The sequence below is a fragment of the Pteronotus mesoamericanus genome, unplaced genomic scaffold (assembly GCF_021234165.1).
Source record: "Pteronotus mesoamericanus isolate MK-2021 breed Mesoamerican mustached bat unplaced genomic scaffold, CSHL_Meso_final scaffold_137, whole genome shotgun sequence".
Lineage (NCBI taxonomy): Eukaryota > Metazoa > Chordata > Mammalia > Chiroptera > Mormoopidae > Pteronotus > Pteronotus mesoamericanus.
In genome coordinates, this window is record NW_026555306.1 from 5,822,840 (window position 1) to 5,945,399 (window position 122,560).

Consider the following 122,560-nt stretch of genomic DNA (forward strand, 5'->3'; position numbering starts at 1 on the left):
CCCGATTCGGAGGAAGTGATTGGACCCTTCACACTCCCCATCCCCCTTTTCCAGAGAGAACTGGAAACCTCTCTGTTAGGCGCGGGGATGGGGCGGGGGGGGGGGCAGCGTGCACGTTGCATAGCAACCAGGTCCCCAGATCCGCCCATTAATACCAGAGTCGGAACAAGCGCCCCGCTCAAACAGGTCAGCTGGCGGTGCCGCTTTCAACACTTTCGCTCTCGACAGTCTCGCCAATAATACATTATTTCACATGAGGTCTTGAAGTTGTTCGCTATGGCCTTTCCGACTCTCGCAAGCTGGGAGTGAGAATGATGATGGGGACAGAACCCACCGGCCCCGGGGGCCCCTCACTATCATGGCCGCAGGGGCGTCAGCAGCAGCGTAAAGCCTTCCGGCACGCGCGCAGGCGCCGCGCAGGCGCACTTCCGCCTGTCCCGCGGAGGCTGTGGCCGCGGTGGCGTCTACTTCGCGGGGCATGGTCCCCGGGTCCGAGGGCCCGGCCCGCGCCGGGGGCCTGGTGGCTGACGTGGTGTTTGTGATTGAGGGCACGGCCAACCTGGGACCCTACTTCGAGGGGCTCCGCAAGCACTACCTGCTCCCGGCCATCGAGTGAGTGCCATTTCCGCGATTCCAGTTCTGCCTTCCTCCTAGAGTTTTCCGCAGGCTCTTGCCTGACCCCAACTTATAACCTCCGTTCCTCCCAGGTATTTTAATGGTGGCCCTCCTGCCGAGACGGACTTCGGGGGAGACGTGAGTCTTGGGACTGTTGAGTCTTGGGGGAGGAGGGGCCGGGGTCCCTGGGTCCGAGGGATGGAGAGAGGGGCCGGACCCGGATCCTGGGTCCGAGGGAGGAGGGAGCTGGTAGCGACTCTTCCCCTGAGGTCCCAGATAAAAAGTTTCTCTGCCCTCCCCTTCCAGTATGGGGGGACCCAGTACAGCCTGGTGGTGTTCAACACGGTGGACTGCGCTCCCGAGTCCTACGTACAGTGTCACGCTCCCACCAGCAGCGCCTATGAGTTCGTCACCTGGCTCGACGGCATTAAGTGAGTTGTTTTGTTTTTTTTCTTTTGTGCTTGGGATGGGTTGGGGGACCATGGGATGGACTGTGAACGGGTCGTGGCTGGGGTCACACTGAGGAACTGAAAGGAGAGTTTCAGCTATGGGGGATTGTGGTGTTGTCCACGAGTCACTTCCGTGGTGGGTTCTGCGTGCCTAGCAATTTTGCCCTTCGGTTTGGAAGCAGAAAAAACTTCTAAACTGGCCCTGAGCTCCAGGACCCCCTTGGTACCCGGCGTGTGGTTCTCCACTCTCCCTCGCTGTTTCTCATCTCTACTCCAGTCTTCGTGTCTCCGACGGGCACGTTGAAGCTTGAGTGCAAAGGGGACGCGGCCTGGCCAGGATGGAGTTTTCTGTGCTTTGGACGGGGTTTTGTTCCATTGCGGGTTCTTGCCAAGTGCAGGCAGCCTGGGGCCAAATCACAGCAGGGCCACAGCAGAAGTCCCGTACCCAGGAGTCCCTGTCCCCTCTGTGCCCAATATAACAACTCTAAAGGGGGCGTGGTAATAGTACGAGTGGTCCCTGACTTTAGATTTTTTTGACTTTACAATGATGCAAACGCAATAGGGACATCATAAACATCGTCTTTGCAAAGCTACAATGTTCAGTAGGTTAAGTACATTTTCAACTTGTGATGGGTTTGTATGGTTGTAAGTTGAGGAGCATCTGCACTTGTATTAGTTACTGTATTACTAATCCACCGGTATGCAAGAGTTTCCTCCAAAACTTGGTGGTTTGAGAAAACACACGTATTATCTCATGTGGTTTCTGTAAGGACTTTAGGCGCATTAGCTGGACAGCTCTGAGTCAGGGAGGGTCTCTCGTGAGGTGGCAGTCACCATGAGCCCCAGCTGCAGCCATCCAGCCGTTTGATGGAGTCTTCAGAGGACTCATTTCCAGGGTGGCTCACACTCTGGCTGTCGGCTGGAGGACTCAATGGCTTGCTGGTTGTTTGACACAGGGTTCCCCATGGGGCTGCTTGAGTGTGTCTGCCCAACGTGGCGGCTGGCTTTCCTCACACTGGGCACCCGCAAGAGAAAGAGAAAGAGGAAACCACAGGCTTTTTATGACCAAGTCTTGGGAGATGCACAGCATCACCTCTGCCACGTGCTGCTTGGCACACAGGCCAGCCGTGTTCAGTGTAGGCGGGGTGTGAATAGCAGGAGGCGGGCGTCTTTGGGAGCCCAGCGACCATGACTTCCTGGGAATACAGTGGGAACTGAATGAGCTGACGATTTAAAACAGTGCCTGGCATGCCTGCAGTGCTCCCTGAGTGTTTGCTGTTACTTCTTGTCTCGGTGTCTCGGTTTGCAAACGGAAGGCAGTAGTCCCTGTCTACTTGGGAGGATCCCAGGAGCGGGCCTGCGCCCTGTGGCCGGAGCATGTTAAACAGCGCCCTTCTGTGACAGCTGTTCCTTTGCGTGTTCCTTCAGTGCGTGTTTGTTGAGTGCGCGCTTTGTTCCAGGTCGTGTGCGCGCACCTGGGCAGGGAAGGTTCAGTGGGAAGGTGCCACCCAGGTTCCCCCTTGTGGCCCTTAGACTTGGTGGTCAGGGTAGAGCAGGTTTCTCAACCTCTGCACCGTTGGTGCAGGTCATTTGTTCTGGATGCTGACCTGTGCGTAGTTCGGTAGACTCCCTGGCCTGTACCCACCAGATGTCAGTAGCCACTTCCCTCCCAGATTGTGACAACCAAAAATGTCTCCAGACATTGTCAGGTGTGCCCTGGCGGGATGGGGGCTGGGAGGGCAAAATCAACCCGAGCTCAAACCAGCGGGGATAGACTGATAGACAGACTTGAATAGTGTTAAGTGGGGGCCCTTTGAGGTCCCAGGCCAGCCTGATGTCCCTCAGTCCCCAGCACCCAGCACAGGGACCGGCACAAAGGAGACCGGAGGAAAACTTTGTTGAACAAGTGAATGAATGAATGTCCAGAATTCATTTCATACTCTGATTGTCCCTGGTAAAGTCCTACGTAAGCTTCAGGGCCCAACTTAGGTGCCCCTTCCCCGATCTGGCAAGCGGCCAGTTGCTCCCTCCTCTGCCCCCATCACTCCAGGGCGTTCACCTGTCACAACCCCGCACCTTGGGCCGTGAGGGTCCAGGACCTTAGGTGTCTGCATCCAGCTGGGGCCTGCCACCCGGGAGGCCTCCGGAAACCTTGGCTGCAGACATGAATGAGTGACAGCTAGAGGGAAGACAGTCACCCATAAACCAAATCATCCGATGGGTGTATTGGGAAAAGCAGTGAAATCCTCTTATTAAAAATTTTCAGGAGCAGTAGGAAGTTGAGAGGGAGATGCCGTCTCAATACCTTTCTCGAGTATCTTCCCTTCTCTTCATACACTGTATCTTTAAGCAGCTGAAAAAGCTTGGTATGCTGTGTGCACACCGTGGGATCCTCCCGATCAGTCAGTAAAACATTTTAAGCTATTGTTACACATTCACGGTTGTCCTTGTTTTTATCAAGTCCTGTGTAACCATCTAAGCTCGGTTCCTGCGATGTCCCAGGCAGGTCTGTAACAGATCACAGAGCGAGTCAGCAAGTTTTGCTCACCCTTGGAGAAATCTTATCTTACCCAGGAATGTCTGGAACTTAAGGAACAAAGCAGGCAGTGTAACTTCTGAAACGACCTTGCTTTGGGAAGATCCATTTCTGATGTCACATTTCCTGTCTTACAATAGAGGTGGACCCCCCGCCCCGCCCCCACTTCTGAGCCCGGTGGCTCGGGTCAGAAAGAAGAAAGTAGAAGGAAGGGGCCCCGTGAGTCTTCCTCCTGGTGTCGTGACAGTCCATTTGTTCATTTGGTCATTCGCCCATTCATTCACCCGACACTGGTGGGGCAAATCGTCCTAGGCACTGAGGAGTCGGGGACACGCGCCAGGCAGGGGCCTCCAGCACATGTCCGCCCGTGAAAGTGGGCAGTGAAGGTTCGAGGGTGTGACACCGGGCTGGACAGACGGGGGAGGCAGAGGTCGAGGAAGCAGTAAGGCTCAGAGCCGACCGCTTTCCGCTCGTTTTCCTTTCACTTTGTGTCTGTAACGTCAAGGGGTTTATTTGGAACTGGGGTGTATCATCAGCTTCACGATATTGAACATGCATTTTCCAACCGACTGTATTTTTTCCCCTGCTTTTTGTTTTCAGGTTTTTCTCATTTCTTGGACAGAATGTCTGTTACGTATCTCTCCCCAGGCGGGTGACAGATGGCTTATGCTCGGTGCTCAATGAGGAGCAAGTTGTAGGATTGCAAAGTGGTTGATCAATCACACTTTCCCGCATAAATTACCTTTTTAATTTGAGGTGAAATTCATATTACAGAAGTAATCATTTTAGAGTGAACAGTTCAGAGACATTTAAGCCCATTTATCCTGCGCAGCCACTGCCTCTGTCCGGTTCTAAAACATCTCCGCCACACAGGAGACCCTGTGTGCGTGAAGGAACTGTCCCCTCTCCCTCCCCTCAGCCCCAGCCAGGACACTTCAGGCTCAAGTCTCAGACCCACAAAACAGTGGTTTGATTACTTTGATTTTTTAAAAAAATGTATTGATTGATTGTTTTAGAGAGAGGGAGAGAGAAACATTGCTTTGTTGTTCCACTTATTGATGTACTCACTGGTTGATTCTTCTATGTGCCCTGCCCAGGGACCGAACTCACAATCTTGGGGTATCGGGGCGATGCTCTACGCAACGGAGCTACCGGCCAGGGCCAGGCCTGACTACTTTCAGAACAGCAGGCTGGCAGTTACCTGGATTCGGGGTTGGTTCATTCACTCTGGTCTGTCCCAGCTGGGTAGCATTTAAATTCCTGTGTTAAACAGTGCCTTCATGGTGCAGAAGAGGAGGCTGGGGAGCGGTAGGGAGCAGTGGGGTGGGCTGAGTGCCCTGAGGGGACGGCGTCGCTGAGCTCATAGGGTGGACTGGGAGCAGAGGGCGAAAGCCGGCAACTGGGAAAAACCCAGGGGAGCTTGGCCGCAGTGACGTCGGCCCGGCTGCTGCTCTGCTCCCTTGTCCAGCAGGTGTTTCTGAGACCCTGTGTGTCCTCAGGCACACCCTGGTGATGGCTCAGACCAATTGGTCCCCTTCCCTGAGGGCTGCCCTAATGCGGTCACACACGCCCGGTGGCCCAGAGCCGCAGGACGTGGTGTTTTGCAGGCCAGCCTCCCAGAGGCCCAGGTCGGGGGTGGGCAGGGCGCGGCGCCCTCTGGAGCCTTCAGGGAGGCGCCTTCCAGCCTCTTCCAGCTTCTTGTGACCCTGGAGACGCCTTGGTTGGCGGCATCGTCACTCCAGTCTCCACGTGGTGTTTTTCCTGTGTCTCCACATCGTCTTTGCCCTGAGTGTGTCCGTCTCTGTCCCACGTCCCCCTTTTATTATAAGGACATGGGTCACATTGGATGAGGGCCCATCCTAACGCCCTCACCGTGGCCTGGCCGCCTCTGCGAAGGCCCGATTTCCAAACAAGTCGCATTCTCAGGCCCCGGGGATAGGGCTCGGACGCATCTCTTCTCGGGGGCGCAGTCCGGCCCGTCGCACTGGCGGGAGAGGAGGCCCTGCACGGGCCGGGGAGGCGAGGCCGGGGCTGGCTTTACAGATGCTGCGATGGCCCAGCAAAAGGAGGGACACGGGCTGGGACACAGCCCAGGGTCCCAGGGTCCCACGCCCTTTCCCTGCTCTGTCCTCTGATGGGGCCTCTCCCCAGAGGGACTCCCTCGCAGGAGATGACAGCTGCGCCCCCCCCACCCGTGCCCCGTCCCCCGTTCTCTGGGCCTGTGGCAGTCCCAGCATGCAGATAGAGCAGGGAGCGCGACAGTGTCCCCATCCTCCCAAGGCGGGGTAGGGGATGGCGTGGGTGCAGGTTCTTCAGGGGTGGCCTGCGGCCGGGGAGGTGGCAGCCCTGGGTGCCGTGGGGACCCCGAAGGCTGACGGCCTGGCCTCGTGCAGGTTCATGGGCGGGGGCGGCGAGAGCTGCAGCCTCATCGCGGAGGGCCTCAGCACGGCGCTGCAGCTGTTCGACGACTTCAAGAAGATGCGGGAGCAGATGTGAGTGCGCCCAGCGTGTGGGCTCACGGCGCGTGTTGGCTCATAGCCCGCTTTGCCTGCCGCAGGACTCCACCTCCTGCCTCACCCTGGGAGCTGGGGCTGGGAATCAGGTGGTGTCCCCTGGTGGGACCCAGGGGCGTCTGGCGCCCGTCTCGCCTGCCTGCTGGGCGGCTGTGCGTGGGTCGGGCCCGCAGAGCCTGGGTGTTCTCAGCTGTCAGGTGGGGTTGCCGGCCTCCCGACTCCCTGCAGGGCGAGCACCGGCTCCCCTGCTGTGCTGGGACCGGCCCCCTTCCGGGCCTCGCTGCCGCCTGCTCCACGGCTCCCCTTGCTCCCGGCAGCGGCCAGACCCACCGCGTCTGCCTCCTCATCTGTAACTCACCCCCGTACCTGCTGCCCGCCGTCGAGAGCACCACCTACTCTGGGTGCACGACGGAGAGTCTCGTGCAGAAGATCGGGGAGGTGAGGACGCCGGGTCTGGGGGAGGAGGGCCGGGGCTGGACATCCAGGTCACAGAAGGGGCACAGGCTTTGTGGCTGGCTCTGCTCCCTCAGGCTGGAAGAACTGTAACCCAGAATCCCCCGGGGCAGCTAATACCGGTCTCATGGTCCCCTGACTCTGATTCCCATCAGACTCTCGGGGGATTTGGTTTTAGGGCCCACCCTGCCACCCAGCCGGTGTGCGTGTGGTGGCCTGGGGGCTGGCCGCCGCGGCCCTGTCCTGACTGCCGTTCTCTCTCCTGCAGCGAGGGATCCACTTCTCCATCGTGTCTCCTCGGAAGCTGCCAGCCCTGCGGCTTCTGTTCGAAAAGGCCGCGCCCCCGGCCATGCTGGAGCCGCTGCAGCCGCCCGCGGACGTGAGCCAGGACCCTCGGCACATGGTGCTGGTGCGGGGGCTTGTGCTGCCGGGTGAGGCCCGGGCGCCGGCGGGGGCTGCGGGGTGTCCTCACCGGCTGCAGCCCTCTGACTTGGATTTTCTCTCCCCCTCAAACCCTCTTCGCGGGGCTCGGCTGTCCATCCTCGGCTCTCAGTCGGGGGCAGCTCGGCCCCAGGCCCTCTCCAGCCGAAGCAGCCGGTCCCCCTGCCTCCAGCTCCAGCCTCGGGCTCTGCGCTCTCAGCAGCCCCCCAGCAGCCTCTGCCGCCCGTGCCCCAGCAGTACCAGGTGCGATGTCACCGGGAAAGGCGCGCGCTTTGCGGGCAGGCGGGGGCCCTGGGCCCTCGGGGGAGCCCTGGTTCAGCGTTCGGGCTTGCGCGGTGACGGGGGTCTCTGCTGATAAGGGAGGAGGCGGGGGCTGCGGGGGCTGAGGGGTCACGTTCTTGCCCGGCCGTGGGAGTCGCGCACTCCCGTGGCATTGGAGTCAGGGTGCCTGCGCCTCGTGGGGGTGTGGGTGGCACGGCCCCGTGTGACAACAGGGCGGGGGGCTTGTGGCACGGTCCTCACGGGCTCCCCCTCCATCCCCAGGTCCCCGGGAACCTGAGCGCGGCTCAGGTGGCCGCTCAGAATGCCGTGGAGGCCGCCAAGAGCCAGAAGGCGGGACTGGGCCCGCGCTGTGAGTCCCACGGCGCAAGTACCCGGCCGGCGGGGGTCAGCCAGGCCTCTCCCCACGCACGCCGGCCCCACTTCTCCCCTTGGTCTCTCCCACAGTCTCGCCCATCAACCCTCTCCAGCAAGCGGCTCCAGGCGTGGGTCCCCCCTTCAGCCAGGCCCAGGCCCCTTCGCTGCCCCAGGGGCCCCCTGGTGCCCCCAAGCCGTCTCCCGCCTCCCAGCCCAGCCTCGTCTCCACAGTGGCTCCTGGTCAGGGCCTGGCCCCCACCGCACAGCCTGGGGCCCCGTCCATGGTAGGTGTCTGCATGCCCCCGCTTGCTGCCCCGTTCCTCCCCCCTGGCAGCCAGGGGCGTGGGTCTTACGGCTCTGGGTCTTCGGCTCTGGGTCTTCGGGGGATGGACCCGGGGGCCGAGTGGTTCCCGGTGGGTGGAGACTTCGGCGGGTCCCAGGACTCCTGCTCTGAGAGTCCTGGGACCTGACAGGATCACAGCGCCTCCCTCGCGGGGGGCCGGTTTCCTGCGGAGGGGAGAGGCCTTCAGCCTGTCCGTGCGGGCCTGCCCCTCTCTCGGCACAGCCCCTCCTGGGAGACAGTCTGACCCGCCTTGCCGCCCTCTTTCCTCCTGTCTGGCAGGCAGGCACGGTGGCCCAAGGCGGGGCGAGTGGCCCTTCCCCGGCCCAGCTGGGGGCCTCCGCCCTGGGTGGGCAGCAGTCGGTCTCCAACAAACTCCTGGCCTGGAGTGGAGTCCTCGAGTGGCAGGAGGTGAGTCGGCCTGAGGAGCCATCGGGCAGGTGGGTCTCACAGGGCAGGACCTGGCGGGGCCCAGGTCCCAGGGAACACGGGATTGAAGTCCAGATTCACGACTAAGGAGGTGTCAGAATTGTATTGCAGGTGAGGGTATGAGAAGTCTCAGACTTGGGGTCCAGGCAGGCCCAGGGGATGGTCGCATCTGGGAGACAGAGGGTTGGGGGCAAGAGGAGGAGCTTAGCTTTGTGGAAGGTTAGAGGATTGTGGGATTGATGGTACAGAGGAGGGGCCGAGGGCTCTTGAGACTTAAACTGGGGGAGATCCAGAGCTTTGGGGCTCCCAGGATCGAGCAGGAGGGGCCGGCGGGGCTGAGACTCGGGGCCCTTCTTGTTGTAATATGCCCTCTTCTTCCCCTCAGAAGCCCAAACCCGCCTCCGTGGACGCCAACACCAAGCTGACACGGTCACTGCCGTGCCAGGTCTATGTGAACCACGGCGAGAACCTGTAGGTCCCTGTCGGGGGCGGGGCGGGCTGGGGCTTGCCTCCTCCTGACACCTCTCTCGGCGTCGCCCCCAGGAAGACAGAGCAGTGGCCCCAGAAGCTGATCATGCAGCTCATCCCCCAGCAGCTCCTGGTGAGTGGCGGGCGGGGGAGCACAACCCCTGGCCTTCCTCTCTGCCCTCCTCCCTTCCCCGCCCCTCCCACCTCTGGCCCGCCCTCCGCACTTCCCCACCCAACACGCTGGCTGACCTCTGTCTCCCCAGACCACGCTGGGCCCTTTGTTCCGGAACTCAAGGATGGTCCAGTTCCACTTCACCAACAAGGACCTGGAATCCCTCAAAGGCCTCTACCGCATCATGGGCAACGGCTTCGTGAGTCCCGGGCCCGGCGGGATCCGGGGTGCTGCCTCCTCTGTCCCCCGGGGCCCGAAGGAGCCGTTGCCGATGGCCAGCGGGGCTGTGTGAGCGTGGGCTCTTGCAGAGCCTGGCTTGCCTTATAGTTACAGTGTGCGCCGGAAGGAGTCCTGTCTGTGGTGGCCTCGACCGGATGTGACAGGGCAGTCGGGGAGAAGTTGGCTCTGACTTGGGTTTACCGGGAGTGCTGGTTTTCTGAGGCTGAGAGCAACAGTGGTTTACTCCCCACAACTCTGGAGACTGGGAGTCAGACAGCCAGGTGCCAGCAGGGCCGTGCGCTCTGAGGGCGCCGAGGAGGACCCGCGCGGCCTCCTGCGGCGGGAGCCCCGGCGGTGCTGGCCTCGGGCAGCAAAGCTGCGGTCTCTGCCTCCCTCTTCCCGCGGCTGCTGCCCCCCGCCCCCCATGCCGCGTGTCTGCGCCTCCATGAGGCGTTCTCCTCCCTGTGGGGTCTCTGTTTGCTTATGAGGACACCAGCCACTGGACGAGGCCCCCTCTAATGCCTTTATCTTAACTCGTTAGGTCTGCAAAGATCTTGCTCCCCAGTAAGGTCACATTTACAGATGCTGGGGTTAGAACTTGAACACGTGTATTTGGAAGACAGTTCAACTCATAACACTGAGGCAGGGCTCCTCTAAGTAGGAACAGACCCGGCTTGCCACTCAGGATGTCCTGTGGGCCTGGCACTTTTCCAGGACAGGGCCCTCTTGGTGGCTTAACTCCTGGAACCCTCAGGAGCATTCCGCAGAGAAAAGCGATCCTGAGAGTCAGGAATGCTTTCAGCTGCAAATAACACACGCGCGACCAGCAGAGTTTTGGGGACATGGAGACGATGGGGTGGAGGTGCCTAAAACAGTGCTTTGTTCTCTCACGGAGCTGGGGCTCGGCTGGGCTAGTCTTGCTCGGGAACTTCTGCGGGGTTGCCCCACTGGACGGTGGCTGAGACTGGTCATCCGGAAGCTCACGTGGGCTGGAGGCACAGGCTTCACGCACAGGCTGGCTGCGAGCTGGGGCTGCGCCCGGCGGGCAGAGTGGCTGCGCGGCTCCGCGTGAGACGGGGCCTCCTCGCAGCGCGGCCGCTGCCCCGAGAGGGTGTCCCCAAAGTGAACGTTGGGCAGGCAGGCATTTACTCACTTATTTACTTATGTACTTATTTAAAGACCTTTATTTTTAGAGAGGGGAAGGGAAGGAGAAATAAAGGAAAGAAACATCAGTTGGGTGCCTCTGAGATGTGCCCCAACTGGGGACCTGGCCCGCAAACCAGGCAAGATGCCTGGTGTGTATGGATGCATCCCGTAGTCATAGCAACCTGTGATGTTAGTGCTGCTGTCCTCAGTTCTCCCTGGCAGGGACTGAGGCCAGGAAGGGTGTGGTTACCCAGGTCTTAGATCCTCTGGGTCAGTGGTATCGGTCATCGCCATTGATCATGTGCTTCAGGCACCAGCTCTGTGTTGAAGCCCCCTCCTCAGCCGTGAGCCCGCCCCCCCCCCGCCCCCGGCAGCCCTTAGGAGGACAGCCTCCCCAGGTGGCAGGTGGGGGGTCAAGATTGGAGAGCTGGGATCCAGCCTTCCGTTTGGGGCGCTTCCTGTCCACCCTGCCTCGCCCTGTTTCTTTGGGCCCCCAGCTCTCTTTGAAGGCTCTCAGGTGGTTTCTGGAGCAGCCTCAGGCAAAGCTTCAGTGTCCTCCCCCTTTCACAGCAGAAACCTTGCTGCTCCTTCACTGTGGGTCTCCAGAGCCGTCTAGAACCAGGTGGGGCGGGACACCGACACCCCCCACCCAGGGCGTGACTGGCACTCCCCCCCCCCCCAGGCGGGCTGCGTGCACTTCCCGCACACGGCGCCCTGCGAGGTGCGTGTGCTCATGCTGCTGTACTCGTCCAAGAAGAAGATCTTCATGGGCCTCATCCCCTACGACCAGAGCGGCTTCGTCAACGGCATCCGGCAGGTCATCACCAACCACAAGCAGGTTCAGCAGCAGAAGCTGGAGCAGCAGCGCGGGGTGAGTGGATCCCCTGACCTGTGCCTCCCCCTCCTAGCGCCTGCCCCCGGGCCCCAGTGTGCATGGCCAGACCCGCAGGGGCGCCCTGGGGCCCCACGGCCAGGCACTTCTTTCCCTAGAGGTGGCCGCCCTCATTGAGGCCGCCCCTGCATGTGCTCGCGCCCGTCCTCTCCCTTTTCAGTGTCCTCACGGGATGTCTGAGACGGCCTCCTCTTGGGGGCCCGGGGATGCAGTTTCTTTGCCAGACCCCCCCGCCCCCCAGGGAAAGGTTCCCAGCGCCTGACAGGTCCCCTTTGGGGCTCCGGTCCTCTCGGGTCCACCCACGGCCAGCCGCTGACCTGCTCCCTCTCTCCCGCACAGATGGGGGCACAGCAGGCGCCCCCCGGGCTGGGCCCCATTCTGGAGGACCCGGCAAGGCCCTCGCAGAATCTGGTGAGGACAAGGCCAGCAGGGTCAGGGCCAGGGTGGGGGGGCCCCGGAGGACACTGTTGTTTTGACCCAGCTGTGGAGGCCGAGGGCTTTTAGAGCAGCGGTCCCCAACCCTTTTGTCACCGGGGACCGGTTTTGTGGGGGAGTTTTTCCAGACCATGGGGCGGGGTCAGGGGAACGGCTTTATAGCCTGCCACCAGGTGCAGCTTCATTGTCACTTGCCCCCCTGGCAGGGTTTGATGTGGGTCTGCTAGCAGTTGATTTGCTGTGGTCCCTGTGCGGTCCCATCTCTCTGCCAGTGGTGACCTGCATTGGCAGCTGCTCCCGGGCGCTGGCATCGCCCCCTCAGCTCCCCCTCAGAGCATCAGGCATTAGAGTCTCAGAAGGAGCCACAGCCTAGGTCCCTCGCGCAGCTCACAGTAGGGATCGCACTCCTCTGAGAAAGTACCTCTGATCTGAGAGCAGGCGGAGCTCAGCGGGGGCTGTGAGCCACAGGGGGCGGCTGTAAACACAGATGGAGCTTCGCTTGCTCCCGCCCCTCACCTCCTGCTGTGTGGCACGTTTGGGGCCTGGGGACCCCTGGTCTAGAGACTCCGTTCTCCTCACCCCCATCTCTCCCCACCAGCTCCAGCTCCGCCCACCGCAGCCCCAGCCGCAGGGCGCTGTGGGGGCCTCCGCAGCTGCGGGGCAGCCCCCGCCCCAGGGAGCTGCACAGGCGCCCCCAGGCGCTGCCCAAGGCCCTCCCGGAGCGGCTCCCGGCCCATCCCCTTCTGGACCCATCCTTCGGCCCCAGAATCCTGGGGCCAACCCCCAGCTGCGCAGCCTCCTCCTCAACCCACCGCCGGTGAGATGCGGGATGGGGCGGCTGGGAACAGCGTCCTGGGCGGTGACAGTTCTAGACCTTTCATCTCGCGGGGAGGTTGGCTCGATCCACGGGTGGGAGGGGAGCCCCGCCAAAGGCTCCGGGCCCACCAGCCCTGCTGTGTGTCTCCCTTGGGTGGGTTTCCGCTGAGGTTCCTTTGAAGAAAGACCCCATGCAGATGACGGGATGAGACATTCCCTGAGCCGTTCCCGGAGCGGCTCCGTGCCAGAGGCTGCCCAGTAGGGCGGGGCCTCCCCGCTGGGGGCCTCTGAGCCGCTCGTTCTGTTTCCCCAGCCCCAGACCGGGGTGCCCCCCCCACAGGCTTCCCTCCACCACCTCCAGCCACCAGGGGCCCCTGCGCTGCTGCCCCCGCCACATCAGGGCCTGGGGCAGCCCCAGCTGGGCCCCCCGCTCCTGCACCCGCCACCCACCCAGTCCTGGCCTGCCCAGCTTCCCCCGCGGGCCCCACTGCCAGGTAAGGAGGTCGGGGGGAGGCCAGGGGTCTGGACTGAGGGTCCCAGCAGCCCCTGGGCTGGAGCCCTAAGACCAAGGGCTCCTGGGAAATAAAGTCCTGGTATTAAAAGCCCCTTGGCTCTTGGGGAGCTGCGAGGGCCAGGGGACCAAGGACCTTGGGGTTCTTGATCCCCATGGCTCCTTTCTTGCCTGTCCTCTGGGGTTTGCTGGGAAACATAGTCGCAGGGCTAGAGAGGTATTTTGGGGGATGGGCTCCTAACGGCTTATGGGAAACAGCACATTTATGTCCAGATGGGGCCGGAAGGGGCCTCTGATGGGTCCCCCCAGGACTTCCCAGACAACTTAGTGCCTTGGACTCCCGGAGGAGGAGGGAGAAAGCAGCCCCAGGGCCCTCTAGGGCCCCAGGGGCTACTGGGAGATGCAGTCCCTTCCCCACTGCCCCCCAGGTCAGATGCTGCTGAGCGGGGGTCCCCGGGGACCGGTCCCCCAGCCGGGCCTGCAGCCCAGCGTCATGGAGGACGACATCCTCATGGATCTCATCTGAACCCCCGGCACCCAATAAAGTTCCTTTTAACACGCGCCCCGGCTCCCGTCACTGACGTCCCCAGGACTGGGCAGGAGGAGACCAGGGGGAGACATCTCTGTCCTTGTTCTCGCTCCAGCAGACCTCCCCAGGGCCCCGGGCTGGTGACACCGGGGCCTTGGCAGCAGCGAGCCAGGCAGTCTGCGGCAGCCTGGCTCAGGGAGAGGCGGAGGCACACAGGCAGAGCTCACGGGACCACGTGCTCTCGTGGGGCAGAAAGGGTACCGAGGGGGCTCGGAAGTGGCCTCTGAGCCGGCCAGGCTCAGCAGGGGCTTGGAAGAGAAGCAGGAGTCGGGGAGGCCAGGAAGGCCACCCAGGTGTGGAGAAAGCAGAAGCAAGTATGCGAGGGCAGGAGAAAGCTGGGGTGCCCGGGGCGGGCGGGCCAGCACCTGCGGGGTGAGCCTGGGGGCGGGCCGGCCTAGAGATGGACAGGCACGAGGTCGGGAAGGGCCCGGGCTGCAAACTGAGCAGCTCGGCGTCTTCCCTGGGGACACAGGAACCACAGGAGGACGTGCGAGCAGGGGCTTTTAACAGGGTGGAGGCTGGGGCGGTGGCTCAGGGGAGAGGAGAGCCCAGGGGTGGGGGGGTGGAGCTGGGGCGGAGTCGGGGGCAGGAGGGGTGAGGCTGGGGCTGGCGTGCCACGTGAAGGAGGCTGGGGTGTGGGGGGCCTTTATGTCAGCCCCCAGGACCTGTCCTGGCTGTGGTTGATGGTGGGGCTTCCCTGAGTGAGGTGACTGCGAGCCAGCAGTGAATGCTGATGGTCCAAGGCGTGCCCAGGTGGCCGCTGCCGCTTGTTGGGAGCTCATGAGGTGTCCTTAGGAGACAGTCTGTGTTTGGTGGTTGAAATCATAGGAGTGGACAGGGTCGCATGTGGAAAGAGTGAGGGCCTAGGTCCCAGTCAGAGACCTGCCTCCTGGGGCTTTGGACAGGGGGACAGTGGGGCTGTCCCTGAGATGGCAAACCCAGCAGGAGGCAGGCTGGGGGTACAGTGAGGCAAGGGACCTGAAGGACGTCCGAGAGATGCCTGGCTGTAGACCCTGGTGTGGGCGGCGTGGGAGGCTCCTTGGAGGCGGAGTCCGCTGTGTGTCATCAGACTGTAGGCCGCTGTTGCCCAGAGCGTGGTCCGCATCCGGACCACCAGCACGCGCATTGTTTGGGACGCTGGTTAACATTAGAGTCCCAGGCCCTGTCCCGGGAGAGAGGTTGCAATATGGTGGCCCATGGGCCACTCTACAGGTGAGTTTTGTTTGGCCTTCCCTGTGTTAGCCTATGTGGTATTTTTTTTCTAATGAGTTAGTTGTAAAAATCAGGAGGATTCTTTCTCACACACGCACACACACAAAATCTTTACTCTTGGCTTCTGTTGACAAGTCAGAAGCCCTGGCATCCTGGGCCTGCCCTTCTGCCCTGCGACAACGGGCTGGAGCTGCCCCTTTCGAGGGGGCGTGTGCTCTCCAGTTCGCCACAGTCCCCACCACTCCCTCTTGGCTCCCCCACCTTTGCCACCGGGCTTGCCCTGTGGTTGTTCCTGTGGTAGCGTGCGAAGGAAAGTGAAATCTTTCTTATACCCATGTCTCTATCAAAAGTGACACAACCAAAGAGAGAACGAGAGGGCCCCGTGTTTCGAAAAAAATGGGAACGAGACTATTTCTTTGTGGAAGTGAAGAGCATGCCTACGTGTTTAATATGCAAAAAAATAATGTCTGTGTTGAAAGAGTACAACCTGAAACGTCATTACGAATCAAAGCACAGTAAGAGCTTCGACCAGTACACAGAGCAGACGCGAGATGCGATACTCAATGAACTGAAAAAGGGTCTTAAGTGTCAGTAGGGTTTGGAAAGCCACCAGTAGAAACCACACGGCTGCCACACGCAGTTGCACAATGACATGGAAAGAGTTACCCGGGCATTAAAACCTCCCACAGACGGCAAGTTTGAAATGTGGTGGAGTTGCGGGCCCTGGACGGAGGAGACGCACAGCTGTCGAGGCCTAACAGGCGTTCATCTGCATTGCACGGCGTGTTGACGAGAAATCAGAAGACTTACGAGTCCGATTGCTCGAAAGAGTCACATTAGTTGTGGCCTTTTCTATCCCTGCGCATGAACCATTTCCACCCAGTTAGCTTTATTTATTTGTGAAGTTGAGGATTTCCACGCGGCCGAAGAAGCCTGTGCTGTGGGGCCAAGGCAGGCTCAACACACTGTGTGTGCACTGATGGAAGGGCTTTACGTAGACAGGTCGGCGTTTCTCAGCACAGCCTCAGACGGTTGCGGTGACTGAATCTGTGTCGCAGGGGAATTAGGCAGCACGCTGCCATCCACGGTGGTGATATTTGGCGAGGACACAAGTCAGGTGGTTGTGTCAATTGAATTGAATCGTGCTGAGAAAGTCAGTGGAATACACTGTGAACGTCCTCGATGTGCTTCTGTACCTGAATGACAGGCGGGTGGAAGGGGAACTTGACCTAGTGTATTCCACAGAAGCTCGGTGACCCGGGCGTCACGTGATGGTGTGGGAACAGTCAGAACTGTTGAGACCAATCTGCTTGCTTGGTTTCACATGAGGCAAAAGCCACGCCTTGGTTCCCCTGAAAAGGTCAGTCAAGCTTATGACCCTTCTGAACACTTATTTTTCCTCAAGGACATTCACAAACAGCTACTTGAATGTATGGTCATGTTTGCTCAGTCCTGGCAAAAATGGGGAAGCCATGGGCAAGGAACGCTCTGACTCCGTTTCCTTTGCTACAGTTGGTTTCCAGAAACAAAAGACATGGCCCAGACCGTATTTACCCAAATTGTGGGGTGAAAGACCCAAGCTCCCCCAAAGGCTTTCTGCACCCAGACTCCGAAAATGAGCCGATACCGTCCGGCTTGCCTTTGTCGGTGAATGTCGGTCATGTGCCCGCAGATGACGAAGTGTAGTTACTGAGCCGCAGTGCAGTGGGGCGCTGTGTCCCCAGCGTGGCTCTGCCGGAGGGTCTAGGCCCTACAGCTGCAGTAGTTGTCCCGAATCTCCCAGTTTGGAGGTTCCCCGCTTGCGAACAGCGGTTTTCCGTTACAAAACGGAATCAAATCAAACCGCTCCCAGGATTCAAGGCTGAATTCCCAAGCACCCACCCCACCCACCCCCCGCGCCACCCCGGGCCTGATGCAGATGCCTCGGGGCGGAAGGGATGCTGTCAGCCCTCCAGCTTCAATGAGAAGGAGCAAAAGAATTACGAAAAGAAGAAATTTTAATAATTAAATCTATTTTTCAACTTGTATTTTTTCAACTTTGAATTTGAAATATAAACTCCAGTACCAAACATGTTTGTATTATGTTCCGTGCATTCACCATAGTTCAGTAAAGATGCAATTTGATTATATCTCTGGCCGTCGACTTTCCTTATACCTGGCTAGTTCACTCATTTATGTGGCCCGCCTGGCTCCTGGAGGTGTTTGAGTTTCCGATCCCTGCCCTGGAACTGTTGAGTCGAGTCTGGGGGAGAGAGGGAAGGAGGGAGGCTGGAGACTTGGAGCAACTCCCTAGGTGGTGCTCACACAAACGACACCCGCAGTGGGAGACGCTGGTGGAAGCTGAAGGGGACGTGCGAGGTTTCCTGGGCAGCGTGTGTGGCAGGGGTTTCTGAAAACTCAGACGGCTTCACGGACCAGGCAGGTGATGGAAATGTGTGAAGCGGACGGGTGTAAGACAGTAGGGCGTGATGGGGACTGTGGCGAACTTGGAGAGTGCTTGCCCCGCCTAAAGGCATTCAAATTAAAGACAAAATACACTGTGAGGACCAAACAAAAATCCACTGGTGGGTCTGATGAGGCCGCCGGGCAGCCATTTTGCGACCTCTGGAAGAAGGAGAAGACGTGAGGACCAGTACAGAGCCCCGAGAAAGCCCCCCGTGTGAAGGGTGGGCAGGGGACCGGAAGACGGGAGGACCAGGCCAGCGTGTTCTGGAAGCGGGAGTGTTTTTGAGGAGAGAGTGGTTGACAGCGAGGGCAAGATGACGAGGGGAGAGCGGCCAGCGCTGCTCCCATCAGGGTGGGAGTTACGCTGTAGGAAGACGGGTTTGGGTCCAGGACAGATGGGTGGGAAGATTGACGTTCCCAGTCGCTGGTTTGGCTGTGACTGGCCACTGGGCCCCTCGTGACCTCAGCCCCTGCATAGGCGAACCTGAGAGACTGCCGCGCTCTGGCCGCGGGTGCTATTCACAGGGCGAGGCAGAAAACGCCCAGCGTTCCTGGGTGGCCCCAAGAGCCAGGAAGGATCCAGACACAGCACGCACCTGCCCATCATCTCACAGTCCGGGTGGCGGGGACAGGCAGAAGCGCTTAACGCGCCTGTTGGAACCAGCCAGTGCAACACGCACGTCCTCTGGGGACATTTTCCTCCGAGCACCAGGTGCTGGTAAAGCTGCCGAAGTGCAGCGAGCAGAGGGAACCCTGGAACTGCAGGGTCTGAACCCCAGCCCCAGCACTGACCGGCTCTGTGGCTTCGGGCAGGCCGGGTCCCTGCGTGCCTCTGAACCTCAGTGTCCCCATATGTCGAGAAGTGACTTCCCCATAGGACTGGACACGCGGCAGGCTCAGCATAGCCCTTCACACCAGAGAGCTGCTAGCAGCCACTGCCAAGGCCTAGGACCCCTGCAGAAGGCCAACGCGGTGGGCGAAACTCGCCGAAATCTCCCGTGGGTCCCTGCGGGTTGTACTTGGGTGAGGGACTGTTTGGAAATATTTCATTTTTGACCTGCTGGCTTTTGGACCGTGCATCCAGAGCTGGAGTGAGACTGGGAAATGCGTGAGATTTTCCCCAAAGGAGCAGGTCTGGCAAAAATGGCAGAACATAAAGTGGGAAAAAAAATGAAGGCGAAAATCCTAAAACACCAACACAGGAATAGTGGCGAACCTGCTGTGAGTGAGAGGAAATGCCCAGTACTGCCTCTTTAAAGGAAAATTATGAGAAAAGCAATATCTAGAAAGGTGTATTTGTCTTGAGGTACATAAAACTCACTAATACAGGTTCTCCCACCATCTTTTTTAAAAAATTGATTTAAAAATGTATTAAGAGTTACACACGTTTATAGTTTTATATAACTGAGGAAGCCCTGAAGTGTGTAGAATAAAAAGGGAAGGACCCCTTCGCCTCGACCCCCACCCCAAACACATGCTGAGCAAACCACCCTCCTCACCAGAGGGAGGTACATCAGCTTGGCATTTAATTTACGTGTGTGTGTATGTGTGTGTGTGTAGACACATTTATCGTCCCTCTTTTTTTATTAGTCAAATATATTTGATGGAACAAGTGTTAGCGTCTTAAATGTTTTACCTAAGTGGAGCCAGTGTCTATATGTTGTCCTTTATCTTGCTTTTTCCCACCTGAGCTGTGGTCCGCCATCCACACGTGTGGTTGTCTTGATTTTAAGCGGTTGCCGTCCATCGCCCATTAAATGGACACATTCCAGTTCCACAAACTGGCCCGAATGGATGAGCTCTCTGTCAATGTGTAACAGAGCCCGCCGCGCAGCAGTGGAGAACAACAGGCGTTTATTGTCTCAGGGCTGCTCTGGGTCAGGAAGCCGGGCAGGGCCTCGCTGGGCGCCTCTGGTTCAAGGTCTCTCCCGAGGTCGTAGTCAAAGCCCCGCCAGGGGAGGGCCCCCTTCCATCCTCGTTCCCCAGCTTGTTGGCGGAATTCTCTGCCTCCCACGCGGCGGGGCCTCCCTCCCTTCCTCACCCTGTAGCCTCTTCAAGGGCAGCACCCTGCTCTGGGTGACCCGGCTTCTCTGGAGGGGGAGGGGGTGGCCTGGTGGAAGCTGCAGGCATTTTGCAACCCAGTGTTGGAGGGGCGGTGCCGTCACTTGGGCTGTGTCCTGTGCAGCCCCGGCCCCCATGGAAGCTGGGAGGTGGAGGGAGTAACACTGGGCGGTGGGGACCACGGGGCCACCTTGGAGACTGCTCGCACACTGCACGGGCGTTCGGTGAGCTGTGTAGTTTGTCACGACTACTTAAAATGCTGCAGAGGACATAGATGACATTTTCTCCCTTGTGCAGGAATTCCCGTGTGATGCGTCCCTAGCAGCCAGTTTTGTTGTTATTTGACTTTGAAGAGGGAATCCACTTTTTTGCCATATTTAAAACCTTCCTATGGGTTACACTTTAAGAGTTTCCAAAAGCAACCCAACGACAGTCCCAGCTCCCTCTGGAAACTACCAATGTCTTATGTGTCTCTTCTGAGATGTGTTAAGCAGGTGAAAGCAAATAGTGGAATATATTCATTCTGGGGCTCTTCTCTCAAGATTAAGCGGTAGCCTACTTAATTTTTTAAAAAAGCTTTATTGAGGTTATCATTGATACCAGAAAACTACGCATAGAAATATGCACAGTTTGATGAGTTTGGACGTAGACATACACCCATGAAAAGTGTCACCACAGCCCATGCGAAAGGCATGCCCATCACCCCCAAAGCTTCCTCGGGTCCCTTTGGCTCTCTCGTTTGTTGGTGCGTATGTGTTGTGAACACGTAACCGGAGATCCACCCTCTTAAATTCAGTTGCAGAGGAGAGTGCTACTCACTGTAGGCTCTGTGTTGTCCTGCAGTTCTCTAGAACTTACTTAGCCTGCTCTATCCCGTGGATTTCTTTTTTCATTGGACAGCGTATCTTTCAGTTTATACCAGGGCAAAAAGCCCTCTGTCCTTCTTCATGGCTGCATCATATCCCTTGTGTGAATGCCACCATTTTTTAAAAAAGATTTTATTTATTTTTAGAGATGGGAAGGGAGGGAGAGAGCAATGTGTGGTGGCATCTTGCGCATGCCCCACTGGGGACCTGGCCTGCAGCCCAGGCACGTGCCCTGATTGGGAATCAAACTGGTGACCCTTTGGTTCACAGGCCGGTGCTCAATCCACTGAGCCACACCAGCCAGGACATCACCATCGTTTTTTAACCAACCCCCTCCTTTTGGCCATGTAGGATGTTTTGAATCTTTCGGGGTGCCAAGATTTTACAATGTGACAACTGCCAAGTTGTCCCCTCCAAAAAACCTCTGCCAAACTAGCAATTGTGCCAACTCACTTCTCACCAGTCCACAGAAGGAAGAGGCCGGCAGGACCCGGTCACCGCAATGCACCTTGCCTCTGCAGGCGGGAGAGAGGCCCATGGGCCTGAGGGTGGTGGAGGTCCGGTGTTTTACAACCCGAGAGCCTTTGGGACCGTGTGCACCGGAGGGCAGTTGGTGGCTGAGAGGCAGATGAAGTGACAAAGATGGGAGGTTCCCAGCCCCAAGCTGATGGCTGTGGGTGGGCTTCTTGGCAGGAGGGACAGAAAGGTGAGGTGTTCACCACGGGGGCCAAAGGGCTTCTGCTGAGATTGTTGGCCCAGCCTTTACCCCCTTTGGCCTTTGCTCCGCCATGACCTCAGGCTCCTGCCTCCCAGTCCTCAGTTTCCCTGCCTGACAGTGGGGATAATAAGATCGTCAGCCTCATGTCCTGGTGTGTGAGGATTCACTGAGTGCTTATAGACACGAAGTGCTTGGTGTAGTGTTTAAGGAATAATAGCTGCTATTACTTTTCCAAGAATGACACTTTTATAAAATTGCTACAGGCTGGCTTCAGCTCTGAGGACCACCCTGACCCACTCTGGCGTGTACGGCTGGGGGGAACCAGGCCACCGTCGCTGGGAACCTTGAGTGGGTGCAGGAGGTTGAGCGAGTCCCGAGGAGGAAATCAGGGAACCTGACGGAGTAACAGGAAACAGCAGCAGGGGTCCAGGTGGCCTGGGAGGTCACATTTGTAGTTCATTTGTTTGGAAAATATTGACTGGGTGCCGGACAGGGGCCGGGACGCTGACAGTGAAAAGCTGGGTGTGGCTCGGGCCCGGGGGTGGGGGAGGGGGTGCCAGGTGGCTCCCCTTGCGGACTCTGCTCCCCTCTGTGTGAGCCAAGGCTCAGCTCTAATGAGCGGCCTTTGAAGGAGCCTTGTGAGAATTAAATGAAAACTCACAGTTTTGTGCTTAATAAACTACACGCTAATCTGTGCAGGTCATTCTTGGACGGGTACAACCAGAGGGGAGGGCGCACCAGGCGGAGGGGACAGTGCAGGCAAGGCCTGGAGGCTACACACTAGTGGACGCATTGTGGTCTGTAGATAGAGTAGATTAAAGCGGCCTGGTGTGTGTGTGGTCATTCCATTGTTAACAAATCCGTAAATCTCGTGGCTTAGCAAAGGATTGTCTCGCTTCTCCCCACCCACAATGTGGCCTGTCTGATGTGTCCAGCTGGCTCTCCTCCAGCAGCGACTGAGGGGTCCCGTGCTTCCATCCTGTAACCCGCCCCTCCATTAGGGCGTCCTTGGTCTCCACCGCCGGGAAGGAACGCACCCTGGCTCTTAGCTGCTTCGGACTGGATGGCATACTTGTGACATATGACATTTACACTTATGTTCCCATAGTGAGAAGTCCATCGTCCCAACCTCATACGGAGAAAGCAGGGACGAGTGGTTTCCTGGTGCGTGAACACACTCCCGCGCCTCTGTAGAGGCGTGGAGGCTGTTCTAGGGCAGGTGTGCACTTTGTGTAGATTAGACCTCGAGAGCCTGGTGCTGGGCGCTCGGGAAAGACCTGTGAACAGGCTACGCGCAGCCCTTGCCCTTAGGAAGGTCCCAGTCTAATGTGGGAGGCACGTAACTCCGAATTATAATGAGAAAGTTGAAGAAAGGCTATGTAGGACTTGGAGAGCATGCATCAGACAGATTTTTGTTTTTAGACATTATTTTGTCATTGCGAAAAATGAAAACCCAAGACAGAGAGTGCCTTATTCCCATTTTGTCCACGTTGTCATCTCGTCCTCATCTGTGTCACAGACACATCCAACCTCTGTGTGCTCCCAGATTGCCCTTCTAGCGAGATCAGCAAGGCTGGTAGTTGATTGGCTAAATGGGATTCTATGAGGACATTTCTGTATCAGGATAGGCTGGGTTATGTTCCAATAACCGCCCCCAAATTGCAGTGGCTCGAAGTAGCAAAGGTGGGTTTTCTCGCTCATGCTAGGTGGAGACCTCGCTCACGCTGAAGGATCTCAAATGTTGCCAAGTAGCGTGGGAAATGCTCCAGGCTAAATTCACGTGTCACTTTTGCTCAGATCTCCCAGGCCAGAATGAATCCCATGACTGTACTCAACCATAGCGGCGTCGGGAGGGGGAATCTGTCCCGTTGCTCGGCAACTGGGAAATTAGAAATACGTGGCAGATAGTGCTAGTGACTGTTTAAACACTTTGAGTGTTTTTATTTTGACTAAAAACATCAACACCTTCTCTTTAAGGATTGGTTGCCTGTTATCATACAATATATTCTTGTATAAACTGTACCCACAAGTCACAGCGAATCATCTATTATTTCCAGAGTGGGGTTTTTTTGTGTGTGTGTGTTTTTTTTTCTTTAGTGACCTGAGAACCTAAAGACGCTTAGGAAACAAACTGAAGACTAGGTCTTCATAGGTTTTTATGTTCTGTTCAATCATTTACAGTTGCTTTGCTTGCAGCTAATTTGGCAGCTTTTTTTTTTTTTTAAAGCAACTCACCTTTATTCTTTCCAATGCAGGCAACCTGCTTTACATAGAAACAACTCTTTTGCATGAACATTTCATAAGTTTGACAGGACTAAGTTACTAACTGAGGAACAACTGGCACAAACAGTTTTCGTAACAGACAGTACTTCTGCGGAAGTGCACAGCCTAACAGGTGGGAGCAGAAGCGATTCGTGAGAATAGCCTGGCAGCCTGGACGGCAGGTTTTGCTGAGGACGTGAAAAGTGCCTTTCACACTGGCACGCTGGGTAAGCGGGTTGGCCTCAGACAGCTGTACTGCAGTGTTATGAATAGAATTTCAGCCTACCCTTCCTCTCACATTCTGACGTGTTTTCATTTTGCTCATGCTGGAGCGTATCCTGGTCCACCTTTCTCCGTGCCCAGGCAGTCCTGGGAATTCAAACCCACACACGTGTCCTAATGGGATCTGAAGGATGAAAAGGCACTGACCAGGTGGAGAACGGGGGCAAAGATCAGCCTGGAGACAGCAGCAGAGGCTGCATGGTCCGGGGCCTCAGAGGCCATGGCGAGGATTTTGTAGTTGAATCAAAGGGCACCGGGAAGCCATCGGATGGTTTCGATGAGTGGACTCAGAAGCAAGGTGGCAAGAGTTTGGAGACTGTCTCCCTGGCAAGAGATCTTGATGGCGTGGACCACAGAGAGTGGTAAGAAAGGAGGGTTTCCGGAGATCAAGGAGGCTTCTGTCCCCGTGGTCCTTTCTCCTTCCTGCTGCCAGCGGTTGGGGGTCCTGACACGGGTGATGACCGGGGCTCTGCACGTGCCTGTGGACACCTAACTTGAAGTTGGGGGCCACAGAGCACTGACTTCCTAATTGGCCACAATCTAGGTCCCACGTGGGGCTCCGGGCTGGGCTCCAGTCAGCCTGGGGAAGTCCTTGGGCAGGTGGCTTAATTGATGGGGCAAACAAAGATGGGAAATAGGACCTGGAGCAGGACTTCTTGAATTTTACTGGCCACTCTTGTCTCATTTGCTGGCGGCCCCTCAAGGCCTGACCTCTAAAGGGATGGCATGCTCTCTGTACGCCATCAGCACACGGGCTCTCTGTAATCTCATTCATCCGCAATGACTTGAAAGCGGAGGTGCTGTCTCCAGACTCTTCCGGCTGCACTGGTTTGCCGACATCTCGCACGGAAGGAGGGGCTTCTGCCTCCTGGCCTCCCCATCCTGCCCCTCCTGCAGTCAGGCCCCTTTCCCCAGAAGGCACCTGTGAACAGGCAAGCGCCTTGGCATCACCCTGCACCCCCCTCTCTCTCATCTCTGCCCAAGCGCTTTGGGCTCTGGCTTGAAAATACATCATGAAAGTGCCCGTCTCCCCTGCTGTGGCCGTCCTACCTCTGACCCATCCTGTGAGCCCTCTTACCTGGGTTATTGCCAGTCTCCTTTCTCCTGGCTGCTTCCTCTCATTCCCTACAATCTTTCAACACAGCACCCAGAGCGGGCCTTAAAAGAAGTTCGAAATATTTCAAAAGTTATTTAACAGGCAACACTTACATGTGGAAAAAAATCCAAAGAGTTTAAAATAGTACACTGAGTCTCCCTTCCACTGTGGTGCCCATCCCGCCCCCCCACCCCCGTGCCCCCAGTCTGCTGCCTTCTCTTCTCAGAGGTGACCATGAGTCCCAGCTCCTTCTGTATATTCGTACAGGTGTCGTGTGCATTACTGTGCATTCTATGACTGCTTTGTTTAAAACAAATGAGACTGTCACTCTCTTGACAAAAACCTTTTTGGTGGCTCCCCAGCAAAATGAGACTAAAATTCAAATTCCATCCCCAGGCTACAGGCACGCTGCTTGTGGCACTTGGCCCCTCCCTTTTCCCACAGCTCTCTGCCCCCCTCACTCCTCTCCAGCCTCATTGGCCTCCCTTGTTTTTCTTCCACTCTCAGGATTTGTGCCTTTGCTGTTCCCTCATCTTAGCACACTCTTCTATGTACAACTGCAGGCTCCTCAGAGGTCACTTTCCGCACTCCTCAGGGTCACCATCCCCACCCCCGCTCTGCATTTGCTCTCTTCAATCCTTACCACAAACTGCGATGAGTTCCCGAAGGGACTGTGGGCTCTGGCATCACAGTGTACTCACTGCCCAGCACAACTGGAAGCGGTGCTACTACTGATTTAAAGAAAAAAGCAAGCGTGTAAGGCGTCACTGTGCCAAGTACCGATCCTAATACTTTGACTCATTTGACCCTCAATAACCGCTTTGGGGTTAGCTATTAGCCACATTTAAGAAACGGGGAATCTAAGGAAGAAATCTTACACAACTACTAGTAAGTGAGTATGCAGTCACTTAATTGAGTGAATGAGGGAATCAATGAATGGCCCTGAGCTGCGGGAGCGAGGAGCCGCAGGAGGCGCAGAAGGCGGTGGGCGGAGCTTAGGGCGCGAAGCCAATGGGCACGCAGTTGTGACTGACGGCGTCTCCTGAGGCCGCGGGCCCCGCCCTCTCCGCGCGGGGCCCGCTGGAAGTTGTGGTCTCCCGCCGACCTAGCCACGTCACGGCCTTCAAACCTTAAGTCTTCCTCTGGTGCATGGTACAATCCGTATCCCTAAACCTCTAGGTAGATTCCCTCGCCCCCAGGTCCTTTATTCCTTCCTCCCTCTTTTTCTGAGAGCTCTGGTAGTCCCCCGGTTCCGCGTGTCCGGGACTCTGGGTAAAACCCTCGGACCCGCCCCCCATCCTGCAGCCAACTTGGTATTGCCTTCTACTTCATCTATCCCCCCTTCGCCCTTTGGTACGGCCTTCTTCGCTGGGGTCCCCAGAAGTGTTTCTCGCACGTCCTCTTAGTTCCTCCCGCCCTTGCTCGAGCGGCCCGCTGTAACTTCCAATTGCCGTATTCCCCGCCCCACACACCCTCTCAGTTCCCTGAGTTCCCCAGCCGTATTTTGGTACGCCCCGGCCACGCCCCCTCACGGACGCTCTTGGTTTGCGCCGCGCTCCCCTGCTCGCCGCAGTGGTTCGGCCGTGGCGACCCCTCTCCGGCGGCGGGTCCCCCGCGCTTGGTACAGCCCAACCCGTCTCCCCCCAGAGCCGCGCGCCCGCGCCCCTCAGTCGGTGGAGCCCGCAGCCCCCTGCGCGGCCCTTATTCCCCCCCCGAGTCCGCTTGGCCCGCGCCCGCCATGGTCCGTCCTCGCCGCGCCCCGCACCGCTCCGGCGCTGGGGGCCCCCTTGGGGGTCGCGGCCGCCCCCTGCGGCCTCTCACGGTGCGTGCCGCACGCTCGCGTTCCTGGCCGGCCAGCCCTCGGGGCCCAGAGCCGCCGCGGATCCGGGCCCGCTCGGCCCCTCCCATGGTGAGCCCCCCGCCATTTTTCCAGAGCCTTCCACGGCCCCGCCCCCGGGCTCCCGTCTTTGTCCGCGGCCCCCTCCTCCGGGGTCTCCCGGGTGGCCACGAAGGGCGGTCCGCTCTGGGGCTGGGTTTCCCCGTGGAACCCCTCGGTGGTACGCGCTAGGCTCTCCCCTTTGTTAGGCTCTCGGGCTGGGGTGGCGGGGGTGGGGTACGGGGGCGGTGAGGGCTCAAATTACTGCTGACTCCGCGGCCGGATTTAAACGCGGGGTGGGGGGCTGGCTGGCTGGCTGACGGGCTGACTACAAACGTTGGCCGGCGTGCGCGCTTGTTGTTCCAATTGGAAAGTTCTCTCTTCGGGCAGGGAATCTGAAAATGAAGGAGGGGTCTGGGGGACGGCGGCGAGAGGGGCCGCGTCTTGCCCTCGCGCGCCCAGGTGTTGCACCAGGGGGCGTTCTGCACGGCCCCTGTGGCGTGTGCGCCCAGGATTTGCTCGCGCGCGCAGGTGTGGGATGCCCTCACACATAGTAACAAGCCCAGACCTTATACACCTAAGTTTGCAGGTACATGAAGCTGCACACACTTTGCCCAGCCTTAAATCATGCACGTACTCTTCAAAATCTTAATAAAGCTTGTCTGGAGCGGTAAAGCTGCATGTCCCGACGTTTCCTGCACAGCTGAACTATGCACACGCCTGCCCAGATGTGCGTTTTTCCCGCGGCTGGCGCTCAAGCTCGCTTTTGAATTACACTGCCCCAGCGCTGTGCAGGGCACGGAGCCTTAACCCGGCTTCCTCCAATCTTACACACCCAGACTCCTCTCCCCAACTTTCCCTTTTCCTCCGCTGCCCTCCCCTCTTTCATCAGCATTCACATCTACTAAGGCACTTCCTCTATCCTTAAACATTCGTCCTTATTAAGGTTTTCACCCTTCGCAGTACTCGACAGGCTTCCCTGTGCAATAAACAAAGCAACGGAGGAGGCATCGCGAAATTGTGCAAACACTTGACCAGAGGGGACGTTTTCTTTAGGGCTGCACTTAAGCCTAGAGCCAGGTTGCAGGTATTTCTGGGTTTCAGCACCCATTCCCGGTCTGTACACTCCAGACCAGAACCCTTTCCAGTCCTGCGGAGCCAGCCCGCCCTCCCAATAAACAGACTTTGACACGTGTCCCTAGAGCTTGTGCTGACTGACTGGGTCCTCGGGTGCGTTCACCTGGGCCCTCCAGCTGGCGCTGTCACCACATTCCCCAGCGCCTGTGGTGCCCGTATACCCAGGGCTCCTGTGCCCGCTCTCCGGGTCAGGCACACACCGGCATTGATGGCACCACGTTCTGCACTGGGGCTCCCTCCCTGTCCCCTGCAGTTGCCCAGGCCCCCGGGGCCACCTGCCCAGATGGAGAGCGTGCTTGCTCAGGATGGTTTTTGTTTTGGGGTTGTTGTTTTTTTGCTTTTTTAAGTCCTCCTCCAAAATAAAACTTTACCTGCCTGTCGTTCTGGGACAGGAGGTACCTGGGTGCTTTTAAAAGGACATTTGGAAGTGCTCTTTAATAATGAGATGAAAGTAACGACCGTTGAGATTTTTTTTCTGCTTGGAGGCAAGCACTGGGGAGGTTTTCCTGGGGTTCCTGCTGCCAGGCTGTTCGCAAAGCCTTCATGTGTTTGGTTGAGATGTTTTTGGTTTAAAAAAAAAGATGGCTGGGAGAGTGTGCTCTGAGTAGAATGTGTAGCTTTCCTTGGCTTCACTGCTGGAACATTCTGATGTTCTGCAAACGCTCTTGAGACACTGTGTTTGAGGCCCCTCCAGGTGTTGTCACACTGCCTCCTCCACACTTGTCCCCACCTCCTTGGGTGCTTCTGTACTCTGTGTGCTTCTGGTCTCCGCCTCCCTGGGGTCAGCCTGACCTGGCTGCGAGCCGGGGTGCGTGAGAGGGGAGCGAGGGCCGGAAGCTGCCGAGAGAGATTGGCAGGAGCCAGAGGGAGAGTCTGGACTTTCTCATGACAGTCAGGAGCAGCTTGGAAGGGCTTTGAGCATGGGTGGGACAGGGCAGGCCAGGGTACCAGGTACACAGACGGACACAGCCCAGGCTGGCGTGTGCGCTGTGGGGGCTTCGAGGAGACCTGGACCCCAGGAGCTGGCTTCTGAGTTGGGGCTCAGTAGAGGGACCAAGACTTGATCCTGCCGGGCGGGTGAGTGGGCGGTGCCTCCTGAGGGGCCCAGGGGGTGGGATTCCAGGCCCAGAGCTCAGCAGGAGCAAAGGCTGGAGGGGGAAGTGGGCTTGTGGTTTTCAGGGACCTTGCATGGGCCAATGTTGAGGTGACAAGTGGGCTCTGGGGGGACAGAGAAAGATGGGATCAGCCAGGCAGGGCCTTGATCCCTGGGAAGAGGGGTTTGGACGTTGTCTTGGGTGTTTCTGAACGGGCAGTTTGGGCCTGGACGGTGGGGATGTCCTCTCTGGGGTATGTGGGAGACAGCCTGCTATTGTGGTTGCCCCAGCCTCAGTTTCCCCACTCCTCTTTCTCAGCAAGGTGCTCGAGTCTTCGGGGCCCTGGGCCCCATTGGGCCGTCCTCGCCCGGGCTCGCCCTTGGGGGCCTGGCGGTAGGCGAGCACCGGCTCAGCAACAAGCTGCTGGCCTGGAGCGGTGTCCTTGAGTGGCAGGAGGTGAGTGGCCCTGTCAGGCCCTGAGAGTCCCTGGTGGCTGGGGGTGCCCCAGCGGGTCCCGTCCGCCCCTGAGGGTGGGGGGCAGGCCTGGGCACTCGAGCTGTGTCAGTGAGATGCTCTCTCCCGCCACAGAAGCGCAGACCCTACTCTGACTCCAGCGCGAAGCTGAAGCGGACCCTGCCCTGCCAGGCCTATGTGAACCAGGGCGAGAACCTGTGAGTGCCCGGTGGGCGAGCGGGCGGGCGGCTGGGGGCCGCAGGCCCCCCTGACCCTCTCCTCCCGCAGGGAGACCGACCAGTGGCCGCAGAAGCTGATCATGCAGCTGATCCCACAGCAGCTGCTGGTGAGACCCGCCCCGGCGCCCCCAGCCTGCTCCCCAGAGTACCCCCACCCCCAGCAGTGACCCAGCTCTCCCCTTGTTGCCCCCAGACCACCCTGGGCCCCCTGTTCCGCAACTCCCAGCTGGCGCAGTTCCACTTCACCAACAGAGACTGCGACTCCCTCAAGGGGCTCTGCCGCGTCATGGGCAACGGCTTTGTGAGTGGGGTGGTGGGCTCGGGCGGGCAGCCGTGGGCAGGGCCGGGCCGGGCCGGGCCCCGCTGGGCACTGTGGGGACAGGCAGTGCAGCAGGAAGCAGCTCTGCTGGGAAGGTCCAAGGCCGGGCCCCAGGGAAGCTCCCCGGGGGCTGGGGCGCCCCCTCGTGGCCGCACAGGCCTGTCTGCAGTTAAGTCTCAGGGACTCTCCTCGGAGCGGAGCGGAGGGATCCACACATCTCAGGCTCCCTCCCGTGGCGGCTGAGTTGCGAGCTGGCCGTCGGAGATGCGCGTGACTGGGGGGACCGAACCAGTCCTCCTGGGGTCTAGCAGGTGGCAGGGACCTGGTAAAGCGGGCCGCCAGGGGACAGAGCGAGCCAGGAGGGACCGGTCTGTGCTGGCCTCGGCTTCCCCACCTGGCAAGTGGGGCCGACGGGGAGGGCTTTTCTGGGGGCCGCTGCCGGGTCAGTGTCATGTGACCTGAGTCTGTAGTAAGTGCCCAGTAAACCTGAGGACTGAGGGTCAGTTTGGGATTGGGACACGGGATGTCAGGAAGTGAGATTTGACTGGGGCGCTACAGCCTGTGCGGTCTGGGCCGGGCTTCAGCGGCCCCCTCCCCCAGGGGTCTGCTTGTGCCTGGAAGGGGACATGATGGGGGAGCGAGGCCTCAGGCCAGGAAGTCCAGAGGACGCTGCTCCGCGGCCCCCTCCCTTTGGAGCAGGCTGCCCCTTCCAGGGGGCGCTGTGTGCCCGACTCCTGATGTCCAGGGGGCTCTGCCCTCCCTCCGTGCCTGGGCAGGTGGCTGGTGTGGGGGCTCTCGACAGGCTGGTTACCCCTTCATTCTGTGCCAGGAGGAAGCAGAGTGGGTGGGCCCTCACTGGCCGCTGCCTGGCACGGGCGCACCACATGGCTTGGTGGGGCTGGGCTCGCGTCGGAGGGCATGTGGGTGGGAGACAGTCCTCAGGGTCCTCACGCCTATGGGTGGGGCTGCTGAGGTGCAAGTTCGCTTGCTCCCAGCATTGTGGCTGCACACCTTGTTTCGGGACCACAGGGTTGACTTTGAGGACCTCTGTCCCGTGGCGACGAGCAGGCTCCTGCGGTCAGGGAGAGGCCTTCAGCCCCCTGGCAGCTCAGGGGGTCCCTGACCTCCGGCCTCCCCACAGGCGGGCTGCATGCTCTTCCCCCACATCTCCCCATGCGAGGTGCGTGTGCTCATGCTGCTGTACTCGTCCAAGAAGAAGATCTTCATGGGCCTCATCCCCTACGACCAGAGCGGCTTCGTCAATGCCATCCGGCAGGTCATCACCACCCGCAAGCAGGTGCGCCGCTGGGCAGCCGTCTCTGGATCTGTGAGGACGGGCTGTGGGCGGGCTTGGGGCCGGCGGGCTGCGGGGAGGGAGGCTTGAACAGGGCCCGAGGCACCAGCCCACACCACCCCCACCGGCCCTGCCTCCCCCTGCAGGCCGTGGGGCCCGGCGGTGTTGCGGGCCCAGTCCAGATTGTCAACAACAAGTTCCTGGCGTGGAGTGGAGTCATGGAGTGGCAGGAGGTGAGCCCGGGCGTGGCCCGGTTCCTGTGGGACCAGCGGGCCCCTGCTGACGCAGGGCGCTGCCCACTCCTGACGTCCCCCTCTTCCCCGCCCAAAAGCCCAGGCCTGAGCCCAACAGTCGGTCTAAGAGATGGCTGCCGTCGCACGTCTACGTGAACCAGGGGGAGATCCTGTGAGTGTCGGGCCGGGGTGGACGGGGTGTCTCAGTGAGAGCCGGCCCCCTGACCCGTGCCTTCGTGCCCACAGGAGGACTGAGCAGTGGCCACGGAAGCTGTACATGCAGCTCATCCCGCAGCAGCTGCTGGTGAGGGAAGGGAAGCGCGGGGTCTCCTGCCTGGGGTCCCGGGGGTGGTGAGGGAGCTTCCACAGGAGGGACCCTTTGAGAGCCACTGCAGGTGGGGGAACAACAGGTGGCCGGAGGCCAGCGGGCCTGGCTTCGCAGGGTCCCAGGACCTGGCCGAGGTGTGAGCCGGCACTCGGCCCCCACGCCAGCCCCTGTGCGGACAGGGGTGGGGCAGAGCGGCGCAGCGGGGGGCAGCCTGGGCCCCCGGGCCTCACGGCGCCGCCCCCGGCTCCCTGCAGACAACCCTGGTGCCGCTGTTTCGGAACTCCCGCCTGGTGCAGTTCCACTTCACCAAGGACCTGGAGACGCTGAAGAGCCTGTGCCGGATCATGGACAACGGCTTTGTGAGTGGGGCTGGGGTGGAGGGGAGGCTGGCCGGCTAGAAGCAGCCGGATCCGCCGGGGGTTCACACGAATGTGAGGCGAACCTGAGCGCGGCCGTTGCCCCCAGAGCTGGCTGGGGAGCGCTGGTGGCTCACAGCGATGGCACATGTTCCGTGTGCCTGCGCACGCAGTGACTCCCAGGGCACACGACTCCCCTGGAGCCCTGTGCTGTCCTGACCCCGTTTACAGATGGGAAACTGAGGCTCCCATCTGAGTACTAACCAGACCTGACCCTGACCCTGACCCTCCGAGACGGGGCACGTTCAGGGTGGTGTGGCCAGAGACAGGAGACTGAGGCTCAAAGGCAGCGCCACCAAGAGCCGGCAGGGACTTGGGCCCTGAAGGCCCGCTCTGGCCTGTCCCCTGCCCCTGCGTCAGTCTCCTCAGAGTGCAGGGTGGCCCGGCTGAGCCCGCCTGTGCTCCAGGTCCTTCCCTGCCACCCTTCTCCTGCTCTCCCAGAGCACCGGGCACCCTTGTCACCCCAGGTGTTCCTGGGGGGAAGCTGAGGCCCCTGAAGGCCTGGGGCAGGCAGGGGGGCGCGTCTGCTTCCAGCTCTTCCCGCGGGGCCGGGCTGCAGCCCCTCCAGCGGCTCCTCAAACGGCTGGGCTGTCACTGCTGGCTTTTTCAGTGTCTGTTACGTCCGGTTAACGTTGGTCTCGCCCACGGTTTCTTTTAAATCCGCTGAGGTGGTCTCGGTCATGCTGTTGCGTATTTGAGGGGCTGGCTGTGTATTTCTTTTGTGGTCAAACGTTTAAAAGTTCAGAGCTCCCTGGGGGCCCCATTGTACCCCTGGTCCGCCCCTCCGTCCACGCGCTTGCAGGGCCGCGGCAGAGCACCGACTGTTGGCTCAGGTGCGGGGAGGGGCGCGTGCCCCGGGCTCTTCCTTTTGGAGACCTGTCGCCAGCCCGGAGGGGTGCGCAGGGGACCCGCCCTGCCCTCGGGGCTCAGGGACTGCAGGTCCTCAGGTGCTTGGCCCTGTGGGCTGGCCTGTGACACGGTGACGGCCCAGCCTTGGAGTCAGGGAGACGGACGGCAGCGCGTGGTCCTTGTTACACAGAGCTTTGTCCTGCCTGGTGTGTGCGGGTGGGTGGGGCAGTTAGAGCTCCAGGCTCTGCAGCCTCCCTCCTCCGGCCCCGACGCCTCCGGGGGCTGCATGAGGTGCGGGAGCCCTAGTGCCGGCGTCTTTCCCGACGAGGCCTCTGCACCGCTTGGCCGAGGTGGATCCTGCACCCCGGCACCCTTTCGGGGCGACCTTTGTACTTGCCCCTCGTGTGCCAGTCTGTGTGGTCCGCGCCCGTCACAGCGGGGAGGAGCGCCTGTGCCCGGGGCTGCGCGTGACGCTGTGCCCTGCGCCCCCCAGGCCGGCTGCGTGCACTTCTCCTACAAGGCCTCCTGCGAGGTGCGCGTGCTCATGCTCCTGTACTCCTCGGAGAAGAAGATCTTCATCGGCCTCATCCCCCACGACCAGAGCAACTTCGTCAACGGCATCCGACGTGTCATCGCCAACCAGCAGCAGGTCCTGCAGCGGAACCTGGAGCAGGAGCAGCAGCAGCGAGGGGTGAGGCGGGAGCGGGGCCCCCAGCGCCCTTCTCAACTCGGCTCTCCCTTCGCTCTTCCCTTTTCCACTGCTGACTCTCTGCCCGGCATCTTCCCCCCCACAGATGGGGGGGTAGTGGCCACTCCCGGCCTGGGTCCCTCCAGGAGTCACAGACGAGGTCCCCGCTGAGACGGGTGAGTGGCAGCCAGGTGGAGTGTGGGCCTGGACGTGCTGAGGGTCTGGGGGGTGGTGTGACCTGGCCGTGTCAAGGGCAGAGGGAGTGAGGCATGGCATCCCGGCCTCCAGGGTGGGCAAGGAGGGGCCCTTCCCTCATCCCCCGAGCCCGGCAGGCCCACCGGTCCGAGGAGCCAAGTGGTGGGGGAACCCGGGGGCTACCAGGAGCCCCCGTTTAGGCCCACCCACTGTGCCCCTGACTCAGGTCAGATGCTTCTGAGCGGGGGCCCCTGGAGACTGCACCTGCCCGGCGAGATGGAGGACAGCGTCCTGAGATGTCTCCGAGGACAGTTCCCACCCGTGTACGTTTCCCCAATAAAGTCTTTTAAAAGCCCGCAGGGCTGCCCTCCTACATCACTTGTGGCCACAGCCTAAGGAGCTTAGTCCTTGCCCTTTGCCAGAGAGCCCTTTAGTCCCGGGCTGGGCGGAGTGCTGAGCCGGGCAAAGCCCCCAGCAGTGCCTGCGCCAGGGGTCCCAGCCCAGCAGGTCTGTGCTCCCCACCCTCCCGGGACTGGCCTGCGCTCGGCTGGGTGGTCCCCACTTCTTCCCAGCAAAATGCTGGCCAAACTTAAAGAAAAGCAGCATTTATTGCGGGGGGCGGGGGGGGGGGGGGGCATGGGCTCAGCCCTCAGAGAACTGGCGGTACAGCCGCTCCAGCTGAGGCTCCATGTGCAGTCGGAACGGGATCTCCAGGATCTCAGTGAAGCCTTCGGCCAGCGTTGGGGCCTGGAACTGCTTCCTGGGGGCAGAGGGCGATGAGGGGGCTGCAGCTCAGCTGAGCCCTGTGCCCCGCCCCCCGGCAGAGCCTACCTCTGGGGGTGCCTACCTGTAGCCGAACATGACCACGTCAGACACAGGCACGTGAGAGGAATCTGTCATCTCCCGGAACTGGGGGGGGGCAGAGCAGGTTGGTCAGGCCCCGGGGAGCAGGGGGTGGGGCGGGGGTGGGGCACAGGTGCTCACCCGGTTGTTATGACGCGCCTGCTCCAGGGTGGCACTGAAGAGGAAGCAGCGGCAGGGGACACCTGCGTCTTGGGCACACTTGATGTACCTGTGGGTGCAGGGCCAGCTGGTAAGGGGCCCTGGATGCCCCCTACAGGCACCTCCCACGGGACCCTGGTACCTGGCCCGGCTCGCGACGTCCGGGTTTGTGTTGTCAATCACAACCCGCTTCCTTTGCTTTAGAGCTGCCTCGCACGCCGTCACACAGCGCTGCCACGAGCCCAGCGTGTCCTGGGGCACGCAGGGAGCAGCAGGTCACGGGGGGCCGACGGGAAAGTGGGGTGGGGCGAAGCAGGGGCTGGGGGAGAGACCCAGAAAGAGCAGAGTGGCAAGGAGAACAGGTCCCCCCAGATGAGCAGGGACAGGAGGGGACAATGGCTGCAGATGGATGGGGTGCAGCCAGACTCCTACCCTGTTCACGTGGATGTATCCGGCAGACACAAGGTGCTTCTGGAGGAAGGTGGACTTCCCAGCTGGGGGAGGGGACAGTGTCAGTGGGAGGCCCAGGAGGGCCAGGGCTCCGAGCGGTCAGGGCTCAGGGTGTCTCACCCCCAGGAAATCCCACGGCGACAACCACCTCTGGATCAGAGCTCAGGAGGGAGCTGGACTCGGGCAGCCACAGTGGTCCTGAGGAGGAGACTGTCCTCTGGGAGGACAGGCGTGAGGAGTGAGCCCCTTCCTGGCGCCGCCGCCCGCCCCCTCACCCCTCTCCCCTGTGAGGCTCACCGGGTCGAAGGCTGGCAGCTCGAAGCTGGCCGCCGGCCACTTCAGGAAGAACTCCTCTGGAGTGGCGAAGGGCAGGCCCAGGTTCAGGGCGAACTGGGGGTGAGGGTGGCGGTCAGGCAGGCCTGGGGCCAGGCTCCAGACAGCGCGGGTGGGACGGCGCTTACCAGGCGGTCAGCGCAGGAGAAGTCTTTCTTTTTCCGCCCGGGAGCCCAGTTGGCGGGGCGTCCAGCGGCGTCTAGGATGCAGAGAAGACACCTGCAGCCTCAGGAACCGGGGTCCCCCTGCCCAGCCATCAGCCCCAGGGAGCCACACGCTACCCCACCGCACCCCCCGTTCCCCGGGGTTCTTACCTCCCACGAAGATACTGTCCCCAATGGAGATGGGCACACCCTCGTTGGCCTGGGGAGGGACAGGAGAGCAGGCCATAAGGAACCTACTCCCATATCTGTCCCCTAGAGCAGTAATGGGCTCTGCCGAGCCCTGGGCCTGACCTCTAGCCACTCCCGCCGCCAGGCTTCTCGCCTGCACCTGTGCGGCGGACTCGCCGGCTGTTCCTCTCAGCCACCAGAGGGCGCTGGTCGCCACTTCTATCCGTGAAGTCTTTCCCCGGGGGGGCTGTGACCCCCTAGCTTGCTTTGCCCTGACCCATATATTCCCCTTCATCGGTCACAGGAGCCTCCTTACCGACTGTCCCTAAACACACTGGGCTCTACGTTGCACATACCGTGACTCTGGTCTGGATGGTTCTTTAGGAACCTAGACACCCACCCGGCTCCCTCCCTCACCACCTTCAGGCCTTGACTCCAGTAGCTCCTCAGACAGACCCAGACCCTGGCTGATCTGGTTGCGCCGCCTCTCGCTGTTCTATAGTCTCAGTTCACAGTCTGCACCCTCCACAGCATGGGGACCCGGGCGAAGCCACGGAACCTCAGGCCAATGATGAGTCAATGGCTGACCACCACTCTGGCTTTCAGTTGAAGATCCCTGGCCTCATTACAAACGTGAGGCCATGAGAGCTAAAGACCAGGATGGCGAGGACAGTGGGAGGAGAGGAGAGGAGAGAGGCCGGGGAGCCTCGCCAGGAGTGCAGACCCTGGGTGGGCCGTGAGGGGCTGCAACGGGGGAAGGGAAAGCAAGCAGGACGCCGCAGCTCACCTGCTCCCGCAGGTGGTCCCACATGCCGGTCACTGGCTTCCGGTACAAGCCTGCGTGCGTGGCGACCAGCACCTATGGGCCACACGGGGTCAGATGCCATTGCTCTGTGAGTGCCTAAAGCCCTTCAAGGACATACAGGACCCAAGGGTGCTTCGCCTCCCTCAGCAAAGGAGAGCTCCCAGGGCCACTCAGAGTGGGCTTCTGTCCGAACAACCACGTGCAGGACCTACCCCCGCTCTCTGGGTCTCTGTCTACCTTCCTGTCCTATTCTCTCTGGAACTCCACCTTCCCAGGACTGTCCCCTCCCTCTCTTGGGGACTCTGGAACTCTGCACCCCCCCAACTCTCTGGATCCCTGTGCCCCCCCATCCAGGTCCCTTTCCACCCCCGCCTTGGTTTTGTGCACCTCCCCACCCCCGTCCCTGCCTCTGGCTTGCAGTCCCCTCTCTCCCGGGGCCCCTTCCCCTCCTCTCTGGGTCCTTTTCCCGCCCCTCACCAAGTTCCTGTCTCACCTCTCTCTGGGCCTCTGTCCCCCCCATACCCCTCCTTCAGCCTCCCTTGCAGCTGGTACCTGAAAGGGGACTCCCAGCTTTTCCACCACAGCCTCCACCTTGGCCTTGAACTCCTCTGCAGACAGCTTCCCGCGCCCAATGCCCATCTGGTTGGTGAAGATGACCAGCTGGGGAGCAGATGGGTGTCACCTAGTGCCCACCTCACCGAGCCCCGGCCCCCCACAGCCTGGACCCGCGCACGCACGTACCTTGTAGCCCTCCGCGTCCAGCTCCCGGAGCTTACGTGGGATCTCTAGGTACAAGATCCTGAGTGGGCAGGACAGGGGCAAGGTGACCTAGGGCCTGGCAGGAGCCTCACTCACCCCCTTCCCCTGCCTCTTATCACCTCCAGTCACTGGGGCTGGTGGGAAAGACCTTCCCAGAGTTTGTGGTGATGAGGGTCCCATCCAGATCAAAGCCGGCCACCTGGCATCACCAAGAAAAGAACAGCAGTGACACCTCTGATCCCCTCCCTCACAGGCTGGTACACCTCAACCCCGTGAGGTGGGGACTATGACCACAGTCCCTTACAGATGGGGAAAGGGAGTCCGGGAGCCTACACACCTTATGAAAGGACAGGCACATCCTGGGTGCCTGAGGGCAGAGTCTGAAATCTTCCCCTATCTCCTCTTCTTCCTACACCCCTTTGTATTCCAGTCTACACAATGGGGTTCGTGCCTTATCCACCCTGACCTCCCCCTTGAAGGGCCGATGGCCGTGCAAATAAGGCAGGAGCTAAGTTGTGTGTGGGTGCTACCTGCACATTGGGCTGTGCCACCCAGTTTTCATGGGTTCCCCATTTTACTGGAGGGAGAGAACGGGCTCAGAGGAAATGGTGTAACCGCATTTGAACCCGAGTCTCTCTGGACCTACGAAAAACCATCATAACATCTGCTGAAATGACCTTGACATTGCCATGGTGACAGGCGAGGGGCCAGGCAGGAGCTGACATACAGGGATTCCTTCCCGCAATGCTAACAGCTATCCCTGAATTTATCCTCAGCTCCACTTCTCAGAAAAGTGGAGGCTAAGAGAGGTTAAGTGACCCACCCATGGGCACAGAGTAAACGAGGTTGCGTCCCCAGTCCGTGGTGGCCCTGTCAGTCCCCAGCTTGGCCCTCACCTTGCCCTGGGGCTTCACCCCAGGTGCGGTGAACACGAGCAGCTTCTCGAAGCTCTCCCAGCCAGGGGATGACTTCCGCATCCGTTTTTTCTGTTGTTCAGTATCTTCTTCCTCATTTGGGCCCACCGGAGGGGTGCTGGGTGGGGTTCCTGGCTGGGGTTCTGGCGTGGGGGTCTCTTGCCAGCGCAGGGTCAGCGGGTAGAGGCCGTTGACCAAATACAGTGTGTCCCCCACTCCCAGAGAACACTCGGACCCGGGCTTCATTTCCTGGGTCCCGGCAGTTGAAGGGTTAATCCCCAGCTGCAGAGAAACGGGGAAGAGCTGAGACCAGCTCCACCCCTCCCAACAGCCACCCAACCTCATCAACCAACCCAGGATAGGGCTTGCCTTTCTCCACCTGCCAGTCAGACCCCAAAGCCCTGCCTCTTCACTATGTACCACCAATCAGGGCTTCGGAAAAGTTACAGGTGTTCGGTCTGATCCAATTTAAATGTGGACGGATACTGCATTGAAGCCGGCCATACTTCAGGGCGTCTTTACTGGCCACGCCTGCTTTCCTCCCAGCAAGTTATTCCCACGGGCCTGTTCCTCGCTGGATTATGATTCCCCCCCGACCCCACATCTAGACCTTGATGAGGAACTGGTACCTGTTTCACAGCCACCGTCCGAGTCTCAGGGTCTGCGACCAGCTCCACTGAGGGTTGAGAGGATGGAGTCAAGACATGCATCCCAGAGAAAGAGCGTCCCTTATTACGGGGGAGCATGGCCAGCTTCAAGCCACAAGATGGCGCTAAAGCACCCATTCAGGAGGAGGAGGCAGGTCAAGTGTAAAAGGGATTGGCTCACTCCTTGACAAGCAGTAGCCAGATAAAGGCCTTAGTATTGCCTGCGACGCTGGTCTTCGCCTAGGGACAGGGTGGGAATTTTCCTGTGTAGAACTGGCGAGGAGTGTGGCTACTAGGTGCGGGTCAGGGGCTTGGCCCGTTACCACTCATCGCTGCTTAGTACTTTTCTCCGTAGGATCGGCTCTCTCCTTGACAAAGGTCGTAGCCTGACTCAAACGTTCACGGTGGCCTGTGAGCATCCTTCTCTGCCCAATGACAATAGCCTCGGGACAGGCTCTGTACCCTACGCAACCTTAGAGGTCTGATAGTTCCAGGTCAGACAGAGCTTTTCTCTTCTTGTGCTCCCCAGGGGCTGGCTGCACCACACAATTTCGCCTGGTAGCCAAGAATGTCCTTTACTGAATTGACTGTCTCTTTCCCAAAAAGTGTTCCCGCTCCGGAAGCAGGCCACACCCCCTCCAGTTCTGGTCCCGCCCCTGCCTACCTTGGTTTCTGGAGCACTTCCGATCGGTAACCCCGGTCAGGGGTCCCCGGCCCAGGACCAGGGCTTGCCCGTCCGTGGGCAGGAAGATGGGGGCTGCTCCCCCAGGAGGGCTCTCCAGCCACAGGCCGCCCCTGGCTTCCATCTTGGCCATCCTGTGAGCCTGCCTAAGGGCAAGTAGGTAAATAGGTTTGGATGGCAGGTCGCTTTCGGTGTCTAAAGGAAGTCCCGCCTCCTCACGTCCCTTCACCAGGAATTCCCTCCATCCGCTAAAGGCTTGGGTAATCCCACCCCCTCGCCAGCGTAGGGCTCGGCTTTTTCCCCGGTCACAACGTCTGGCTCGGTCCTCGGGGAGCTGGGACCCCGATGTCCGAGGGCAAAGGCCGGGAACCTCGCGCGCTCCCGCCTCCGCCCAACGCTCACCCTTGCTCTAGCTCACTGCCCACTTCCGACCAAAGAGGTCCTGTCAGAGGTTCTCGGCCTGCGGCTCCACCCTCGGCTGTTTTTCGGCGGACGGAAATGACTCGTTCTCAGCGAGGAGGCGGGGCCTTGGAGCTCCTCCCACGGAAGAAGCCCCGCCCCCTCCCAGACCCCAGGCCCTTGTGGTCCCACTGCAGCTCTGACCTTCATCTTTCTTGCTGCAGTGTGAGGCTCAGGCCAGTAGGGGGCGAGGACTCTGCTGCCGGTTCTCTTAAAACTAAGAACTGAATTTTCATTCCCTTTGCTGGAGATACTTAGTTGCAGCGCGAAGTTTTCTTTCCAACTTAGTGATCATTGGCAGTGGAAGAAACCCCTGCAGCCGACAGCATCCCTACCTTCGATGCTGCCATTTTTCACCTATGAAGGAGGGATAATCGTTTCCACTTTGTGGAGTTACTAGGAAGATTAAAGCAGTTAATACATGTAAATAACACCTAAGTGTTTGGGTGGTAGTTTCCCTGTTTAAGTCTTGCCTATTGTCTGCATTCCTCCGGTGGTTACCTGATGAGAGACAGCGTGTCCGTGTCCACTTCACCCGGCCCTACCTTCGGACCACATGCCACTTGTTCTCTAACCTCCAGCCGTTTTATGGCAGAAAACTGGCCACAGCTGGAGGTTCTTGGCTTTGCTGGGGACTCTGTAGGCTCAGGAGACCAATTTCAATCTCGACACTCACCCCACCGCCCGCTCAAAAGCATCCCCAAAACATGAATGCCTACTTTCTCATATCTGTAAAAGGGGGACAGTAATTCCCACTCCCAGATTTACAGTGAGAATCAATGAGATGCTGCTCAGTCGGCTCCAGAAAGTTTGTTGAATGAACATCCACAGCACAGTTCATACTCATTTGACAGAGGTAAAATCTTTAATCTCACAGCGCCCCTCCCAACTCGCGATCCCCACCCTCCACTCTCCCCCCCCCAACATCAGGGCCGGAGAGTGAGGGCCCCTGCCCCCCACCTTGGGTGGACGAGGGCCCTTTAAGGCACCTGTGGGGGAAGGAGAGAGGGGTGGGAGATGGTAACGTCTTGTATACAAGGACGGGCTTCGATTGGCAGGCTGTTATGGGATGGAACCACTGAGTGTTGTAGACGCAGGGACAGGATCGGGCCATCCCTGAGGAGGGGGCCAGAGAGACCAGTTTAGAGAACTCAGTAAAAACAACTTCAGCCCCAGTTAGTGTAAAGAACGTGTATCTAAGGCCACAGGCCAATCCTGGGCACACAAAGGGCTTGGCCACGCCCCCAGGAGGCTGGATCCAATCAGGTAGGAGAACTCAGGAAGGGCGATGGTGTTTCTTAGATGATTGGTCAAGACCTTCAGGGTTCGAGCCAATCAAAAGCTGCTGCCCATTTACCAAAGTGGAGCGCCGCAACCAATCTTGAGGCTTGGCTGTGCTCTTCCAGGGATGGAGCCAATGCCGTGGGAGCAAAGCCCTTGTCGCTAGGCAGAAAACGATGCGAGTCGACGCAGTTAGTGCTGAGAACTAGCCACGCTGATTGGAGAGAGGGCCAGTCCCTTAATAGAATCTGTCGCTGGGCAGAAAAGAGGCGACAGACCCTATCGGGAAACTGGATAGGTCCTACTCCTTGACGGAGAAGGGGTGGTAGAATAAAGGGCTGCGGGGATTGGCAGGGACTGGTCAATCCTGGGCCTCCAGGAACACACTTGGAGGCCGGTCCCAGATCTGACTCGGATTGGCGGTCCCCGGGGGCGGGGCGGGGGTGTAGTGTAGAACGGGGTGGACGCCGGGAAGCTCTCTCTCTGCACCTCAGTATTTCCGTTTTAGCTTCTGGAAGTCGCTGGTGTTGAGTCGCGGTCGCGGCAGGTCCCCGAAGACCTGGGTGTCCTCGGTCTCCCGCAGCACCAGAGCGCGCATGCTAGCCGCGATGCGGTCCAGGTCCGGCGAGGAGGGCTGCGGGGACAGCGACGCGGACGGCGTCAGCTCCGGCAGTGGAACCCACAGTACCCCTTTACCCTGCACCCCTCCCCCGTCCCCAGCGATCCTGAACCCTGGGCTCCAGGCTCACTCTCCGCACTTTGCCCCTGCGATGCCCATGGCCAGAAGACCCTTCACCATGTCTTGCTCGATAAGGGACCTTCTTACCGGCTCAAACACCACCTCCTCCAAAAGGCCTTGCTGCCCCCCCCCCCCCACCGGCATCTTGGCCTGCACCACTCCAAATGTGCCTGGCCCCACCTTGCCCTCTGTTCCTCCCATACGACCCTGCGTGTACAGTTCCTGGGATGGCCTGGGTGAAGCAGAGGGGAAACTTGAGGCGTTCTAGCTCCTTCTCACACAGGGTGAGAGCTGCCCACCTGCTGGCCGTCAGGCTGTGTGCACCCAGGGGGTCTCACATCTAAGAATTTGCGTCTGCGATTCAGTCATATACCAGTAAGGCCTCTGCCACCCACTAGCTCTCCACAGGGATTTCACCCCGTTCCTGAAGGCTTCGGGCTCCCCCTCTGAAAATCGGGGCAACAACAGGGTCTGAGAAAATCAACACAGTGACTGCTCAGCCAAGGTGACCTACCGCAACTCCAGGGCTGTTAGGAAGGACCCCTCTCCACATCGGCCTCCAGCACCTAGTGCTACCTCTCTTAGAGTCCCTGTCACGCTGAGCGGGGCCCGGTCCCCAGCAGGATGAGAGGCCACCCACAGAAGCTGGACCAGAACCCGTTCAGAGCACAGCCCAGGGCCTAGAATTCAGGTCTTGAACGTTGTTCATTTACTGTGCTTCCACCAGCGGCAAACAGGGACAGCAGCAGCGGATGGTCCCTGCAAGTGCATAACTGAGGACACTGCGAGGAGCCACCGGGAGGGCGGACCCAAGGCCGCCTCCCATCGAGCCCGTGGCTCCAGTCCAAAAGGAAGCTGCGTGCCAATCCCAGCTCTGCCCCTTACACGCTGGGGTACTGGGAAGTCCTGTGTACTCTCAGTGCCTCAGTTTCCCCTCTGCTTCACCCAGGCCATCCCAGGAACTGTACACGCAGGGTCATATGGGAGGAACAGAGGGCAAGGTGGGGCCAGGAACATTTGGAGTGGGAGGATGGAAGATGATCGGACACCTCTGAACTCCGGTTTCCCCATCTGAAGGGGATACCAAAATCCTTGCGCCCTGCTTGCAGCATGTATTCTATAAATGCAGCTGTGCCTGGAAAGGAGAAGGTTTTCTCTACAAGGCACTGGGACACATTATAAGGCTCCAACAGTTAACACTGTATGGCTCTGGCCCAAGAACCTCCCTCCTTCTTCGAGGTAAGAGGAAGGAGGTAGGATTAATCCTATCAAGTGTGGCATCCATGCCTGAGGGCTTCCTGGAGGAGGTGGCTCTGGGCCCTCCCCACCCTGCCCCTCCCCTCTCCCATTTGCCACTCACCGGCCCATTCTCCTCATCTGAAGACCGTGCCTCTGTCCTCTTCTCCTTGAAGGGCCAGACAGGCACGGACACAGGCAGGGACTTGGCATACTGCTGTGTGGGCAGCGCTGAGGCCGGGGGCACTGAGTACGCTGTAGGGCCAGCGGGGGTCTCCTCGCTCAGGCTGCCATCTGGGGAAGAGTAGACTTCAGCCTTGGTCCCTACACCTACATCCCAGCCACCCACCCGACCCCCAACCGGAGGACACTCACCGTCTGTGCTCTCAGGGTCTGACTCGCAGAAGGGGGGCAGGTTCTGGAGCGTGGCATCCTCGTCCATCACAAAGAGCCCTGTGCGTGGCGGACGAGGCCCAGGCCCATCAGACATGCCATGCGCCCCGGCCGCCTGCCACCGCCTCCCTGCCCCCTGCACTGGCCAGGCCCTCGCAAGCCCCGGCGTTTCTGGAACCATTATTCCCTCTGCCTCAAACCCTCTTTCCCGGATTAGCCGCTTGGCCATCAGCTGAAACGAACCTAGTTTCTCTCTGTCACACCCTCAGGTGAAAGCAACTGGTTGAATAGGAAATCTGTACGGCCTGTTTGGGATGAACTGACTCAAAATACAGGTTAAAAGGATCATGAGATCACTGCCCCGGCTGGTGTGTTGGGCATTGTCCCGCAAAGTGAAAGGTCGTAGGTTTGATGCCAGTCAGGGCACATGTGCCTGGGCTGCAAGTTCGCCGGGATGGGGCATGTAAGGGAGGAAACAGATCGATGTTTCTCTCTCACATCGCTGTTTCTCTCCCTCTCTTTCTCCTTCCCTTCCCTTCTCTCTAAAAATAAATAAATAAAATCTTACAAAAAAACAGATATGAAATTATGATGATCCCTGTTTGACAAATGGAGACCTGAAGGCACAGAGAGGTTATTAAGCCACAGGCCTGAAGTTCTACAGTTACTACATGGTGTCATAGGGACCTGAACCCAGGCCACTGGCTCCGGAGTCCGTATCCTTAACCCTAGGCAGGTTTTCTCCAGCAGCAGCCTGGAAACCAGCTACTGGCAGTAACGATAACAAGCAAGCAGCTCCTGTTTACTAAGCCCCTAGAAATCCCATTCACTCTTCAAAGCCCTAACGTTAGTCCACTCTCTGGGAGGCATCCAGCCTCCAGACACCCCCCCAAAGCTGCCAGTTGCTCCCTCCCCAGCTTCCCCAGCTGCTGCCTGCGTCCCCGACTACTGTTCAACTCCTATCTTTACTCTCACAGGCGTCAGGCACCCAGATTTGGAAATAAATCCTGTGCTGTTCATTCTTCCGGCCTGGGAGGCCTCCCTCCCCGAGCCTCCAAATGGCGCTGCCCCATGTGAGGACTCCAGTTCTTCGGCTAAACCGGAGTCCCACGGGGTGGCTTTGTGTCTGTGCCCAGCACCTCCCAGCACAGAGCCGGACCCAGGACATAGCGTAAGAAACCTGAGGCTCGGAGAGGGAAGATGACTCGCTCGTGGTCCCACGGCGACTCACAGGCAAGCCAGCCTGGCGCCCAGGCTCTCTGGGACTCCGGCTTCCATAGGACCTCAGACAAGCAAGTCGCAGCCCTCTAGGAAACCCACTGCAGAGGTCACCTGCCCAGCAGAGAGCCACCCCAGTCCCTGCCCTCTGCAACTCTCACCTCCGTTATCACTGACCCCCAGCCGCTCCCCAGAGGTCTCCGTCTCTGTTGGCTCGTCCTCGTCCTCCTTGTCTTCCTCCCTGGGCAGTGCAGGCTGTGGCGGGCTCCCTCCAGGGCTGGGCGGCTGTGGTGCTGGTGGGGGCCCAGGGGGCCGGAAAGCGGTGGCAGCCCTGTGGGCCAGGGCGATGTCCTGGAGGCAGTGGCGGGCAGCCTCGGCCAGGGCCCCGCGGCCGTGGGCTGCATAGGCGCAGGGGCCCGGGCGCGGGGGCGGGGGCGGGGCGGCGGTCAGCAGCACCAGCTCCGTGCCCGTCCGGGTCCGGAAGCGCTCAGCAGCCCCCACCACGGCCTCCCACAGCTCCTCGGGGCGCCCTGAATCCATCCGTGCCCTGTGGGGCAAAGCAGGACAGAGGGGGCTGGGGCTGGGCTGACGGCGCCGTCCCCACTCTGCCCCGGGCGTCCACCTGTTCCCCGACGCCCTCCCCAGCCCTCCCATCGACCTGCTCCAGCTGAGCTCAGCATCGTCCCCCAAACCCACCATTCCCCCAGAATTCCTTCCCCTCCACACCTCAAACCCCCAGCTCCATCCCTCCTGCCCTGTCCTTTCCCTGCAGCCCCCAACTCTCCTCATGGCCCTGTCCTTGGGGGCCACCAGCCACAGGTGAGTAAGGAACACTTGAGATGTGGCGCCCAAAATGAGGGGTGCCGTGCATGTGAAAGCCACACTGGGTTCTGAAGACTTAGTACAAAAAAATTAGGACGTAAGATATTCTCATGAGCAATCTGACGGTGGTACGTATTGAAATGGTGACATTTTCGATATATCAGCTAAATAAAATATATAGTGAAAACGAATTTCCTCTGTTGTCTTTTTACTTTTTTTAGTGTGGCATTTGGAAATTTTGGAATTAGATGCATGGCTGTATTCTCTATTGGACAGTGCTGCCCCGCCCCCCACCATCCCAGCCTCCTGGCCCCGCAGGGTCTGCCTGCACTGCCCGCGGACCCTGCCCCTCCCCAGCAGCCCCAGGACACGGGTGCAGCCACTTCCAGACCTCTGGCGGCCTGAGGCCTTTCATCAAAGTGCCTGGCCTCCCTACTGGGATACCCTGTCCTACATTTACTTACTCTTTTCCTCACCTCTAAATCAGGTGTCCCCCCAACCCTGCCCTGTTGGCTCCCCCAACATCTGAGTGACCCCCATGCTAGGACATCTCTCTCTGAGGGGCAGTGGGTCCACGTCCATCTCCCCACCCAGCGTGGGAGACCTTGAGGGCGGGCCTGTCACGTTCGTCTGAGTCACCAGCAGGCTTGCCCAGCACATGCCAGGCCTGAGAGTGGAACTTTCTGGAAAATGGTGTGCGGCCCCTGGCCAGTGTGGCTCAGTTGGTTGGAGCGTTATTTGTAAATCTAAAGGTTGTGGGTCCGACCCCCCAGTCAGGGCATGTATGGAGATAACCCATCGATGTTTCTGTCTCTCTCCCTCTCCCTTCCTCTTTCTCTGAAAGCAACGAGAAAATTTCCTCGGATGAAAATTAAAAAAAAAAAAAAAAAAAACCTTAAAAAAAAAAAGAAAATGGTGTGCAAGGTGCCATCTGCCTGGACTCAGCCAGCAAAGTTTTTGTTTTTCCTAAAGATGGAGTCGCAAAGTGAAGTAACCAGAGCTCCCGTGGCCCTTGCCAAGGCCACACACAGTGAGGGCACAACCAGCCCCTTTCCTGACAGACCCCGTAACAAGTTTGTCCGGCACTTGTCACGTGCCAGGCAGGGACCTGAGTGTGTCATCCACATTCTCATCCCACCCTCTCACCAGCCGAATGAGGGAGCAGCTGTTCACACCTCCCCCTTTACACCTGTAACTGATGCCCAGGTCACTATGGGACCAGGGTCAGACAGAGGGAGCGGAGAGCTGGGCCCTGGATGCGGCGGGCTGCAGCCAGAGCCTTTCTGATATGGGGATGCCACCCTGTCTGCTTTGTGAGGAAACACCTACGATCTCCTACGCCAGGCGGGGAAAGAGAAGCTCGGAGACCTCCAGGCACTGGCTGGGGGCCCACAGCTAGAAAGGGCAGAGACAGGGCTGACAACCTGTCTGCCCAACTCCAAACCTAAAAGAACTGGGAGGTGCTAAGGGTCTCTTAGTCACTCCTTGAGTCATCCCCATATGATGGAGAAAACGAAAGCCCAGGGCAGGGAAATGACTGCTCTAAGGTCACACAGCTTAGCAGTGCTAGGCGTGGGGCTCTCATTTCTTGGGACACCAGGATTAAACTCCTCTCTGTCCCAGATCTCAGCATAACCAGAAGGATGCAAAGAAAGAAATAGAGGTGACCCCCCGCCCCCGCCCCGGCACCAGCCTCAGAGAGCATGCACAAGGAGGAGGAGGGCACAGCAGACTCTCCGGGGGACTCTCTGCAGTCGGTTACCCAAAAGGAAAGAAACCAAGCCTCCGGGAGTCTCCCACCCCTACAGCTTCTGGAGGAAGTCCTGCGTCCTTCAAAGATCTGAGAGATGGAGGACTTCTCCCTTCCCCTCAAAGGGAGCAGTTTAGGATCAGAGAGAGAAGACTAGGAAATGAGAACTGTCCCCCACGGGAGGGGGAGGAAGAGCTAAGGTGACTGGCCTCTTAGGAGGAGGTCAGGTGGTCAAGTGAAGAAACTGACTCCCGGAAGAGGTGAGGAAAGAGGAAAAGTTGCCAAAGGAATTGAGGATGCTAGTGAAGCTCCCCTCTAACCACCTGTCAAACTGGAAGGGCCACCCCAAACTCCGCTAGAAGATGAGAGGAACTCGAGGATGCACCCCGTAGCCGGGGAACGGGTGAATGTCTGGGGTCTTTCTCCGCCGCTCACGGACGCCCGCAGCACGCCCGGGGGCCAGCCAAGACCCACTTCTCCAGATAAAAACAGGAAATCCCGCCCAGGTAAGGAGCCGAGCCGGAAGTCCCGCCTTTAGACGGGTGAGGGGCGTTCCGAGACCCCCCAGCCCTCGCCCCGAGCAACCCCCGACCCTAGGGACACGGTCCACAGTCTAAGTAAGAGCCCTAATGGGTCTGAATACCGAAAGACAAGGCTGTCTAGGCTTTGCCTCAGCTCAGAGACGACGGTTCACGTCAGTGACCACTTTCCAGCCCTCAGCGTAGGATCGCTGGACGATCTGTCCCTTGATCTACTCAGGCTCTATCCTTCCCGAGAGTGGCTCATCCTCCCAGAGCCCCTGTACTGGGGACAGCCAAAACCTCCCCACACCGCAGTACACAACGCCGCCTCCACTCACGTGCCCGTAGCCAGCATGGCCGGCCCGGCGCCGTCGCCGCCCTCAAAAGACATGGCGGCGCCGTACGTCACTTCCGCGTAGCTAGCTCGCCCCCACGCTGCACAAGCCGCAGCCCCAGTAATGGCTGCCCAAGACCAAGATGGCAGCAAGGGCTTCACAACATCTCAATGGGGCACTGGCGAAAGCAGGATATCCATACGAAAAACTGGAAAAGGCTTCAGCTTGTTCGGAAACAAGCCTCGACCATTTCGATTTGACCCCAAGAAATATGGCGGCCGGCACATACACATTCATAACCACAGTAAATTAAGACAGCCGATCTGACGTCCCTCATACTCTGCCACAAGTGGACGAAAGCAGTGCCCGTTAATGACATGTCAGACCACCAGCCTGACATCATTTGCCCAGAAGGTATATGGGCCCTCCAGCCAATCTCCCTTCAGAACCAAGACTGGCAAAGATCCAAGATAGCCTTTCTAGCTTCAGTTTGCCCGACTTCAACATGGCGGCTCACACGGCTTTCTCTCCATGGTGACTCAAGAATTGGTCTCGGACCGCTTCGTTCCCGGAGATACTGACGTCTTTATACCGTTAACCCGAATCTCTCAACGCCTGTTGTGATGTGCAGCTTTTCTCACCTTCTTTTCCTTTCTCGGTTTCTCCTTTCCAGGACCTCGCTGTTGCGCCCCGGAGAGGGATAGGACTGCCCCGCGTTAACATGATCTCAGCTAATCGTCCTTATCCGTGCCCTCAAGCAAAATGGCACCTCTTCGGCTTCGATGCCAGTATACAACATGGAGAAAGTAGTAGGCGTTTTGGACAGCCTGAGCGAGGGGGTGGAGCTCTTGGACCCGCCCCCTTGTTTACTTCGCGGAGAGGACGGTAGCACCGCGCCTGCGCACCCTCGCTGACTGGCTCCACCTTTACCATCTGCGCCTTGTGATTAAACCCACGTGGTTCAGGCTCAACCACCCCATTCTGAAAGATAGTTACATCCACTCCTCTTCTGAAACAGGCAAGGGTGCTACCACTGTCCGGAGTTTAGGGGAGTCTCCTATCCGGATGTGACAGAACGTTGACCCGGAAAAGGAGGGAGGCGGGTCAGTGGGTCCTCGGCCGCGGCTATGGAGGGAGCCGGCTACAGGGTAAGCGCTGAAGAAGCATTCTTTCGCTTCTCTATGAAACGCCACCCCGCGGTGGTCGGCTTTTCCCTCAGGCCATGCCAGGGATCTGAGAGCTCAGCCGATCCTTAACAGATACACCATTCCCTGGTAAACGCGCTGTCTCCCTTTCCTCCACTGCCCTAGGGCAGACCCATATTTTTTGGCCTTGCCTTCTGGGCCGCTGATACACTCTCCTGAGCTCCGCCCCTTTTGGAATACAGTCTCCCCCACCCCCTCTCCTCCTCCTTCCACCTCCGAACGCCTCGCTTGCCTGCTGTTATTTAGGGTTCACCACTCCCAGTCTTCTGCCCTAGGAAATGGTTCATCGGGCCCTGCCCAGCGGTGTGAGGGGCGGGCGGGAATAGCACTCCCTAGGTTCGCTCGCATTGGCTCCCTTCTGGGCCCCGCCCCTCACTGGTTCCCATCCTCAGGTGGTGTTTGAGAAGGGAGGCGTGTACCTGCACACCAGTGCCAAGAAGCATCAGGACCCGGACTCCCTCATCGCCGGGGTCATCCGTGTTGTGGAGAAGGTGGGCCCAGAGTGGAATGGAGGCTGCATCTGTGGGAGCGGGGCCTGGTTGTCAGCCGTGGGGCGTTAGGAAGGCTGCGTGGGGACTGGAGAGAGAGGCAGCGCTTTGTCAGGCTGAGAGTCCAAAGCGGGGAAGAAGTTTGGCAATGTGGTTTGGGCAGTTAGGAGGGGAGCCTCTCTAACCCCTCCCTCTCTCCCTTAGGACAATGATGTCCTCCTCCACTGGGCTCCCGTAGAGGAGGGTGGAGATGCCGCCCAAATCCTCTTCTCCAAGAAGGTAGGCTTCCCTTTTCCACTTGCTTTTTCCTGGGTCCAGGGAGTAGAAGGCATTTGGAGGAGTTGGGTACAGTCCCAGACCTACCCGAGGGGCAGATGTGACCCTGCTTGGTTTCCTCGTCCCTGCAAAATGGGGCTGAAGAGGCCCATTCATGGAGAGAAAGCACATACCACGAGGTTCATGGTCATGGGAACAGCTGCTCCTTCACCCCATTTTCTTCTTGGGAGAGCCCTGCCAGGACACAAGAGGACAGCTCAGCCTGTGGATTTGGGTTCCCTGGGCTGTCAGCCAACGAGAACTTGCAGAAGTGTGGCTTTCCTCTGGGGCAGTCCTGCGGCCACTGCCATTGAGAGAACAGGACCTGCCTGAGGCTCCTCCCCCAGTACGAGATGTGGCCTTTTCCATTAAGTCCTCCCGTGGGGCTGCTTCTTGCCAGGCCGTGTGCTGGATGGTGCTGACACCCAGAGAAGAGTCCGTCCCAGTCCCTGCCTAAGCCCTCACCCCTATGCTGTTTTTGAGAAATTGAGGCACAATGAGAGGGAGCCCCTTTTCCGAGGTCAAAAAAGCTGGGAAATGTTGGAACTTGGGTTTGAAGGCAGGCGCACGGATTCCAGAGCAGGCGTTTGGACTGGGATTCCGAAGACGAGAAGCGGTGGGGGGCGGGGGGGAGTGTGTTTCCGGGCACAGGGAAGTGGGATGTCTCTGTAGAGCAGTTTGCTGGCAAGGGGGTTGGGCCCGAAATGCCAGGCCCAGAAGCTTGGGCCCCGTCCTAGAGGCCCTGGGAGAGCCATGGGAAGAGAAGGGTGTGAGTGTCCAAAGCCCCTCGTGGGGCCATGTGGGAGATGGACCAGAGGACCGAATGGAGAGAGATTGGAGGCTGGAAGGCCAGGAAGGGGGCCGATGCGATTGGCCAGGGAGGGAGGGCGAAGCTTCATCTGGGGCAACGGGGTTTTAGATGACCGAGGTGGGAGCAAATGGAGATTCCAGAATCCACCACCACCGCCACCCTCGCCCACGGAGTTGGGGCAGAAACAACTAGATTTTGCATTTTTCACCAACCTGGAAGGCACTCCGAGTGTTTTTGTGAATATTGCTGTTCGCCGTGGCTGGTGTGGCTCAGTGGATTGAATGCTGGCCTATGAACCAAGGATGTTGCTGTCCTCCCTGCTACTCTTATTGCCAGTTAACAGAAATCCATAGGGTGGGCTTCAGTAGAAAAGGTCGATGTGCATTCAGGATACATTCAGCTTCAAGGAACACAAAACCGAGGTTGACCGTAGGCTAAGCAAATGAGTTTGTTTCTTTCATCTCATAAGACTCCAAGAGGTATGAGGCTGCTGATCTTGATTGTTGATGTGAAGGCCTGGATCACTGAGACCCCACAGTGATTGCCCTAACAGCCTTTAAATAACTGCTTCAGCCCTGGCCAGGTAGCTCGGTTGGTTAGAGCATTGTCCCGATAGGCCAGGGTTGTGGGTTCAATCCCCAGTCAGGGCACATATAAGAATCACTGATGAATATATAAATAAATAAAACAACAGATCGCTATTTCTCTCTCTTCCTCTCTCCCCTGTTCTCTTTCTCTCCAAAACTGTAAAAAAATAAATAAATAAATAAAGCTCCACTCCAGCCATAGTAGAATCTACTTTTTGAGGCAGGAAGAATGGGGCCAACAGGGTGCCAGTTACATCTGTCCTCATCAGGAAAAACAAGAGATTTCCTAGAAACCCTCTGCATCGGTTAGGAGTTGCATTTTGCTGTGCGTAATAGGAAGAGCAATAACAGTGACCTGCGCAAGGTAGAAGCTCATTCCTCTCCCATTAAAAAGTCCAGAAGTCTAGGTTCACATGTCATCAATGACCCTTCTTCCTTTCATTTTTCCTCTGTCCTTCACGAGTCATATCCATCCTCAACACGTGATGTTCATTGTCAAGGCTGTCTCATGGTCCAAAAGGGCTGCTGAAGCTCCACCCTTTGCGACTGTTTCTGTTCACTCTACATGTGTGTTGCAGGTTGGCCAGAGAGCCTTGCTCATTGTGATTACTCAAGGAAGCATGCTGCTAGAGCAGCCACCGTCCTAGAGGTTGCCATTCCTTGTAGCAGAGGGAAAGAGCTAGAGGTCTTCTGATGACTGAACAATCCATCCTGGAAGTGATACCTCTGGGCCCCTTGACCAGAACTAGTTGCATGGCTCCACCCAGCCAGCAGAGTTCAGTGAGCTGTGATCCTGCTGCTTGCCTGAGAGGGAGAGAGCTGCTGATACTTGGCAGTTAGCACAGAAGGCAGAGGTAGCTTTGTCAGGGCTGGTTTGGGAGTCTCGTGGACAGGTGTACCTGCCGCAACTCTAAACACCACACCCTCCTTCAACAGCACCCAGAAGTGAAGCAAAGGGTGTTCACTCCTGTAGGTGCCCTTTTTTTCCCAGGAAGTTCCCTTCTTCAAACTCCCCACAGATACCCTCTCAGCTCCCACTGGCCAGAACTGAGTCCCAAGGCCACTTTGAACTGCAGGGAATGCTGGGAAAATGGGTATTGGGAGAGTTCAGCCTCTGTTGTGGGAGGGGCCTCGTCAGCCCGGAAGCAGCAGCAGAAATGGCTGTTGGAAAAACAGGCCCACAGTCTGGGTCCCTCCGGTGTCATTGCTCTTGTCAATGTGAGAAATGTGCAAACCTGTAAGAATTTTTGTGAGTTTATTTAGCCAAATTGATAACAATGACTGGGAAGCAAAATCTCAACGGATTGAAAAATTGATCGGGGAAAATGGCATTTTTACCACTTATTTTATACATTAGAATCAGAGGAGAAGACCTAAGGGGGTTACATGAAATTCATTGGTGATAGATTAGGGAGGCGGGTGGCGGGCGGAAGCACAGTGGAGGGTGGGGGTGGGGGGAATCTCTGGGATTGGGTAAAAAGGAAATATATATAGACACTTCCTTTACATGGGTGGTCACAGTGGAGTTAATAGTAATTAACACAGTAGTAACAATGAGGATTAGTGGTCTGTGCCCAGGAGTGGTAGTTTTGCCTGGAGGGCAAGGGAAGGTCCAGAAAAGGGAAGTCACCTTGACATTCCAAAGGTATGTTATCTTAGTTGCAAAAAAGACTAAATAGACAGGCTCAGTTTAAGATAACAATCGACCTCTGTCAAGAAAGGTAACAGCAAGGGCCTGACCGCCCGCCATGACTTGCTAGTCGTTAAGAGGTTTAACCTCACACCATCCCTCGTGGTCACTTTGGGTCTCTGAGTCTGTAAAGCCGCTACGCAGGATTCCCCTGAGCTGGTCAGGGTTAGTATGGGGCCGCTTTTCTCGTCCACTCTCTAAGTCATGCAGGGTGTTTTGCAGGAGTTACAGAACACGCCAGTCATTTAAGCAGCAAGGGATTCCATGCTAAGAAGGAGAGGCCTACAGAATTTTACCAGGGCCGGAGGAACAGCACGGATGTTTCTTAACTGTCCTGCCAGGGAGCTGCCGCCACTGCCAAAACGAGGGCTATGGTGGGTGGGACTGGCATGGGCACCGTCAAGTTCAAGAACACTACCATCAACCTGCTACTCGGTCCCCACAAAGCTAGTGAGTGGGCCGCAGTTGCCTCTCCCGAGTGCAGGAAGATGAAGACATATCTGAGTCTTCTCATCAGCCAAACATGGCCAAATTGGCAGCAGGTTTCCCTCATTTAATTTCTGCTTTCTGGGGCTGAGTGTGTCTGGTAGACTGTTGTGTGTCAGGCGTTCCAGCCGCAAGGGAGCCCAGGACCTGTAGTTTTTAGGCCTTATAGTTTAGGTCTTTGATCCATTTTGAGTTAATTTTTGTGTATGGTGACAAGTAACAGTCTAGTCACATTTTTTTCCACGGGGCTTTCTAATTTTCACAGCACTATTTATTGAAGAGGCTTTTTTCCCTCCACTGTATGTTTTTTGGCTCTTTTGCCAAAAATTATTTGCCCATATACATGTGGGTTTATTTCTGGGCTTTTGGTTCTGTTCCATTGGTTTGTGCATCTGTTTTTTTGCCAATACTATGCTGTTTTGATTATTGTCGCCTTGTGGTATACTTTGAAGTCGGAGCGTGATACTTGCAGCTTTGTCCTTTTTTCTTGGGATTGCTCAGAGATGGGTGTCTCCTCTGACCAAGTTGTGTCAGTCTCAGGGCGTGCGTGCACACACCCTGGCCCCACCCCGTGGGGGAATGATGGGGTTCAGAACCCGTGAAATCGCAGCGCTGTCCCCAGCAACTAGATGCGGCCGGCAATACAGCTGTGATGGATGGGGACTGGTGACCTGGGAGAGGTTAGCTGGTGCATTTGTGGCTTTGTTCTCCTCCCAGTGATGGCGACTGCCTGGCCACAGCTGCCTCGTGTCTGTGTCTCCACCCTTCCCTGGGATTAGCTGCAGTGTGCGCCTGCTGCACGGGGAAAACCGCTTCTGCCTCTCCAGTTCTCGGCTGCAGATGCTGTGCTTTGTAGTCTGATGCTCACTGCTCCAGCCTCTTCCGGGCCGCTGCACCTGTGGGAGGCGGAGCGACCAGGCTCTGGTGGCTGCCAGGCAACTACGGCTGCAGCCCCGCACTCAGTCTCCTCCCCGTCCATGGGGCTCAGCAGCATGTGCTGACCACTCTGGCAGCCTGGCTCCTCCCCTCCCCTGAGACCCTCCGTGAGCAAGGTCGTGGCTGCATTCAGGGCTCCTCCCCTGTTGGCTCCAGCTCACCCACCTTCGGAGACCTCAGTGTGGGGAACTCAGCCTCAGGTGTCTAGCAGGAAATCCTTCGGTGCATTATAACTGTTCCCCTTGTTGCCGCCGGCGGGGCAAGGCCAGGGACCCTCTCACGCTGCCGTTCTTCTGATGTCCCTCCCCATGTTGTTTCCATAACCTGGGAGCCAGCTTTCTTCTTTTATTGCAATAAAGTTTACTTAACCACAAAGCTCAATTTCATGGTAAAACTTAAGATTTTTCAAGTGCATAATTCACTGGTTTTCAGGACTCAAGATTTTGCAGCCAGAATCAGCGTCCAATTCTGGAACATTCCGTTGTGCCGAAAAGAAACCCTGTAGCTGTGGGCAGTCGCTCCGTAGTCTCCCCCGCCCCAGCCCCTGGCAACCACTCCTCTCCTCTCCATCCCTACAGACTTGCCTGTTCCGGACATTTCATACAGACGGAATCATACAGTTTATGGTCCTCTGTGACTGGCCTCTTTTACTTAGGACGCTTTCTAGGCCCATGTTGTAGCATGAATCAGAACTTCATTCCTTTTGTGGCTGAATAATAATCTGTTGTATGGCTCTAACACTGCATTTATTCATCAGTTTGATGGACGCTGGGTTCTTTCTACTCCTTGGCTACCATGGATAATGCCGCTGTGAACGTTCCCGTATGAGTTTTTTTGTGGGCTTTTCTGTTCGCTTCTCTGGGGCTCGTACCTAGGAGTGGAATTGCTGGGTCGCATGGGAATCCCGCGTTTCGCCTGTTGAGGAACTGCCAGGCTTTCCCACGGCGGCTGCCCCATTCGCGTTCCCACCAGCCGTGTGCAGGTGCCAGCTCCTCTGCGTCTTCCCCAGCGCTTGTCATTTCCTGTCCTTTTCAGTCCAGCCGTCCCGCTGGGCAGGCAGGGGTCCCTGATCGCGGGGGCGATGTGAGCTGCCCTCGTGATACTGCTTGCTTTAAGCTCCGTGTCCTCAGGCGGTCCACGGAGAGCGCCCTCCCTCCTAACTGCCTGCCCCCCAGGAGGCGGTGCTGTGATTAGAGCCACCAGGAGGCTTGACTTGGAGTCCCGGCCCTGTCCCAGTCCTTAGCTGTTCTGGGTGACCCGAAGCAGGTGCTGTGCCCTCTTTGTGCCTCAGTTTCCCTCCTTGTTGGGTAGGGCTGCCTTCCAGGATAGCCTCGTGGCTCTGATCTGGGAACGCTGAATCCACGGCCCCCACTCTGTTCCTTTTGTTCCCCAAGGATGCGAGTGGGGGCGACCCCTGCACCTCTGAGGAAGAGCCGACCTTTGACCCCGGCTACGAACCCGACTGGGCTGTCATCAGCACTGTGCGGCCCCGGCCCTGCCACTCAGAACCCACAAGAGGTAGGCTGACGTGCCAGTCCTGGGGGCAGGCGGTGACACTTCTTGCCCTCAGTGGCATGGCTCCCTGGGCCTCACTGCCCACTGTCAAGATGGCCACCCAGCGCCCACCTTCCAGTCCCGGGAGAGGGGATGGGGAGCGGACTGGCCCTGGCCCTGGCCCAGGCCCAGGCCCAGGCCCAGCGTGGCTGGCATCGCCCGGGTTTGCAGCCGTGCCCACTGTGCCAGGCTCCCGGATTGGCTCTGGGCAGCCCCACGTGCGTCCAGGCCATGGAGGGGACAGTCACGTGGCGACAGGTGGACTCAGGCCTTCCTGGGGGCGCCACAGGGCGTTGTGTTGGGGGCACCAGGAGAGGCATCTGACCCTTCGGCGGGGGGAGCCTTCCCGGAAGAGACAGAACCTGACTCTGAGGGACACTTGGTGGGGGGTGCCAGCCTTTCGTTGTGGCTCAGCGTGGGGTGTGGAGTGACGAGAGGCCAGAGGTGCGCCGGGCGGGGCAGGCCTGAGGAATCGGTCTGAGGGCCTCGGGGAGCAGGCACGGGTCCACTGGGCGGCGCTCCGTCCCCGCTTCATCCGTTAGTGTTCCCGTGGACGTGCGCGGCGACCCACAGCTCCCAGAGGGCAGGGCCTGGGGCTGGCTCCTGTGGGCTCTTAGGACGTGACTGCCCCCTGGCTCCCCTCACCTCTCGTGACACTGCCACCCCCCAGGTGCCGAGCCCAGCGCCCCCCGGGACTCCTGGGCCTTCTCCGTGAGCCTGGGGGAGCTCAAGTCCATCCGCCGGTCCAAGCCGGGCCTCAGCTGGGCCTACCTGGTGCTGGTGACCCAGGCCGGGTGCTCCCTGCCCGCCCTGCACTTCCACCGCGGGGGCACGCGTGCCCTGCTCCGTGTCCTCAACCGCTACCTGCTGTTGGCCAGGTGAGCCTTCCCCCGGCGCCGGGCCTTGTGCAGGCCCCGTCCCTCCGCAGCCGCAGCCGACCTCATAAAGGCGGAAGGCGGGAACGACCGGCAGGTGTAACCGCAGTGTCAAAGGGCGGTTGGGTTTCAGGCGGGGCCCGGGGCCCGGGGCCCAGGTGTCGGCAGGAGCGGACCTGCTTTCCTCGGCGCTGCTGTCGTTCCCGGGGCGCCCAGCAGCCCCGGTGTAGCAGCACCCGCGGGTGGGAAGCACTTCTTTCCTCGCATTCCAACAGCATCCCCGGCCGCTGCCTCTCAGCAGCCCATCCCTGAATCAGTCCCCCTGGCCAGGGAGGTGGAGGGCCCTCGTCCGCCCCACCCTGGAGCGTGTCCCCAGCTCAGGGGCGCAGCCGCGGTCTTAGGCCCGAGGGGAGGGTTCCCCAGGAGCAGCCCAGACCCTGCGCTGGGAAGGAGGAAGGGACACATGCGGGCCCTCGACCTGTGTGTCACCCAGCCGCCTCCTTCCAGCTCCCCGCAGGACTCCCGCCTCTACCTCGTCTTCCCCCATGACTCCTCTGCCCTCTCCAACTCCTTCCACCACCTCCAGCTCTTCGACCAGGACAGCTCCAACGTCGTGTCTGTGAGTCCCCAGCGCCTGGCCCGGCAGCTGTGGGCAGGAGGGACGGTGGGGGGCGAGGCTGGGAGGGGCGGAGCTGTGACCTGCCCTTGGCCCTGTCCCCAGCGCTTCCTCCAGGATCCCTACTCCACCACCTTCAGCAGCTTCTCCCGCGTGACCAACTTCTTCCGGGGAGCCCTGCAGCCACACCCAGAGGGGGCCGCCCCCGACCTCCACCCGGCCCCCGATGACGAGCCCGAGCCTGGGTTCGAGGTCATTTCCTGTGTGAGTGTCAGGGTGGACCCCTTACTTTTGGCTGCCACATCGGGGCTGTGACAGCATTTCCCAGGGCCTGTTTCCTCCCCGGAGAAGTGGCAACAGCAGTGGCACCACCCCCGCCGGGTCGCATGAGTGGCTGCGGGAAGTGCTTGCTTACGGCCTGTGCTCCTGGGGCTCGTCGTTACTGGGGGGCCCTTCCAAACTTGGGGTGACTTTGCCCCTGACCCAGGGAACGAGTTGCTTCCCACCCTGAATGTTAACTGTTGAGCTAAGAAGGGCTGAGGTGACTTCAAGGTGGCCTGGGACGGGGCTGGGGAGGGCAGCGGGGCCCCCACAGGCAGGGCTCACTTGCCTCGTGTCCCGCAGGTGGAGCTGGGTCCTCGGCCGGATGTGGAGCGGGCGCCCCCAGTGACAGAGGAGGAGTGGGCCCGCCACGTGGGCCCCGAGGGCCGCCTGCAGCAGGTCCCTGAGCTGAAAGCCCGGATCTTCTCAGGAGTGAGGCTCTGGGTTTGTGGTGGGGGAGGCCGGGCCGGGCCAGCGGGCAGGCAGCCGGGGGCCCGCTCTGAGCTGCCTGCCCACTCACCCGCAGGGTCTGAGCCCGAGCCTGAGGCGAGAGGCCTGGAAGTTCCTCCTGGGCTACCTCAGCTGGGAGGACTCGGCCGAGGAGCACAAGGCCCACGTGCGCAAGAAAACGTGAGCGAGCCGCTCCAACCTCTGACCTCCCCGCCTCCCGATTGGAGGTTTTTGATCCACACGTCCCGGTGGGCAGCAGGGCGCCTGGCACATCGCAGGCGCGCACATGCCCCGCAGCCCCGGGTGTAAGGCTGTCACGTGCTGGCACCGTGTGTGCACGAGGGAGACAGGCGGGGGGCCAGGCCCGGTCTCCGTGGCCAGCTGCGTCCTGGCGCCGTGCCGTTCCAGCGATCACTGCTTTGCTTCCCAAACTGGGGGGCCCACCTCCCCTCAGTCCCTGTATATATTGTGTTCCTGCTGTGTGTCGTGGTGCCCACACCTGGTGGTGGTGACAGACCTTCAACAGCCCCCGAGTGTTCTGTGTCATGAGATGTCGGGAGGAAAGCACGGGGCCCCGCCGGGGTCTGTGTGGTCAGGGAAGGGCTCTGGGGTGACGACCTGGGCGGAGCCCTGAGGGCTGAGGAGGGGGCAGGGTGTCCTCACGTGGGCTTCTCCCACCCCTCAGGGATGAGTATTTCCGAATGAAGCTGCAGTGGAAATCGGTGAGCCCCGAGCAGGAGCGGAGGAACTCACTACTGCACGGATACCGCAGCCTCATCGGTGGGTTGGTTGCTGGAGGGCGCCCCTCCCTCCCCAGGAGCAGGGATGAGGCCATCTGGGGGGACGCGGGGTGGGAGGGGCCGAGGATGGGGTGGGTGGGGAGGGGCTGGCTCCTTGGGTTTAAATCCTAGCTCTGCCAACTACTCACCGTGAGATCTTGGCAAGTGATTGTACCCCTGGGCCTCAGTTTCCCCACCTGTGGATGGTTAGTAAGCGTCAGTGCTGGGAGGGTGTGGCGAGCATAAAGCAGCAGCGCGCCTCACTCCACAGTGTTCCGGTGGTTTTGGGACCAGCCCATCCCTGCCTGGGGTCTACGGGCGAGGGGAGAGGGGCCGGGTGCTCGTGGCAGCAGCGATGGGACCCCCGGCACCATTCTCACCTTCGCACCCTGCACCCGGTCCCCGCAGAGAGAGACGTGAGCCGCACGGACAGGACCAACAAGTTCTATGAGGGTCCCGAGAACCCGGGGCTGAGCCTGCTGAACGACATCCTCCTCACCTACTGCATGTACCACTTCGACCTCGGTGCGGCCCCCGCGGGCAGGGCCGGCCCTTGGGGGTGCTAAGGGCCTGGGCCGCGCCATGACCGCGTGTCCCCACAGGCTACGTCCAGGGCATGAGTGACCTCCTCTCCCCGATCCTCTACGTTGTTCAGAATGAGGTGGATGCCTTCTGGTGTTTCTGTGGCTTCATGGAGCTTGTGGTGAGGCTCCCGGTGAGGGCGGGAGACGGCCCCCTTCCAAGGAGCGGGTGCAGCCCCTCACGTGGCCCTCCTCCCGCAGCACGGGAACTTTGAGGAGAGTCAGGAGACCATGAAGCGGCAACTCGGGCAGCTCCTGCTGCTCCTCCGTGTGCTGGACCCACCACTCTGTGACTTTCTAGGTACGCGTCCTGGGCAGCGGGCAGGGGACGGCAGGGCCACAGGTGTTGCCAGAGAGTTTCTGGGAATGAGTAGCCACAGACGGTGTCCAGGACATACAGTCCTGCTCTAAACATGAACATGCGGTGTAACCCAGAGCCCCAAACTTTCCTGGAAGGGCAGCGTTGCGGTTTGGAGCAAAACCCCCGCAAAGGCGGGTGTGCGTGCTGCCCTGCGCCCGCCTGCCGCTGTCAGTCCCAGCCTCCCCGCTGACCTCGGGGCACGCCCCACCTCCTCCCGCCTCGGGCCGTGGCTCAGGAGCTGGCTCTCAGGCCTCCTGGCGCTGCGGCTGCTGCATTCTGGCTTTAAGATGTTTCTTCGTTAACTTGTTCAGTGTGAAAAATAGAAGAATTTCAGATACAGGAAAGGAAGTGACTGTTGGTAGTAGTATTCCTTTGCGTACAGATGGTAAGTTAGCTCATTTATGGGTATTGCATCACTGAAGTGTAGTCTCACCCTGGGGAGGAGAGAGGTACTGGCCTTGCTTCACTGGGGAAGAAACTAAGGCCTAGGAAGTTCATGCCAGCTCCCTGGGGCACTTGGATATTAGCTGTGTCATTAGGTTTTTAAACTTCTTTATTCACTGCGCAGCATTCTGTCTTCACCACATACAAGAATAGGTTTGGCCCTGGCTGCTGTGGCTCAGCGGATTGAGCGCTGGCCTGAGAGCCAAAGGGCCGCCGGTTCGATTCCAGTCAGGGCACATGCCTGGGTTGCAGGCCAGGTCCTGGGTTAGGGGCATGTGAGAGGCAGCCAACTGATGTAGCTCTTGCACATCGGTGTTTGTCTCTTTCTTTCTCCTTTCCTCTCTAAATTAAGTAAAATCTTTAAAAAAAAAATAAAATAGATTTGACGTGGCCTCTTGCACATTGAGGTTATTTGCAGTTTTTTATCATGATGAATGCAGTCTGAATAATTTTTTTCTTTTAAAGAAATACTTGTTTATTTTTTAGAGAGATGGGAAGAGAGGGAGACAAACATCAATGTGTAAGATACACATTGATCGGTTGTTTGCAGGCCCCCAACTGGGGACCTGGCCCACATCCCAGGCATGTGCCCTGACTGGGAATCGAACCAGCGACCTTTTGGTTTGCAGGCCAGCACTCAGTCCACCGAGCCACACCAGCCAGGGCTAGTCTGGATCATTTCTTTAGGTAAAATGATAGGAAGTGAAATTGTATCTAGGGCAGTACATGTTTTTGCAGCTTTTTTAAATGTCCACGTCACTGCTTTCCTAGAAAGTTAAACCAACTCCCGCTTCTGCTCACAGTTGCCTGGCACCTCCACCAGCACTGGGTCTCACTGTGTCCCTCCACGTGAGCATGGGAAACATGGCACGGCTCACCTTTTCTGGGGTTTGGAAGGCAGGATGGGGAAGGTTCCAGATGACAGCGCTCCTGTCTCAGCTCCGAGGCCTTCCCACGCTGGGCATGCGTTACGGGCCGAGGCTGGCGGAGGGCCTCCCAACCAGGGCGACTTAGTCTCAGTCCGACCACTGGGCTCGCTGTGAATTAGAGCGGGACTGGCGTTGACTTTGGGCTCGCTGTTTGCGTAGCGCCACCCTTCCCACTGCTGTCCTCCCCTAGACTCCCAGGACTCTGGCTCTCTCTGCTTCTGCTTCCGGTGGCTGCTCATCTGGTTCAAGAGGGAATTCCCCTTCCCGGATGTCCTTCGGCTATGGGAGGTGGGCCAGCCAGCTTGGGTGGGCGGCCTGTGGGAGGTGGGCAGGGGCGGGGGCACACCTGGGATGGGACCGCAAGCAGAGGCTGGGCCGTGACCCCTCCCTCCGGCACTCCTAGGTGCTGTGGACAGGGCTTCCGGGACCCAACCTGCACCTGCTGGTGGCCTGTGCCATCCTGGACATGGAGCGGGACACCCTCATGCTTTCCGGCTTCGGCTCCAATGAGATCCTCAAGGTGAGGCCCTGACCCCTTCTGGTCTCCACCTTTTCCCTGCCCATCCTGACCTGGGCAGCTGGAACACAGCAGCTGGATGTGAACTCCCTGGAGGCCGGCACTGTGCCGGTGCCGCAGTTCTTTGCAGTAGTCAGCGCTCAGAATAGGACTGTTGCAAGTATGGGCAGCTCTGAGCGCGGCAGCCGTGAGACCAGCTCTGTTTCTCTCCTACTCCGTCCTATCCCTGGCTCCCAGCCATGTCCTCACAAAGCCGGTGGCCCGTGCATGTGTGGGCTCCCACAGGTGTTCCTAAGCCAGGCTGGTTGGGGCATGGGGGTGGAGCGCAGTGCTCTTTTCCCTCCTGGTATCTTGCATCCGGAGAGCCTGACCTCCTCGGAGCCCCGGAGGGCCAGCCCCGGCAGCATGGGCGCTGTGGCGGCCGTGGGCGGGTGCCTGCGGCAGGCAGGCCTGACTCGCCCACTCCCGCAGCACATCAACGAGCTGACCATGAAGCTGAGTGTGGAGGACGTGCTGACCAGGGCCGAGGCCCTCTACCGGCAGCTGACCGCCTGCGTGGTGAGTACCCTGTCCCCCAACATCCCCACTGCCGCCGCCCCCCTCACACCTCTGACTTTCTCCTCCCTCCTCACTCTCCAGGAGCTGCCCCACAACGTCCAGGAGGTCCTGGGCCTGGCCCCCCCCACAGAGCCCCACAGCCCCTCACCTCCTGCTTCCCCACTGCCGCTGTCACCCACCCGGGCCCCACCGGCCCCACCGCTCCCTGGGGACCCAGCCCCGCAGCCTGACAGCAGCTTGGAGATCCTGCCTGAGGAGGAGGAAGAGGAAGGCACAGACTCCTAGGTTGCGGGGTTGGCCGCAGCCTGCCCTGCACAGCACTTTATCGAGCTCCTGCCAGGAAGCTGGGGGTGGAGCAAAGAGGGCGGGGCTCCGGCCTTGCCCCCCACACCCTCCTGATTAGCTGATTTCATTAACTGACACTAATAGTGTCCCGTTGGTTTCAAGTAGTTGTAGGAAGGAGGCTGCCAAGTAGCCTTGAACCTGGACTGGGAGGGGGTGGTAGGTGGTCCCCTCTGACCACTCTGCAGTGCTGGTGCCTGACCTTGGATCCCTAACCAGCCAATGAGACGCAAGAGGAGGCCCCTTGGGGACGAGTGATGGCGAGGGCTTGTGGGGGCGAGTCTTGCTTAACTGCCTGAGTTTGGGGCTTTTGGAAGAGTGAGGCTAGGGGCTGGGGTGCAGCTGCCATCCAGTAGTTGTGTGGGGACACATCCTCAACGTAACCAAGATGGAGGGCCCTGCAGAGCAGCTCAGATGCTCTGAGGACCTGCCTACCAGCTTCTTGTTACTTGAGAAAAATAAACTCGTGTTTAATCCACTGTGGGCGGGGCTTTCCGTTCCTTGCATCAGGCCCCATGGGTGTCGTGACAGCGGGGGCGAGCACTGCGACTGCCACTCGCCAGTGGTGCAAAGCAGCGTCCGTCCTCACCTGGTAAAGTCCTGCTGCCCAGGGGGAAGTCGGACAGTTTCGGGGGCTGAGCGAGGGCTAGTGATTTTGCGCCAAGCAAATCGGGGAGGCAGCTGAGCTGAGGGGCGGGGGGCAGGACCACACAGCTTTTTCCGAAAATACTTTAATATTGGGTTGTCGTCTAGCAGGTTGTGGGCGGGGTGGTCATACAGAGTTCTGGAGAGTGGGGGCCTCCCCCTTTTCATTTTCGCACAGGGCTTGGCTGTCCACAGGTGCCTCCGCCATGCGCACGGGCCCCTCTTCCACCAGCAGAGACTTCTCCTGGTTGTGGATCGGACCGTGGATCTGGCTATTGATCAGCACCGCGGCACGCAGCCCCGACTTGACGGCCGTCTCCACCCAGCCGTGCGGGTAGGCAGTGTGCTCGCCAGCAAAGTAGATGCGCCCATAGGGAATTGCCCAGTTGAAGTCCTCCTGGTACCCCTTGTCGTCGTCCTGCCCGAGCGTCGGTGGCTGCACCACGAACGCTCCCTGGCTGTGCGGATCCTCCGCCCAGCGCTTTGCAACGCCGGTGCCGTCCCATAGCCGATACACAATCGGCCCGTGCAACGCAGCCACGTCCTCGAGCGCCACCTGCAGCGTGTCTTCCAGGCTCAGGCCAGCGAACGAGGCCGCCGCGTCTGACCACGTGTAAGAGGCCAGTAGCAGCGCACCCTCGCCCTGCGGCGGGTAGACTATCTTGCGGGAGGGACGGTCGGTGTTTGAGTGGCCGCCTACGATGTGCTCGTCGTGCCAGAAGGGCCGGCGAAAGCTCAGGAATACCTTGGTAGCTGGCACGTAGTGCAGCGCGTGCAGAGCCTCTTGCCACTTGCGGGCCAGTGGCGGCGAGAATTTCATGCGCTGTAGCGCCGGCCCGCTCGCGGTCAGCAGCACCACGTCGGCGGTGATGGTCTTTAGACTCCGGCCCCGGTGCGAGGTCCCTATGTGCACACGCACCTCGTGTGTCTCCTGTGTTATCCCCGTGACAGGAGCGTGCAGCACCACTGGCACCGACAGCGAGCTCAGCAGCGCGCGCGGCAGCAGGTCCCAGCCGCCCACGATGCGGCTGTACCTGCGGGCGGGGCGGGGCGTGACCTTGGCGCTTGGTCCCGCCCCTTTCTCCTGGCCTGGCGCTCGGCACTCCCGGGTGCCTGTTCTAGTTTTTACCTGCCTGGCGCCCTGGAGCCTTACACACCTTTACTGGCCCATAACTGGCACCTTCCCACCCACTCATCCACCGCTGCCCTCCCTACTCCTGGATGTCCCTGACGACCTGAAGTCCCCCAGGACCGGGAGGCAGAGAGCTGTGTGACCCACGAGCCACCTCTCCACTGGACCACGCCCTTCTCCCTCCGAACCTTTCTCACCTGTTTGCTCCGTATAACTCGGGACATGGGGGCGAGCTGGCCAGACCCAAGCACCCGGTCTCCCCTCCCTTTGGCCCCCTCAGTCTACACGCTGCGCCCTTCTCGCTGGCCCCGCGGGCCCCATACAGGCGCCCCTCCACCACCACCTCCACCACCTCCACTCGGTTACTCTCCGCGATCGGCCCACAGGCCGTGCCCCTCACCGAAGCTGATCGCTGAGGCAGCTGTGGGCCCGCAGGGCCTCCGCGAAGCTGAGGTAGAAGAAGCCGTCCTTGGACAGCACGTCTCCCAGGAGTTGCGTGGCGGGCCAGCTCAGGTTCCCCTCCCCAAGAAGGTATTCCTGGGGCGGGGGCACAGGCCGGGGTCAGAGCCCAGGCAGGCAGCATCTGCCAGTTGGGCCTCACCCCAAGGGGCCTCCCCAACTGAGCCTCCTTGTTCAGTGACACCACTGTGAGTTTCGTCCAGTTCCCTGGGCCTTAGGGGGCCTGTCCCCACACCCTCTTGTGACAGATGAGGAAATGGAAGCCCAGAGGCGGGGCATGTCCAGCCCTGCAGTCAGGCAGGGAGGCCGTGCCAGGCCCGGGTCCCGGGTTCCTGCCCTCTAACTTCTGGGTCAAGGCCCACGGGCGTCCCCCTTGCTGTGGTTTCTGACAGTGACACTGAGGCCCCCACTCACCAGGAGCGTGTGACTGTCAAACTTCTTCATTGCCTTTCTGCAGCCCAGTGTCCTGATGTCTCTGAGGGCCTGCCGGGGAGCAAAAGGGCAGCACTGAGCTGCGGGCAGGACGCCGGAGGCCAGGCCTGGTGTCCGAACCCGGGTTCTCTTCCTTCCTCTGCCCCAGGCTGCCCATTGACCAGGGTCGATCGGGCTGCCTGGGCTTGTGACCTCAGCCTTGCCCTCCACTGCTGTGCAGGTGTTGCTGCTCTGGGAAGTCCTCCTGAGTCACGCCCCCCCCCCCCCGGCACCCTTGAACACTGAAATGCTCGCCCCGGCTGGGGCTCTTGGGCCTGCACCCGTCTGTCCTAGGCTGTGAGCTCCATGCAAACACAGACTGTGTCTGTCTCAGGGCTGTGTCATTCTGGTGCCCAGTATGGTCCTGGCTCATTTAGGACACAGACGAAAGTGGGGCCCCTTCTGCTGGGCATGCCTGCTGGAGGGCTTTACCCACCAGTCTCTGCCCCACCCAGGGCCCTCACATGGCTGCCCAGCACCTGGAGCCACAGAGTTGCTCCGACGCCTGGCACCCAAGGCCCCTGGCAGCCCTCGGTCACCATCTCTTAAGGAAGCTCCAGTTCTACGGGCAATACCCAATGCCCACACCAACCTCAGCTCTCCCCCGCCTCCACACCCCTGCACTTGTCCCGCTGCCTCATCTCTGCCCCGCACACTGGTGGCCATCCTCCTCCGCTCTGTTCCAGCCTCATCTCCTCACTGCCCCATCTGATTTCAGCCCTCTTCTTGGTCACCCTGGCTTCCCCGCTGTGGCCACGGAACTCCCTGAAGGAGGAGCCCTTCACTCACTCACCAACACAGAAATGGCCTGAACAAGGTGCCCACCCTCGTCCAGAAAGGAAGATGGACAATTAGGAGCTGCCACAGAAGGGGGAGGCTGGCTCCTCCCTGAGGGCATCAGGGAGGGCTTCCTGAAGGAGGGGACATTGGAGCTGGTTCTTGAGAGATGAACAGGGTTCCCTTGGTGGGGAAGGAAAAGGGTCTTCCAGGCAGGGCAGGCAGGATCCAGGGGAGAGGATAAGGCCTGAATTGGGGCCAGGACTGTGGCAACAGAGATGGGGACAGTGCAAAGATAGGACGGGGTGGGGGGACAGGCAGTGAGGATAGCACCCGGGGGGTCTGCCTTGTGACTGGGGGGAAGGGTGACAGGGCCCTTGTGAGATGGGGAACCCAGGTCATGATAGGGTCAGAGAAGAATGCTGAGCTCAGTAGCGGTCCTGGGGGCGGCCAGGGGCAGACGGTCCTAGGTGTGGGTCTCAGGGGATGGGTTTAGGAGACATCTGCCTACAGATGTGGAAAAGTGAGGTTGTTCAGGGCAGCGCGTGGGTGACAGGAAATCGGAGACCAAAGGCTGATGGAACTTTGGGGGTCAGCAGAGTTTGTGGGAAAACTAAAGATGGAAGAGGTGGTGATGGGAGAACAGAAGGCACGAGGGAGAGAAGGCAGGCCAGGCCGCACAGAAGAGGAGGGGGTGCAGGGCAGCAGCGTGGAGAGCGGAGCTGCAGGCCCGGGGCGCGCCCACCTTGTTCAGAGCCATCTGGAAGATGTCCTCGGGCGAGTGGCCCTGCTCCTGGGGCCGCAGGTCATAGCCCAGCTTCTCGGGCATCTTCTCCACCACGTAGTTCCGCAGCTTCACATCGCTCACTTGCGTCCACGCGTTCTCGTCGTACTGGACGAACTCGGTCAGGTTGAGTCCCAGGCTCTTGCAGAGCTTGTGGAGGATCCTGAGGGAGTGGGCCAGGCTGGTGAGGGTGCGGCAGCGGCGGTAGGGGCTCCCTCTCCCCTGGGGCTTAAATAAGGGAAGGGGGCTGGTGGGGCAGCTGGGGATGGGGTTTGGAGATGGGCAGGAGGCTGGAGTGGGGCCAGACTTGGGGCCATCAGTGCCGGGGACCGGAATGAAGTGGGAACAGGGTTGGGAGGCTGGGGGCAGTCCCGCTGTAGGATTGGGCTTGGAGTGGGAGCTGGCTTTCGCTGGGGATGGGGAGGGAACTAGGGTGGGGGAGGTAGAGCTGGGGGTCCAGAGGTGCTGGGCGGGGCTGGCTAGGGGGCCAGCTGGACTTGGTGGCCTGAACACTCCAGGGGTACAGCGGGGGGACTGGGATTAGGAAAAGAAGAGTTGGAGGCTGGGTCTCTACCTGACTTGACGGGGGTGGGGGTACAGTTGAGGCTGGCCTCACCTGTGCGTGCTGGGCATGCGCATGGCCCCCAGCTCCCCGGTCCAGCCCGTCTTCTCATCCCGGTAGGTGAGGATGCGGCCCCCGATTCTGCTGTCTGCCTCCAGGATGGTGACCTGTGGGACGGGGGACCTCAGGCAGGGCCCTCCAGGTCCTCTCCTCCCACGGACCCCCAGCCCCACCTGGTGCCAGCCCCCCACTGGCCATCCCCACAACGGCGCAGGCCCAGGCCGGGCAGGGACCCCTTTCTTTTTGGGGAAGTGGGAGGGGCTGCTGGGAGAACAGAATGTCGTCGTGTGCCAGTGTGGTATGGTAATTTCCCAACTGCAACAGGAAGGCTGTTGGCCAGATTAAAGAGGGACTTCCCAGCTCAGGGAGGCAAGAATTTCTCACACGCACAGAAGCCCCTAACCAGGTTCAATTTTCTTTCTTGGATTTCAGTGAGAGGGACAGTGTGTCTGTCTCCCCAACACAAGTTCCCCCCAGAAGTTTAGAGTAAGTTTCCAGGGACTTCTCTCCAGATGACAGAGTGTGGGACGGAGTTACAGGCCTCCGGGTGCAGCACACGCTCCCTCTGGGCTTCACGGTAGTGCGGGGATGTCAGGCCTCACCCCCAGGCCACGGCAAAGGAAGCATAGCTCCCCATTCCCCAACCCCCTTCACATCCACCCCTCCACAGGTGTCCCTCCAGCTGCCGCAGGAAAGACTCAAAGTAGTCTGCCAGCAGCACGTCTCACCTTGTGGCCGGCATCGCTGAGCACCTTGGCGGCCACCAGCCCGGCCACGCCAGCACCAACCACAATCACCCTCTGGGGCTTTGAGGTCCGATTGAGACCCAAGGTCACGACCTGGAGCAGCTGCTCATAGTCAGGATCGTGCATGCATCTCTCAAAGGGGTCCTGGCTACGGACGGCCTTCCACTCCAGGGAGGCCACCAGGCCCAGGAGGATGGGGACCAGGGCAAGGAGGCGCCGGGCTGGGAGGGAGGACAGGGTCAGTGGGTATGTGGGGGCAGCAAGAGTAGGTTCTGCCCCCACCCCACCCCCAGAGCCCCCTCTGTACTTACTTACCCAACGAGGCCATGACTCTCACTGGGAGGTGGTGTCTGGGTTGGGGAAGCAAGGGTCACTGTGACAGGGTCCTGGGTCCCACCCCAGCCTCCCCGTGGCCTGCCCAGCCCCCACCTCAGCCCTCTCCCCTACGGCCACCACTCTCTGTGGTTGCATGTGTCCCCTGATCCTCATCCCACAGCCTCCTGTTCTGCGCTCGCCCAGCTGCCCTTCTCTCCCTATCTCTACATCCTTGTCTCTTTCTCTTCTCTGTTCCTACTTTCTCTCATCTCCTCCCTGTCTGTCTCTCTTCGCCCCTCATCTCCCTGTCTCTGTGTCTGTGGGTCCCCCTCTCTCCCACCCTCCTCTGTACCTTGACTGTCCCAGGACAGCAGCAGCACTGCGTCTCTCCTCTGTCCCCTCCGTCTGTCTGCTGGTCCCCCTTCTCTGTCCTTAAACCAGCCCCGCCCTGTCCTCCCCTCCCTTTGGGAAATCAGGCTGCTCGGGGGAAGCGAAACTGCTTTCCCTGGGTTCCAGGGTCAGGTGGTCAGAGTTTAACTGAGGCTGGAGGGAGATGCCTGTGGGGCAGGGGTGTCGGGAGGAAACAAATAGGTGTAATTTCTTTCTCTTGCCCCAAAATAGTCCTGGGACGGAAGGGCTGGCAGGAAACAAATTCATAATAAACCATCCTGGGCTGCCCCGGCCTGTCTGGGGCAGGTTCTGGGAACTGTGTCTGCCTTCTCTTCGCGCTCGCCGCCTCCTCCATTCTCGGGCAGGGGACAAGGGGCTTCATCCCTCCCTGTCCGCTGTCACTGTGCCCTGAATGGCACTCGCAGGCCCCGCTCCCCTCCCACAGGGCCGCTCTGAGCCTGTCTCCCGTTCCTGACGTGCCACTGTGGGACTCGCAGGTGGTGGCACGGTGGCCGGAGGCAGGCTCTGGGCCGGACCACTCACGTTCTGGCCTGATGCCTCCCAGCCGGGGGCCAAGGGAGGGCCCTCCCCTCTGTGGCTGCTCCCCACAGCTGTCAGGTGGAAAACTAGGTGCTAAGTCCCGGTCGGGCCCTGTGACCAGCACCCGGGGCCGTGCAGGAACCTGGGGCCCAGGAAATGCCAGCTGCCCACTGCGGGGATGCCGGAGGGGACACTCCTGAGTGTCCCTCGCCCTGGGCACTGCAGGGGAGCAGCGCACGGCAGGGCCGGGCACAGCCCGGAGCGTCGGGGGCGCCTGGGGAAACGACTGCAGGCGTCCCTGCCTCTCTGCCTCTGCCACCCCATCTCTGGGGCACTTTTCTCCGGAGGGGTAGGTGGCAGCCAGTGGGAACAGGGCGGCTGGGCTGGGAGGACTCCCCCACGGGGAAGCAGGTGTCTCATGGCTGTGAGGGCTTTGTCGGGGGGAACATACCGCTGGTCCCCTGAAATGAGTGGGGGCGGAGAGGCAGTTGGGAGGTTGATGTTGGGGCAGGAGGAAAGGCGGCGGGCGGCATGTCCACAGCAGCAATGGGGCTGGAAAGTCCGAGCCGCGAAATCAAAGGATGTGGTTTGATGGAGGAGGGTAGGGGTGAAGGGGTGGGTGTGGGTGAGTCAGAAAACACAGGGTGTGGGTGGGGGCAGGCAGTGGCCAAGAAGGAAACAAAATCAGTGAGCTGGACAGAGCTTGGAGATGGAGTGAAAGCAAAGGGCTCATGTCCGTGAAACAGCAGTGGGAGGGACTGTCCCTGGTGACATCCACTCTGAGGTGGTCCCTGGCTCTGTGCTTTGCTTTCACTGGGGACCTCACAATGCTGCTTTGACAGAGGACGAGACCGAGACTCAGAGACGGTGAGCGGGCGGTTAGTGGGAAACCCCAGGACCTGCCCCAGGCCTCAGAGCGGGAGGCCCGCCCGTGGCAGCCCTTGCCTGCTTCGCTCAGTGACACAGGGATGCATGTGCCACGGGGCGGGGGTGGGGCGGGGGAAGATCGACCTTACTTGCAGCAACAGCAGCTCTGCCTGGAGCACGGATCCCCCTCTAGTCCTAGACACCTGATCCTCACCCCATAGCCTCCCGTTCTGCAGGCCAAGTCCCACACGGAGAAAGGAAGCAGAAATAACGTGGAAGCAGAAAGGGACGGGGAGGCAGCAGCACCCAGGGACTCCCAGGCCTGGAACATCATCCGCTCCCAGAGCGGCTGGGGGGCCCTGCTGGGGGCCCGGGGTGGACCGCCCCCTTGTCTTTCCCATACAGAATTGCCCTTCAAAGTCCCCCCGGCTCAGGGCCCTACCCAGCGCGCCCCCTGGACCCAGGGAAGAGGAGTGGCGGGCAGGCCACTGCTCAAGGAGGTTGCAGGGCAGAGGGAGGGCAGGCGGCCAGGCGGGACTCAGGGAGGCTGCCCAGAAACCGGAGCCGTGGGCGGCAGAGAGCAGGTCCTGCTACGGCGGGGCCTGACCAATCTCCTAGCTGCCGATGAAATGACTAGGGGCGCTGTTCTGTCCCCGGTGCCAAATGCTTGACACAGTCCTCTCATTTACTCCAGGAGCAACTTGACAAGGGGGACGGGGAATCAGCTGTCCCCACTTTACAGTGTATAAAACTGAGGCCCAGGAAGTCAGCAGCTAAGAAGGGCCAGAGCCTGTGTTTGATCCCAGCGGCTCGGCTGCAGCCCTGTTCCCAGCCACCCTGCGACCAGCAAGGAGCCCGGGTTTGAGGACGAGGGATGGGGCAAGGACAGGGTCTCTCCACCTCAGCACCACTGCCATTCGGAGCTCTCTTTGTGGGGGTCGCCCTGTGCACTGTAGGGTGCCGAGCAGCCTCACTGGCCTCGACCCACTAGACGCCAGTAACACTTGCCCCTCAAGCCGTGACAACCCCAAATACCTCCCTACGCTGCCAACTGTTTCTAGGGTGAGGCTGATACTGGGTAGAACTCCCAAGAGTGACCAGATATGGTCCAGGATGGAGACCTGGGTACAGTGGGCAGGAAGGCCACTTAGTAGAGGCTGTTTTGGGGTCAGGTGATTATGGGTCATTTGGGGACTGCTTTAGTAGACCTTCCAGAGCCATTCCCAATAATACTAAGGAGACTGGTATTAGGCGTAAATGTGGGGTGTGGATTAAGGAGAAATGGGTTGGAAAAAGAGGATTTAGATTAGGTTAGGCTTCCTGAGCTTATGGGTCGGAAACACAGACACAATGTGAGACTTGGGGGTGGGGTTTGGGGGGGTGCGGGGGGAAAGGCCTGGGCTTCCCAACAAGTTGTGTAGGTTTGCTTCCCTTAATTTTGGGATAGTCTCGCTTTATGATGGAATTTCTAGAAAACAACGTCAATCCTTCCAGTTAAAAACTATCTTTAGGGAGAAAACCCTACTGTATTTGGTTTACTTCTAGAACCACAAAGATGATTCTAATGGAGTTTAGGTCAAGCCCGAAGCAGCCAGAGACCTGGCCGGCCCCCCTGGGGCCTCTATGCCCCACCCAGGTGGCTAATGGCGATGGCAGCCACACAGATGTGTGGGGACAGGACGAGCGCCTTATGTATATATACCCTTTTCTCCGAGTTGGCCCAAAGCCCGAGAAGGTGTTACAACTTTCACACAGTCTAGGGGCACGGCAGAGCCTGCCCAGGGGAAGCCCAGGGCCCCAGGCAGAAGTCAGGGGCCCAGACCTGGGGAGCGGAGGGGGGCAGCTTGCAGAGGGTGGCCTTCTGGGCCCTGATCTCTGGCCTGACCCCCGGACAGGGGTAACCTCCTCACGGAGCCCCCCTGCCCCTCCTTCCCATTTCCAAAGCCCCGGGGCCCAGGGAGGGGGGACACTCACTGCACGGCTGGGTCTGGGGGGCTCTCTCAGCACCCATGGCCTTTCTGGTTAGCCCGGGACAGAAGTCATCATCGGGCGTGTACGGAACCGGGGTGAACAGTCGTGGCTTTGTCCTGATCCCCTTGTTAGACCAGTGGTGCCAGTCCTGGTGTGGGGTCAGATGGTCGAGAGGTTGTGGAGGGCAGGCCCTCCCTTCTCAAAAGCTTATTATGGAAAATTAAAAGCATATATAGAAACAGACTAGGATGATGAACCCAAGTGCACTCATTGCCTCATAGCCTGTCCTGTTTCAATTACATTTTCTCTCCCTCATGGAATTATTTTAAACTGAATCCCAGACATATGATTTGTAGTGAAACACTTCAGCATGTTTCTGTGAGATGGATTGGCAAACGTTTCTGTAAATATTTGAGGTCTTTTAGGCCAGTTTCTCTTTCACCTACTCAACTCTGCCCTCCCAACAGGGACAACATATACATGAATGGATGTGGCTGTGTTCCAATAAAACTTTATTTATAAGAACAGTAAGTGGGGCCTCAGTTTGCCAACCTCTGCTTTAAAAGAACTTTTTAAAAAACAAAACTACAATACCACGATCACATTTAAAGTGGCATTAAATCGATGTCTACATTTCCTGGAATGTCTCCAGAAGTGTTTTTAAGGATTTGTTTAAATCAAGAAGATTCTTTGTCAGTGTCCTTTCAGTTCAGTGGCCTTTGGGGTCTGAGTCTTTAGAACCAAAGGGTCTGACGTGGCCCCGCGGCTCCGGGCCAGACCCGAGCTGGCAGAGCAGCAGAGCAGGTCTGGTTCCTGCCTCAGGGAAAACTCTGGAATGTAACAGGGTTGAACCAAGACAGGGCCTGGGGTGTGGGTGCCCACGTGAGCCAGTGCTTGAAGTGCTCACTGCCGAGGTGAGCTCAGCACGGTGGGCGCCCGGCCGGTGTCCGGAAGCAGGGCTGGCTTCGGGGGGTAAGGGGTTTTGTTTCTGGGAGTCCTCAGCTGCTGAGGTCCAGACGCTTAAAAGCTCTCAGACCGTTTGGAGGGAGCCGTGGTGTGCTGGCGCTGGCCCACACCAGCTCCCAAGTCTACTGATTAATTCTCAGGATCTTTGGTTTTGATTTCAAGCCATTATTTAGAAATTATAAATATTTACAGTTAATTTTGTTTTTTAAAAAACATACCAGTAATAATTGACACTCGTCACTTCCTAAGTATTTGTGCACATTTTACAATCGTACCTGTAGAGTGTGCATCAGTTTCCTGAATCCGTGTTGGGTGACTCAGGCTGGCGGCCTGAAATCAGCCGTGGTGGAACCATTCACGCCATGGGAACTGGGCACACGCTACCCGTCAGGGCGTCCCCCGCCCGGAGAGATGCCCGTTAAAAAACACTGCTGACCAGCACACCGCTGCTTGGGAATCCCATTTCAACCACCCCTAGGAGGTCGGGACTGCTCTGTTCCTCTGGAAATCCCTAGCTGTTGCAAACCCCTGATGCCCTTGATGCCAAGCTTTGCCCCAGGCAGGGGCCCGTCCTGGGAAGGGGCTGGGCCCTTTATTACCAGAGGCAGTAGTTTGGGGGTTTGAGATGAAAAGAAAGCCACGCCATAAATCCAATCACCACTCTTATCCCTAATCAGGGAGAAGAAAGGCCGTAGCAGCTTACTGAGGCGAGATTCACCTTTACTCAATGGAGAGGAACTTAAGCAGAGGCCATCTGTCTGCACTGGCAAGGGGGAGCTGTGTTTTCTTCCTGGAAAGGGAAAGCACAGTTACAATGGAGCCGTCACCCGCAGAGTGGCACCCGGTCCATCGCTGCCCGTGCTGCGGTCTCGGGGGCCCAGGACGCAGGCAGGGGCCGTGCTCCCCATGGGGCCGAGCACTGCGGCCACCCCTCCCGCACGGCCGTTTCCCAACTTATTACAGCTGCTTGTGTTCTCCCAAGTAGGGTGCCCAGGGTACGCGGGGATGTGGGAAGAAAAATGGAAGTTTGTTTTTATTTTAAAAAAAAAAAGTTCAGCTTTACTGATGTTTTAATATGTAAAATAGGAATATTATATACATTAGAAATGCAAGCTCAAGAAAAAATTTTTTTTTAAAGATTTATTTTTAGAGGGGGAGGGAGGGAAGAGAGGGAGAGAAACATCGATCAGTTGCCTCTCACACCCCCAACGCGGCACCTGACCGGGACGTGAATTGGCAACTTTCTGGCTTGCAGACGATGCCCAACCCACTGAGCCACACCAGTCAGGGCAGCAAAATTTTTTTTCTTACATCAGTTGTGACACCCTGCCAGGACCTCCTAGGGAAACATCATTTTTGTAATCCCAGATGCCAGATCAGGGCCTGGTATGTAGCAGGGGCTCCACAAATGGATGTTGAATGAATGAATGTAGGTCAAATACAAACTACTCCTTACTTTCTAGGAGGGACTCAAGGCCTCTCCTTTTCTCTCCTTCAGGTGGCGGGAGGGGCCCGCGATGGGTCACAGATGAAGTTGAGGCTCAGGGATCACACAAAGGGCCAGCACTGAGGGGGCAGAGCTTGCGGAGAGGCCACTGGGGTTGCCAGGTTCTCCCTCCACTCGCTTCATTTGGACATCACCCAACCTAGCCCCAATCTCGGGCGAAGGTGAGAGGAACCCTGCAACGCCTGCGGCCCTGAGGGACGGTGACCTGGCACAGCACCTGACAGGCTCTCCCCCGTGTTCCTCTTCCCGCCATCAGCATCAGGGAACCCCACCACTTGAACCTGCGTGTATGTGTGAATGGGTAAACAATGGACTGTTTAGTTTGCCTTGTTTCTGAGTTCCAAACAGCATTCGCCTGACAGCCTTCTGGCACCTGCTTTTTACCCCAGCTTTCTCCTTTTGAGTTATTCACATTAACAGCAGCTCATTTATTTTGTTCCAAAGAAAATTTTTATTTTATTTTGGAAAGCAACATACAGTTCTGGGTATGTCAGAGTGCACTGAAGTGTAAAGACAAACAAGAAAGACACCTGGGGTACAGCTGGTTGGCTTCTGCCTCTGGACTCTGCGGGTCTCACTGTACCTGACCAGGGTTGCTTTGGCATCGGGAAGTTGAGAACCACGTCTGTGACCGCGCCTGCCACTTTAGCAGGCATTTTGTGAGTTAATGTTTCATGCTGGCTTTCATTTCTATTGTTCCTTCATTCCGTAAATGTGACAGGGATTATGCTGGGGACACAAAAGGGGAGCAAGAAACACTCCCTGCCCACAGGGGCTCACAATCTAACAGGCAGGCGGAGAAGTAAACAGTACAATATAGTGAGTGGCAAGAGTCACCAAAGGGGAAAGCTCAGTGTGGTGGGGGGACTGCAGGATGACCATGTGACACGGCTCTGGGGCAGCTGAGGTGAGGCCTAACAGAGAGACCAAGAAGCCAAGGACACCAGGCACCATGAAGACTGCCTGGCCGGAGTATGACCCTTTTTTCAACACCTTGTTCGAGTCCCTTATCCGGCCTGTCTCCTGTAAAATCACTATAGCACTGTCTGCTCTAGTCACACTTCACCTTGCACGGGTGACTGATTTCTGTATGTACGCGCCTTAGGCCAGTCTGCTGTCTCCCCGAGCACCGCTCCTAAGAGCATGTGTTAGACGGAGAAGCTGCCCAGGGAGCCCTGGCCAGCAGACGAAGGCTCTCGTGCGAACGGGCACTTCCCCGGCACCAGGCTGGGCCGAGCGGGCTGCCGTGGATGGCTGCAGTGGGTGAGAGGGTCTGGGACGCATGAAAGATGCAGAGAAAGCACACTTGCTAGGCTGCTGCCCAAACCAGGGCACTCAGAATACTTCTGCCTGTTAATTCAAAAAGTCAAATCACAAAACAGCTCTCTCAAGAACACAGTTGTTTGAAAGAAACAATTCAAACAACTATTTCATTGCAAACAAAAGCCAGACAATAACTGCGCACCCCCCCAGTGAACACCCTCGGGACCCGCGGGCCCTGCAGCCAGCCCTGGCCTCAGTCAAACGTGATCCGGAAGGTGCGCTCCTGCTCCTTGCGCCGCCCCTCGCACACCTTGGTCACTTCCTCCACCTTCCTCTGCAGCAGGGCCGAGTTCTGGTCAATCCACTGCAGGGAGTCCATGTGTGCATTGAGGATCTTGCAGATCTGCTGCAGCGGGTCGCTGGTGTCGGCAGGGCCCCCGGACGTGTTCAAGTGCTCGATGATGTCCTTGAGGTCCTGGGCCATGCGCTTCAGCTGCGCATCTATATTCTCGGCCAGCTTGTAGGTCTTCTCGCGCTCCTCGTCAGCGTGCTGCAGGTAGACGGTCCCGCTCTGCTCCTTCACCGACTCCTCCAGTGGGCTCAGCAGGTCTTCCAACTCCTTCTGCTGCGACAGGATGAAGTCGAGCTCTTGGTCCAGCCTCTTCTGGTCCAGCTTCACCTTCTCCACCTCGCGGTGGAGGGCGGTGATCTTCTCCCCATTCTCGATCAGCGTGCGGTCCCAGGCGTTGACCTGTGTGGCCTGTTGCAGGAAGTGCCGTTCCTGGTCCTCCAGCTCCAGGCTCCACTTGTTGATCAGACTCTCCAGCTGGGCGTAGGTCATCACTGGACTGGCGGGCCCCCCACTGGCTGCACTGGGGCCAGACGGAGCAGTTATGGTGGTGGGTGCATTGCTGGAGATCCCGGCCGGTGCCAGGGGTTTCAGATTCAAGGCAAAGCTACTGCTGCTGGTGGTGGCGGCGGTGGAGGATGTAGCTGTGGACGTGGTAGAAGGCGCCTTTAAGTTGAAGCCCAGCGTTCCAGTCCCAGATGTTCCAGCCGTGGTTGCTGGGGCACCAAGGGAGAGCCCAGTGGTGGCAGACGAAGTTGGAGCAGTAGCGAGTGAGGCAAAGAGCGTGGGCCCAGCACTGGAGGTGGCAGCAGTGGGTGCGGGAGCAGCTGGCTGTGTGGCTCCCGCTCCAGTGGCTGCTGGTGTGGCCGGAGTAAAGGCCAACCCAGCAAGTGTCGTGGGCTGGGCCGAACTCCCCATGGAGCCAATATTGAAAGTGGAGGTACCCCCGGTCTGGGACGTGCTTCCACCTGTGAACGAAAAGCCCCCGGGTGTGGTGGACGGAGCAGCGGAGGTGGTGGTGGAGCCGAACACAAAGCCGGTGGGTGCCGTGCCCTGGCTGGAGGTGACAGTGCTCGAGATGGCATTGGTGAGGGTGCTTCCGCCAAGCCCAAAGCCACTGGGCTGTGCTGCGGCTGGAGTGGCAGCTGCGTTGCCCAAGCTTAGCTTCGGAGCACTGATCCCTAAGGAAAACCCAGTTCCTCCTGCAGCGGGAGTTGTGGTTCCAAAACTGAAGCCTGAGGTCTGTGTCGCCGGCGCCTGGGTCGTGAGTGAGAACAGGCTCGTAGAAGGGGTGCTTGCAGCAGGCTGGGACGAAGTCCCAAAATTAAACCCGCCAGTGCCAGACGTAGAGAAAGAAAACCCGGTAGCAGGGGTGGTTGTTGCTGTCTTTGCAGTGCCAAACGTGAACCCGCCTGTGGGGGCCCCAGTGCCTCCAAAATTAAACACGCTCATGGCTCCAGACTCCGGTGGCAGCAGCTACTCCGACTCCCAAAGCAAATCCGTCAGCGTCTGCAACCTTGGGAAGATTTTTAAAGCAGAGGAAGTGACATGATCAGATTACAGTTTCGGAAAGGCAACCGCATTGGCACGATGGCGTGCGGAGTGACTGGATAACCCTAACCTGTGGCCACTCTCCTCTTCCTAACCAGGCCCTGCCAAATATACTGGGAAAGACGGAGCTGGGGGTCAGGCACTAGGAGACAGATGTGCTCGGGACATGCTCAATCTTTTTCAGCACAAGTGGGAATCCTGCTGCCGCGGGGGAGGAGGCCAAGAGCAGGCACTGGAACTGACCTCAGCGCCTGGGGAGGCAGCCAGATTCGAGGAGCTTCTGGCAAGCAGGACTAGAAGCACAGTGAACGTCACCTTTAGGACCTGCTCCCCAGGCTTCCCTGCGGACCACAGGCGGGAAGGGGGGCGGAGGAGGATGCTTCCTTGAACGCTCTTCCGGACCTCACAGAAGCAGGCCCCAGAAGCTGAGCCGTATGGTACCCCTCATCACCGAGGAGGACGGAGAGCACGCTGGAGCGACCCCACCCTTCTTTGAACTCAGGGGTGGGCATGAGACCCAAGTGCTCAGAGAGCATGGCCACAGTGACTGAGTCATTCAAGGAGACATGGAGACCGAGTGGCCAACCAGAGACCTCCCCTGGGATTTCTCCCCAGGTGCCTGAGGGCAGGTGGCCTCCTTCACCTGCAGGTTTAGGGGCACAGGAGGTGTACCTGGGGTACCCCCATCCTCCCAGCCACCACTAGAGAGAGTGAGGGGGGTGGGGGGGGAGGGAGAGCATATCCACACCCAATCTCCCCGAGAAGCTTCACGAGCCAGCACATCTCTGTTCAGTTTAAACTGAGCAGATTTCTGTAATTTTATACTGAAACAGCATTGAGCAGAGCCATCTGTTTGCTGAAAAATCAAGTTACTTGAGGAAAGGGTCAGAGGGCGCAAGGACAGAAATGGTTTTGGGTACACAGTTATACGTTGAGCACCCATGGATTCAAGGATGGGTTCTAAATGGCATCATGAGTGTCCTTATAAAAAGAGCAGAGGGACATCTGACCGGAGGAGGAGAGACCAAGTAACGATGGAAGCAGAGATGGGAGCGATGAACTTTGAACTTGGAGACAGAGAAAGAGGCCATGAGCCGAGGACTTCGGGTGGCCTTTAAAAGCTGGAAAAGGCCAAGAGAGATTCTCTCCAGAGCCTCCCGAAGGAACTATCCATCCATGCAGGCACCCTGGTTTCAGCCCAGTGCGACGGATTCCACACTCCTGACCTAAACTGGGAGGGAATGCGGTGTGCGCTGTTTTAAGCCACTGGGTTTGTGATGATACGTGCAAACAGTCACAGAACTAACACAGCCAAGAAGCAGAAAGTGTCTGACAAAAGTGAAGCGTGACCTGGTGACTGCCTAGCACTCTGATCTCAAATAAGGGACAGGAAACCTCTCTGAGGCTCAGTTCCATCATGAGGTAAGTAGGGTGGCAGCTCCAACACTGAAGTGCAGCTAACAACAGGGCACTATTTAGGGTGTTCGCTGGTACCGCCACCGCGCCAGGCAAGTGCCCCCCGCCCCCACCTTTCACATTGGGCAGAGCCCCTGGAAGCTGGTGAGGGGGGACCTGCAGCCAGGGCCAGCTCAGCAGCAGGGCTGCGAACGCGCGGCTATGGCTACGGGGCGAGGAGCGCCAGTTCCGACGAAGAGAAGGGGATTTCCAGGCGGCAGCCCCGCCCTGGCGGCTGTGTGCCCAGCTCTGTGCTCCGGACGCCCCTCAGCCGGACCTCAACTCACTTCCCAACCGGCCTACCAGGCTGGGTGACGGCCCAGTGCACGGTGTGGGGAAAGGCTCAGACTGGAGTAACTTGCCAATTCTCATCCAGTGGTGGGCCCTGAACTCCAGTTCTTAGACTGCAAACGCCCTTTAGTTCTGCTCCAAAGTGGGTCCACCATCTGGTCCTAGGGAAGAAGCCCTGCTTCGGGGCACGGCCGCTTTCCCGCTTCCATCCAACACCCTCACATTATTTTCCCCGCATCAAAAACAGTCAAGGCAGTTCAACGGCAGGACTGTTCCCTGTTTCAGGCATGAAATTGGTCTCCAGGAGATAATGTGGGTTTGAATTCCGCTTCTGCCACTACCAGCTGAGGGTCTTGGAGCAAGTTACTCCTCGGACTCTCTATGCCTCAGTTTCCCCATCTGTAACGAGGACAGCCCCCTCCCACTGTGAAGATTCAACAAGGTCGCGACTGAGAAGCCAAGTGTCTGACTCAGAGAAGATGTCCACAAGTTCCATTTCCTCTTCCCTTTCCATTTTAATTTTAGTTTTTGTTTAATTGATTTTAGAGAGAGAGGAAGGGAGGGACAGAGGGAGAGAGGGGGGAGGGGGGGGAGGGAGGGAGAGAGAGAGACAGAGAGAGAGAGAGAGAGAGAGAGAGAGAGAGAGAGAGAGAGAGGAGGCGCACTGATTTGTTGTTCCGCTTATTTATGCATTCGCTGGGATCAAACCCACAACCCTGGCATATCGGGGATAGTGCTCTAACCAACTGAGCTACCCGGCCAGGGCTCGCTCTCGCTCTCTCGCGCGCGCGCGCTCTCTCTCTCTCTCTCTCTCTTCAGGCCATTCTATGATTTGAAGTGTCCTCAGGTTAGGAGAATCCTGACTTGAGTCAGAGGAAGCCTAGCCCTTCCTGACTTCCGCCTTGTCCTCTGCCTTCTTCCCGGAACCCTTGTTTCTGCTGGCTGTCCCCTCCACACAGCCACGTGCTGCTGGGGAGACGACCCCAGGGCCGCCCGCGCTCCCGGCCAGCAGATCTCAGCGGGCCCCCCGGCAGCACCTCCCAGGAGCGGTCAGAAGGCACACCGACTGCTGCCAGGCTGACGACGCTGTCCCTCTGCGGGCAGGGTCCTGGCCCTGGCATTTTCACAAAGCCTTCCCGGGGGCTTCTGGGCAAGGCCTCTTCCCTCTCAGGAGGCCACAGCGAGTGTCTGAGGCCCCAGACCCGCAGGTCTCCGCCCTGCACCAGAGCCCTTCTCATGTGAGGACATACCTGTCACTGTAGAGCCACCTCAGGTCGCATCTGTTATTAGCAGCCACCCACAGGTCTCAGTTCTTAGGTCCTCAGCCCCTGAGAACTCTTCTATTAATAAGTTACAGCTAAAATTCTCCAGAGGAGTATATTTACACAAAGGTCTTTGCTTTCTATACTGTTGAAAAACCACAAGAAAAACACCCTTCTGTGGGGGCTTGTCTGGTATTAACGGTCCATCATTTACTAAATGCCCAGGTGCCAGGGACCTAATTATGGCGAACACACGCTGACCCAGCCCCAGCCACCTCCGTGCTTCCCCTGCACTGTTGTTCCCTGGCTCCTGAAAGCAGGCCCATCTGGGGCAGGTCCACTGTACCAACTAGGAGAGCGAGGCCTAGAGAGATTACTAAGCCATGGCCTCTGTCCACGAGGCAGCCAGAGACGCAGCAGGCATCAGCTTCCAGACTAGGCTTCCAGGCAGGACAAGGCTAGGCCACAAGTGGGAGCAGGGACAAGGCCCTCAGCCTGGCCCGGGTTCCAGGAAGCACACACCTAAGCTGAATGTTGACGGATGCAGCACCGACCGGGAGATGGGGAGGAAGGGGCTGGTGAAGGCGGAGAGGGAGAGAGGCCGACACGGGTGTGTTTCTGGGGTGGGGGGGGCTCGGTGACTGGGGGTGGCTGGAGGAAGTGTGTGCAGTGACGATGCTCAGCGGGCCTGAGCCATCCAAATCCTGCCCATTCCAAAGGACTGACCCTTGATGGGCTCCTGAGAGGGAGCCTCTAAGTCCTTGGAGTGCTCTGCCCGCCAGTGTCTTTAAGGTGAGGCCTTGGCCATGTGACATCAGCTTGACCCTCCGAAGGGGCTGGAGGCTGAGTAAAAAAATGTGACTGGCTTTTAATAAAAACCCTGCACAGCAAGGCTTGCCTTGTGGATAACAGTCTATGCGTGTGGTCACACGTCGTCACTGGGAGGATTAAATGCTGTGTGACCACTGGAGGAGATGGTGGACACTGGCGCCTGGCCCCTCCTGAACTCTGGCCCGGCCTCAATCCGGTCACCGTACCTGTGAGCCTGACAGCGCTGCCGAGTTGAGTCCTCCCGGCGAATCCCTGAACCTGAGAGTAGTCATGGGGACCCCTAACTAACATGCTGTGTGACACACGGGGAGGAGTTGGCAGAGCCACCCTTGCCATGCCAATGGCTCAGACACCTGGTTCAGTGCGGGCACACACTGAAGCGGCTGGAGGTGGATGGCCGGGAGGAGTCCAGGTGATGGCCTGGGCCAAGAGCCCAAGATCGGGGCCGGACAGAACTCTGGGGGCAGAGGAGAGAGGATCCCAATTTGGGAAACGTCTAAGTTTTGCACCAAGATAAAATAAAGTGATGGTCTGCAGGATCTGTCCCTGTTAGCAAAACCATCGACAACCAGAGCTTCGGGAGTTTCTCACAAATGGAACTGAACACACACACTATTAGGAGCTCTGACGTAGGCTTCCCTACTTTTATCAAAGTGGGGAGCTTTCCTAAAAAAGAAACCGGTGGTGCTGGGGGAAAGGAGGAGGAACAGAAACTGTGTGCTTTCCTATAAACTGTGGGGTGTGCGCACAGGCCGGCGCCCGGCTGGACAGCACAGCTGCGGCCCTGCGCAGCTCTCCCGCGACGAGTCCGCAGCCCTGGGAGGAGCTGCCGCGAGGTCCCACCCTTGCCCAAGTTTCTCCAACCACATCTGCCTGCCTTCCCAGCCCAGGGAAGTCAGAGAAAGGCCCACGTGGGATTCTGACCTACATACACAACCCATCCCAGGGCGAGGACCAGGGATCTCTGTCATCTCATGCTTCGCCCAGGTCCACTGGCCTTCTATCGTCAGTTCTTTTGCCGCTCTAACTCCTCACTTTAATATTTACTCAGCCCTACTCTGCACAGTAGTAACAACACACAGAGGAAAAAGGCCCATCTCCCAAGGTGGGGTCAGAGTAAACAAATTCTTTGCAGTATAACATTCTTTCATTCAACAACTACTTTTGAGCACCTGCTATGTACGGGCGCTGTTCAAAGCCTGGAAATATGACTGTGAATGAGATAGAAAACACTGTTCTCATGGAGCTTACAGTCCAGAACACAAGGAAGCAACAAATGCTCAAATAAATCACGTACCGTGTTTTAAGAGGCCAAGCGTGAGGAACAAGAGAGAAAGTCGGGTAGGAGACTTCCGATCAAGATGGAGGCGTAGGCAGACATGCTTTGCTTCCTTGAGCAACCACAGAATCACAACCAGATATCAAAACAAGTAACACCTTGAACCATCAGAAAATCAGGCTGTATGGAAGTCTGACAAGCAGGGATTTAAAGAAGCCACATACATCCAGATGGGTAGGAGGGTCCGAGTTGCAGAGATGGGCAGAGAGGCGGTGTGGCAACAAGGGGCAGTCAGGAAACAGGTGGTCCCACATTCACATACTGTGGGTAAAAAATCGGGATTTACCCCCTCCATTACCTCTGGCTGTAAAAACGAGTGGGAGTTGAGGCAGTGAAAGGAACTGCTGGATTTTTGCTCTTTTAAGGGCCTGGACAGACTTAGAATGTACGCAAACCCACCCACTCTGGGTTCCACCACCAGGGCAGCAGCTGGAAGGGCGCCAGTTGCATACGGGAAGTGGGTAAAGTGACTGGAAAATGGGGTAAGTGCCGGGCAGACCTCCAGGAGCCAAACAGAAGCACTGTCCCCTCTCTGAGCCCCCGCCTCCACACAGAGCCACAGAGCCGTGAAGTGGGTTCTCCTGCCCTGGAAATTACCTAAGGCTCCACCCTACACAATTTACAGGTGCCTTTTCTACACAGGCCACACTACTAAGAGAGTAAAAGCAGCTTTACCTAATATACAGAAACAAACACAGGGAGGCTGCCAAATTGAGGAGACAAAGAAATATGGCTCAAATGAAAGAACAGAGCAAAACCCCAGAAAATGAACTAAATGAAATGAAGATAGTCAACCTATTAGATGTCAAGTTCAAAACGCTGGTGATCAGGATGCTCAAAGAACTCATTGAGTGCAGCAACAACATAAAGGAAGAGATGAAAGTTACACTAGTGAAATAAAGAAAAATCTACAGGGGACCAACAGTGAAGGGCAGTAAGGTGGAATTTAAATCAATGAACTGGAACAAAAGGGAGAAATAAACAGTCAATCAGATAGAAAGGAGAAACAAGAATTAAAAAACAAAACAAGGATACTGTAAACTCTGGGACATCTCCAAATGTGGAAAAATCTGAATCATAGGAGTGCCAGAAGGAAAAGAGGAAGAGCAAGAAACTGAAAACTGCCCCAGCTGGTGTGGCTCAGTGGACTGAGTGCCGGACTGCGAAACAAAGGGTCGCTGGTTTGATTCCCAGTCGGGGCACATGCCTGGGTTGTGGGCCAGGTCCCCAATGGTGGGTATGTGGGAGGCAACCACACACTGATGTTTCTCTCCCTCTATTTCTCCCTTCCTACCCCTCTCTCTAAAATAAATAAAATTAAAAAAAAAAAAACTTAAAAAGAAAAAAAGGTGTGGGGGGGAAAAAGAATTTTGAGAACTTATTTGAAAAAAATAATGAAAGAAAACTTCCCTAATGTGGTGAAGGAAAGAGATATACAAGGCCAGGAAGCACAGAGAGCCCCAAACAAATTGGACCCAAAGAGGACCACACCAGGACACATAATTAAAATGCCAAAAGTTGAAGATAAAGACAGAATCTTAAAAGCAGCAAGAGAAAAGCAGAGAGTTGCCTACAAGAGTTCCCATAAGACTATCAAGTGATTTCTCAAAAGAAACTGCAGGCAAGAAGGGACCGGCAAGAAGTATTCAAAAGTGATGAAAAGCAAGCAAGCTAGATTACTCTACCCTGCAAAACTATCATTTAGAGTGGAAGGGCAGATAAAGTGCTTCCCAAAGGTAAAGCTAAAGGAGTTCATCATCACCAAGCTGTTATTATAGGAGACGTTAAAGGGATTTATTTAAGAAAAAGATCAAAACCATGAACAATGGGTAAAGATGGTGTGGTATACATTACAATGGGATATCATTTAACCGTAAGAAAGAATGGTATCCACCATTTGTGACGTGACTTTGAGGGCATGATACTAAGCTAAGTAAATCAGACAGTCACTCATACATGCTCTCACTTATATGTGGAATCCAGAAAAACAAAGCAAACAAACAAAACACTTTGAGCTCATGAATACAGAGAACAGTTTGGTAGTTGTCTGAGGTCGGTTGCGGGGGCGGGTAGTGGTGGTGGGTGAAATGGGTGAAGGTGGTCAAAAGTTACAAATTTCCAGTTATAAGATGAATAAATCAGGGAATGCAATGTACAGCATGATAACTGTAAGTAATATTATTGTATGGTATTTTCGAAAGTAGCTAGGAGAATAGATCTTAAAGGTTCTCATCACAAAAAAATGTTTCTGTAACTATGTGTGGTGAAGGATGTTAACTGGACTATTGTCATGACCATTTTGCAATACATGCTCATATCGAACCATTTCATCGCACACCTAAAACTAATACAATGTTACATCAATTATACCTTAACTTAAAAAAAAAAAAAGGAGGGCAGGCAAAGGACTGGTGGCACCTGTGCAGGTTGAGGGGCTTAACTGAGGCAACCTAGAGGGAAGGGACTTCAAGGTAGAGGTGGAACTAAAACAAAGTCCTCGGGTGAGACGATAACAGCAGGAGGCCAGTGGGGATGAGGGGCAGGGGTCATTGTCACCGAGCCCTGGGACATTCCCTTTCTGCCTATAACAGCCCCTTCCTTAGGTATCTGGCACAGGGGTGTTTGAGAACGAATAGGGGAGGATGTCTGCTGTGGACCAAGAGGACAGAAAGGATAAAGAAGGACGTGTGTGGTGGACAGAACAATGGCTCCTGTCCTTGTCCATGCCCTAATCCTGGGCGCGTGAAGACTGTGAACAGGTGATCCCAAATGGCAAAAGGAACTCTGCTGATGTGATTAAAGTAAGGATCTCAAGATGGGGAGATTACCCCGGGTTATCTGTAAGGGCCCTAAATACACTCACAAGGATCCTTAAGTAGAATAAGGAGACAGAAGAGGAGAGTCAGAGGGAGATGTGACATTGGAAGAATGTTTGGAGAGACGCTACACTCGTTGCTGGCTTTGAAGACAGAAGAAGGGCCAGGAGCCAAGGAATGCAGGGGCCTCAAAAAGCTGGAAAATGCGGAAAAAAAAAAAAAAAAAGAATAAGTTCTCCCCTAGAGAGTCCAGAAGGAATGCCGTCCGATGGACCCATCTTGGCCTTTGGCCTCCAGAACCGAAGAGGATAAATTGGGGTTGAGAAAGGGGCTGGAGTGAGGGGCAATGGGGCCTGGGCCGGCCTGCCTCTGCATCAGGTCCGAGAGGACAGGGTGCTGTAGTCACTGGGCCCAGCAGTGGGGGAGCTGGCAGGGAAAGAACAGGGAGCTGTGATTTTGAAATCCAGACATCCTCTGCCGCTGGGGTGACCGCCTCTGAGGAGTGGATGTGCGTGTCACCCAGCAATGGTAGCCATTCTCGGATGGAAGGCGGGACATGCTGGCCTGGGAGCACTGATGGGGCAGGATTTTATTCACTGCTGTCTCATCAGCACCTGCAGCAGGGCCGGGCACGCAGCGGGCACGCAGTACGTGATAACCCTAGTAACTCCCGTTTACCGAGCACCGCCTCTGTAATGCGTACTGGGCCAGGAGCACTAGGGTGGCAGCACAGGAAACAGGTTCAGAGGGGTGACATGACTTCTCCTCTGTCAAGACCTAAGTTCTGCCTGGGGCAGGGAAGGAGGAGGTGGCAGAATCAAGTCTTAAAGGATGAGTGAGGTTCTCCTGGTGACAGGTTGCCGAGGGCGTGGCACACACAGGCGGGCTGTCCCGCGGTGGCTAGGGCAGCAGGCTGGGGCGGTGGGGCTGGGGCGGCCACCGCGGCACACTGCCAGCCAGCCCCTCTGCTGACGACAAAGCCATGATGCTGACTCCCTTCCTGACCCCGCCGCTGCCCCTCACCCGCTCCTCCCAGAAGCCTGAGTGGCCCCGCCACAATGAGGCTCATCCACTGGGGCCAGGAGAGCTGATGCCCCCAGTATCTGCCCTCTGCCTTTATAACGGAAACGCTGCTTCATTTGGGGCAGTGACGAGGGCTCCTTGGTGGGGCTAGGAACACAAATCCAGGTCCGCCGGTCCACTGGTGGGTCAGGGGCCGCAGGCCTGTAGCTGTCATTTGTTAAGTCCAGGCTGTGGACTTCTCTGCACTCCAAGGACAGGGGCCTTTGCCTGTCCTTTTCTGTCAGTCGCCTGGCAAGACACAGCCTGTTAGCCTGAGTCCCTGCTTCTCTACTCTTAGCCCTGGGATCTCAGAGTCTAGGTTCATCCCTGTGCCTCAGTCTCCTAAAAAAAATAAAACAGGGGCTAGAGCTCATGAATCATATTCTTTGGGAAGAGGAAATGGTCTGATCCACATCAGGTGCTTACTTTATTAGCACATGTATCCTCAAGACCCAGGAAATGGTAACTCATTAACAAAAAAAGTTCTGGGGAGTGACTAGAGCAAATGCTCCTGGCGTCCCACCCACAGCCACCTGGTGGCGTTGCTGACAGTGCTGGCGCCCAGGAAGGACAGGTGCTGGCTCTGTGGGAACTTCCCCCCATGGAAATAACTACTGAAGTCTTGGAGGAAGGGTGACCATGGGCTCAGAGCGACCAGAGGAGAGGAAAGGGGGGAAGCAGAGGAAAGCAAAAGAGAAAAAGGGGAACTCAGGGACTCCCTGCCCACTGCCTGACACGTTACTCTCCTCTGCTGTTTTGCCAACAAGTCCAACAGAACTTATCGCCTGCTCACCGAAGTCTACCAACTCTGCTTCTCAAACACTCTTCTCTCTTAAATCTGTTCAAAAAACTCCAACCCTCAGGGAACAGATGAGCTCAGGGAGCCCGACCATCCTTTGAGAATGGAAACCAACTTATGAGCAAGGAATGCCTTGCTAACCAGACCTTAGCTAGGGCCGCTGTCTCAGCCTTCCCTGGCCGCGCAGGAGTGTGATGAACGGCTTTGAAAGACGCACTCCAGCTGCTGGGAGTTGGGGGAAGGGTGGAGGGAGCCACAGGTGGCCTGGGCTCTGTAAACAGCTCTTCCACGTCCATCCTGCCTCGTGGGCACGGCCAGCCCTGGTGGCAGGAACCTCAGAAAGGGGCAGAGCTGTCTGTCTAAGCCAAATGAGCAGCACGGAAACCTCGGCGTTCACGTGTAAAGGCCACCCCGCCTCCACAGCACAAGGTGTCCCCAGCAGAGAGGGTAGAATGGAGACGTCCGCCTGGGACTCCAGTCCTAACTTCCTTTGGGCCTGTTCCTCCCAGAGGACCAGCACTCACCGACCTCCCAGGTATGACTGACTGACATTTAAGAATCAGAGAACAACACAGGAGACTAAAGGGAGGTGTGTCTGTCTGTCTGCCTGCTCCTCAGGGAGAGGAGCCATGAAGGCCTGTCCTGCTCCTGCCTTTTCTTCCTCCTGGCCAAACCCCAGGAAGGGATCCCTCCAGGTTTACTGAAAGGTTAGGTGCTTGCTGTTTGAATGCCTAAATGCCACTGGTACGCACAGGTTCTCAACCTTGTCTCCCTTTTCTTCTGTCCCTTGAAAATACAGTCTCTACCCCAAGAAGTCATTTCACACCTCATTAGCAATTACAGTCTCCTTCCCCCTCCTGAGGCCTGGGATTGTACCCAAAGGAGCTCAGGTGGTGGGACAAACAACAATTTTCCCCATGAGAAAACAAATCAGGTAGGACGTGCAGAAAAATTAAAAAACAATCAGAAGAGCAGACCTTAAGGAAATGGATCTTCTAGAACCACCTCTCTTCATATAATATGACTGGAAGAGATCTGAAGAACACCATGGTGCCGGGCCCTACTTTTTATGCCAAGAACTGTTTTATTTCTGCCTCTTGTAGTCAAAGACTACATTTAAATTTTAACCAACAGTTAATACACCAGTCCTTTCTTTAAAATACTGTTTTGAATATTACCGACAAAGCTAACTCAGGTCCCCGTGATCACTACCCTCCACCTCGGTCCCCACACCCGTGAGGATGTATTAAAAGCCATTTAATCAGTCCATTATACACCTATTCCACAGCCAATTCACCCATGTCTCTACTGATGGACCTTTGGGACACTCTCAATTCTCCTTTATTATAAGCAATATTGCAACAAGCATGCTCACGCTCACACTCACCCTCTTGGGCCTTCAGATGGCGCTAACAAGCACAGGCATTTTTCCAGGGCAGGGACCCAGAAATGAATTTTGGTTTTACCAGGGACTACCAAATTGCCCTCCAACCATTTCCCTATAACCTGTCAGCACGTGAGTCAGGCCAAGTTCCACCAATCTGATATACCAACTGCATTTACTAAAAGTTAATGGTAAAAGCATTAACCATTCAGCACCCACTGTGTGCCAGTATGTGCTGGGCAATTCACAAATATGCCCCGTACATTCCATCAAGAAACATCCGCTGAGACTTAGCACAGAACAGGCCTTGTGCTGGGCAAAGACCTGGCCACCGCCCTCAAAGTCCCAGGGTGTTATTTAGAAGGGATCACACGTACACGGCAGCATTATTCACAAATGGCCAAGAGGCGCCCTCATCTGCAACCGCCCTCTGCCTCCATCATCCCCCTCCGGCCCCACCGGCCTCCTTGCTGTTCTTCGCACCCACCTGAAGCTCTCCTGCCTCCGGACCTTCGCCCTTGCTGCTCCCTTTCCTTGGAACACTCCCCCCGAGATGGCCCCACGACTCACTCCCTTACCTCCTCAGGTCGTGCTGAAAGGTCGCCTACACAGAGAGGTCTTCCCTGGCTAGCCTTAGGACTCAGCACCCTCAGAAACACAACGCGCCTCGTTTGCTCCCTGACCACACATTAGAATGTCAGCTCCACAAGAGGCAGGATTTCTGTCTGTGGCTTCCACCGCTATGTCCCCAGTGCCTGTGAGAGATGCTGCCACCGCAGGTCCTCTGGCGAACCCTTGCCAGTGGAGGAAGCAGATCCAGGGGCTGCTTTGTACCAGGTACTCCTTTAAGTGTTTTTTGTCTACTAACTGGTTTAGCTCTCCCTCGTCCCACCAGGAGGAAGGTGCTCTTAGTATCTCCCTTTTAGACTTAAATAACTTACCCAACATCGACATAAATGTCAAAGTCAGGATGAATGAGACAAGGTCTCTGCCCTCAAATAATTGTTTACTACGGGGAGCAAGAGGTAGTTATTGACAACCTGGTGGACCCTGTGAAGGAGCTTTGGTTAGGCCTCCTGGAAGCCCAGGGGAGGACCATGGAAACCCTCCCAGAGGAGGAAGGGATGTTTTGAAGGCTGTGGAAGAGTTACCGTATTTTGCCACGTATAATGAATGCACTCTCATATACTGCGAACCCACATTTTTGGCCCAAATATTCGGGGGGGGGGAAGGACTTTCATTTTAATTTTTTAATTCAATTATTTACTTACAGATACTTGTTTTTTGTACGATAAAGGAATTTTAACATTTTTTGAAATACTATGGTACAAGAAATTTTATGTAACAAATAATTACAAAACCCAATAACAGAGACAACGTATTTCATGTTGTAACGTGCATCCTTATTTTTCCTCAAAAATTTAGGCAAAAATGGTGCGCATTATGCAAGGCAAAATACGGTAGTAAGGGTTGGAAGGGATCAGACCAGTACCTCACCCCAGGCGTAAGCTCAGATGGGCAAGGGCCTGCTGCCCTGGGGAACAGGGCTACGTGCCCCGTGTCAAAACCACCAGATGCCAAAGAAGACACACAGATGGCTGACTAACACAGGGAGGTGCTCAGCAGCATTAGCATCAGGAAATGCAAACAAAAACCACAAGGAGAAGCCACTTCATACCCGCCAGGATGGCTGCAGCAAAACAGGTAGACAGCACCGATTGCTGGCAGGCCGTGAAGATTCTAGCCACCCCGTTCATTGCCAGTGAGACTGGAAAACAGGCCGGCCTCTCTGGAAAACACTCTGGCAGTTCCTCAAAAGATTACACATAAGAGTTACCCTATAATCCAGCAATTCCACCCCTAGATATTTCCCAAAAGAAACGAAACCATATGCATACATAAAACTTGTATGTGTATATTCAAAATAGTCAAAAAGGACAAACCACCCAAATGTCCATTAGTTGACGAATGGATAAAACAGGCACATCTGCAGGGAGAAAGCAGAGCAGTGGTTGCCTAGGGCGGGAGGTGACCACCGGGGAGCGGCTGCTAATGGGCATGGGGCTTCTTTCTGAGGTGATAAAAATGTTCTAAAATTAGATGGCAGCGTTGGATGCTACAACTCTGTGAATGTACTAAAACCTACTGAATTGTACACTGTAACAATAAGTGGATGCGAATGACAAGGTATCTCAAGAAAACCATTAAACCAAGCAAGCGGGGATGCTGGGACGGGGTCGAGAAAGCAGAAGCAGGGCGGCAGGGATGGGCAGGAGCTGGACGGAGTGGCTTCTGAAGACAGGATCATGCTTCCTTCTGAGGACAAGTGACCTGGGGACAAGGAGACCTGGGAGAGAACGGGATTGGAAGGAGACTGCGGCTGAAGTGCTCCCATCAGCCAAGAGGCCATCAGGGGCCTCCCCAGGAAGTGAAGCCGGGCATGGATACGACACCAGGGCATCAGGACCTGGAGAGGGGCTGAGGCACAGGGACTCTAAGAGCAGGGCAGGTGCGCGCGCGCACACACTCCCTCAGAGAGAACCACACACACCCCGTGCTCCCTCCCCAGCTGCTCCCCTGCAGGCAGCACCAAACTCCCTGGGCAGAGGCAGTGACTTCAGCGGGAGGGAGGGAAAAGTCCCGGGCAGGTTGTGGCAGACAGTTGCCAGGGAGACAGTTTCTCTAGGAACCAGGCGAAAGCCCCTAGAGGTGGGGACAGGATGGCTTTGATTCTGAGAATCAAGCAAACACAGCCCCTACCTGTCCCTGGTATCAACCACATGTGAACGTTCCAGGACTTTCTGCGCTGGGCCCTGTGGGCAATGCTTTACCTGCACTGACTCCCAAACTTACAAAGTGAGAACTATTAGTGCTCCCATCTTGCAGGTGAGCAAACTGAAGTTGAGAGAACTTAAGCAACTGGCCCAAAGGCACACAGGTAGTTAGGGCTGACCCAGGCTGTCCGGCCCCCGAGTAAGCTGGGGCCTTATGAGCCTCTCCAGCGTGGCATTTTCTCACCCCCCCGCCCCCGATCATGTGCCATGTCCAGTACCCCCTTCCCATTCTCTAATGATATCCCGGGCCGTCGCCACCACCTTCCAGACCAGTCAAGGTCTTACTCTCGATCCAGTTCAGGGCTGCCCACCTCCCCCAGCTCGCGACCGGGCTCCTGGAGGCTGGGAGTGAAGAAAAGGACATCGGCTGCTCTTTCCTGTCCACCCCCTCAGGAATCTGCTCCTGGTCTGGACGGGGGCAGGCAGGAGGGCAAAGGGATCCTGGACTAACCAGGCTGAGGCACAGGGCTCTGCTGGCGCTGGCCCTCCACGTTCTCCACGGGGCAGTCCCCACATGCCTACGGGGGGGCAGGGGACGGGGACCTTGGGTGCCTGTGAGGTTTTCCTGCTGTGGTTCCCTGTCTCTGCCTCAACCTCCCTCTCTCGCTCTCCTCAGCTCCCACTATGACTGGCCATCTCAGTGGGTGCTGTCTGGGTTCTATTTTCCTCTGTGCCCAGGTCTCCCTAGGAGAAGCGCATCCATGGCCCACCACGTGGGGGAGGGGGCCCAGGCCCCCCGCCCCCTGCCCTGGTTGGGTAGAATGAGCCTATTTGCCGTGAGGAAGGGAAAGGCAGCCCTGCCTGCCAGTCCCTGGCACTCTCCTGCTGAACAAGAACCACCGCCCAGAACGCCAACATCAGGCAAGGCCAGCCTGACCATGATGGACCGAGACAAAAACATGAACGTTGCCTGAAGCACAAAAATGACCAAGTGCTGATGGCTGCTTCTTAACTAACCACAGCTTTAGCTCCTCATTCTTCCACCTCTGGCAAAGAAAAGATACCCCATGATGGACTTGTCCCTGCTTCTCTGAACCCTACCCAAAGTCACCTAACCCAGAGCCTTCCTCAGCCACCCCAGGTCCCCGTGGTGGCAGCCTCCCTAGCCGCAAGGTGTAAGACACTCAAGTTGCTCAACTCTATTTGTCCCTGGTGGCCCCATGGCTGGGGGCATGGCTGGCTGATGAGGAACAGGTCGGGTAGTCAGACACCAGCCCCCCTTTAGCAGGCACCCGACCCAAGGATGTTTCCCTAGAGAGGGCCTTCCCTGCTGCCCACAAACACTGCCCTCCAGGCTGCGTGGGTCTGGGCTGAGTCCGATCAGACACCGCTCCTTTGCAATTTTGGTCAGTTCAGCAGAAAGGGCTGGGACCCACGACTGGAACCAGGAGGACTCAGTTCCTTTTGTTCTCTGCGAGGGGCAGGGAGAAAGAATCGCACATCTGGGGATGGGGGAAGTTATTTAACACAAAGGTCAGGGAGGGCCCAGGGCCTCAATCAATCCACACTTGCGGTCAGCTGGTTTTTCTCTGAATTATTTGCCAACATTTTAAAACTTGGACCTCGCGGAAAAATCTGGGTTTTCAACTTCTGTGAAATCAGAAGCTCTGCACCATTGGGCTGGCACTGCTGCCCAGCCAAACAAGCCACCCTTGGAGGTGCCTGTGCCTTCTGGGTGGTCCAGGGCTTTGCTGGCCTGCCTGACCCAGGGCCTGCAGGTCTGTGGGGATGTCTTACTCCTGAGCCAGGCACGGTTCCAGGCCTTTTCACGTATTCTCTCTCTGGCCCTCACCACTTTCCTGGCAGGAGGGTTCTGCTACTGTTCCCACTTTACTGATGAGGCCACAGCAACAAGGGGGCATGGTATCCTGCTGGAGGCCAAAGAACGGTGAGGGCACCCTGAGCTCCAGGCCACGGCGCTGTCAATCACCTTCCGCTGGCACTGTGCTCTTCCTATAGCCAGTCCCCATGGGCCCATGCGGGAGAGGGCACCCCAGTGCTGGCTCTAGCATTAAGAAACTGAGGCTCCAAGGGGGAAGGTGTGGTAAAGCCCACCGCCGCCCCTCCCCCAAGATGTCCACATCCTAGTTCCCAGAACCTGTGAAATATGACCTCACGTGGCAAAAGGCACTTTGCAGACGTGATTAAATCAAGGATCTTGAGATGGAGACATTCGGGGTGCTCTGAGGGCCCTAACGTAATCACAAGGGTCTCTATAACAGGGGGCAAGAACAGCAGAGGAGGAAATAGAGGTGCCGATGGAAGCAGAGGCGGGAGTGATGTGAGGAAGGGGCCTTGAGCCAAGGAATGCAGGAGGCCTCTAGCAGCTGGGAAGGGCCAGCAAGTGGATTCTCCCCTGGAGCCTCCAGAGGGAACGCAACCCTGCGGACCCATTTTATCCTTTTGGTCTCCAGAACTGAAAGGGAGTGTTTGCCATTTTAAGCCATTAAGTTTGTAGCGGCTCCTTACAGCGGCGAGCACAGCAACAAATACAGAAGCTGGTGCAGCAGTGCAGGGCCTAACTGGGTGCTAAGAGCTGTGGCTGCTTCTGCTGAGGGAGGTGCAGCAGGTGCGAGGGCGGGGAAGGGGCTTGGGAGGACTCTGAGCCGCAGGGCCACGTGGCAGACTATGCCCCTGCCTACCCCTTCCCCAAGTAAACTGGCTTTGGCCTTCCTGCCCTTGTTTGCCAGGACACCCACCTCCAACCCCTGCCCCCCGCGGCCTGCATAGCCCAGACACCTGCCCTCAGGCCTCTTCAGGGACAACACTATTGAACCCCCCAGTCTCTGTGCATGAGTGACTCATTGAAAAGTGACCTGATGTCCACTCAGTAAGAAGCACAGGGCTTGGGGCCATGGGGAATGACGCCAGGAACAAGGGTCCTGACCCTGCCTTCTGAGTGCTCAGGGAAACAGTCACATACACAAACATCTGTCTGTGAGGCAGCTGTGAAAGCAGAACAAAGTGCGGTGCGGATGGGGAGAGAAACAAACACGTAGAGATCCTTGAGGTGGTTAAGTGCCGGGCTTTACGTACATCATTCCACACAATCCTCCTAGCATCCCAAGCTTTAGAGAGAAATAACTAATGTTCATAACTAGGCAGGTGCTGTTCTAGCAATTTCATACACATTTATCTGCTTCCATATAAGAACCCTATGAAATGGGGCCTCTTATCCCCACTTTACAGATCAGGGAAAAGATGCCACTGGCCCAGGGACACATACGTGGTGGAGACGGGGCGTGAACCTAGCAGGCAGGCTTGAGCCCTTGCTCTGACCTGCTCTGCACAAGGGAGGTGAAGCTGAGGCAGAGTAAGGACCCTGCCTGCACCTCCAGCCAGGACTAAGTGGTGTGGGCTCAGGATTGGCCCATCTGATGCACACTCGGTGCCCTTCCCATCACGGCAGCTGTCTCCTTAACTGGGAAACCAGTGAGGGGTTGCTGCAGTAGTACAGGTGAGCAGGGCCTCCTCCAGGGCAGGGGGGATGGGGAGATGCAAGTCACAATCAATAGAATTTGGCAACTGATACGGCAGCAAACCTTAGGTGAAGGCTCAGGCTTGGTGGCCTCCCAGCAGGCTATGACCTGGACTAGGGGTCAGATCTAAGAGCAGCAGACAGACTCTCCCTTGGGGCTTGCAGGGGACTTACTTCTTTAAAGAAGCTGTGAAGTGTTGGGGAGGCCTAGGCTCCAACCAGCAGTGTGACTGTGAAAATGTCTTTCATCTCTTAGGGCCTCGGTCTTGCCCCCTGTAAGGTCAGTGGGTCAACCTCTACGACGTGATGACCCCTCTTGGAACAGCGTCTCAGATTCTCCGGACCCTGCACCGGTGGTTGCTCCCCCCTCCCCACCCCCGCTTGCTGTGCCAGGGCCTCTCCCAGATCCAGGGCTCTGCTAACCTGGAGCCTGTTGCCAGGTGTGCCTGGGGCCCCCAGAGAATCCCTTCATTTCTCCTCCCCATCAAAGAGCCTGGGTGATGCAACCTGCCTGCAACTGCCACCTCACTCCCCAAGGCTGGTCCTTCCGAACTGACAAAGAGTCCCCAGCAGCCCCACCCATGCTCCCAGCCCCCGCTCAAGAGTTGCATGGGCTGGGGCACCTGGACCCTGCGAAGCTGGGGGAGGCTGAGAAATTTGAGTCCACGAGGAGCCACAGGTCCGAGTCAGGGTTAGGCACTGAAGCAAACTCAGGGTGCCAAGACCTGGACGCACAGGCAGCCATTGATGAACTACCACCTATAAATTAGAATATGCTTGGGAGGGCTAGAGAGCTAAGTGTGAAAGCTGGCACCCACTCAGCAGGACTGAGTCAAGATGCTTGGGTGGGGAAGTCAGCACCAGAGTTGAATCAGGTGGGATCCAACAGCTAGAGAGACAGAAAGGTACAAGGGTCCTGGAGGGGGCACCAGGGTACCTCCCCCAACGTCTTCTCAGTCTGCATACACTGCACAGAGTCAGCATCATGATTCCCATACAGAGCAAGTTCCTTTCCAGTTATTAAAAAATATCCTATCTGACCATCCTCTAAAAAACCCACAATCCCAGTCTATGACACAAGACCAAACGGAGGGGCTTTCCATACAATACCCAACCTGCGCTGGTCATGACAAATGAGAAAAGTCAGGGAAACTGCCGCAGACCAGGGGAGGCTAAGGAAACACGATGACTAAATGTCCCATGGCATCTTAGAAGGGATCCTGAAACAAAAAGGGTATTAGGGAACAACAAGTGAAATCAGAATGAAGTTGAAATTTAGTTAATAGAAATGTACAGATGTTAGTTCCTTATTTGTGGCAAACGTACCACATTAATGCAAGATGGCAACAATGGGGGAAATTAAGTACGGGGTATACAGAAACTGTGCTATCTTCCTGGCTGCTGTGGCTCAGTGGATTGAGCAAGCGCTGGCCTGCAAAGCAAGGGCTTGCTGGTTCAACTCCCAGTCAGGGCACATGCCTGGGTTGCAGGCCAGGTTCACAGTAGGGGGTGCCAGAGAGCCCTTTCCCTCTTTCCCTCCCTTACCCTTTCTCTAAAAATAAATAAAAAAGAAAAAGAAACTGCTATTTTTTTTTACAACTTTTCTATAAACCTAAAATTTCCCAAATAAAAAGTTAAAAAAATACCCTACTTAGTCCCCATACATAACCTAGAGGTTCGGGGGGTGGGGAGAGAGGGAGAGAGAGGAAGAGAAAGAGAAAGAGAGAGAGAGAGAGAGAGAGAGAGAGAGAGAGAGAGAGAGAAATCATGCCTCCTTACTGCCAGCAGCCTGTCCAACACTCTACCCTAGTCATCCCTGTTATTGCTCAAATCTCTACGGTTAAGTGGAAGGAGGTCAGTCCTTAAAAGGTGGAAGACCAGTCATAGTTTTAAAACACTAACTGCTTAGCAATGGAGATAAAATGTACCTACCTCAGTAACAACCACCACCACCACCACCACCGCTTTTATAGCACCCACTGTGTGCCAGGTACTAGTCTAAGTGCTTGACCTGGATTAACTCATTGAATCCTCAAAACAGCCCTAAGTGGTAGGTACAATTAACAGCCTTATTTACTTATTTATTTAATCCTCCTCTGAGAATATTTTTATTGATTTTAGAGAGGAAGGGAGAGAGCAAGAGAAACATCAATGTGAGAGAGAAACACCGACCTGTTGTTGCCTTACGTATGCCCTGCCCTGACTGGGAATTGAACTTGAAACCCTTTCGGTGCACAGAACAGTGCTCTCACTAATTGAGCCATCCAGAGAGGGCCTTTTTTTTTTTTTTTTCCTCTTTTTTTCTCCCAACCACAAGGAATTTGAGGCATGGGGAAGTAAGGGAAATTGCCAGTGTCACAGAGCTAGTAAGTGGGGTGCAATCAGGGTTTGAACCAAAACAACCTGGCTCCAGAGTCTACGATGTTAACTGCCACTCCGTGATGCCTAGGTAATAATGCAGCCCGTACGGACTCAAGGAAATATAGAACAAGTGCTCAAATACCAGCAGAGTGGACACCAGTGCTCTAAGGGAAAGAGGTCAGATCCCAAAGGCTTCCTGTGAGCTCACGGAAGGCGGAAGGAGCCTGCATATCTTTATTCCCCACATAACTCTCAAGATTTGGGCCCCCCACCTTCTTTGGATTTTGATAATTGCTATAAAAGTGATGAAGGTTGAACTCCAGGTGTAATGTCCTGATGTGGATGGATGCAGGGTGGGAAAGAGAGGTTTCTGCAGCAGAGGAAAGACCCACATCACATCCACTTGAGCTGGTGGAGGACGCAGTGCACACCCAAGGACTGGTTAGGAAGCTCCCTCTTTTAGTAAATGGAAGTGTAGCTCTCCCCGTTTTCGGCAGGGTTGCGAGACTAATCCAGTGGAGGGCATCTCAGGAAGTCAGGATGCGGAGCAGGGGCAGAAGAATGAACCACCCGCCCCGAGAGCAGTGCTGTGATCAAGGGCTGAGGGAAGGCGGGCAGCGAATGGAGAAAAGGACAGAGAGGGGGCGATGATGCCTGACTCCCTGAATCCCTGGGTCAGGACGGGGCTGAACATCCAACATTTGGAACGGGTGAGGGTGGGGATGGCTGGAAACTGCCACCTTCGAGTATTAACGAGACACAAAAAGGGCCTATTAGCAGGCGTTCGTTGGTCAAGTGTCTGGGGCTCTCATGGGGGTGGGGGTGGGGGAGACTGGGTCCCAGAGTTTCTATTAACAATACACTGAACAGACACTAATGAGCTGGGCTCTGTGTGCGGAGCTTCACAAGCATCGACTTATTTCTTTCTCACAAACAACCCCATCACGTAAAGTTGATTATTCTCATTTTATAGACAGTTCCTGATCCGAGGCCAGAGTTATTTGCCCAAGGCCACCATGGCTGGTCTGTGATTTGAATGGAGGGCGGGCTGTGACTCACGCGGGGCTCTAACCCACGAAAAGGGTTCTCAGGGTGAGACCAGCGTGTGGCTGGCCGTAAATTCCGGAGGCAGAGGAAAGAAAGAAATGGAGCAGTGCTGGTGGTCTCAGGTAGGAGGAAACCAAGCCACAGGGTCAGAGAGAGCAGAGGGCCGGACCCACTATCGGAAGGGAGACCGACCCCAGAGCCCCAGGGGAGGGCCAGAGCCTCCGGGGTCGGAAGAAAAACGGGCCTTGATCCCGTGTCGGGGAAAGGACAGGGCCGAATTAGGCCCGTCTGCTAGTTGGGGCCTCGCCGGGGCGGGGCGCGGAAGGATCCGGGCGGGCCGTGCTGCGCCGCCCCCGGTATATCTGTCCGTTGTCCCCGGGGCTGCCTCATTTCCCCTCCTCACATCACGTCAGATCACGATCTCTCCTCACGCTACCGCGACACCAGCTCCGCCCGCATATCCCCGGCCATGGCTCTGTAGCCGCGACCCCTCCGTGCCCCCTGCCCGTCTCTGCGCTCACCGCGCCTGCGCTCTCCGCTCCCACCTTCTTCCTTCAGCCGAGGCCGCCGCTGCCTCTTCTTTCCGCAGCCATGGAGTGAGTAACCGTTCCTTCCTCCCGCTCCAACTGCCTTTCCCGCCCTTTCGAAGCTCGCGGCCTTCACGACCAGGCTTGGGGCGTTGGGAGGGGGAGGTGAGACAAGAGTGAGGGATCACGGTCGCGCAGGCGCCGAACAGGGAAAGTTGGCGTCGGCGCGCGGCCGGGCATGCGCACTCGGCCCAATGGTGGAGGCGGGTCTTAATTCCACAGATTGTTGGGGTTTAGGGACGGCCCCTGTGAGGTTGAGCCGGCGCGTCAGCTGCCCTCACAAAAGGTCCCCCCCTCCCCCCAGCTCCAGGAACCGTCCCGTCCTCTCGCCGTAGCTCAGGCGCGTGAGCGCAGCAGGGTCCGTATTTGTTCAGGAAGGGCTGGAAATAAATAGGTGCACATGCGCACTAACCCCCAGGAGGGCGGAAGGGAGAGAGCAATGGGACCGTCCTAGTGGCTGAGCATGCGTTTTGGCCCTCGGCGAGGAAGCCATGTGTGGAAGGTTGGAGTGCGTGGAAGCCGTTCTCCTCCGTTCCTTCCACCCTCCCTGCTCCACAATGCTTAGTCGCACAGCACAGCTTCCCTCTCTTACATTCAGGCATTTGCTGGGGCGGGTGCTGGTTTAGATTGACAGAGTGGAAAGCAGGGCTTAGAGACAACGTGTTAAGAACGGGGCGGAGCTAGGGTAACAGCCGTCGCCTAGGACGGGGCTTAGGGAACCCTGGTGGGAAGGGGCGGGGCTACGCGAACTTTTAGGCGAATCTCCAGGGAGGGGTGGGGCTGAGATAAACAGTGGGGCGGGACTTGGGGGGACAATGGAGGTCACTGGAATTCTCACAGCAGAGAATGGGATACGAATAGATAATATTGAAGACGCAGGGCCGGGGAGGGGGGCGGAATTCCCCTGGGAACTGAATTGAGATGGACCCTAGGGAGGGGCTGGGGCCTAAAGGAAGTATTTTTAGAGGGAGAGGTGTGGTCTGAAGTAAATTTCCCTGGGGTTGACTTCTTCTATGATGTAATATTATGGTGTGGATGGGAGGGGCAAAAGGAAATTCCCTAGGAGATCGTTAGGTTTCTGTACTGGAAGGATTGGGACTTGGGAATTTTGGAGAAAAGTAAGTCAGGCATAAAGAGAATTCCCTTGGGAGTGGGTAGGGCTCAGCGATTTGGGGAAAGAAAGGGCAAATTTAGAATTCTGAGAGGGCAAGGCGTAGCCCCAAGCGCAGTTAGAAGATGGGGGAAGGACCGTGGGGGTGTGGCTTGGTTTCAGTGTGACTTTTGGCAGTGAGTGAGGCCGGCCTGCGACCCACGCACTTTTGTCTCACCTGTGTAGGTCCTCCACTCTCACCTTGGTGCTTGTCTTCGCCCAGCTGAGCAACCTCCAGAGCCTCCTCCCAGCTGTTGGCGCAGCCTCCTTCATTGCCACCCGTGCCCTGCGCCTGTGCTGCAACCATGTCACTCCTGGCGACCCTGGGGCTGGAGCTGGACAGGGCCGTACTCCCAGCTAGCGGCCTGGGCTGGCTCGTAGACTATGGGAAACTCCCCCTGGCCCCTGCCCCCCTGGGTCCCTACGAGGTCCTTGGGGGAGCCCTGGAGGGCGGGCTTCCAGGGGGGGGAGAGCCCCTTGCAGGTAAGGGCAGGTAGAGAATGGAGGTGGGGCGAGCTGGGATGTGGGGGGCAGAGAAGGAAGAAGAATTCATGTATTCATTGGAAAAATAATTGTTGAGCACCTGTAACATGCCAGGCACTGTTTTACATGCTGGGGATATAGCTGGGAACAAGACTGACGTGATCCCTGTCCTCCTGGAGCTTGCACTCCAGTGGGGAGACAGAAGAGACAAATCAAATGATGAGGTATTGGGATAAGTGGGAAATGCTTAGTAGCAGAGCTGAAAAATGACAGTGGGGACTTAGTTTAGATTGGGTAGCCAGGAAACACTTACCAAGTAGGTAACATTTTGGCTGAAGCCTAAAGGATGGGAAGGAATGAGCCATGAAAAAGACCCAAGGAAGAGCTATTCAGGTAGGGGAAACAGCATATGCAAAGGTCCTGGGGCAGGAATTACCTTATTCATTAGTGTATCCCGAATGTTTGGGATATAATGGGTTTCCAGTAGCTAATGAATTAAAGATGAAACTGGGTATGCTGTGTGTGTGATTGCTTTTTAAGATAAACTTGAGAGTAAACCAGAGAAACTATAACCGTAGATTAATCAGTAAAGAGGATGTTGGAATGGTTGAAGAGAAGGCTGGTTGACTTTTGTTGTTTGAGTCCTTGGTTGGTTGAGTGGTTCATTGATTGGTTGGTTAATAGGGTTGATTGTTTGGTGGACTGGTTTATTTAGTTGATTGGCCGGTCCACTGGTTGGGGGTTGGTTAACTGGGTAGTTGATTGGTTGGTCGGTTGGTTAGATGTTTGATTGTTGGGTGGTTTCTTGACTGGTTTGGGGATTCATTGATCGGTTGGTAGACTGATTGGCTGGTTGGTGGATTTACTCAATGGATGAGATAAATGAAGCTAACAGGAGTGAGCGCCCAGTTGGGTGGAAGACCAGGAACTCAAGGAACTTTGTCCTCCTCCAATCCCCCAGGTGATGGCTTCTCGGACTGGATGACTGAGCGGGTTGACTTTACAGCGCTCCTGCCTTTGGAGCCCCCCTTACCCTCAGGTGCCCTCCCCGCACCGTCCCCACCCCCACCTGACCTAGAAGCCATGGCCTCCCTCCTTAAGAAGGAGCTGGAGCAGATGGAAGACTTCTTCCTTGATGCCCCACTCCTCCCACCACCCTCCCCATCACCTCAGCTGCCCCCGCAGCTGCCGCCACCGCCACCCTCCCTTCCTCTCCCCCTCCCTCCCTTTGACCCCCCTCAGCCCCCTGTCCTGGACACCCTCGACTTACTGGTCATGTACTGCCGCAATGAGGCTGGGCCGGGGGATGCGGGGTTGGCTCCCCTTCCCCCAGCCCCGCAACTCCCTCCTCCACCTCCACCGTGTCGCCCCGCGCCCTACCCCAATCCTGCCACCACCCGAGGGGACCGCAAGCAAAAGAAGAGAGACCAGAACAAGTCAGCCGCTCTGAGGTACCGCCAGAGGAAGCGGGCAGAGGGTGAGGCCCTGGAGGGTGAGTGCCAAGGGCTGGAGGCACGGAATCGGGAGCTGAGGGAGAGGGCTGAGTCTGTGGAGCGGGAGATCCAGTATGTCAAGGATCTGCTCATCGAGGTGTACAAGGCTCGGAGCCAGAGGACCCACAACAGCTAGACGGCCCGGGCTTCGGCCTGTAGGGGGCGCTGGTCTTCAGCTCCGGCTTGCCTTTCTCTCTGAGGCGGAGGCGAGAGGGTCCCTCCATCACCCCTCGTCCTCCAGCCTCTTTCCAACCCCCCCTTCCTTTTATCCTCTCTTTTGCATTTCTGCTTTTGCCCTCCATCCTCCTCCCCAGAACCAGGGCATGTTTGGCCTTCTGTGGTGACAGCTGAGAGACTGAGGCCCCCGGGGAGTTCAGGGAGCTTGGCAGCCGGGTCTCTGGACGGGGGAGTGCGCCGGGAGGCTGTGCGGGAAGACTGCAGATGAGGGCAGGAGAGCTGCCTGGGGAGGGAGTCGGGGAGGGCGTTAAGAATGGTGCCCCTATAATAAGGAAGCAAAAGAAGCAAGCCAGGTGACCCTGGGAAACTCCATTTGGGCAGGCGCCCCAAGGGTGGCCAAGTTCACAGGGCTGGTGGCTGTGGAGGTGGCGGGGCGGGGGGGGGCGCGGGCAGGCAGGGTCAGGAGTGGCTGTAGTTGGTGACTGGGTGTCCACTTTAGCTCTGCGGGTCGGGGGGGGGTCAGTGTTTTGTGAAGGTGCTGGGGCAGGGTGAGGCTGCATGCGGGTGAGGGAGGGCCGGGAGCGATCCTTTGGGGACTTGTGGCAGAAATAAAATGAAGAATTTCTTCCGGTCTGTGTGTCTTGTCTTTGAGAGGCTTTAGAGAGAGGGCAGTCCTAGGCCAAAGACAAGAATGATGATAATAGAAATAACAGATAATACTTCCGGTCAGGCCCACACACAGCACACGGCTGAAGCCAAGACAGGACTGACTGAACTGGTAACCATACGGCAGCCACGTCTAGATTCAGACTGTTAATTACTTGCATAGATAGCAAAAGAAAAGATTGCCAAAGGTGCCAGCTCCCCGTGGTCCTTGTCACACATACCAAAAAAGGTGACACTAAAGCACAAAGGGCTGGACAGCCGCGACAAGAGTTGTGGGGCGCCGTGTGGGGACGGCCGGTCTGACAAGCCTCCCGGGGCCGTCGGGAGGTAAGTGGGCGATGGCCTGGTAGCCATGGCGGGGACATTGCCCAATATCTATTTGTTAAGGCTTTACTACATGCGGAGCATAATTTTAAGCACTTTACACGCATTATCTCAGTTCATGCAAGAGGAAGGCACTGTTGTTAGGCTTTGCATGAAGAACTGTTTTTAAAGTGAGCAAAGCAGTGGCTTTGAGGACATTCCCAAGGCTGTGCAACCATCACGTCTGTCTAGTTCCAGAACATTTCCATCACCCCAAATAAAACCCTGCCCATGGAGCAGCTGCTTCCCACTGCCCCTCTGCGATTTGTTTTTATTTGACACTTGTAATTCCATGAACTGGGGGAATGAGTTTAACCCTTGTTCACCCTCAATAGTTTAGCCTTTGGGGTCTCTAGTGGTTTGGTGGCCCCTCAAAAGATATGTGCACATCCTAACCCCCAGAAGCTATGGATGTGACCTTATTTGGAAAAATGCCAACAAGGGCTCTAAGCCCAATGACATGGGGCCTTATAAGACACAGAGAAGAGACGCCCTTAGAGAAGAAAAGGGCCACATGAAGAGAGACGAGATCGGAGCGATGCAGCCACAAGTCCAGAAACTGCCAGGAGCCACTGGAAACCGGAAGAGGCCGGGAAGGACCCTCCCCTGGAGCCTTTGGAGGAAGCGGTCCCACTGACACCTCAGTTTGGGGGTTTCTGGCCTCCAGAACCGGGAGAATAACTTGGTGGTAGTAAGTGAACAGTAGTCACAGGGAAAACGGTACCCGTTTATTGTGAGGGTCACCTTTTAGGTGTCCCATTCAATGACCCCGGGCTTTCATTACTATTCATCTTTTGGCGCTGAGCTGAACAAGATCATTTAAAAATAGGCCCTCGATTTTTGTCCACAGCCCAGCCTTCCTGGGGATGTTCACCCTGGATACACAGCTGGGGAGCAGGGACCCTCTGAGCTTGAACTTAGTTTCAAACGTCCCTCCCTGACTGGTGTCGCTACCTAGCAGGAACAAGGGGAAATTTCTAGATCCAAGTTCATACCACACCAGTCAGGGCTGATTTAAAGGATTTTGGTCAGCGTTTAAAAATAGGATTAGAGCCCTGGCGACCGTGGCTCAGTGGACTGAGCGTCTGCCTGCAAACCGAAAGGCCACCAGTTTGATTCCCAGTTGGGGCACGTGCCCGCGTTGCCAGCCAAGTCCCCAGTTGGGGGCATGTGATGTTTCTCTCCCTCTCTGCCTCCCTTCCCCACTGTTAAATAAATAAACGAATAAACAAATAAATAAAATCTTTAATAGAGCCCTGGTCGGGTAGCTCAGTTGGATAGAGTGGCATCTCCATACGCCAGGGTTGCAGATTCCATCTCCAGTCAGAGCACATACAGGAAGCAATCAATAAATGCATAAATAAGTGGAACAACAAATCTCTCAACCTCTCTAAAATCAGTAACATTTTTAAAAGGAATACAATAAAAAAACATGCAGAACAAGGTGGTATTTCGTGAAACTCTGTTGACATGAAATGATTTCTTACCGTGTGCCAGAAAAGTTTGGAAGCCCCTGGTCGACGGCCCCGAGCTTCGAACACTGATTTCCGTACAAGTGACCATGAGCAGTGGGTAGCAACTCTTGTGTCCTAAAGCAAACATTTCGCGGCTCCCGGCCGCGCTGTCTCCCAGCACTCCGCCGCCAGGTGGCGCCCGTGTCCGGCTGTAAGCGGGCTTGGCTTCGTCCTCTCCGAGGATCCCGGACGGTGATTTCACCCTGAGGAATCCCGTTACTGGGACTAGAAGCCCTGACCATGTATATAATCCCGAGGAAAACGCTGCGGGAGGACTCCGACCATTCTGAGATCCCTTCATTCCTTCCTCATTCCACGTGTTCTTTAAATGCCTCCATGCGTCAGACGAAGTCCCCGCTCCTAGAGCTCACATCCGGTGGGCAGGACAGACAAGACCCCAAATCGACCTCGTCAGTACTGGGAGGCTTCCCTGCCTAGTCCGGGGCAGGACAGACCGCGGTGGAATCCTGCCAGGCCCCCAGCCCGCTGTGACCTTGGGCAGCCTGCTTGGCTTCACTGTGCCTGTTTCCTCTGCTGTAAAATGGGACTAATAGCACCTACTTCATAGGGTTGTCATAAGCAGTAAATGACTTAATATTCATAAAACACCTTGAAGGGTCTGGTGTGGACAGCTTATCACAAACACTGTCTTCTTGAATCCTCCACCTGGAATCGGGCGTTTTCTTTGATTCTGTCAGTGGGAGGAGAGAGAAAACACCCTCAGCCCCACACCTCGCCACTCCCTCCATCTCTCTCTGGGCGAAGTCAGGTTACCGCAGCCCTACAGGTCCCGTACCTGCACTTGGTCGGAGCCCCTCCCAGGGCCTCCGCCCCCAAGAGCACAGCCAGACCCTGGGAGGAGTCTGGGGAAGTCACCTGCCGACTCACTGGTGGGCATCTGCTTACATGCCTGAGCTCAACAGGTGAATGCACTTTCATGCTCCAGCGCCACCTGGGGCAGCTCCAGGATGCCAGGGTTGGAGGGCTGTGAGGGGCTCAGGACTCAGCTCCCCTGCGCCCAGGCCAGACTGTGGGCGACACAGGTCAGGCGCAGAGACAGCCCCTCCAAGACTGGAAGAAGTTAGTCTCACTGTGCAGAACAAGTCAGAAGCTGGGGCCTGCTCTCTTGGGTCTTGCACAGCCCGTGAGCAGGCTCTGCAGGACCATTTAATGTTTTCATTCCTGTAAGTACATTCTCCTGCATACACACGGTTGTAACTCTTGCTGCTCCAGATTAATGACCCGAATCCTCAGTGCGGCACCCAAGATACGATGGTCCCTCCCAATATTAGCCTATGGGGCCGGTTTCCAATGCCTGCCGCATGTGCCTATGTGCACACGCTACATGGACACGCAGGTATGAAATATACGCTCAGAGACACAGACATGCAGACCCACAGGCAGATGCACAGATACAAAGACTCACACACACGTGGGCCTGCTCTTCAGGCCAAGGAGACCCAGAGGCAACGATGTCTCCTGCAGAAGAAAAACAACAGCTTTTCTCTCTTCCACTGGACACTCCCTGACTTTGGGTGATTCCACGGTCCTCTGCATCGCTATGTGTCAGCGCCATGTTCTCATGGGGCCCTGGAATCCTGCCAGTGGCTGACCTCCCTCCCCCTTCCTTTCCGGCCCTCTTTTGGAAAAGCAAGGAATAGCTGACTTGCTTTGAAAGAAGGGCAATTTTAGGGGCCCGTTTTGCAATTCTGCAGAAATTGCAAAACTGACTCAAACCAACAAAGCTGAATGTCTGGGTCAAAAACAGGTCCCGGGGTCCCCTCTCCACAGTGCCTGCTCCCACTAGGCCCCTCCGCAGGGGTCAGGCTGGGCAGTGGACAATACAGTAGCAAAGGCAAGCAGAGGGACAGGCAGGGGACGCAGAGACCTTGGGTTGACAGGCTGTGGGTCGGGGATGTGCTCTGCTGACGCTGCATGGTGTCCCTGTGGAGCCATCTGGGGCCATTTAGTTAAAAAGTGTGAATGCCAACTTATGTTTGAGAGACAAGTGGTTGAGAAATGAGGAAGTGGTTACAGATGAAAAGGAACTGATGTTTTCTCTGTGCAGTTCCAGATCTCACTCACTCCATTTCCTTCGATGTATTTGTGATAAACTAAGGATAATTTCCCTGGTCAGCAACTTTCCAACTTAGACAAGCTCTGAACTGCACGTCCAACAGGGGGCGGACCGAGGACGGGGAGCCCTGGCCTGCAGAACCAGACCCAGGAAGCTGGCCGTGGCGCCCCCACTCGCGGAAACAGAGGCTCCCTGAACCACAGCCCAAAAAAGGGAACCCACTCTTGTGGAAGCCCCCAAGATCTCCCCAGGGATTGATGATTCACTAGAAGAACTCAGTGAACTAAGAGGCACTATTATGGTTTATCACTGCAATTGAATAGGGATTAAAATCTGCAAAGGGAAAAGGTGTACCGGCACATCCACGACTGGCCAGGTGGCCTCTCCTAGTGGAGTCACGTGGACAATGCTGAGTTCTCCCAGCGCTGCATATTGAATTGTCCCTGCTCCTCCCAATTCACATGTTGAAGCCCTAACCCCCAATGTGACTGAGTTTGGAGATAGGGACTTTAGAGGTAATTAAGACTACAGGAGGTCATAAGAGTGGGGTCCTGATCCATAGGATTAGTGTCCTTATAAGAAGAGACACTGGCGTTCTCTCTGAGGAGCAAGAAGGTGATCGCCTGCAAGCCAGGAAGTGGCTCCCAACAGGCTGCTCCTTGGCCTTGGATTTCCCAGTCTCCAGGACTGTGAGGAATACATTTCTGTTGTTTAAGAGCTCCCGTCTCTGGTGGTTTACGGCAGCCCAAGGCTGACAAATACACCCAGCGACAGTGTGTGACAATGTGTACCCGTGCTGCTGACTGTGGAAGCTCACCCGGGCCTCGGTGTCCAGGGACTTTACTGGGGGCCTGTTACAAGTTGAACCATGTCCCTCCTCCAAAAAAGATACTGAAGTCCTAACCTCCAGTACCTGTAGATGTGACCTGGTTTGGAAATAGGGTATTTGCTTTTTCCTTTCTTCAATGGAGTTTCTCTTTGACTTGTTGTGGGCTGTTGTTTTCTTAGGAGCATTAAAAAAATTGTGGTGAAATACATAGAAAATAAAACTTAACCATTTTAACCATTTTCAAGTAGACAATTCAGTGGCATTAAGCACATTCATAGGATTGTGCAAACATCACTACTAACCAGTTCCAGAACTTTTCCATCACTCCAAAAGGAGACCACCGTACCCATGAACAATCCCTCCTTGTTCCCCCTCCTCCGACCCCAGGCAATGCTAAACTACTTCCTGTCTCTGTGGATTTACCTATTCTGGACATTTCGTATAAGTGGGAATCACTTTGTGGCCTTCTGTATCTGGCTTCTTTCACTTAACATAGCATTTGAGGTTCACGCATGTTGTAGCATGGATCAGAACTTTGTTCCTTTTTATGGCTGAATAATTCTCCATTGCCTGAATAGAGCACCTTTTTTTGGTGTTTGTTCTTTTAGTTTTTGCCCTTGTTTTTTAGAGAGAGGGGAAGGGAGAAAGAGAAATATCGATGTGTGAGAGAAACAACAATCAGTTGGCTCTCGCGCACCCCCAACTGGGGATCTGGCCTGCAACCCAGGCATGTACCCTGACTGGGAATCGAACTTTCAGTTCGTAGGCCGGCGCTTAATCCACTGAGCCACACCAGCCAAGGCTGTTCAGTTTTTTTGTTTTTGTTTTTTAATTGATTTGAGAGAGAAAGAGAGGGGAAGGGGAGAGAGAGGGAGACTGATTTGTTGTTCCACTTATTGATGTATTCATTGGTTGCTTCTTGTATGCGTCCTGCCTGGAGATCGAACCTGCAACCTTGGCACATTGGGATGATGTTCTAACCAATGAGCTACCTGGCCAGGGCTTATTCAGTGTTCTTTCTGTGCTAGCTAATATTCAATGCTTCGGGCTTGACGGTGGGGTGGGCAGTGCAGACCCTCACAGGTACCTGGGGCTCCTCTCTCTCAACTCAGCATCATCGGACCCTCACTAAGCCTAGGTGGGAGCGAGGAGGTGGGAGTGAGGCCTAGAACCTGGCTTGGGGATTGAGCAGGTGTGGAGGTGGCAGAAGCACCACCCCAGGATCCAGGACCCTGGGTACACACTCCTTACCCCTGTAGACTTCACTTACAAAACACATATTCAAAGGTAAAGTTATTAAGAACTTGAAGATGGCAGTTTCAGAATGTGGAACCCCTGGCATGAGGTCCTTAGGAGTGTGGGGCCCTGTACAACTGGTGCCTGCTTCTCTCTGTGGAGCTGGGAGTCCTGTGTGGACTAGAGACCCAGCCCTGAGACAGGCAGGAGGCGGAGTGTCCTTGGGGAGCTTGGGGATGGCTCTGGCTTTGGGGTCACTCTAGCGTGAGGCCCCTGAGGGCAGCAGCTGGGAGGCCATAGTCTCCTTGTTTTTCCCAGCTCCTGCATTGACTGGATGTGTGCCTGGCGAATAAATGAATGCCTGATCCAGCACCTCACGTGGAGCCCTTTCTCCAAGAGCCCACTCCTGGGACCACCCTGCCACTGAGGATGGCCCCAGGTGACCCCACAATCTCTCTCTGCCTTGTGGCCTTCCTGTGTGAAAGGAGAAGTCAGAAGAAGCAGCGCTTCTAGGACATTCGTGGCTCCTGCGGTTCCTCTTCTGTGGATGGTCCCCACCCCCATTTCCTCCAGAAGCTTCCTATTGGAGCTCCTTCCGGGCTATATAGGCAGGTGCAGAAGCCAGAGGGTCCAAGAGCAGGCCCAGCGCCGGGGATCCTGGAGATGCTGCAGCTGCTTCTGCCCCTGCTGTGGGCAGGTGAGTAGGCGGAGGGCCAGGGGTGCCGGGCCTGGGGCCAGCGCCAGGGCTGGGGCTGACGTTGCAGCCGAGCCTCTCTGCCCCGCCTTCCGCAGGGTCCCTGCAGAAGGATGTAGAGTACCAGCTGAGTGTGGAGGAATCGGTGACGGTGCAGGAGGGTCTGTGCGTCCATGTGTCCTGCGCTGTGACCTATCCCCAGGTTGGCTGGAACAGCTCGACCCCTGCTCGCGGCTACTGGTTCCAGAAAAAGGATCATCCCAAACCAGATCTTCTCGTGGCCACAAACGATCAAACCAAGAGAGGGGTGAAAAAAAAGAAGGCCAAATCATTCTACCTCTCTGGGGACCCTAGGGACAACAACTGCTCCCTGCACATCACAGAGGCCCAGAAGAAAGACAGTGGGAAGTATTATTTCCGACTGGAGAGAGGCCATGTGAACCACACTTACCAAAGCAGCCTGCTTACGGTGGAGGTGACCGGTATGCAATGGTCCCCGGGAACAGGCCACAGGGAGGCGCTGCAGTGCAGGGCTGGGCTGCCTCTCTGAGAGGCGCACACAGGGTCCCCTCTGAGGTCTGGCCTCCTCCCTCCCCTCCAGCGCTGACACAGACCCCCGACATCCTTGTCAAGGAGCCCCTGAAGGCGGGTTGCCCCAGCAACCTGACGTGCTCCATGCAGGGGGCCTGTGAGTCCCCCACCGTCTCCTGGACCGGAGCCGCCCTCAGGCCCCTGGGACGGGACCCTGCAGCCTACAGTTCCTCGGAGATCCTGCTCGCCCCCCGCCCGCAGGACCACGGCACCAGCCTCACCTGTCGGGTCACTTTCCCCAGGGCTAATGTGAGCACGGAGAAGACCATCACGCTCAACGTGACCTGTGAGGGCGGAGCCAGGAAGCCGTTGGCGGTGGGCGGGGGTCGGGGGGGCGGGGGGGGGGGGCGGGGGGCCGGAGGAAGGGCTGGAGAAAGGCCTCTGACCTTTCTCTCTTCCTCTTCCCATTTCTGCGTCTCCTGGGGTGGGTGGCTGGGGAAGGGCCCGCTCCGACTCTGTTCCTCTCTGCGTCCCTCTATCCAGATGCTCCACAGAACCTGACCATCGGCGTCTTCCGAGGAAACCCCACAGGTAAGCGGGGACGTCCCCTCCCCCAGGATGGGATGGGAGCCCGAGGCTCAAGGCCAGACCCAGGAGGGCCACGGTGCCCGTGACGCACAGAGATTGGGGCGGGGCAGGGGTGTCCTGTAGGGGTGCACCCAGCTCACTCTGACACATAGTGTTAACTTACTATTCATTATGTGCAAAGACGATCTGTCAAATAGATGCACCACCCAGGTTAAGGAATAGGACGGCCACTCTCCCTTTGGTGCCTCCTAAGTGCCCCCGTCCCGTTTATGCCCTTCCACTAGCCTCGGAGGAAGTTGCTGCGCTGAATTTTGTTACTGTTCCTTTTATTTTCTCTTTTTAATACTGTATCAGTACATACCAGGTTTAACATGCACAAAGCCAAGAAAACCAACAATGCCAGATACTGAATTTATATTGCACTGTCCTTTGAACATCCAGCAGAAATAAACTGCTGAATGCAGACACCATGCAGTGCAAATTTTTAAAAAAATATTTTATTTATTTCCAGAGAGAGGGGAAAGGAAGGAGACAGAGAGGGAGAGAAACATCAATGTGTGGTTGCCTCTCATGCGCCCCCTACTGGGGACCTGGCCTGCAAGCCAGGCATGTGTCCTGACTGGGAATCGAACCAGCAACCCTTTGGTTTGCAGGCCAGTGCTCAATCCACTGAGCCACACCAGCCAGGGTTATTTTCTTTTACTTTAGTTTCAACTGGGGTATAATATGCATCTAAAGTGTAGAATGTGGTGATGTAATATCCATACACACTGCAGAAAGATCACCACAGTCACATGAATGAACACAGCCACATTCCTACTATTATTTTTTTTTTATCATCACCCGAGGATATTTTTTCATTGCTTTTAGAGAGAGAGGAAGGGAGAGAAGGTTTTTAGAGAGAGAGGAAGGGAGGGAGGAAGAGAAGGAGCCAAACATCGATTGGTTGCCTTTGGTATGTGCTGCCGACCCTCCCACCTACTCACCCACTGAGACCAAACCTGAAACCTAGACACGTATCCTGTCCGGGAATTGAACCCGTGATCTTTCGTTTTGTGGGATGACACCCAAACAACTGAGCTACACCGACCAGAACATCCTATTTTCTTATAATTTTACCAAATATGTTTGAATCTCTACATGATGTTTAACTCACCATGTTTTTGAAAACTTTATATGGATAAGATTGAAATGTATGTTCCTGTCTGATCTTTTAATTTTTTACTTTTAGTTGAAATTAAATTCATGTAACATACAATTAGCTCTTATAAAGTGAACAATTCAGCCCTGGCTGGTGTGGCTCAGTGGATTGAGCGCTGGCCTGCGAACCAAAGGATCGCCAGTTCAATTTCCAGCCAGGGCATGTGTCTGGGTTACCAGCCAGGCCCCCAGTAGGAGGTGCACAAGAGACAACCACACATTGATATTACTTGTCCTGTCTTTCTCCTCCCCTTCTCCTCTCTCTAAAAATAAAGAAAATCTTTAAAAAAAATAAAGCAAACAATTCAGTGGCATTTAGGGCATTTGTAATGTACAACCACCACCACTATCTGGTTCCAAGACATTTTCATCTCTCCAAAAGGGAGCCCTGTGCCTATTTAACAGTCCCTTCTTTTCCCCACTTTTTCCAGACCCAGGGGACTACTATCTGCTCTCTGTCTCCATAAATTTGCCTGTTCTGAATATTTTTATACACATGGAATCACACCATACAGGATCCTTCATGTCTGGCTTCTTTCACTTAGCGTGATGTCCTCAAGGTTCACCCACATAGTATCATGGGTCAGAAGTTCCTTTTCATGGCTGAATACTATTCCATTGCATGATGGACCATCACCGATTTCTCCTTCCATCCGTTGATGGAACACTGGGGTTGTTTCCACCTTGTGGCTAATGTGACTAGAGTGGGGTCACAGTTGCCTTTTTTTGCATGTGGCTCCACCTCATGTCCTTGACATTCACCCGTGTGGCTTGTCGCTGTCATTCCTGCCCCTCCTTGTCCGCAGATCACACTGCTGTGCAGGGACCACGCTTCAGTTTTCCATTCCACCTTTGATGGGCACTTGAGCCGCTTACAGGGTGTGCTTTCCGTGGTATCGCTGCTGCGAATGGTCCCCTGGCGAACGGAACAGCCAGGGCGCTGCTTCTGAAGCTTTATGGACCCTGAAACTTTCTCCAGGGTCTGGTGACAATGCAGCTTCTGCATTTCTAACCAGAGCCTGGGGGGTGTGGGTGCTCCAGGGGTGTGGGTGCTCTCCGGCTGCAGTCCTCGCTATGAGTAACGGGGCTGCAAGTTTTACGCCCAGGTTGCAGGGATGGAGATATTCAATGTTACCAGGCAAAGGCGTTCTAGCATAGGCCTGGAGGGCAGCACGAGGAACTGGCCATAAGCGTTACCTCGGACCAGAGAAATGTGTTGCCTGAAGAGGTCGTGTGAGGAGACTTCATTTCCAACACCCCTTCCTCCTCTATGAATTTTAAAGATTTTATTTATTTTTAGAGAGAGGAGAAGGGAGGGAGAAAGAGAGGGAGAGAAACATCAGTGTGTGGTTGCCTCTTGCACACCTCCCACTGGGGACCTGGCATGTGCCCTGACTGGGAATCGAACCAGGACCCCTTGGTTCACAGGCTGGCACTCAATCCACGGAGCCACCCCAGCCTTCCTTCTCTGTGCATTTTACAATGCAACCTGTGAAAGCCCTGCTCGTCCTGAGGTAACTGGGGGAAGGCAAAGAGGAGCTAGACATGAGGTCCTGAGGCGCCTTCAAGGATTTGGCACTTGAGTGTAGTTGGATACTCGGATGAGGGACATCGAGCAGTTCAGGAAGGAGAGAAATGTGGACCATGGTGGCTCCTCAGAGAAGTCAAGGGACAGCTCCTGTGTTCGTCAGCAGATGGATGGGCAGAGAAACAAAACATGGTCTATCCAGAGAGGGGACATGATTCAGCCATGGACAGGGATGAAGCAATGACACATGACAGCCTGGGAAACGTCACGCTGAGTGAGAGAAGCCGGACATAGATGCCACAGAGTATGGTTCCATTTACACACGATGTCCCGATTCGCAGAGACAGAGAATAGGTTAGGGGTTGCGCTGGGCGGGGCGGGGGCGGGGCGGGGGGGCGGTGGTGCTGGGAGGACTCGGGGAGGCTGCGGAGGTGTGCGGGGTGTGTTTTTTGGAGGGGCTGATGAAAATGCTCTAAATCGCTTGCGGTGATGCTAAGCACAAGGAGTTGTATGGCCTGGGAGGTACATCTCAGTAAGGGTGCTTGGAAAACTTACTTGTGGCGATTCCTTCCCAACTTAAAAAACGCGAAGGCGAGAGAACTGGGAGGAAGACTCGGGAGCTACAGGCCTGGGCTCAGCCCCCTCCCTCCTCCCTCCCTTCAGAGCTGGAACTCGTGGGAAACGGCTCATCTCTGCCAGTCCGGGAAGGGGACTCTCTGCGCCTGCTCTGTGTCGCCGACAGCAACCCTCCCGCCACGCTGAGCTGGGCCCAGGGCAGCCAGACCCTGAGCCCCTCACAGCCCTGGACCCCCGGGGTCCTGCAGCTGCCCCGGGTGGGGTCGGGGCATGAAGGCGAATTCACCTGCCGAGCTCAGCACCCGCAGGGCTCCCTGCGCGCCTCCCTACATCTCTCCGTGCGCTGTGAGTGGGGGCAGGTGGGCGCCTTGGGGCAGGACACCCGGGTCCCGGGCGGGCAGAGGCACCGCTGACCCTCCCCCTCGCTCCCCACAGACCCCCCACGGCTGCTGGGACCCTTCTGCTCCTGGGAGGACCAGGGTCTGCGCTGCAGCTGCTCCTCCCGGGGCCAGCCGGCCCCCTCGCTGCGCTGGCGGCTGGGGGAGGGGCTGCTGGCGGGGAACCACAGCAACGCCTCCCACGCGGTCACCTCCCGCTCCGCGGGGCCCTGGGCCAACGGCTCCCTGAGCCTCCGCGCGGGGCTCGGCGCCGGCCTCCGGCTCAGCTGCGAGGCGGAGAACGTCCACGGGGCGCAGAGCGGCGGCGCCCTGCTGCTGCCAGGTCAGGGGCCTGCTGGGGGCCGGGGCTTAGGGAGACGGGCAGGGACCCGAGCCGGGACGGGGCCGGGGGAGGGGCGGCGGCCTGACAGGAGGGGGTGAGACGGGAAAGTGGGCGGGGCAGGGGGAGGGGCGAGTCCTATGAGGACGGACTGGCTCAGGTTCCCTGGGAGGAAGGGGCACAGGGCCCCGGGGCTTGGAGGGGAGTCACCCCAAACCCTACCTGTCTTCAGGGAAGCCCGAGCTTGGGAAATCGTTCCTTCTGGGGGCTGTCGCGGGAGCTGGTGTCGCTGGCCTGCTCAGTCTCTGCCTCTGCTTCATCTTCAAGTGAGTGCGGTGCGCAGAGGGAGGGCGACGGCAAGGGGAGGAGGAGGAAGCTGGAGGGGCGGTGCGTCCCCACCCCGATCCCAGCCACCCGTGAGGGGCGCCTGCTCTCACTGTGAGAGCCATCTGCCTGGGTACGTCCCCCAGTCCCGGCCGTGGGCAGCCCTCCCAGCCTCTTCGGCGGGAGGAAGGGTGTCCCACTCCAAGCTCCGAGCCAGGCAGGCTGGCGAAAGGTCCCGGCCTCTCCTTTCAGAGTGAAGGTCAGCAGGAAGGACGCACCTGAGGCTGCCGCCGTGGCTGCCGGGGAGGATGCCCCGTCCCTGCTGGGCCCCACCTCCAGGGTGAGTCATGGGCCCTCTGGCCATCCGGGCCCCTCTGGCCACCTCTGTCCTGATGCCTTAAGATGATCATTGTGCCCCAAATAGGCTTTTCCTCTTGGGTCCCCATCAACTCAGTCACCCCTGCCAGCGACCTGGGAGGCCCCCCCCCCGCCCCCACCCACATCTCCTCTCCCAGAGCCAGGGATCTGTCCACCTTACTGAACGGGTTCGGGTCCAATGGGACCCTCCCTGCCTCCACCTCCCCATTTCTCCCTCCCGGCTCTCTCTCTCCTCCCCAGCACAGGATGTCAGAGGGATTGCCCCCCAGTAATGGTCCACTACAAGGTCAGGGGTCCCCAAGACACTCATGTTCAATAACTCACTGTCAGGACTCAGAAAACTTAGAAAGTTGGACTCATGGCTCTGGGTCATTCCAGGAGATGGCTGGGGGTTAAAATCCGCCAAGGGCGGGGTGCCTGGGAAGGGTCCAGGAGACACAGGCACTAGCTCCGTGGTCTCTCGAGGGGAGTGACGGAGTGACGAGGACAGCTCCCAGCAGTGCTGTGTGGCAACACACAGTGGGTATTCCCACGGGGGGTGGTCCACTTGAGCCTCGGTGCGCCATTTTAGTTGGGGGTTGGCCTAGGAGGCATGGCTGCCCGCCCAGGTAGCTGAGCTCGGTCCCCATCCCCTGCAGAGGTCAAGCTGACACCACGCGGCAAAGCCCCCGCCCGCGCTCGCAGGGGCTGCCTGCTGTGGCCCAAGGGCCCAGGTGAACCAAGACACTCTAGTCAGGCAGGACATTTCGTGGGCTTAGACCTCCTCTCCGGGGGGCTGGGGGCAAAGGGCCAAACTTTGCTTTGGGCGAGGCTAACCCTTTACTGTGGTATCCTTTGTAGAGTTCATAACCAGCTCACGAATGCGTTTGTTTGAACTTCTGAAATGCTTAGTGGCCCCTGAGGGCAGCCCAGGTCCGAGCAGATTCCTGCCCTTCTCATACCGCCTGCCCCATCCCTGCGCGCCCTATTACAATCCGCAGTTAGAGAGTAATAGAATGCACTACTGTCTCAGTGGCTGTGTCCCCCACTTGCAGGCCGGTGGCTGGTCAGGGATGGTGTCTGCTTTGTTCCCCGGTGAATAGGCCCGGCCGCGGCGCAAGGAAGCTGTCCCATAAAGCACTAAAGCCAGAGACACCGGGACATGCATCTAGGCCCTACCAACAACTGAATGTGTGGTTTGGGGATATTTACTTAGCCTTAGTTTCTCCACCTGATACTTGAGAGGGGATAGCGGCACCCAAGTAGATTGTTGTAAGGGATCTAGGGGACTGGCAGTTGGTTACCAGGGGCGGGGCATTGTTACCCTCAAATACTTGCTGACTGCGGGAATGAATGGGGGCTCCGCCAATGTTTGTGGAATGACGAGAGGAAGGACTACTTTGCTCAGTTTCCAGGTTCGTTTGTGGGCCCTCCTTGCTGTCTCCCAGCCCCCATTATCCTAACATGACCCCCTTTCCTCCGCCCCGCTCAGGGTTACCAGCCTGAGGGCACGCCGCCAGGCAAGTACGGAGACCTCGCGACCCCGGCGGTAGCCGCGCCCAGCTCGGGGGAGGAGCACGAGCTCCATTACGCCTCCCTCAGCTTCCAAGGGCTGAGGCCCTGGGAGCCCTCGGACCACGAGGCCTCCAGCACCAGCGAGTACGCAGAGATCAAGATCCGCGAATGAGGACCCCCAGCTCCAGCGAGCTGTGGCTGGAAGACCCAGGGCGTCTCTGGGAAGGGAGACGGCAGGGACAATTCCTGCGAACGAGCCTGCGAGAACTGCATGTGCGTCCCCCTGGAGTGGGGATGGGCGGGACTGGGCTCAAATTCCAGCCCGGTCACCCATTACGAGCTTGAGCTTGAGCGAGTCACTTTACTTCTCAGTCGCCCCTCTGTAATGGGGACACAATAGACCTAACGGGGCAGGGCTGTGGTGGGGAGTCGAGGCAACGGTTACAGCGCTGGACAGGTGCGCGTGCGCACAGCGCCCCGCGCCTGAGGTCACGTGTCTTCCCGGGGCAGCCCGCCTGGAGTGAGGCCCGGGCATCCTGGCCCAGGTGGGGACCGCTCTGCAGGGCTGTTCCAGCTCCGGGGCTCCCTGAAGGCCTGGGCGAGGCTGTCGCTGGGCGGCAATGCGGCTCTGTCCCCGCTGCCTCCTTTCCCTTCCCTCCACAGGGACCGCCTCCGGGGCGTGGCCGCTGCTTCCTAGAGACCCCCTTCACATATTGTACCACACCCAAAAAATCATTCACTAATTATCTGAACTAAGTGATCGGTTATCCAATTACCTGCCTCGTTCTTTTATTATTTGCCCCTGACGCTCTGGTTCTTAACGGTTTCCTTTTGCAGAGTTTGCTTATAAAATTCCTTGCCGTTACAGCCTGTGTTCCATTTACTTTGTAATTAGTTTGTACAGTGGTCACATCCAGCTTGTTTTGTTCACTTTTCTGTTGGTTGCCCATTTAGTTTTCCCCGTGGTTTCCATTAATGAGAAAACGTGCGCGCCATGAGCCGACACAGTGAACAGGCCCTGGCCGGCATAACCTTAACCCCCTGGTGCAAAACTGCTGTTCGGATTCGCCGGGCTGGGATTCCACCCTCCACGGCACCGTCTGCTTGGCCTTGCCATGCCTCGGGACTGCGTTCCATCTCTTAATCAACGACTTCTGACAACGGTGCCAAAAGGGAAAAGGACTCACGGGCATGGACAACAGTGTGGCGACTGCTGGGGGACAGAGGGTGTAAGGGGACTAAGTGGCAATGGGGGAAAATACAATAAAAAAAGATTAAAGAAATGAGTATCGCAAAAAAAAAAAAAAGAAAAAAAGAAAAAGAAAATGGTGCCCACAGACAAAATGAGAGGCTTGTTGTCATATTTCCTTCATTGACACGACACAAGATTTGCTCCCAGGCTGGTAAAGAGTATTTAGGGACATCTATGTCAAAGAATCATATTCTTTGGGGATAAAATCTTTTTTTAGGAAGAGACCGCCATGGAAATGCTTGCAGTAATTACCCACTTCACCTCAGAATTTCTCTTCCCGGCCTAAGTAATGTCTTTTTATAGAATGGATTTGACACTTAAAGAGGTACATTTTTCATCAATTCTTTTAACTTTTTTTTGTAATTTTAATTTTTGATTTTAGAGAGCGGGGGAGGGAGAAAGACAGGGAGAGACACATCAACGCATGAGAGATACAGTGATTGGCTGCCTCTCACATGCGCCCTGCGGGAGATCTGGGCCGCAACCCAGGCCTGTGCCCGGACTGGGAGTCGAACTGGCAAACTTTTGGTTCACAGGCTTGCACTAAATCCAATGAGCCACACCAGGCAGGGCTAGCCTTAGTTTTTATTTTTTATTATTTAAAAAATATTTTATTGTTTATGCTATAACAATTGTCCCAGTTTTTCCCCCTTTGTCCCCCTATACCCAGCCCCTCCCTCAGGTAACCCCAACACCGTTGTCCATGTCCAGGGGTCATTCATGGACATCCTTCGACTGATCCCTTCCCCCTCCCCTCTGACAGCTGTCAGTCTGTTCCACGTATCCATGCTTCTGATTCTATTTTGCCGGTTAGTTTACTTTGTTCATTAGATTGCACTTGAGTGAGATCATATGGTATTTATCTTTCTCTGACTGGTTTATTTCACTTAGCACAATAATCTCCAGTTCCCTCCATGTGTTGCAAAAGGTAACAATTCCTTCTTTTTTAGTGCTTAGTAGTCCCTTGTGTAAACGTACCACCGCTTTTTTATCCGCTCATCTCCTGATGGGCACTTGTGCTGTTTCCAGATCTTGGCTGTTGTAAATAACGCTGCTATCTACGACCACCGGGGTGCATATGTTCTTTTTTTGTTTTTTAAATATTTTCTTTATTTTTTTAGAGAGGGGAAGAGAGGGAGAAGGAGAGGGAAACAGCAATGTCTGGTTGCATTTCACGTGCCCCCTGCTGGGGACCTGGCCTGCAACCCAGGCATGTGCCCTGCACTGGGAATCCAACTGGTGACCCTCTGGTTCTCAGGCCAGCATTCCATCCAGTGAGCCACACCAGCCAGGGCTATATATTCTTTTTAATTGATGTTTCAGGGGTCTTAGGATATACTGCCAGAAGTGGAATTGCTGGGTCAAAAGGCAGGCTCCGTTTTTAATTTTTTGAAGAAACTCCATGCTGTTTTCCACAGTGGCGGCACCAGCCTGCATTCCCACCAACAGTGCATGAGGGTTCCCTTTTCTCCACATTCTCACCAGCGCTTGATTGTTGATTTATTGATGATGGCCATTCTGACAGGTGTGAGGTGCTATGTCATTATTGTTTTAACTCGCATCTCTTCACATGTCTATGGGCCCTGTGTATGTCCCCGTTGGAGAAGTGTCTATTCAGGTCCTTTGCCCATTTTGTAGTTGGATTGTTTCACCCATCATCATTTTGTATTTGTAGTATCTCCATCAACAGCAGTAAAAATTTTCCCATTAACTTCCAACTCAGTGTTAAAAATAAGACAACATGTCCTGACTGGCGTGGCTCAACGGATTGAGCCCGGCTGGAGAACCAAAGGGTCATCAGTTTGATCCCAGTCAGGGTACGTGCCTGGGTTGCAGGCCAGGTCCCCAGAGAGGGACATATGAGAGGAAACTACACACTGATTCTCCCCCTTTTTCTCCCTCCCTTCCCCCTGTCTAAAAATAAATAAATTTAAAAAAAAAAATTAAAAAATTAAAAATGAGACAACAGTCCCAAAATGGAGTTACTTGTGCTAAGTCCCACATCAGCAAACCAAGACTTAATGACTGTCTTCCTCCCAGAAATAGAATCCTGAACCAATCAGGAGTTGCCAGATGAGCACTAGCGCTGTCACCTGCCTGACAGGTCCCCCAAGGAAAGGGACCTTTCAATAACCAACCTGCTTTTTGGCCTTGTATAACTTCCCTGTTCCTGCTTCTTTCGGCCTGGCAGTCTTTTACTTTGTACCGATCCCTGGAGCTTCTTTCTGGCTGCCTCATGAGATGCTGCCTGAGTCATGAGTCATTGAATGAAGCCAGTGAGATCTTCACATTTCCTCAATTGATTTTTTTTTAACACCAACAAGAGTCTTTGCAAACATCTGCTGTTGTTTCTGAGGCCGCATCTGGCAGGGATTTCCCTCGTAATCGCCTTAGAAGCAGCGTTTTTTCATAAGCGAAGGGCAGAGACTCGGCCTCCCAGCTGCCGCAGGGGCCCCTCCGGGAGTCGTACTACACCTGCTCTCACTGAAGGCTCCAAGGCGTCCGTCCTGCGGTGAAAACGCCTTACAAAACCCACCACCAGCACCATACGTCTGACTAACTTTCAGCCACCGTTTCATCTGGGGCCAGAGTCGGGGTGTGGCGGCCAGAGAACGAGCTCCAGCCCCCGGGGATGCACCTTGTTCACCAGGCTCCCCCGGGGCAGCGCGATGCCCGTGCCCGTGTGGCATTCATAGGATAAAAGGGAGGGCGGATGGATGGCAGGCAGGCAGGGTGAACGGATGGAGGGAGGGAGGGGCAGCTGCAGACAGTCCCAGCCTTGTGGTGGGTCGACTTACAATTTTTGGACTTTACGATGGTGTGAAAATGATACACATTCAATAGAAACTGTCAGTTGGGTTTTGAAGTTTGATCTCTTCCTGGGCTATGCGATGGGGCGCGGTGCTGCGCTGTGGTGCCGAACGGCTTCCAGGTCAACAGCCCTGCTCCACGGCGCAGTGCGAGTGCGGCTCGCTCTCCCTTTCTTTCCTTCCTTTTTTTTTTTATTTTTTCTTTTTTTAACTTACCAAACCCAAAGTCATCTAGATTTTCTCCTATCTTTTCTTCTAGAAGTTTCATAGTTTTGTATTTGAGTTCACTTTTATGGAAGGTACAGGTCTGTGTCTGGGTTTATTAAGTGCATT

At 57.0% G+C, this 122,560-nt stretch overlaps 9 protein-coding genes, 1 long non-coding RNA gene and 1 other non-coding gene across 17 annotated transcripts; 5 read left to right on the plus strand and 6 right to left on the minus strand.

The window, feature by feature from the left end:
• Positions 1 to 399: 399 nt before the first annotated feature.
• MED25 (mediator complex subunit 25) lies at positions 400 to 16,753 on the plus strand. 2 transcript variants are annotated; one of them, XM_054588735.1, is made up of 18 exons: positions 400 to 612; positions 708 to 753; positions 922 to 1,046; positions 5,994 to 6,092; positions 6,431 to 6,551; positions 6,835 to 6,997; positions 7,120 to 7,250; positions 7,551 to 7,638; positions 7,734 to 7,927; positions 8,266 to 8,394; positions 8,798 to 8,883; positions 8,956 to 9,013; positions 9,144 to 9,251; positions 11,100 to 11,288; positions 11,649 to 11,720; positions 12,343 to 12,561; positions 12,874 to 13,054; positions 15,223 to 16,753. In XM_054588735.1, the coding sequence occupies exons 1-18, from the start codon at positions 479 to 481 to the stop codon at positions 15,465 to 15,467; spliced, it is 2,388 nt and encodes a 795-aa protein (XP_054444710.1). In that variant the 5' UTR covers positions 400 to 478; the 3' UTR covers positions 15,468 to 16,753. The 2 variants fall into 2 exon arrangements, with proteins under 2 accessions (XP_054444710.1, XP_054444711.1); XM_054588736.1 differs by lacking the exon at positions 15,223 to 16,753 and adding an exon at positions 13,500 to 13,636 and having other exon boundaries at positions 423 to 612.
• A 6,535-nt stretch (positions 16,754 to 23,288) lies between these two features.
• On the minus strand, positions 23,289 to 25,329 carry LOC129082811 (uncharacterized). Its single transcript, XR_008530438.1, has 3 exons — positions 25,246 to 25,329; positions 24,585 to 24,664; positions 23,289 to 24,428 (listed from the first exon to the last, which is right to left on the minus strand). It is a non-coding gene; the product is annotated as an uncharacterized LOC129082811 (long non-coding RNA).
• Positions 25,330 to 25,720: 391 nt separating this feature from the next.
• Positions 25,721 to 34,086, plus strand: PTOV1 (PTOV1 extended AT-hook containing adaptor protein). Of its 2 annotated transcripts, none has more exons than XM_054588548.1 (13): positions 25,721 to 25,754; positions 29,028 to 29,165; positions 29,298 to 29,380; positions 29,451 to 29,508; positions 29,595 to 29,702; positions 30,862 to 31,017; positions 31,161 to 31,247; positions 31,346 to 31,419; positions 31,494 to 31,551; positions 31,830 to 31,934; positions 33,334 to 33,531; positions 33,635 to 33,704; positions 33,950 to 34,086. In XM_054588548.1, exons 1-12 carry the CDS (start codon positions 25,752 to 25,754, stop codon positions 33,644 to 33,646), a joined length of 1,080 nt encoding a protein of 359 aa, XP_054444523.1. In that variant the 5' UTR covers positions 25,721 to 25,751; the 3' UTR covers positions 33,647 to 33,704; positions 33,950 to 34,086. The 2 variants fall into 2 exon arrangements, with proteins under 2 accessions (XP_054444523.1, XP_054444522.1); XM_054588547.1 differs by lacking the exon at positions 25,721 to 25,754 and adding an exon at positions 26,120 to 26,511.
• A 259-nt stretch (positions 34,087 to 34,345) lies between these two features.
• Positions 34,346 to 40,144, minus strand: PNKP (polynucleotide kinase 3'-phosphatase). Its single transcript, XM_054588549.1, has 17 exons — positions 40,050 to 40,144; positions 39,630 to 39,793; positions 38,948 to 38,994; positions 38,301 to 38,600; positions 37,524 to 37,603; positions 37,387 to 37,444; positions 37,198 to 37,305; positions 36,628 to 36,699; positions 35,823 to 35,871; positions 35,637 to 35,707; positions 35,473 to 35,565; positions 35,296 to 35,392; positions 35,158 to 35,219; positions 34,868 to 34,977; positions 34,708 to 34,795; positions 34,571 to 34,632; positions 34,346 to 34,483 (listed from the first exon to the last, which is right to left on the minus strand). Exons 2-17 carry the CDS (start codon positions 39,778 to 39,780, stop codon positions 34,366 to 34,368), a joined length of 1,566 nt encoding a protein of 521 aa, XP_054444524.1. The 5' UTR covers positions 39,781 to 39,793; positions 40,050 to 40,144; the 3' UTR covers positions 34,346 to 34,365.
• An 835-nt stretch (positions 40,145 to 40,979) lies between these two features.
• Positions 40,980 to 49,235, minus strand: AKT1S1 (AKT1 substrate 1). Of its 4 annotated transcripts, none has more exons than XM_054588742.1 (5): positions 48,405 to 48,552; positions 45,135 to 45,520; positions 43,738 to 43,815; positions 43,487 to 43,656; positions 40,980 to 42,021 (listed from the first exon to the last, which is right to left on the minus strand). In XM_054588742.1, the coding sequence occupies exons 1-5, from the start codon at positions 48,455 to 48,457 to the stop codon at positions 41,878 to 41,880; spliced, it is 831 nt and encodes a 276-aa protein (XP_054444717.1). In that variant the 5' UTR covers positions 48,458 to 48,552; the 3' UTR covers positions 40,980 to 41,877. The 4 variants fall into 4 exon arrangements, with proteins under 4 accessions (XP_054444717.1, XP_054444715.1, XP_054444714.1 ...); XM_054588740.1 differs by lacking the exon at positions 48,405 to 48,552 and adding an exon at positions 49,043 to 49,235 and having other exon boundaries at positions 40,981 to 42,021; XM_054588739.1 differs by lacking the exon at positions 48,405 to 48,552 and adding an exon at positions 48,691 to 49,029 and having other exon boundaries at positions 40,981 to 42,021.
• A 137-nt stretch (positions 49,236 to 49,372) lies between these two features.
• On the plus strand, positions 49,373 to 63,752 carry TBC1D17 (TBC1 domain family member 17). The gene is made up of 17 exons (XM_054588738.1): positions 49,373 to 49,549; positions 49,999 to 50,097; positions 50,299 to 50,373; positions 56,314 to 56,437; positions 57,144 to 57,351; positions 57,856 to 57,967; positions 58,070 to 58,228; positions 58,589 to 58,717; positions 58,812 to 58,915; positions 59,421 to 59,515; positions 59,923 to 60,039; positions 60,117 to 60,217; positions 60,297 to 60,396; positions 62,020 to 62,117; positions 62,233 to 62,349; positions 62,818 to 62,904; positions 62,986 to 63,752. The coding sequence occupies exons 1-17, from the start codon at positions 49,529 to 49,531 to the stop codon at positions 63,187 to 63,189; spliced, it is 1,950 nt and encodes a 649-aa protein (XP_054444713.1). The 5' UTR covers positions 49,373 to 49,528; the 3' UTR covers positions 63,190 to 63,752.
• A 265-nt stretch (positions 63,753 to 64,017) lies between these two features.
• On the minus strand, positions 64,018 to 69,574 carry IL4I1 (interleukin 4 induced 1). The gene is made up of 8 exons (XM_054588743.1): positions 69,550 to 69,574; positions 69,198 to 69,232; positions 68,865 to 69,103; positions 68,131 to 68,243; positions 67,476 to 67,677; positions 65,897 to 65,965; positions 65,424 to 65,560; positions 64,018 to 64,925 (listed from the first exon to the last, which is right to left on the minus strand). The coding sequence occupies exons 2-8, from the start codon at positions 69,208 to 69,210 to the stop codon at positions 64,019 to 64,021; spliced, it is 1,680 nt and encodes a 559-aa protein (XP_054444718.1). The 5' UTR covers positions 69,211 to 69,232; positions 69,550 to 69,574; the 3' UTR covers position 64,018.
• Positions 69,575 to 75,865: 6,291 nt separating this feature from the next.
• NUP62 (nucleoporin 62) lies at positions 75,866 to 100,366 on the minus strand. 2 transcript variants are annotated; one of them, XM_054588745.1, is made up of 2 exons: positions 100,106 to 100,366; positions 75,866 to 78,566 (listed from the first exon to the last, which is right to left on the minus strand). In XM_054588745.1, the coding sequence occupies exon 2, from the start codon at positions 78,500 to 78,502 to the stop codon at positions 76,955 to 76,957; it is 1,548 nt and encodes a 515-aa protein (XP_054444720.1). In that variant the 5' UTR covers positions 78,503 to 78,566; positions 100,106 to 100,366; the 3' UTR covers positions 75,866 to 76,954. The 2 variants fall into 2 exon arrangements, with proteins under 2 accessions (XP_054444720.1, XP_054444719.1); XM_054588744.1 differs by having other exon boundaries at positions 100,082 to 100,366.
• Positions 99,999 to 103,680, plus strand: ATF5 (activating transcription factor 5). The gene is made up of 3 exons (XM_054588747.1): positions 99,999 to 100,156; positions 101,484 to 101,780; positions 102,742 to 103,680. Exons 2-3 carry the CDS (start codon positions 101,603 to 101,605, stop codon positions 103,407 to 103,409), a joined length of 846 nt encoding a protein of 281 aa, XP_054444722.1. The 5' UTR covers positions 99,999 to 100,156; positions 101,484 to 101,602; the 3' UTR covers positions 103,410 to 103,680.
• A 6,987-nt stretch (positions 103,681 to 110,667) lies between these two features.
• On the plus strand, positions 110,668 to 119,353 carry SIGLEC11 (sialic acid binding Ig like lectin 11). The gene is given in 10 exon segments (XM_054588550.1): positions 110,668 to 110,722; positions 110,725 to 110,832; positions 110,928 to 111,311; positions 111,431 to 111,706; positions 111,904 to 111,951; positions 115,340 to 115,597; positions 115,688 to 115,972; positions 116,202 to 116,295; positions 116,546 to 116,633; positions 118,143 to 119,353. Coding segments are annotated over 10 exon segments (1,776 nt in total). The 5' UTR covers positions 110,668 to 110,682; the 3' UTR covers positions 118,338 to 119,353.
• Positions 112,292 to 112,427, minus strand: LOC129082986 (small nucleolar RNA SNORA8). The gene has a single exon (XR_008530451.1). It is a non-coding gene; the product is annotated as a small nucleolar RNA SNORA8 (small nucleolar RNA).
• Positions 119,354 to 122,560: the final 3,207 nt, after the last annotated feature.

What these genes read in the sequence shown, in the direction of transcription:
- IL4I1 (XM_054588743.1), bottom strand. An exon ending in TTGACAGTCACACGCTCCTG is followed by an intron (nt 65,561 to 65,896) that starts GTGAGTGGGGGC and finishes CCCCCGCCCCAG; the next exon opens with GAATACCTTCTTGGGGAGGG. An exon ending in TGCCTCAGCGATCAGCTTCG is followed by an intron (nt 64,926 to 65,423) that starts GTGAGGGGCACG and finishes CCCCGCCCGCAG; the next exon opens with GTACAGCCGCATCGTGGGCG.
- TBC1D17 (XM_054588738.1), top strand. Translation starts at nt 49,529, where the DNA reads ATGGAGGGAGCCGGCTACAGG. An exon ending in CCACTCAGAACCCACAAGAG is followed by an intron (nt 56,438 to 57,143) that starts GTAGGCTGACGT and finishes GCCACCCCCCAG; the next exon opens with GTGCCGAGCCCAGCGCCCCC. An exon ending in GTGGCTTCATGGAGCTTGTG is followed by an intron (nt 60,218 to 60,296) that starts GTGAGGCTCCCG and finishes CTCCTCCCGCAG; the next exon opens with CACGGGAACTTTGAGGAGAG.
- PNKP (XM_054588549.1), bottom strand. Translation starts at nt 39,780, where the DNA reads ATGGCCAAGATGGAAGCCAGGGGCGGCCTGTGGCTGGAGAGCCCTCCT. An exon ending in GAAGTGCTCCAGAAACCAAG is followed by an intron (nt 38,995 to 39,629) that starts GTAGGCAGGGGC and finishes CTCAACCCTCAG; the next exon opens with TGGAGCTGGTCGCAGACCCT. An exon ending in AGGCGCGTCATAACAACCGG is followed by an intron (nt 34,633 to 34,707) that starts GTGAGCACCTGT and finishes GCCCCCCCCCAG; the next exon opens with TTCCGGGAGATGACAGATTC.
- PTOV1 (XM_054588547.1), top strand. Translation starts at nt 26,341, where the DNA reads ATGGTCCGTCCTCGCCGCGCCCCGCACCGCTCCGGCGCTGGGGGCCCC. An exon ending in GTGAACCAGGGCGAGAACCT is followed by an intron (nt 29,381 to 29,450) that starts GTGAGTGCCCGG and finishes CTCCTCCCGCAG; the next exon opens with GGAGACCGACCAGTGGCCGC. An exon ending in TGATCCCACAGCAGCTGCTG is followed by an intron (nt 29,509 to 29,594) that starts GTGAGACCCGCC and finishes TGTTGCCCCCAG; the next exon opens with ACCACCCTGGGCCCCCTGTT.
- ATF5 (XM_054588747.1), top strand. Translation starts at nt 101,603, where the DNA reads ATGTCACTCCTGGCGACCCTGGGGCTGGAGCTGGACAGGGCCGTACTC. An exon ending in GGGGGGAGAGCCCCTTGCAG is followed by an intron (nt 101,781 to 102,741) that starts GTAAGGGCAGGT and finishes CCAATCCCCCAG; the next exon opens with GTGATGGCTTCTCGGACTGG.
- MED25 (XM_054588735.1), top strand. Translation starts at nt 479, where the DNA reads ATGGTCCCCGGGTCCGAGGGCCCGGCCCGCGCCGGGGGCCTGGTGGCT. An exon ending in GTGAACCACGGCGAGAACCT is followed by an intron (nt 8,884 to 8,955) that starts GTAGGTCCCTGT and finishes CGTCGCCCCCAG; the next exon opens with GAAGACAGAGCAGTGGCCCC. An exon ending in GCATCATGGGCAACGGCTTC is followed by an intron (nt 9,252 to 11,099) that starts GTGAGTCCCGGG and finishes CCCCCCCCCCAG; the next exon opens with GCGGGCTGCGTGCACTTCCC.
- NUP62 (XM_054588745.1), bottom strand. Translation starts at nt 78,502, where the DNA reads ATGAGCGTGTTTAATTTTGGAGGCACTGGGGCCCCCACAGGCGGGTTC.
- AKT1S1 (XM_054588742.1), bottom strand. Translation starts at nt 48,457, where the DNA reads ATGTCTTTTGAGGGCGGCGACGGCGCCGGGCCGGCCATGCTGGCTACG. An exon ending in GCCATGCTGGCTACGGGCAC is followed by an intron (nt 45,521 to 48,404) that starts GTGAGTGGAGGC and finishes TTTGCCCCACAG; the next exon opens with GGCACGGATGGATTCAGGGC. An exon ending in AGACCCTGAGAGCACAGACG is followed by an intron (nt 43,657 to 43,737) that starts GTGAGTGTCCTC and finishes ACTCTTCCCCAG; the next exon opens with ATGGCAGCCTGAGCGAGGAG.